Below are 121,896 nucleotides of genomic sequence, written 5' to 3' on the forward strand. Positions count from 1 at the left end.
CATAAAGCAGTTCGCTCTCAGCAGAGTGACGGGGAAGGATGAGGGGTACAGGGATGGCCAACACTGCCCCCGCTGCACTTGTCCTGCCCCAGGGGCCCTTCCCCTCTCAGCGTGTCATTTCCAGGTCCTGTCCTGAGGCCCCAGTCTTCCTGTCCTGTCCAGGTGCCTCCTAGAGCTGACCCCTGAGCCCCCACATCCCCCTGACTACAGGTGCTCAACGTCTCTGGACCCCAGCCCAGAAAGCCACTCCCCTCGAGTCTCTGAGACACCAAAACTGCACTACCAGTCTTGACCTGAAACACCCAAGATGGGCAGAGGGGACCTGAGCCCACCCCGCAGGGAGCCAGCAGAGACTCCTGTGTCTCCTAGTGTCCAAGGCTGGCAGAGAAGCCACAGGGAGAGCCTGGGACCGGTGAGGACCCACAGAGCAGGTGCCCCAGATGGCATCCGAGGACAGCCTGCCTCACACACACGTGCCCGCATGCACACACACAGCCCCCCTCTCACTTCCATGCTCTCACACTCCATGCTGTCAGCCACGCCCCCTAGACCTGGGCCAATGCCAGTGACCCCTAGGGAAGCCCAGCCTCCCCATGGAGCAGACGCCGGAAATGCACACAGCATCCAGGGTCGGGGAGTGCAGGAGGTGACCTGTCTTACACACCCAACTTCGCACCTGTTCAGATAGGAGAGCAGGAGACAGCATCCCATCGGAAAACACCTACCCTGGAAAGAGCCGCCCTGTGGGGTCAGCCCAGAGCGGGGACCGCAGACAAACCAGCAGCCCCAGGCCCGCACCCTGCATCCAGGCAGACCACACTGGCTTTGGTCTGAGCAGTTAGTTTCCCGTGGTCAATTATGGAATCCCAGACTTCTAGAATTCTTACAGAAATAGCCCCGTGCACAAGCCTTCCTGCGCTGACCCACCCCTGCCTGGAAGCGACTGGCACATGGACCACTGCAGGTGAGCCCCTGTCAGTGTCCACTGCCACACTGGGCTCCCGCAGCCCAAGCCGCAAGTTCACCTGGGCCCCCGCACGAGAGTCAGATTAGATGCACAAAACCCACCTGGCTGCCTTACCTGATTTTCTTCTCAGAGCGGCAGCGGAAGCGAAAGTCGCGACTGTGGTGTTGGGGCGCCACCTGGTGGTCACTGTGCATACTGCTGTTCCCCAGAGCCCATGTGTAGGGCGTGTGTGTTTTTGTTTTTTGTTTTTTTTTTTTTTTATTTTTATTTATTTATTTTTTTTTTTTTTGACAGGCAGAGTGGACAGTGAGAGAGAGAGAGACAGAGAGAAAGGTCTTCCTTTGCCGTTGGTTCACCCTCCAATGGCCGCCGCGGCCAGCGCGATGCGACCGGCGCACCGCGCTGATCCGATGGCAGGAGCCAGGAGCCAGGTGCTTTTCCTGGTCTCCCATGGGGTGCAGGGCCCAAGCACCTGGGCCATCCTCCACTGCACTCTCGGGCCACAGCAGAGAGCTGGCCTGGAAGAGGGGCAACCGGGACAGAATTCGGCGCCCCGACCGGGACTAGAACCCGGTGTGCCGGCGCCGCTAGGCGGAGGATTAGCCTAGTGAGCCGCGGCGCCGGCCAGGGCGTGTGTGTTTGTGTATTTTGTGCCTGTGTGTGTTTCGTGCTTTGTGTGTGTGTATGTCTTGCATGTCTGCATGTATGTCCACATATGTGTGTCTGTGTGTGTGTCCCTAACCACAATAGCTGTGAGCAGCTCGAGGGGCAATATCCTTTATTTTCTTGCAAATTTGCTTTCAAATCCCTACTCCACTCCTTACTGAGTAGCTGGCCTTGGACAAGTGGCTTAAACCCCTTGAGGGGCTAATGTTTGACCTAGGGGTTAAGCTGCTGCTTGGGACTCCCGGGTCCCATCCCCAAGGGCCTGGCTTTGCGTCTCAGCTCTGCTCCCCACTCCAGCTCTTGCCAAAATGTGTGCCCTGGAGGGCAGCAGGAGATGCGCCAAGTGCTTGGGTCTGTGTTACCCACATAGGAGACCCAGACTGAGTTCCCAGCTCCTGGCTTCAACCTGACCCAGCCCTGGCTGTTTGGCCATTTGGGGAGTGAACCAGTGGATAGAAGATTTTTTTAAAAAAGCATTTATTTATTTATTTATTCATTTGAAAGGCAGAGTCACAGAGGGGTAGAGGCATAGGCAGAGAGACAGAGAGAGAGAGGTCTTCCATTCACTGGTTCACTCCCAGATGGCCACAACAGCTGGAGCAGCACCGATCTGAAGCCAGGAGCTTCTTCCAGCTCTCCCACGTGGGTGCAGGGGCCCAAGGACTTGGGCCATCCTCCATTGCTTTCTCAGGCCATAGCAGAGAGCTGGATTGGAAGTGGAGCAGCCGGGACTTGAACCAGTGCCCATAGAGGATGCCGGCACTGTAGGTGTTGGATTTACTCACTATGCCACAGCGCCAGCCCCTTGAAGATTTCCTCTGTGTGTGTGTGTGTGTGTGTGTGTGTGTGTCTGTCTGTCTGTCCCCCTGTCTCTGTAACTCTGCCTTTCAAATACAAAAATAGATCTTTAAAAAAAAAAAAAGAAGCAGGACACGGGAGCTGGTGTACAAGATGGCCACGGCCCACCACTGGGGCCACTGGAGCATCAAAACCACTCACACTGGGGTGGGGGTTTGGCCTCGTGGTTGAGACGCCCACAGCCCACACCACAGCGCCTGGGTTCAGTGCCCACGCCCAGCTCCTGACCTCCTGCCGATGCACACCTGGGAAGCAGCAGTGAGGCTCAGGTGCATTGGCTCCCTGCTACCCACATGGGAGACCTGGCTGGAGTTCCTCCTGGAGTCTTCCTCTCTGTCTGTCTGTTTCTCTTCTTCCTTCCTTCCTTCTTGCCTCCCTCCCTCCCTCCTTTCCTCTCTCTCTCTGTCTCTGTCTCCGTTTCTCTCTGATGCTCCATCCATCTGGAAGTGGTACTTGTCCTCAGCAAGTGACCGCATCCAGTGTCACCGGCTGTGGCAGCGGCCAGGCGCCTGTGCCTGCCGAGGCGATGCACAGAGAAAGACCTCATGTGACCCACGCAGCAGCCACTGACTCCAGTGAGGGGGAAAAAAAGATGGACAAATCCAAAGTGAGGCAGGTCTTCAAGACAGCTGGCTGGGGCTTCCAACACATCACTGCTATGAAGCCAAGAGAATTCTCCTAAATGCAAAGGCACCACTGAGACGGGCGTTGGGGCATGGCGGGCTAAACCAGCATTCGCGACGCCTGCATCCCGTATCAGAGGACCTGGTCTGAGTCCCAGCTGCTCTGCTTTCAATCTGGCTTCCCGCTAATGCACCTGGGAAGGCGGCAGATGGAGGCCCAAGCATCTGGGGAGTAAACCAGCATGTGGAAGATCTCTCTCTCCCTCTCTGTCACTCTGCCTCTCAGATAAAATCTTTTTTAAAAAGCCACTACAGATAAACAGCCATGACATGTAAGTGTCATGATCTAGATTGGATCCGGAGCCCACAAAATCAGTTACAAGAGATGTTTGGGAGATGATTATGAAAAATTGAATATGTAGGCCGGCGCCTGCGGCGCTGGCATCCCATATGGGCACTGGGTTCTAGTCCCGGTTGCTCCTCTTCCAGTCCAGCTCTCTGCTGTGGCCCAGGAAGGCAGTGGAGGATGGCCCAAGTGCTTAAGCCCCTGCACCCACATGGGAGACCAGGAGGAAGTTCTTGGCTCCTGGCTTCGGATCGGTGTAGCTCTGGCCGTAGTGGCCATTTGGGGAGTGAACCAATGGAAGAAAGACCTTTCTCTCTGTCTCTCTCACTGTCTAACTCTTCTGATCCAGCTCTCTGCTATGGCCTGGGAAAGCAGTAGAAGATGGCCCAGGGGCCCCTGCACCCATGTGGGAGTTCCTGGCTGCTGGCTTCAGCCCGGCCCAGGTCTGGCTGTTGCAACCGCTTGGGGAGTGAACCAGGGTTGGCAGAACTCTATCTCTCTCTCTGCCTTCCAAATACTTATTTTTTATTCAGTGACTCTGGGTGGGGCGTTCCTGTCATTCCTGGAGCCGCAGGGTCAGCTTCTCCGTGGGTCGGGGACCTCCTCACATTCAGTTTTGAGGTGAGCCCCCCCGAAAGCAGCGGCTGCTGAGCACAGTGCGGCGGTGCTGACAGTGTCCTCTGTGAGGGGTAACTTCATTACCAGGCCCTCCTGGGCAGGGCTCTGGCGGGCAGAGCCTCCCCGGCCTTGTCAGGGTCTGGTGCGCCACCCGCACCCGGCCTGCTCCTGGCTGGGGAGCTTCCTGCAGCCTGCAAGCACCCGCGTGAAGCAGGTGGATCTGGCGGTAGCGCAGAGGGGCCCAGGGTCCGGCAGCCCCGTCTCGCAGTCCCCACACGGCTGGGGTGCCCAGGGCCCGCAGGGCTCTCAGCACCTGCGGCCCAAACACAGGGTCCTCCAAGATGGGCGGACGGCAGGGACGCGGGGCCCAGGCCTAGGCCGCGGCACTCAGCAGCTCAGCGCCCAGGCAGGCTCCCGCGGGCCGGAAATGGGGGCTCCGCGCTGGTCCTCCTGCCCCAGGGAACGTGGGGACCCCCTGGGCGACGCCAGCCGGGGAGATCCCAGTCCTCACCCCCTCCTTTCTCTCTTCCTCCTGGGCCCTGGGGGAAAGACACCCCAAGTCTTCCTGATTTCCCTCAGCTGTGTCTACATCACCAGGGCGATCTCCGGGGCCTGGAGTTTCCAGGGGAGGCCCTGAGGGAGCCGCTGAAATAACTAAGAGGGGCTGAGGACCTGCGTCACACACACACACACACACACACACACACGCACACCCCCAGACTGTGGCCTGACGGTTGCTCCCGGCAGGACCTGGAAGCCGAACCCCGCTCTGCAGGTGCATCGCAACAACCTGCCAGGAGGGGGCAGCGCAGAGCCGAGAACCGCCAGGCCCGGGCTCGCAGTCGCCGCGCCGGCACCGGCCGGGCCCCCTGCGCGCTTGGGGGAGTTCCCTGGATTTAGCCGCGTGCGGCGTGGGCGGGGCAGCCAGGGGCCCGGACACCGACGAAGATGGAGCTATCCAACCTGCAGCAGCTTTCATGATTTTACCTGACAATCAGGGGTTCTCATCCACACTGCCAGTAGATTTATTTATTTATTTTTTTTAGATAACTGTTACTCATTTGAGAGTCAGAAAAACAGCGAAAACTCTTCCATCCACTGGTTCATTTCCCAAATGCCTGCAACAGCCCAGGCTGGGCCAGGCCGAAGCCTAGCGCCAGGAACTCCATCCAGGTCTCCCATGTGGGTGGCAGGGGCCCAAGGACTGGAGCCATCACCTGCTCCTCCGAGAAGCAAATGGCCGACTGCTGGGCTGCCCGGTGCCTCCCTGGCCCGGAGACAGAAAGCGGCCGGGCCGCAAGGGCTGCAGCGCAGCCTGGGAGAGAAAGCCACAACGCAGCGGCACGGGAATCGGGCGGCGCCCGGGTGTCTGCCCACCTAGAGCACTCGGAGGTCCATCCAGAGTGGCCGAGTCCCCTGGGCCAATCCCAAAGTCCCCGACTCAGGCCTCAGCCCCCGCGTCTGAGCCACAGCCTCTGTGCTCCCGTCCCGCCCGCCAAATCGCGTCCCCGGGTGCGCAAGGCTCCGGCTCCGTCCAATGAGAACCTTGAGCCCAGGTCTGGGGGTCTGTGAGTTCAGCAGGAGGATGGGTGCCCCGGGGGCGGGGCGAGACAAGGGGAGGGCGGGGCTTCCCGGAGAACTGGAGAACTGTGAGGGGGTCTCAGTTCCGCCTGCCTCACTAGGTAAATTGTTCTGGGCAGGCCTGGCCTTGAATCCTGGCACAGCCACTCACCAGCTTCTCAGCGCACGGTTTCCTTTGTTGTAGGATTGGGGTGATAGTCACAGAAGGGGGCCCGGCACCGTGGCGCAGTGAGTTAAGCCACTGCTTGTAACGCCCGCATCGCATATCGGAGCACGGGTTCCAGTTCCACCTTCAATCCAGCTCCCTGTTAATGCGCCTGGGAAAGCAGCAGAGGGCAGCCCAAGTGCTGGGGCCTCTGCCATCCACGTGGGAGACCTGGAGGGAGTCTCTGGCTCCTGGTTTCACCCTGGACCAGCCCCGGCCAGTGCAGCCGTTTGGGGAGTGAACCAGTAGATGGAAGCTCTGTGTGTGTGTTTGGGGGAGGGGTGTCTCCCTTTCTTTCTCTGTAACTCTGCAAATAAATAAATAGTTTTTTCTTTAAAAAAAAAAAAAGGTCAGAAGCATAGACAAAAACGATTTGGAGCTTGCGACTGGCACCTAAAGTGGGTGGGGCAGTTTTGGGACAGAGCCCTTGATCTGTGGGATCTGATGCCACTTCCCGGGAGACAGTGTCAGAACTGACTGGGCTTAGAAGACACTCAGTTGGTGTCGCCTACTGAAATGATGCTGTCTGGCTGGTGCGGAGAAACACCTGTACCTTATAAGGTCACAGAAGTCTTCTGTGTTGATGGTTGTGGGGTGACAGCGACACCCCCTTCCCCCCAGAGGAAATCACTCAGCCTTGACTGAAGCAGAGGTAATAAGCAGGCACCTCGCAGGCTGGGGCAGGGCAGATGAGTGGACGAAGATACAGCTCCGTGGCTGCTTGCTTCTCATCAAGACGCTGCAAGCCCTGTTCTCTGGGCCGACACTGTGGCACAGAGGGTTAACGCCCTGGCCTGAAGCGCCAGCATCCCATATGGGCACCAGTTCTAGTCCCAGCTGCTCCTCTTCTGATCCAGCTCTCTGCTGTGGCCTGGGAAAGCAGTGGAAGATGGCCCATGTCCTTGGGCCCCCTGCACCCGCATGGGAGACCCAAAAGAAGCTCCTGGCTCCTGGCTTTGGATCGGCACAGCTCTGGCCGTTGTGGCCAACTGGGGAGTGAACCAGCAGATGGAAGACCTCTCTCTCTGTCTCTCCCTGCCTCTCTGCCTCTGCTCTCTCTCTGTAGCTCTGACTTTCAAATAAATAAATATATTTTTTAAAAATAGAATCTTAAAAAAAAAATCCCCATTCTCACCCTGACTGGCTTCAGGGCTCCAGCATGGTAGCGCTATCCCCTTGAATTCACCTCTGGAAATGGGAGGTGCATTGTAACGGTTAAGTCTGCATCTCCGACTGGACACGAGATGGGTGTAACATGCAGGGAAACTTAGCTGGCATGTGCACCCATCTGCTTGGGATGCGCACAGCCCTTCCTCAACGTCCCCTAACACTAGTGGATGTTGTGAACTTGGAGTGCAGTGGTGACTGCAGAGGGCCCACGGCGGCCCGGACGCTGACTGTGCTGTGAAGTGGCCCTCTAGCTGGCTCCCCGGGGAACAAGGACCTTTCAACACACTCTCTCTGTGCATGACCAAGGAGACACCTTCTGAGAGGGAGTGAGCTTTGCGTCTGTACAGCCCTCGTAGGAAGGGTGATCCCAGACCCCAACCTGCCTCGCCCTGCGTGTGGGCTGAGTGTGCAGGCTGCACCAACGATCAGGGCTGTCGGCTATTACCAGGCGCTCTTTGGTTTAAATAATTCTTTTTTTTTTTTTTTTTTTTGACAGGCAGAGTGGACAGTGAGAGAGAGAGAGACAGAGAGAAAGGTCTTCCTTTGCCGTTGGTTCACCCTCCAATGGCCGCCACGGCTGGCGCGCTGCGACTGGCGCGCTGCGGCCAGCGCACCGCGCTGATCCGATGGCAGGAGCCAGGTACTTATCCTGGTCTCCCTTGGGGTGCAGGGCCCAAGCACTTGGGCCATCCTCCACTGCACTCCCTGGCCACAGCAGAGAGCTGGCCTAGAAGAAGGGCAACCGGGACAGAATCCGGCGCCCCGACCGGGACTAGAACCCGGTGTGCCGGCGCCACAAGGTGGAGGATTAGCCTAGTGAGCCGCGGTGCCGGCCTAATAATTCTATTTTTTTATGATTAGTTTGAAAAACACACATACAAAGAAAAAGAGAAAGAGAAAGAGAAAGAGAGAGAGAGAGAGAGAGAGAATTCTCATTTACTGCTTCACTCCCCAAATGTCCATAATAGCCAAGGCTGGCCCAGGCCAAAATCCAAGAACCAAAGTACTTGGGCCACCACCTGTTGCCCCCAAGGGTGTGTGCAGGAAGCTGGAATCAAAAGTGCAGCCAGGACTCAAACTCAGGCATTGTGATGTGAGATGTGGCACCCCAAGTAGCTTCCTAGCCACTGCACCAAATTCCACTTTCAATAAGCATGTCTTTCTTTCTTTCTTTTTTTTTATTTAATGAATATAAATTTCCAAAGTACGACTTATGGATTACAATGGCTTCCCCCCCATACCGTCCCTCCCACCCACAACCCTCCCCTTTCCCACTCCCTCTCCCCTTCCATTCACATCAAGATTCATTTTCGATTATCTTAATATACAGAAGATCGGAATAAGCATGTCTTTCAATTTCATCTTTCCATGAACCTCTCGATGTATCCTGTATTACCACGATGCTGAAACAGACAAACACGTCGCAGCAGGAGCGGGTGGTTAAGATGCTGGTTGAGCTCTTGTGTCCCATGTCGGGTCACCTGGACTCAGTACCCAGTGCCAGCTCCTGGCTCCAGCTTCCTGCTAAGGCGGATCCTTGGAGATGGTTGTGAGGGCTCAAGTGCTTGGGTTCCTGCCACCCATGTGGGAGACCTGGGTCAAGTTCCCAGGTCCGAGCTTCATCCCCGCCCCCACACAGCTAATGTGAGCATTTGGGGAATAACCAGCAGATAGGAGATCTCATTCTTTGTCTATCTGTATATCTCTGTCTCTCTGCCTTTAAATAAATAACACACACAAAGTACAGACTCCTACGCTCAAATACAAACATCGATCAAAACAACACCAGTAAGATACTAGCGAATAAAATCCACAACAGATAAATCACGACCAATTGAGATGTACCCCAGGAATGCAAAGTTGGTTTAATGTCCAGAAAGTGATTAATCAAAGTATAAAGGGCATCTTACAAAACCCAACCCCTTTGCATAATAAACACACTCAACGAAAGGTGCATGGAAGGAAATGTCCCGGAGCTGGTGCTGTGGTGCAGCGGGTTCAGCTGCTGCTGGCAACACTGGCATCCCACGTGCAGCGTCGGTTCAAGGCTCAGTGCTCTGCTTCCCTGGGAAGGCAGCAGATGACGTCACAAGTGCTGGGGCCCCTGCCACCCCAATGGGAGAGCCAGATGGAGTCCAGGGCTCCTGGATTTTGGCCTGGTACAATCCTGGCCACTGGGAAGTGGGATGGGAATCTTGCATCCGCTGGAAGTGGATGGAAGATTTCGCTCTCTGGTCTCTCCCTCTCTGGCACTCTGCCTTTCAAATAAATAAATCTTTAAAAAAAAAAAAAAGGGATTAGGGTAGGGGTGGAGGGGTGGGGAATGGAATGTACTGATCTTCCTAAAAGGCCTCTGAAAAACCCAGCTCGGATGCCACATTGAAGGGTGAGAAGCCAGGTGCTTTTCCTCGGAGTCCAGGAACAAGACAAGGATGTCCATTCTCACCGCTGCTGTTCCGTCCTATATGGAAGGTTTCAGCTAGGACATTTAAACAGGAACCGGAAGTGATGGGGCATGGGGACAGACATTCCGTGCAGCAGTTAAGACGTTGCTCAGCAAGTCTACACCGCATACCACGGGGCCTGGGCTTGAACCCTGGCTCCGCTTCCGCTTCCTGGGAGGCAGCAGGTGATGGCTCAAGTTCTTGGGTCCCTGCAACCCACATGGGAGACTTCAACAAAGTGCTGGGCTCCTGGCTTTGGCCTGGCCGAGTTCCAGGTGATGTGAGCATCTGGGGAGTGAACCAGTGGATGAAAGGTCTTTAACTGTCTCCTTGTCTCTCTACCTGTCTCTGTTCAAGTGAAAAAAATTTTTTAAATAAAAAATGTGTGCAAATTGGATAAGAAGTAAAACTTTCTCTTTGCAGATGACAAGGTCTGTCTACAGAGAAAACTAAGGAACCCACTGGGAGTGATCAGCAAGTTTAACAAGGATGTGGGACACAAGATGAATTACTATCACTGGTAGTGACATCAAGGAGGCGGGTCCTGAGTGACAGGAGAATGGAACCGGCAGGTATACCCTGGGCAGTGTCACCGTTAGTGGGCTGGTGACCACCATTCCCTCCCCTGACAGCTGCCTTCCTAGTGTGGGTTGATAGAGCCAGACCTGGTAGAAAGTCAATTGTGGGCCGGCAATTGTGGCTACTGCCTGTGATGCCAGCATCCCATTTGGACATGGGTTTGAGTCCCCAGATTCAGCTTCTGATATTCACTTCTGATTCACTTCTGATTCAGCTCCATGCTTATGTGCCTGGGAAAGCAGTAGAGGATGGCTCAAATGCTTGGGCCCCTGCACCTGTGTGGGAGACCTGGAAGAAGCTCCTGGCTCCTGGCTTCAGCCTGGTCCAGCCCTGCTATCACAAGTGGCAGCTTAACCAGATGAGCCACAATGCCAGGCCCCCTAGTTCTTTTATTTATTTTTTAACATTCTGTTTATTTATTTGAAAGTCAGAGCTACACAGAGTGAAGAGAGGCAGAGATTGGCCTTCCATCTGCTGGTTCACTCCCTAGTTGGCCACAACAGCTGAAGCTGTACTGATCATTTTAGAACCAACCTGTCCATCTCTGCAAATAATGCATCTGTAATCTTGAAATCAATTTTGTGGCACTTATCTATTACTTTGGGAACTTTTGGCGTCTTAATATTAAATTTTCTGATGCATGAACATGGAATGTCTTTCCACATATGTAGTACTAATTTAATTTCTTTCAAAAATGATGTTTTATAGAATTCAGAGATGTTTTTCTCTTATTTTGTGAAACTCAATCCTAAGTATGTCACTTGTTTTTGGTGCTACTGTAGATGGAATTGTTTTCTTCAAATTTGGTTTGCTCATTGTTAGTGTATGAAAAAACAATTAGTCGGGGCTGGCGCTGTGGCGTAGCAGGTAAGGCTGCTGCCTGCAGTGTCAGCATCCCTTACAGGCACTGGTTCAAGACCCAGCTGCTCCTCTTCCAATCCAGCTCTCTGCTATGGCCTGGGAGAGCAGTGGGAGATGACCCAAGTGCTTGGGCCCCTGCACCCACATGGGAGACCTGAAAGAAGCTCCTGGCTTCAGTCTGGGCTTGCTTGGATTGAACCAGGGAATGGATCTCTCTCTCTCTCTCTCTCTCTCTCTCTCTGCACATCAGCAAGAAGCTGGATTGAAGTGGAGCAGCTGGGGCTCTCTCTATGGGCTGTGGCCTCACAAGTAGCAGCTCAGCCCACTGTGCAACAATGCTGGCCCCCATAAACACACAACTCACTGAGGTTTCATACATCGCTAAGGCAATTCAGTGCAGAGAGAATACTTTTTTCAACAAATGCTGTGGGTGCAAGTGCTTAGCCACATGAAAAACAAAGAAAGTGGTTGGAGCCCCTTGCCTGCTTACCGTATGAACTCTGAATAGACCACGGGTCTAAATGGAAGGGATAGTTAGAGCAGAGTGCAATGGAAATATTCTAAACTTGTAGTGATGGGTAACTACTCTGTGAATAGTCACAGCACCGACTGACGCACCTCAAGCAGGTGAACAAGCTCCCAATAAATTGTTTCAAAAAGCAAAGTCAAAGCGATGGGCATTTGGCACAGTGGCTAAGGGGCTGCTTAGCGCACCTGCATCCACCGCAGACTGTCTGGGTTCGAGTCTCAGCCCTGTTTCCTATTGCAGCCTCCCAGGAGGCAGTGGTGAGGGCTCACATACCTGGGTCCCTGCCACTCCCGTGGGAGAGCAGGACTGAGTTCTAGGCTCCAGGCTTCGGCCCAGGTCCAGCTGTTATGGGCATCCGGAGAGTGAACCCGTGGATGGAAGGTGTCTGGTTGGTTCTCTCTTTCTCTGATTTTCAAATAAAAGTTAAAAAAAAAAGAAAGGACACTGAGGCTGGACAGAATAAGGATAAGAAATGAACAGTGAACAAGTCCATGTTCATGAATTTATTGACTTACAGGAAATGGTCCAATTCCCTGAAAAACAGAAACAAGAGAAACTCATACAAACAGAAATAGGCAACGTGACTATTTTACAGCTTTATTCAACAAGTAGCCACTCAAATAAGAAAGCACTAGGTGCAGCATTTTAAAGATTTGTTTATTTTATTTGAAAGGCAGAGTTACACAGACACACACACACACACAGAGAGAGAGAGAGAGAGAGAGAGAGAATCGTCTATCTGCTATATCCAGGGCTAGGCCAGGCTGAAGTCAACATCCAAGAGCTTCATCCACATCTCCCACGTGGGTGCAGGGGCCCAAGGGCCTGGGCCGTCTTCTGCTGCATTCCCAGGTGCCTTAGCAGGGAGCTGGATTGGAAATGGAACAGCAGGGACTCCAACTGGTGCCCATATGGGATGCTGGTGGTCGGCGGTCACAGGCAGTGGCTTAAACCCTTTTGTGCCACAGCGCTGGCCCTGATGCAATTTTCAATGCTAAATTGCACCAAAATACCTAAGGAAGAAAAACTAGCTCTTTCAGGCCACAGGGGCAGGAAGAACACTTCCTAACTCTATGCAGCTAGCATTCCCCTGATACCAAAACCATACAAAGAGAGTAGAAAAAAGGTTGTGGGGGGCGGGGGGGCGGGAGGTATCATTTATAAACACAGACACAACAAAACACTGAAGGAATTAGAGACCAGAGCCAAGTGGGATTGATTCTGAGTACGCTGATTGCTTCAACAATAAAAACCCATCAGTGTCATCCGCCATGTCTACAGGCTGATGAAGAAAACCCACAGGATCAGACCACTTGATGTAGAAAAGCATTTGCTTTGAATTCCGCCTCGGATTCAATGTTTGAAAACAAAAGGGACTTCCTCAACTTGATAAAGAACAGCTACAAAACAAAAAAACCCCAGCATGAGACATGTGGTGAAAAACTCAACATTTTACCCCCAAGACTGAGAGCTAGGGAAGCCAGGCCTGGGAAGAAGGAAAGGCAGTCCTACCTACCATCTTACCGGAAGTCTGGAAAGATAAGGGGCAGGACAGGAAAAGGACATAGAAGGTACAGACTGAGAAAGAAGAAAGAAAGCTGTCCACAGATGGAATGCTTGTTTGCTAAGAACTGACCGAGAAAATGCAAAATACTGCTGCTGGTCTAGCACCCCTGCCATGCTCCAGGTTAATGATGTATCGATAGCAATTGCTGTCCTGTATGCTACCAGTGAACACTTGGAACTCGAAAGTAAAGCACAGTACCAGTTATGATCATACTAAAAATCAAATACTTCAGTACAAACCAAATGAAACATGTACAGGATGTGGATGAGGGAAACTACAAAACTCTGATAAAAGAAATAAAAGATCTCAATAAATGGCAGGATAGTTCACATTCATGGATTAGGGCATTCAGCATTATTAAGAAGTGTATTATTCCCAACTGAAAGTATGCAATCTATATAATATTGAAGTCCCAGGAAACTATTCTTTTTTTAAAGATTTATTTTATTTATTTGAAAGACAGAGTTAACAGAGAGAGGAAGAGGCAGAGAGAGAGAGTCTTCCATCCAATGGTTCACTCCCCAGATGGCCGCAATGGCCAGAGCTGCGCCGATCTGAAGCCGGGAGCCAGGATCTTCTTCTGGGTCTCCCACATGGGTGCAGGGGCCCAAGGACTTGGGCCATCTTCCACTGCTTTCCCAGGCCATAGCAGAGAGCTGGATGGGAAGAGGAGCAGCTGGGACTAGAACTGGCGCCATATGGGATGCCGGCGCTTCAGGCCAGGGCTTTAACCCACTGCGCCACAGCGTTGGCCCCGAAACTATTCTTAAAATGTATGTTTGTATTTGAAGGGCAGAAAGAAGGGGATAAGAGGGAGGGGGGAAGTTTAGAGAGGACGGAGAGGGAGAGAACCATCATCCGTTGTCTCTTAGGGTGCCCATAAGCGGGCAACTGAAAGTGGAAGGAACCGAGACTTGAAGTCAGGCACTAAGATATGGAATGCAGGTGGCTCAAGAAGTTTTTCTGTTTTTAAAAGATTCATTTATTTGAAAGGCAGAGGGACAGACAGACAGGGAGTCAGAGAGAAGACTTCCATCTGCTGTTTCACTCCAAATGGCTTCAATAGCCAGAGCTGGGCCAGACCAAAGCCAGAGAGTCAGCAGCTTCTTCCAGATCTCCCACATGGGTGCAGGGGCCCAAATACTTGGGCCATCTCCCACTGATTTCCCAGGCTTAGTAACAGGAACTGGCGGGCGCCGCGGCTCAATAGGATAATCCTCCGCCTGTAGCGCCGGCACACCGGGTTCTAGTCCTGGTCGGGGTGCTGGATTCTGTCCCGGTTGGCCCTCTTCCAGGCCAGCTCTCTGCTGTGGCCAGGGAGTGCAGTGGAAGATGGCCCAGGTTCTTAGGCCCTGCACCCGCATGGGAGACCAGGAGAAGCACCTGGCTCCTGCCATCGGATCAGCGCAGTGCGCTGGCCGCGGTGGCCATTAGAGGGTGAACCAACGGCAAAAGGAAGACCTGTCTCTCTGTCTCTCTCTCTCACTGTCCACTCTGTCAAAAAAAAAAAAAAAAAAAAAAAAAAACACAACAACAACAACAACAAAAAACAGGAAGCTGGATTAGAAGAGGAGCAGCTGGGACTCAAACTGGCGCCCATATAGGATGCTAGCTCTGCAGGCGGTGGCTTTACCCACTGTGCCACAGTCCCGGCCCCCCAGAAAGTTTCTTAACCCCTGCATCAAATGCCTGCCCCTAACAAACAATACTGAAGATAGCAACGCACATATTACCACATTTATATGAAAAAAAAAAACAGAAGATCCAGAATGGCTAACACAATAGGGAAGAAAAAAGAAAACTCCTCTTCTAGGCTTACTGTAAAACTAGTTATCAGCGGAGTAGTGTCTGAGAAAGAACAAACAAGCAGCCCAACAGAACGGAATGGAGAGCCTCACAGCACAGCCGACTGACCCTGACAATGGAGCCATCTAGTGGACAAAGGATCTTTTTTTCTCCAACAGATGGAGCTGGGACACGATTGGATGTCCACATGCCAAAAATATACAAAGGGGATTTTGACAGACCCTATTCCATTTATAAAAATTAATGCAAAGGGTAGGAGCTGTGGTATAGTAAGTTAAGCCTCTGCCTGTAGCACCGGCATCCCATATGGGCGCCAGTTCGAGTCCCAGATACTCCTCTTCTGATCCAGCTCTCTGCTATGGCCTGGGAAAGCAGTAGAAGATAGCCCAAGTCCTTGGGCTCCTGCACCCATATGGGAGACCCGGAAGAAGCTCCTGGCTCCTGGCTTCGGATCGGAGTGGTTCTGGCCATTGCGGCCAACTGTGTAGTGAACCAATGAATGGAAGATCTCTTTCTCTCTGCTTTTTTTTTTTTTTTTTTTTGACAGGCAGAGTGGACAGTGAGAGAGAGAGACAGAGAGAAAGGTCTTCCTTTTGCCGTTGGTTCACCCTACAATGGCCACTGCGGCCAGCGCGCTGCGGCCGGTGCACCGCGCTGATCTGAAGCCAGGAGCCAGGTACTTTTCCTGGTCTCCCATGCGGGTGCAGGGCCCAAGCACTTGGGCCATCTTCCACTGCACTCCCTGGCCACAGCAGAGAGCTGGCCTGGAAGAGGGGCAACCGGGACAGAATCCGGCGCCCCGACCGGGACTAGAACCCGGTGTGCCAGCGCCGCAAGGCGGAGGATTAGCCTATTGAGCCACGGCACCGGCCTCTCTCTGCCTCTCAAGTAAATAAAGAGCCCCTGCCATGCATATGAGAGACCTGGATGGAGTTCCTGGCTCCTGGCTTCAGCCTGGCCCACACCTGGATGCTGAGCTATTGGGGGACTGAACCAGTATAGGGAAGATCTCTGTCTCTCCCTCTCTATTGCTCTGCTTTTCAAATAAGTAAATAATCCATCTTAAAAAAAAAGAGAGAGAAAATTGGAAAGATAAGGCAAATCCAGTAAGAAACTATTAGTGGAACACATATGATAAAGGACTTGTATTCAAAATACACAAAAAGAAGTCTTAAAAGTCAGCAAGTGGGCCACGGTGGCAGCCACCTGAGACGCTGGCATCCCATATCAGAGCACCAATTCGAGTCTCAGCTGCTCCATTTCTGATCCCGCCCCCTACTCATGCACCTGAGACTGCAGCAGAGTACTTGGGCCCCTGCCAGCCGTGTGGGAGACCCGGATGGAGTTTGAGGGTCCTGGCTTTGCTCTGGCACAGCCTTGACCATTGCAGCCATTTGGGGAGTGAACCAGCAGGTGGAAGATCAGTTTCTGTCTGTTCTTCTCTCTCTGCCTTTCTGCGTTTCAAATAAATAAATCTTAATTTTTTTTAAAAAAAATCAGCAAGATGGGGCCAGCACTGTAGCATAGTGGGTAAGCTGCTGCCTTCATTGCTGGCATCCCATATAGGCACGGGTTTGAGTCCTGGCTGCTCCACTTCCGATCCAGCTCTCCGCTATGGTCTGGGAAAGCAGCAGAAGATGGCCCCAGTCCTTGGGCTCCTGCACCTGTGTGGGAGACCCAGAAGAAGCTTCAGGGTACTGGCTTCAGATCAGCGCAGATCTGGCCACTGAGACCATTTCGAGAGTGAACCAGCAGATGCAAGACCTCTCTCTGTGTGTCTCTACTCCTCTCTGTAACTCTGCCTTTCAAATAAATAAATAAATCTTTATTTAAAAAAAAAAAACTCAGTAAGAAAACAACCCACTGAAAATATGGGCGAAGACTTGAATAGAAACCTCATAAAGAAAGCAGTAAAGATGGCAAATGCCCATCTGGAAAGATGCTCAGCATCCTGTATCATTAGATAATTGCAAATGAGAACACCGAGGAGAGAGCGCAAGGTCGAAATCCAAAATCACTGCCAAGGCCAAATGCTGGAAGGACCGGGCGCCACAGGCTCCCTCCTTCGTTGCTGGTGGGAACAGCGTGTGCTACCTTCCGCTCTGGTTTGCAGCTGCTCACAAAAGCAAACACAGTTTTACCTTAGGATTCAGGAGTCACATCCCCAGGTTTGGGCCCAACAGATGGGAAAAGTCCCTTCCATACAGAAACTGGCACACACACAGATGTTCAGAGCTGTGAGATTTCCCGCAGCCCAACGCTGGGAACAGCAGAGATGCCCATCAGTGGGGAACTGGATCAGCTGTTAGGCATTCAGCAATACAAAGTAGCAACTCAGAGATAAGTCCCAAATTACAGAGAGAAAAATAAAAATAGCCAGACACACACAAACAGTATGTACTGTGTGAATCTATTTATATGAAGTTAAAGAACAGAGAAACTTGCCTATGTCGGCAGGTGCCAGATCAGCGTTTATCTTTTGGGGGTGGGGTGATTCCAGAGGTATTCTTTCGGCGGTCACAAAAGTGTCTTGTTATCCTCAAGTGTAGTAGTTATGGGTACATGTGTTTGTCAAAACATCAAAAGCTCTGCACTTCAGACACGTGGGGCTGATGTGGTGATGCAGTGGGTTAAGCTGCAGCTTGCGAGTGAGTGCCGGTCTGAGTCCTGGTTGCTCCGTTTCCGGTCCAGTTCCCTGCTAATGTGCCTGTGAAGGCAGCGGAACACAGCCCAAGTACTTGGGTTCCTGCCACCCATGTAGGAGAGGAGGGTGGAGTTGCTGGTTCCTGGCTTCAGTCTGGCCCAACCCTGGCTGTTGTGGGCATGTGGGGAAGGCACTAGTACACAGATGCTCTTTCTCTTACGCTCTGCCTTTCAAGTAAATGAAAATAAACAAATCCCAAAGAGAAAAGTCAGCTGCCCTCTAGACTTCTCAGCACTATTTCCTGATCAGAAATCTCTGGTAAGCACAACTTAACATAAAACCAATTAAAAAGTTGTGTCGGGGCCAGTGCTGTGGCATAGCAGATAAAGCCGTCGCATGCAGTGCCAGCACCCCATGTGGGCACCATTTCGATTCCCGGCTGCTCCACTTCAGATCCAGCTCTCTGCTGTAGCTAGGGGAAGCAGATGGCCCAAGTCCTTGGGCCCCTGCACCCATGTGCAAGACCTGGAGGAGGCTCCTGGTTCCTGATCAGCGTAGCTCCAGCTGTTGCAGCCATCTGTGGAGTGAACCAGCAGATGGAAGACCTCTCTCTGTCTCTACCTCTCTCTGTAACTCTTTTAAATAATTGTTAAAAAAAAGTTGTGTCCATGCAACATGTACAAATGTATCAAAGTTTTGTCTGCCATATTCAAAACTTGGTAATAACTAAAATGTCTGCTTACAATTTATTTATTTGACAGGCAGAGAGACAGAGAGATCCCTCCCATCTGCTGGTTCACTCCCCAAAAGCTCGGGCCAAAACCAGGAGTGGGGAACTCAATCCTGGTTTCCCACATGGGTGGCAGGGACCCCAGGATTTGAGCCATCGCCGGCTGCCTCCCAGGGTGCACATTAGCAGGAAGCAGGAATCGGAAGACAGCTAGGACTTGATCCCAGGTATGTGAATACGGCACATCAGCATCCCAGTCGCTGGCTCAAGCGCCACACCCAACACTCAGCCCTCCTGTATCTTCCTAGAGGTGAATAAACACCTTATGGGATATCCATACAACGGAATGCTACTCAGTAGTAAGGAGACATGGACACTGACATGGGCAACTCGAACAAACCTCAGCGTCAATGTCCACTACACTGTATAACAGAAATCAAGCTTCCTCTCCCCTGGCGCCCCCCCCTCCCCATTCATGTAAACTTCTAGAAAACCCGAACTAATCAAGAATGACAGCAGAGAGGCTGTGTGTTAGCGAGGGGGCAAGGATTCAGAAGCACAGGGAACTTTTGGGGCTAGCAGACACGATCACGACCGTGGTGAGTTTCTCAGATACCCACGTCAGAGCTCACTGAGTTACATACTTTAGGGGCGCGTACCGTGGTGCCCATGTCCCATATTGGAGAGCCTGGCCTACAGTTCCACCTGTGCGTCCAATTCAGTTTCCTGCTAATGCACATCACAGGAGACAACAGTGATGGCTCAAGGATTTGGGTCTCTGTCACCCTCGTGCGGGACCTGGATTGAATTCCTGGCTCTTGGATTTGGCTGGGCCTGGGCTTGCTGCTATGGGCATTTGCGGACTGAGCCAGCAGACAGAAGCACATTCTTCGTGTCTCTGTCACATTTCTTTTCAAACAAAAGAAACTTTAAAAAATGTGTTTACTTGAAAGGCCACTAGGGAGAAACCTTCCATCATCTGGTTCACTCCCCAAATGCCTGGGCTGAGATAAGCCAAAGCCAGGAACTCCATGGAGGTCTCCCACATGGGTGCAGGAGCACAAGTCCTTGAGCGATTTTTCGCTGCTTTCCCAGTCGCATGAGTAGGCAACTGGATCAGAAGTGGAGCGGCCGGAACTTGAATCAGAGCCTGCACGGGATGTGTTTGCAGGTGTTGGCTTAACCTGCTGCGTGCCACAACACCTACCACAACAAAACAGTGTATTTTAAAAATGTTCATTGTATGTCCACGACTCCTCTTTAATAAAGCTATTTTCAAAAATCACTGTGTTTAGACAAGGTTCATCCCCCCTCCCCTCCCAACACTGACTGTACGGTCTTCATAAAGCAAGGGATTAGCAAAAATGCTACTGTTTTGACCTGCACTGACTTCCAGGTTCGTATGATGGAAGACTTCAAAACATTCAAGGGGTTGGGTGTTTAGCCCAGTGGTTACAACGGCATCCTGTATCCAGAGTGCCAGGATCGGAGTCCCAGCTCCCAACTCCAGCTTTCTGCGAATGCAGACCCGGAAGGCAATGGCAATGGCAATGGCAATGGCTCAAGGCAATGGGTTCCTGCTCCCCATGGGAGACTTGGATTGAACTCCTGGCTCCAGGCTCTGGCCTGATGCAGCCCTGCATTTGGGGAATTAACTGGCAGATGAGTGCTCTCTCAAAAAGAAAACCAAGGGGCCAGCCTTGTGGTGTGGTGGATTAAGCTGCTGCCTGCAATGCTGCCATCTCACATTGCCAGTTCAAGTCCCGGCTGCTGTACTTCTGATCCAGCTCCCTAGTAATGCACTTGGGAAAGCATCAGAAGATAGTCCCAAGTGCTTGGGGTCCTGCACCCATGCGGGAGACCCAGATGGAGCTCCAGGGTCCTGGCTTCGGCCTGGCCCAGCCCTGGTTACAGCCATTTGGGGGAATGAAGCAGAATATGAAAGATTCTGTCTAACTCTGCCTTCCAAATAAATGAATAAATCTTTAAAAAGGAAAAATAGTGTATTATGTAAGAACCAGATTTCAAAAATCTTCATCAAAAAATCTTTTAATTCCATTTTCCACAAACTTTTGGAAATATCTGTGTATTATGCACACTGACTAGCCAGCTTCTTTTGCAAAGGAGTATCTGAGCATTTTTTTCCTACTTTCACAGAGCACATCTGTAACACAGGATCCCAAGTGTCTGAATTCTGTCCTATGGCCATCTGTTAGACCATGTGACCCCTGGGACAGGATGTGCACAGACAGAAAACTGAGGCACAGGATCAGGATCCAGCAGTCACGGCGTCAGGGGCCTGTGACAGGTGGCTCCATGTCCCGGGGGGAGGCTGGGGAAGCCATCCGGGCTGTGTGAGGCCTCTGCCGGCCATGGCCCCAATCCTGCTCTCCTGCCTTCAACCGCTTCCCACCCCAGATAAGAACTTGGTGTTCCCACTCGAGGAAAGCTGTCTCCAGAGAGCCACAGGGCTGGTCCCCAAGGCCTGGGCAGAGAGGGTGCTCCCTGTCCCGACCTGGCTGCAGTCAGGACGCAGGGAAGAGCTGGAGACCTGTGCCCTAAGGAAGCAGGGTGGCCACATCTTTTTTTTTTTTTTTTTTAATCCACTTATTGAATTTATCCATTTATTTGAAAGGTAGAATTACAGAGAGGCAGAGGCAGAGGCAGAGGCAGGGGGGGGGAGAGGGGGAGAGAGAGAGAGGTCTTCCATCCACTGGTTCACTCCTCAATTGGCCGCGACGGCTGGAGCTGTGCCAATCCGAAGCCAGGAGCCAGGAGCTTCCTCCAGGTCTCCCACATGGGTGCAGGGGTCCAAGGACTTGGGCCAACTTCCACTGCTTTTCCAGGCCATAGCAGAGAGCTGGATCAGGAGTGGGGCAGCCGGGACTTGTACTAGCCCCACCTGGGATGCTGGTGTTACAGGCTGAGGCTTTACCCACCACACCACAGCACCGGCACCTGGCCACATCTTGTCCCCAGAGATGGAGGCAGAGGCCACACAGAAGCAACAGAGGGCTGGTCTCATGCCCCAAGGAAACAAGCCCGGGCCCCGGAGCACGGCAGTTACCTGGGGGCCAGAAGTGCCCACCACACGGCTGTGCCCTCCCGCGGCCTCCACAGCCCCAGAGCTGGATCTGCATGGGGCCACCGCGTGGACCCCTAGTACTTGAGACAATCAAGAGCCATCAGCGCCACCGCTGCGGGAGCAGTGGACTCTGCTGAGTGACGACACCGGGACAGAGCAGAGCTCAGCACCGCGGGAGAAACCGCCGCAGGCGTCCCAGACGCTCAGGACAGCGCGGACCGCTAGAGAAAGGTGCAGACGCTCGTGTACAAAACCCTCGTTGAGTCCTTTATTAACTCTGGAGATGGGTGGTACACACAGGTGACAGCGTCTCACGAGCGACAGGACAGGGGACTGGGAGCGCACTTCAGAACGAGGACCTCAGCGCTCTGAGCCGCCCCAGAGACTCAGCTCGGACGCACGCAGGACAGACGGCACCGCGACCTCACTTGGAAACGGTTCGTTAGAAAACACAGGAAGTGAGAGCTGCAGCCCTTCAGAGCGGGGCGCGGCGCGGCGCAGCCGGGGCATCCGCAGGGCAAACAAAGAAGCAGCGGCTGGGGCGAGGCTGAGGCTTTCTCTTCAGCGTGGACAGAGAACGGATGGTCCCGGCGGTTCGCTCAGTCCCGGCTCGGGACACGTCCTGCAGGGTTCTGCCAGGCAGGTGTGGTCTGGAAGCCCTGGGCGTCACTGCGCACCCGCGGTCACACAAGACACAGAGCGGGTTTGCCAGGGCCACGTCCCAGAGAAAGACGGCAGTCCATGGTGCCGGGTGGGCTCCGAGCCACTCACGCCGCAGGCTGCCCCGGGTCCCCCGGCTTGCACGCGAGAACTGAGGAGCACTGCCTTTACTCCAACGTTCCCGCTCGGAAATAACCGGAGCCCCTCCCCCACCGTCAGCCTTCCTCAGCTCGGTTTCCAAACTCTGGGTTCTTCTGGCTCTAGACTTTTTCCTTCCGCTTCAACTTGGACACTTTCTTGGCCGTCCCGTTCTTGTTGAGCAGCTTCAGGACGCGGTCTTTGTGATCTAAAACCTTAAGCATGGAGTCTCTGGCCTCACTGATCTGATCCATCACAAGTTTACACCTCTGCATATTTCCCTGAAAAAGAAGACAACAGCGGCGTCAGCGGGCAGCGGGCGCTAGGAGCTCCCCGGGGCAGAGCCACTGCGGCGCTTCCACCGAGACCAGCGACCTAGGAGCCCGGGAACACAGGCCCAAGTGTGGGTTGGGGAGAGGCCTGGGGAAGGCGGGAGACAGTGCACGATCAGAGGGAAGGGCCCGCTCACACCTGTATCAGCTCATTTATTCGGTGCAGGTCATCATCGGTTGCTGCCTTTTTCTTTGGGATAATCCCTTCCTGGAGATTGGTAAGTCTCTCATAAACGTCATGTTCTAGATTCGTCTGCAACACACAAGAGGAAGACATTGCAGCCTCACATACTTGGCCGTGTCCACCGCAGGCAAATGACCCACTGAGCCCACCTGGAGCCACTTCTACAAAGCGGTGTGAGAGCTGGCAGGCAAGGGGCTTTTCCCCCAGGGACCAGGGTACAAGTTAACGAACAAGAAAAAGAACTTGAGCCACAGTGATTTACCCTATACCTGGCCTAGGTCAGAATCTATGCAGCGGGACTTAACTTTTAAAGACTGCCCTGATTTCGCAATTCACCTGAAAAGCGAGTCTAGAGGTTTCACAGAAAGAGGACGTTCTTCTAAGTGAAGGTCACCAAGGCACTGCATTTTTAAGAAATCCTGTTCTCCGGCTGCTGAAAGGAAACCTGTCCTGGGATTACAGAAATGGCTGCGCGTGAAGTCCAACACTGCACAGCCGAGACTGCCGGCCGTTTATCACTCAGATACCTACGCCAATGCCGGGGGATGGGGTGCCAACAAGGGCCACGTGGGCCTGCACCCAGGAGCACAATGAATGCACAGGGGCTCGTGGGAGGCAGGCTTTGGCGGGCCACACGGGTGTCCCCAGACTCAGGATATGGACCGGCGTACCCGAGCAGTGTCAAGAGTGGGCCAGGAAGTCCAGTTTGCGATTGGGCAGCAAGCACAAACTGCTTGTGCTCGTGCTACGGGTGGCTGCTTAACTAAGAGGTGCTACCTCGGGGACCAAAGTGGTGTGGAGGCGCTTACGGCTCAGTCAGCTGCGGCCCCCATTTAAGATGTCACGACATACAGTGCTGACCCCAACCCCAGCTGTGCCATGGATTTTGGATCTAGTACCAGGAGGCCAGATTTAGACTCCGAGCGTGTCACTGACCGGTGGTGCCTCCACCACTCCGCGCCCCCCCAGAGCCCCACCTACCAGCTGCAGCAGCTGTGCCGCACACAGGTGCACCTTCCAGCCCTGGGCACGGCAGGACACTCCTTTCTGGTTTGCTATTTCCTGCAGCATAGCTTTCTTCTCCTCTGGAACCATAGAAAAGTTAAGCAAATTTTGATTTGTATCAAGTTAAACCATCAAAAAAGTTGTATCAAAAACGTCTTCACATATTTTTAGAGGGCCCCTGCACTGAGGTCACTAGTGGGGACTAACTACATGAAGGAAAGTTTCCCATCCCCCTGTCCACCCAGAACCACGCCCGAATTAGAGCACAAGTTCAGACTTTAATCCCTTCCAAGAGGGGGACCAGTGTTCGGTGAGCTCAGCCTGGCCCAGGCTGAGGCAGACAGCCCACGGAGGGCTGCACAGGAGGCCTGAGAAGCTTTGTGGTGCTGTCTAGATCTTGGGGAAACCACATGAATCAAGTGTGAGCTACGTTTCAAATGTGGGCGGAAAAGCCCAGTGACTACAGGTGTAAAACAAAAAGTAGAAAGTACACCACCCAGATTGGAGAGATAAACGTGAGGGCTGAGGGACGCTGAAAGCTGAGCCTAGCTGGACCCACAGTTTCAATTACCACCTAACTAGGACTTCGAATGTACTCACATAGCATATGGCTAATTAAAAATCATTTTACAGGAGCCAGTGCTATGGGGTAGTAGGCTAGGTCTGCGCCTGTGGCACTGGCATCCCATACGGGCACTGGTTCAAGTCCTAGCTGCTCCTCTTCCCATCTAGCTCTCTGCTAATGGCCTGGGAAAGCAGTAGAAGATGGCTCAAGTGCTTGGACCCCTGCACCCACATGGAAAACCTGGAGGAAGCTCCTGGCTCCTGGCTTTGGATCAGTGCAGCTCTGGCCGTTGCAGCCACTCGGTAGGGTGGGGGTGGGGGGTAGGGGTGGGAGGTCAGGGGTAAACAAGTAGATGGAAGACCCTGCTCTCTTTCTCTCTCTCTCCCCCTCTCTGTCTGTAACTCCACCTCTCAAAAAAAAAAAATCTTTAAAAAAAATCTCTTTACAAATAAAATCATTTTTAAATTTAATATAAAAATATACAAATTTGTCCAAGCCCACAGTATATACAACACCAAGACTGAACTTTAATGTAGCCTACAGACTCTGAGCAGAGTGATGCATCAATATAGTTTCATCAGTTATAATAATCTGTAGTGTGGGTGTGCGTGGTAGGGGGAGGTGTGTGTGCAGGGGGTGTAGGGGTGTACTCTGTATTGTTCCTTCAATTTTGCTCTGAACCTAACTGTGCTCTAAAAAATAAAGCTTATTAACTTATAAAACCATCTAGTTGACAAATATTAAAATATTAACATAATTGAAGTAGTATTTCAGCCTTCTGAGGTAACTGTAAATTAACATGCAGCTGTAAGAATTAAGAGACCTCATGTACTCCATGCAATTTCTCCCAATGGTGGTAATTTTGTGCGTAATTGTGGTATTATAATGAGGACAACGTGACAGTCCACCAACCTCAAAGATCACCAGCTTTACACGTATTTGAATATTTCACTTTATGCATTTTCATTTGAATTAATTATAGATTCACAGGAAGTTGCAAAGAAAGTATAGTGATAACCGATAAGGGACTTGTACCTAGAACATTTAAAGAATTCGTACAACTCCAAGAGGAAATTCAACAGTAAAAAGACAAACTGCTGAAAAGGGGCAAATAAGCTAAATTGACACTTCTCTAAGAACAACATACAAATAGCAAACAAGCACGTAAAAATAGGTTCAGCATCACCAGGCATTAGGAAAACACAATCACAAACCATGAGACACCACTCAGAATCCATCAGGAGCAACACAATCAAAAAGATGGACAATGCTAAGTGTCAACGACACTGTGCAGAAATTGGAAGCCTTGTAAATTCCTGGTAGCAAAATACAACAGTGTAGCTGCTTTGAAAACATTATAGTAGTTCCTAAAGTGTTAACAATTATCAGAGAACACAAAGAAATTCCATTTTTAGGAGAAATAAAAACAGAGAATCCACACAAAAACGTGTGTGCAAATGTTTGTAGCAGAACTATCCATAACAGCCCCAAAGTGGAAAACACGCAAATACCCATCAAGTGCTAAGTGGAGCAGCAACATGTGGTATATCCAAAGAAAGGAAATTACTGTTTGGTAAGAAAAGGAATGAGGTACTAATACAGGCTATAACTGGATGAACTCTGAAGACATTATGCTGAGGGAAAGAAACACAAAGGCCAAACATTATATGGTCCAATTCATCTGAAACACCCAGCAATGGGACATCAACAGAGACAGAAAGCTGTCTGGGGTTGTAGGGCAGGCAGAGAGCAGGTATGGAGCCAGAATGGGGGATGACAGCTATGGAGTGGGAAGTCTCTTTCTGGGGCTCATAATATGTTCTGTTCTTTTAATAAAAATGTATTTCTTTTTATTTACTTGAAAGATACACACACACACACACACAGATAAGAGAGACCACGGATAAGTTAGTTGGCTCCCAAATGGCCACAACAGCCAGGGATGGGTCAGGTCAAAGCCAGGAACCTAGAATCCAATCTGGGTCTCCCTCATGGGTATCAGGGATCCAAGTACTTGAGCCATCACTGCTGCCCCCCAGGATGCACATAAGCAGGAGGCCGGATGGTAAGCAGCACTGGGGATTCAAACAAGGCACGCAGCCACGCCAAGCGGGCCTCATTGCTGCCACAGATGCCCACCTGGTCTGTTAACATTTTTTTAATTAAAAAATTATTTAAGGGTCGGCATTTCTGTGCAGTGGGTTAAATCTCCACCCGTGATGCTCCCATTCCATATGGGAGTGCTGGTTCATGTCCTGGCTGTTCCACTTCTGATCCAGCTCTCTGATAATGCACCTGGGAAGGCATTCGAAGTTGGCTCAAGTACTTGGGCCCCTGCCACCCATGTGGGAGAACAAGATGGAGTTCCTGGCTCCTGGCTTCACTTGGTCCAGTCCCAACATTGTGGCCATTTGGGGAGTGAACCAGTGGATGGAAGATCTCTTTCTCTCCCTCTCTCCTACTATGTCAATCTGCCTTTCCAATCAATAAAAATAAATATTTTTAAAAATCATTTATTTATTTGAAAGGGAGAGAGAAAAGGGAACAGAGCCAGAAGCTGAACCAAGGCACTCTGATATGGGATGCAGGTGTCCCAAGTGGGGTCTTAACTGCTGCACTCAACACCAGCCCTATGAATATAAATAATATATTTAAAGTTATTCATTTGAAAGGCTGGATGGCAGAGAGAAAGATCTTTCACCTGCTGGTTCACTCCCCAAATAGCCACAATGGCTAGGGCCAGGCCAGGCCGAAGCCAGGAGCCTGGAACTCCACTCAGATCTTCCGTGAGTGTTGCAGGGACCCAAGTACTTGAGCCATCCTCTACTGCTTTCCCAGGCACAAGAACAGGAGCTGGACTGGAAGTAGAGAAGCTGGGACTTGAACCAGCTCTCCTGTGGGATGCTCTTGTGGCAAGAGACAGCTTACCACCGGCCTTACCCATGAAAATATTTTAAAGTTGCTCTGGTGAGGGACGTACAACTCTGTGAATGTACCAAAAACCAGTGATTTGAAAAACACTTCAACAGGTGAATTGCAAACTGTGTGAATTCTCTCAATGGTTATCATTGTCAAAAAAGTAATGTGAGGGGCCAGCACTGTGGTACAGCAGGTTAAGCCTCCACTTGCGGCACTGGCATCCCATATGGGTGCCAGTTTCAGTCCTGGCAGCTCCTCTTCTGATCCAGCTCCCCGCAAATGGCCTGGGAAGGCAGTGGAAGATGGTCCAAGTGCTTAGGCCCCCTGTACCTTCATGGGAGACCTGGAGGAAACTCCTGGCTCTTGGCTTTCAATCAGCCCAGCTCTAGCCATTGTGGCCATTTGGGGAGGGAAACAGTGGATAGAAGACCTCTCTGTAACTCTGCCTCCCAAGTAAATAAATAAATCTTTAAAAAAAAAAAAAATAAAGTGAGGTCCCATGCAACATTCACCCCATTTCCCACATTGTTTATACCTTAAATTCATAACATCAAAACCAGCAAAGCACCATGACACTAAGTGTACCTCCCTGTCCTTTTCATGCTACATGCAGATCTGTATAACCACCCCTGCAATCAAATGCAGGACTCCCCCAGCACCACACCCCTCCCTCATACCTCTCCCTTGGACTTTCCCAGCTCCCTGACTATGAACCCCCGTCCATCTCTAACATGCTGTCCATCTCTGTAATTTGGTCACTTGGAGGACGTAACACAGACGGAATCGTATGGAGTGTGTCCTTTTGAGAACAGCTTTTTCCCACCAGGCACAATGCCCTTGAGATCCACGCTGCTCCATGGACCAGTAATTCTCTCCTTTCCACTTCTGAGTCGCTTCACTGGGACCACAGTTTAACCATTTGCCTATGATGCTTATGTGAGTTGTTTCCTGGGTTTTTGGCTGTTAGAAAACAAGCTGCTTTGTGGTTTGTGTGTGAATGTGAGTTTTCCCTTTTCTGGGATGAACAGCCAGCAGTGCTATTGCTGGGAGAGGCAGTAAACATTTCTTTTTATAAAACTGCTGAGCTGTCTCCCAGAGCAGCTCGCCTGGATGTGTGAATGACCAACGAGGGGCAGCACGGCTCACTGACAGAGTACGGACCCAGGGAGCCAGTGAAAACCAAACATGGCTATGCCACCATGTAAATGTCCACAAGTGGGCTCGCCGGCAAATGACAAATGAAGAAACGTGTGCACAACCAGTACCGCACTGTGTGAGAAAAGGGGTTGTGGCATGTAAACCCAAAGTGCTCCCGCTCTCCCCGCGCCCAGCTCAGCAACGTGGAGACTCTTCCAGCCTGCAAGGGGCCTATGCGGGGCTGTGTCTCCTCCCCCGGCCGTCCCCCTGAGAAGAGCAGGACATCAGTGGCTCTCATTCAACAGCTGGCCACCTATTTAAGTCCCGGGGGAGTGCCAGTGAGTTGAGGGGGCTCCCTTCTTGCACTTAAGGTCCACTTGGGAAACAGACATTGTACCTTAGGCGAGGCACGCTGAGAATACCTGGGACCCTGAGAACTCCCCTCCTGGCTCTAGCAGAAGAGGGTCCCAGCCTGCTCCCTCCCCTCCTTTTGCTTCACTGAGCAGAGCTGTCACTCAGAGAGAAGCGTGCCACGTCCCCACCACCAGCTCCTAAACCCTGGCTCAGAGCCTGCCCCAGGGAAGACGCGGGCTATTGAACAGGTGACTTCTAAGCTCTTCCTGATCGGCAGACTCCATCCACAAGAGTGTGGAGAAACTCAAGCCTAGAGGTGCTGCCAGCAAGGACAGCGGAGGCTGTGGTGAAGGAACTGGGAGGAGACTGGTGCATCTCAGGCAGACACAGCCTGGCTGTGCGCACAGCAATCTGCAGGAGGGAACAAAGATGGAGACGGCTGGGAGGAGCCTTCTAGGGCAGAAAACACAGGCGACACTGACTGGAAAGAAACCATTCTGCCCAGGGAACTACAGTCTGAGCGGATTGGTTCTGGAAAGGAATCTGTGTTTGACGGCACTGCTGAAAACAGCCAGCACCTAGCTAGTAGCTGGATTAGTGGGCTATGGGCAGGGCAGGAACAGGAGAGAGCCCGACCAAAGTCACTGTCCTCTCAGAGTGTGCGGGAGGCTGTGCCAGCAGTGTAAGGGGCAGAGGACCTCACAGAGGAACACTAATGTGGGGGGGACAGTCAGATGGCACTAAATTAATCCAGCCGGTTACTGCACAAATAAGGAAATAGTAACAGCAAGTTCAGGAGTGGGGAGACAAGTACTGAGAACTGCTTCTACCCGTTATCTAAACAGCAAAGTATGACCCACACTTCTGAAAAGTAGGCAACAAAAACTGCCCATGAGAGTGACCCATGATAAATATGCTCACAGCCCCTAAAAGCTGTATGTATGAAATTTGTATTCATTAAATAAAAGCCTTCAAAAAAAAAAAAAAAAAGATTTGACCGACAACCAAAAAACAAACAAACCGCTCACAGCACTAAGAGCACTAAGAGGAAGCACTGGCAGAAGAGGTGAGGGAGGGCATTATGACCATGCACGGCAGGTGCAACAGAAAATACTGACGAAGAAACAGAAATGACGAAATTCTCTAGAGGGGCTCAAAGCAGAACTGAGGTGGCACCAGGATAATGAGCAGCGCCCCAGTGAAATGCAGGGCATTTCTCTGAGAACCAACATGGGATGGGGCACCAGGAGGGGAGACAGAGAGAGAGAGAGGAGAAGGAATCCTCCAAGAAACAGTGGAAGAAAATTCCCCAAATTTTTGACAGACACCCTACACATCCAGGAAGCTCAAGGAACAACAAGTTTGACAAATGCAAAGAGAACCACAAATACACCTCCATAGTAAAAAATGCCAAAAGTCAAAGACAGGGAGAACATTTTCAAACTAGCGAGAGAAAAAAATGATTCTTCAGGGGTAGGTATTTGGCCTCGCAGGTAAGACCCACCTGGAATGCCCACATCCCATATGAGAGTGTCCAGCTCCCAGTCCCGGCTTCCTGCTCATGTGTACCCCAGGAGGCAGCAGCTGATGACTCAGGAACTTGGGCCCCTGCCACCCACCCAGGAGATCCTGACTGAGTTCCTGGCACAGCTCCAGCTGGTATGAGCATCTGTGGAGTGAACCAGCAGATGGGAGCTTTCTCTCAAATTAAAAAAAAAGAAAAAAGGGCACTGAAATTCTTTTAAAAATACTGAATTTACAAGCAAACCCCGGTATAATTAACAGCTGACTTCTTGGCAGAAACCACAGGGGCTGGAAGGCAGTCGGACGACAAATTCAGAGTACTCAAGGCCATGTAAGAGGAATCTAGTTTTTCTACTTCTGCACTGGCATTCACAATTGTCACTATTTTCTAACTCAGTTGTTTGAATGTGGTTTTTTTTGTGATCTCATTGTTCCTTAATTTGCATTTCTGTAATAGTTGCTAATGTTGGACTTTAATTTTTTTTAATGACTTTTACTGTGCCAGGAACCTTTCCAGGAATTCAGATTGATTTCTCATTGTCTCCATAAGATTCCTCTTGGCTGTGCCACTTCTCAGCCCTTGCTTATTTCTGACATCCCTGGCAACTGTGAAGCTAACGGTCAAGTATTCGGTACACTGTCCTGAGTCCAATGAATCTCTCAGGATCAACTGCCAATGGGTTTCTGAGAGGAGCACCAGAGACTAGGTGCCATGCTCCTCACATCCTAGGAAGGACACACAGCGTTAGTCAACGTGGCTCAGCACAGCTGGCGCTGACCTCGGCACCTGGCAGACATCTGTGAAGTTACCTCCTTTGCCTGTCTATACTGTACAGCATGGAAGAAAACCCCTCTGCATGCCCTGCAGTGCTATCCCATTGTATTCTTTTTTTTTTTTTTTTTTTTTTAATTTTTGACAGGCAGAGTGGACAGTGAGAGAGAGAGACAGAGAGAAAGGTCTGTCTTTACCATTGGTTCACCCTCCAATGGCCGCTGCGGCTGGCGCACCGCGCTGATCCGAAGCCGGGAGCCAGGTGCTTCTCCTGGTCTCCCATGCAGGTGCAGGGCCCAAGGGCTTGGGCCATCCTCCACTGCACCCCTGGGCCACAGCAGAGAGCTGGCCTGGAAGAGGAGCAACCGGGACAGAATCCAGCACCCCGACCAGGACTAGAACCTGGTGTGCTGGCACCGCAAGGCGGAGGATTAGCCTATTGAGCCGCAGCGCCAGCCCCCATTGTATTCTTGATAGTCAGGATTTGTGTATTCTCTGATTCTTTTTTTCCAAGAACTAGTTTCTCATTTTTGCTATTATTTTTGTTTTCAATTACATTTACTTCTGCTCTTTTTGTATTAAGCTTCTTTTTTTTTGGGTAAAGGTTTATTTATTTAAAAGGCAGATACACAGAGAGAGAAGGGGGGAGAGAGGGAGGAAGAGAGAGCAAGCGAGTGAGAGAGAATCTTCCATCTGCTGGTTCACTCCCCAAATGGCCACAATGGCCAGAGCTGAGCTGAGCCAATACCAGGAGCCAGGTTCCCACATGGGTGGCAGGGATCAAAGTACCTGGGCCATCCTCTGCTGCTTCCCCAGACATATTAGCAGGGAGCTGGATCAGAAGTGGAGCAGCCAGGACTTGAACCAGCATCCATATGGGATGCTGGCGCTGCAGGCAGTAGCTTAACAAGCTGTGCCACAGCACCAGCCCCAGCTTTTTTCTTCTGAAGTATACTTTACCTGAAAGCAACCTCTTTTTTTTTTTTTTTTAATAATCCTTGTACACATTTTCCCATTCTTTTATTGTCAGTCTACCTATGTCACTGTAGATAGCATAACTGGATTGTGTTTTTTCATTCACTCTGTCAATCTGCTTTTTGTTTTTTAAAGATTTATTGATTTATTTACTTGAAACACAGAGAGACAGAGAAAGAAGGGAGATGGGGAAACAAATCTTCATCTGCTGATTCACTCCCCAAATGGCCACTAAGGCCAGAGCCAGGACAGGCTGACTCCAGGAGTCAGGAAGTCCATCTGGGTCTCCCACGTGGGTGGCAGGGGCCATCTTCCCTTGCTTTCCTAGGAGCATTACCAGGGAGCTGGACTGGAACCAGGGCAGACAGGACATGAACCAGCACTCACATGGGGTCTGCATTTCAGGCGGCAGCTGAATGTGCTGTACACCAAGCCAGCTCCCTGCCAGTCTGTTTTAATTGGTATGTTTAAACTCTCTGCGTTTAAAGCAATTGTTGATGTTCTGGTTTCAGTTTACTATGTTACTGTCCATTTTCTGTTTGCTTCCTGTATTTCAGCTCATTTCCCTATTTTTCACCCCTGTCAATTATTTCCTATAACATTCCAGCTTCATTTATTTTAAGAATAGGATTTCAAAACTTAGGTAAAGTCATTCAACTAAAGTTTAATAATTAAGAGGTTTGGTGCAAAGGAGGTTTCAGGCTCATAAACCTTTCACTTGTCAAGTTATCTTTCCCAATCAAGTATTTTTTACTATTTATTTTTATTTGAAAGGCAGAGTGATGAAGAGTGAGGGGAGATGATCTCTCATCTACTGGTTGACATCTCAAATGCCTACTACAGCCAGAAATGGGTCAGACTGAAGCCAGAAACTCCATCTGGGTCTCCCATGTGGGTGGCAGGGACCCGAGCACTTCAGTCATCTCTGCTGCCTCCCAGAGTGTGCATCAGCAGGAAGCTGATTCAGAAGCAGAGGTGGGACTTGAACCCAGGCACTGGAATTTGGAATGTGGGAATCCCAAGTGGTGGCCACAACACCCACCCTCCCGAGAGTTTTGGAGGAGGCGGCCCAATAAGCAGTAAGAATGTTTTAGTATGGCTGCAAATCCCTGAATGTTTTATTACTGTGGAACTCTCCAGGCAGGAACAGATGTCTAGAGGTCGGAAGCCTGTCTCCACTGAAGGCTACACTCTCTGACTTCCACTAGTCTCATCTTTTCAAATCTCAGAGTACAGTCAGCCCCTCTGTATCTGTGAGTTCCACATCTGTGGATTCAACCAACTGCAGATTGCAAATATTTGGGGGAAAAATTTGCAGCTGCTCTGAACATACCCACACTTTCCCCTTGTTATCATTCCTTAAACAATACAGCATAGTAGCTATGAGGGTATTCAAAAGGCTCATGGAAAATGGAGTTAAAAGACTAGCTTGTTTTGGTGCAAAAACTTCTGAAATCCATGCATAGTTCTTTCATGATGCATGTTTTCCATGACTGTTCTGAAGTGCTTAAGACATCTTAGCAACCTAGGAACTATGTCAAACAGCAACCATACACAGCTCTCCCAGGAGCGCCCTGGGGGCTAAGAGCTCATTCTGCTAGCGCTTAGGGAGCTGTTAACACAGGGAATCGACTAAAGCCAAGGCTGTCAACTTAGCCATTAGACTCGAATTCCAATAAACACACATAACTTTCTGGGACAACCCAGATACTTCACTTAAACAACCACAGTCTCCAAAACAGTTACAACAAAAATTTGGTGTTTTGGAAACTGAAAAATTCTGATTATTTCTCTTTTTATATTGTAGTTAGTATACAGTCAAGTGCTATCCCCATTGCATGCATTAACACCAGATGTCTCTAGGGAAACTAACCTTTGACCCGGACGTCACTGTACCTCTGAAAGTGATGATAAGCAGCTTTCCAGGGATTCCGATAGTGACGGAGCAAGGTGATGGGAGGCCTCGGACGCACTGGGACATACCTCACACCTTCCTCATCTGTTCAAGAGGAGAGAAAAGAGGAGTATCAATAGTTTACTGTGTATCTTCAGTCCCATCAGCAACCCGTGGGTTAACACTGAAGCCATAAAGAAGCCCAGGACGGACTCCCGACTTCCGTGGGCAGGGCAGGCGACAAGAGCGGGCCTCAGCGACGTTACCGATGTACTCCTTGGGAGGAGACTTGCGCTTCTCGGCCTTCACCAGGAGACTCTTGGCAGTGGACTTCTCGTCATCAGTGCTGTTTGTCTCCATCATATCTCCTTCTTCCGTGGAGATCACATGCTGCTGCTTTCGCGGCTTCTTCCTTGGGGAGGCACCGGGTGGTAGGTCACTTGCAGGCATGGACAGGTTGTTGGCTAGCAATGCGAGCGATGGCGACACAGTGTTGGTAGCCAGGGGAGGAACTGCTGTGAGAGAAAATGCAGCAAACACAGCCATGAGAACCCAAACTCAACAGAGAACTCGCTTTGCAGAATTGACAGTCGTTAGAAGGCAGTTCAGGCAGCTAACATGGACCACACTCTCCTGTGCGGGTGGGGGCTGTGCCAAGCACAGCAGCGCAGATGCCGTCAGCTACTTCCTAGTGCACCGGGTCCTCGTCCTCCTTAGTTGCAAGGACCCTCACTGACACGGGCACAGTGCCACTCAGCTCAAAGAATGTGTTGCAGGTGTGGTCATTTAAGATGGAATTGGAAGGGTTCTATTGGACTTCTAGGAAGTTTCCTTAAAAGGAAGGTTTGACCTTCTACTTCTCATCTTCTTTCTGTGACTCCAGAACTCAGATGTGATGGCTGGGGCTCCAGCAACCCCTCAGCAGCACTGTCTGTATACAGTGTCTCTGTTCTTCTGCTTTCTCCTGGACTTGCTCCCAGTCGGGCCTTTACCCTTCTCATTACAGGAAAACCACCCTTCTCGAGGTCTCTGCACCTCCGCGTGGCTAAACTAAGGGGTCACTGCTCAGTCCCGCCTCCCCACGGCAGGTGATCAGCACAGCAGGTGATTCCCTCCTCCTGGGAATGTCGCTGCCCTTTCCTCACAGGACATGCCATACTCTGGCTTGCGTGCCCACCACTCTGGCCCCTCTCTTCAGGCTCCTTTGCTGAATTCCACCTCCTCTCCTGCCTCACAATGGTCGCTGTCTACGGAGTGCTTCTATTTCTATCAGGATTTCCTCCCTGGATGGCCTCATGCAGGCTCATAGGGGTTGTTGTTTTTTTTTTTTTAAACTTTCTAAGGAAGAGGAAGAGAGAGGTAAGGAGCTCTTCCATCCACTGGTTCACTCCCCAAATGCCTGCCACAACCAGGGATGGGGATGGGCCAGGCCAAAGCCAGAAGCCAGGAATTCCATCTGGGCCTCCCACTGAGTGTCAGGAGCCCAAGTACTTGAGTCCTCCTCTGCTGCCTTCCAGGCGCACTAACAAGGAGCTGGATTGAAGTGGAGGAGTCAGTATTTCATCATAGGCACTGCGGTATGGAACGCGGGCATCTTAGCTGGTGTCTTAACAACTAGGACATACACATGCCCCTTAAAACCTTTTTTAAAATTCCAGTGCTTACTTTTTTTTTATCTTAAAGCTCTTGTCACCTAAATGAGTAAGATACTAGATTCTTACATTTGTCTCCTTTACTAGAACATAAGCTCTAAGAGGACAGAGGCATACTTGCTTTGTCCCATCAGTGCTGGAACCGTTCCTGCCACTGAGCCCTGCAGCCTGAGCCAGGGCTGCTGTCAGCTTCTAACACAGAGAGCCAAGGGAATCATCCAAAGCCGGAGAATAGACAAACAGCCCAACAGAGAAACTTTCGTATCCTCTCCTGGGTTTCCCACGGCATCTTTCCGTCAATGTGTCAGACTAAACATATTCAGGAAAGGACATTCCATGGCATGATAAACCAAAGTAAATAGATACAAGTAAACAAACAGTGAGTTTTAAAAACATATACATTATTGCTGTGGCTCAGTGGGTTAAACCGTGGCCTATGATGCCAGCATCCCTTATGTCGGTTCAGGTCCCTGCTGCTCCACTCCAATCCACCTCCCTGCTAAAGGACCCCTGCCACCCATGTGGGAGACCCGGATGGAGTTCCAGGCTCCTGGCTTCAGCCTGGCCAAGTCTTGGCTGTTGGAGTCATTTGGGGAGTGAACCAGCAGATGGAAGATCTATCTCCCTTTCCCTCTCTCTTTCTCTGTAACTCTGCCTTTCAAGTAAAATAATAAATCTTAAATAAATAAATAGCCTTTTTAAAAAGCCATGAACCCGTGTGAGTGAACGAGGCCATCCAGGGAGGAAATCCTGATAGCAACAGAAGCACTCTGTGGACGGAGCCCTGGGACACTGACCATTATGAGGTAGGAGAGGAGGCGGAATTCAGCAAAGGAGCCTGAACAGAGGGGCCAGCGTGGTGGGCACACAAGCCGGAGGAGGATGTGTCCTAAAGGTACAGAAAAAGAAGGGTGCTGAGTGCAGGGAATGATGCGGAGAGCAAGTGTTTTTGATGGTACAGATGACTTGGAAGAAGCATTCTGAGTATTCCTGAAGCGGCATCCGTGGAGGCGAGAGTGGGCGGGGCCAGAGCGCACCTGACCTCTGCTGGGAGCACAGCCAGAGAGACCATGTGGCCACGGTGCAAGTGGCATGGGAAGTGGAGGCTTCATCCTGAAACAGCAGACAGATGGGTAACAGCAGCACAAAGTCACTTGCTTTCTGCATTGGATAGTACACTCACTGGGTTACTTTTATAGTCAGGAAAAACAAGACCTCACAAGCAATAAAAAATAAAACAACACAAAAATCAAGCTCAACAAAAAAGAAACGCTTCCGAGTCACTTGGCTTTCGCAGACTGGGTAATGAACAGTTTTAACATTTGACAAGTCTCGTACCATTTCGTCAAGACAGCATCTTCAACAACGCAACTTTACTGCCTACCACAGCAACAACATTCAATAGAGGATAAACAGTAAGTCAGCATTACTCACCTATGGCCCTATTCTGACCCCTGGTTTCTTAACAAATGGAAGGACGCTTTATTGGAGGCTGTTCATGGAGAAACAGTAATCTCTTTCATGGTTTTGTTTAGAAATGAATTACTAAAAGGCAGTTTTTGCGTTTTCAAAGAAGTGTCTTCCAGTTGTTAAAAACTAATGAAACACACCATTTCCAATGGGCCTCAGGGAGCCAGGCCTGCTGGCCAGTATTCACATAAGCATTTGAATGCTGGAGAATCAGGAAAAGGGGAGGCAGTAGGGGCTGTGGACAGTGCTCTGTGAATGAGCTTACCAGAAACTGGCCTCATGATGTCCATGGGTTCTACTTCTTCTTTCACTTTGATCTCAGGTACAGGAGGGCCCAACACGGAAGAGAGGCTGCCACCCACAGTGGCTGACGGGGGCGGCGCTGCCGCAATGGTAGTGATGGGTGGAGTGATGGGGACTGCTCCCGGAATGGTTGAAAGGGCGACGGCTGGCTGGGATGGGGGGCTGGCTGCTGCGATCATGGTTGGAATGGCTGGAGGAGGTTGCTGGGCAGTGGGTGGGACTGCAATAGTAGGCTGATCGTTATTCTGATTGGATACAGTCTCCATGGACACCGTGACTGGCGTGGCCATAGACACGTGGATTTCGGACTTAGGCTTGGCACTGAAACACAAAAGCAAAATGTACAGAGGAAATGAGAGAAAACGTATTGGCCTGAACCACGTCAGGGTATTTGTGTGATTTTTTCCTATAGCACACAGCCCAGTGCACACACTATTTCTTGATTCTGAAGTTCAACTTTAAGGCAGCTTTTAAAGGGAATTCAAGTTTTTAAAATATCCTAGTTGGCCGGCGCCGCGGCTCAATAGGCTAATCCTCCGCCTAGCGGCGCCGGCACACCGGGTTCTAGTCCCGGTCGGGGCGCCGGATTCTGTCCCGGTTGCCCCTCTTCCAGGCCAGCTCTCTGCTGTGGCCAGGGAGTGCAGTGGAGGATGGCCCAGGTGCTTGGGCCCTGCACCCCATGGGAGACCAGGAAAAGCACCTGGCTCCTGGCTCCTGCCATCGGATCAGCGCGGTGCGCCGGCCGCAGCGCGCCGGCCGCGGCGGCCATTGGAGGGTGAACCAACGGCAAAAGGAAGACCTTTCTCTCTGTCTCTCTCTCTCTCACTGTCCACTCTGCCTGTCAAAAAAAAAAAAAAAATATCCTAGCATGAGGGCACTTTGAAGGCTTTATGAAATATGAAATTAAAAGATAAATTTTGGTACAAAAACATTTGAAATCCATGCATGTGCAGGGTCTTCAAAAAGTATGTAGAGGGGCTGGCACTGTGGTGCAGCGGGTTAAAACTGCAGCCTGAAGTACTGGCATTCCACAGGGGCACCAGTTCAAGTCCCAGCTGCTCCACTTCCAATCCAACTCCCTGCTAATTCACCTGGGAAAGCAGTGGAGGATGGTCCAAGTCCTTGGGCCCCTGCACCCACGTGGGAGACTTGGAAGAATTTCCTGGCTCGTTGCTTTGAATAGGCACAGCTCCAGCCATTGAGGCCATTTGGGAAGTGAGCCAGCGGAAGAAAGACCTCTCTCTTTCTCTGTCTCTACCCCTCTCTGTAACTCTTTCAACTAAATAAAATAAATCTTTAAAAAAAAAAAAAAGGTACAAGGGAATGAGTATTATGAAAAAACTGCAGTTTTCAGATTGCGTTTACAGCAAAATAAATACCTTTTACTTCCATTTTTCCATAAACATTTTGAAATGCCCTTGAGTGTTCCTCTGTACCAAGTCTGCCTCCTGCCCTAAATAACCTTCTCAGGGTATATAAACAGTAAATCAATTAGCAGAGACAACAAAAACACTTTCAAGAAACTACTTTAAGATACATCATCATAAATGGATTAATAATTTTTACTACAATTGTACTTACAGGAACCTGGAAGTGCTAAGTTTCAATTTTATATATATTTCAACAACATAATATTTATTTCAAAGTTACTATGAGTGGTATATTGTTCACTTAAGTCTTATGGGTGTCCTATATATAGGACGATGAGACATAATGGGTTAATGTATTTTTCCTTAATATGTAAGTTATTTTTGGAGTTTTTCCTTTTTAACTACAGTTATATTTCATAAGTAGTTTCTTATAAACCCAATTTTATAAAAGCAGAAATTCAAGCACATGGCAAAGACCCAAAGAACACAGATTGGAAGGAAGTGAGTTCCCTGCACTTCACATGCCGAGTCCTCCACCCAGAAGCAGCACTCTTACAACTTGCCAAGGCTATTTTGCCAGGGATATTTCAGGCACTTAAAGTAGCTACAAATACACTGTGTAAAAATGTATATCCTAGGGGCTGGTGTTGTAGTGCAGCAGGTTAGGCCTCCTCCTGTGTCGCTGGCATCCCATACGAGCGCCAGTTTGAGTTCTGGCTGCTCTACTTCCGATCCAGCTCTCTGCTAATGCTCCTAGGAAAGGAGTGGAAGACACACAAGGGCCTGGTCCCCTGCCACCCACATGGGAGACCTGGATGGAGTTTCGGGCTCCTACCTTCAGCCTGGCCAAGCCCCAGCCCTGGCTGTTACCACCACATGGTGGGTGAACCAGAAAATATAAGATCTCTGTCCCACTTAGATGAAGCACCTAAAGTATTCAAATCTGTGGAAGAGGGAAGCAGAATGGTAGCTGTCAGGGGCTGGGGAGAGCAGGAAAAGGGGAGTTAATGTTAAATGGGAACAGAATTTCAGTTTGGGAAGACTGAAAGAAAGCTGACAATCTATTCTACAACAACATGAGTATATTAACACTACTGAACTGTACAATGAAAAAATGAGGCAGTTTACAAAACCTGAAACACACACGTGACAAATAAACAGTCAGAATAAAGAAAGAACTTCACAAACTCAACAGTAAGACAAGCACATAGTCTCGTGAGAAAATGGGAAAAAGGTATGAACCATAAATAGGTATTTCACTATAAAGAACACTAAGATGACCAAGAAGCAGATGAAAAGATTGGGATCAACTTTAGCAATAGGGAAATGCAAATTAAAGTCTTAATGATATATGACTATATATCTACTATAAGTTTTAGTAAAAAGTTAAAAAACATTTAATTCCAAGTGTGGGAAAGGATATACAGGAATTAAATGCACAAAACATCTCCTAGCACTAAGGAATTTAGGAAGGCTGTGGGGAAAAAAGATGTCTTCATCTTGCTAGTGGGAATTTAAAATGTTATAGCCATTCTGGACTACAGCTTGGCAGTTTCTTTAAAAAAAAAATAAATAAAAGATTTATTTTATTTATTTGAAATAGTTACAGAGAGAGGTAGAGCCAGAGAGAGAGAGAGGTCTTCATCAGCTAGTTCACTCCCTAAATGACTGCAATGGCCAGAACTGAGCTGATCCAAAGCAAGGAGCCAGGAGCCTCCTCTAGGTCTCCCATGCAGGTGGCAGAGGCCCAAGCACTTGGGCCATCTTCTACTGCTTTCCCAGGCTATCGCAGAGTTGGATTGGAAGAGGAGCAGCCAAGACTCGAACCGGTGCTGCAGGCTGGGGCTTTAACCTGCTGTGCCATAGTGGCAGCCCCTGGCAGTTTCTTATAAAACAAAAAATATGTGAACCATACAACTTAGAAACTGCACTCTAAAGATTTTTGTCCTACAGAAATTAAAATGTTAAGTCTACCAAGAAAGCTATATACACGAACCTTCACACCAAGGTATCTGTTATAGCCCCAAACTAGAGCAATTCCCATGTACTTCAATAAGCAAATGGATAAATGCTGGTGCCACTATAAAACAACACGATACCAACCAACCAAAAAAGAACAAGTTATTGACATATGCTACAAAGGCATGAGACTAAGTTAAAATAAGCCAGTATCACCAGGTCACTATATACCTAATATATAACTTATTTATAAATTATTAGTACATGTGATACCACTTCCATCAAGCTCTCAAAATGTCAAAGATCATAGTGATAGAGACCAGCTGAGTGGCAAAGGTTTAGGGTTGGGAGAAAGGTGTGGTTTTTAGAGTATCTTCGCAGTGGTGAAATTATGGTAATGGCTACTCTAATCTATACATGGGATAAAATTTCAAAGTACTACACATTTTTCTCCCTTCCAAAAAAGAAACATATCTAAAAAATGGTGACATCTCAATAAGCTGGTAGTTCAGTCAATAGTACTGAACCAATGTCAATTTTCTCTTTTTTTAAAAAGATTAATTTTCTTTATTTGAAAGGCAGAATGACCAAGAGAAGCAGAGGCACAGAGAGAAAGAGCTCTTCATCTGCTGGTCAGGATCTTCAAAGGCTGGGCCAGGAGCTGGGTCTCCTGTACAGCTCCCAGTGGTCCAGACATTTGGGTCATCTTCGGCTACTTTTCCAGGTGCACTAGCAGGGGCTGGATCAGAAGCAGGATGGCACAGGTGGGACAGCACCTTAACCCACTGCACTACAATGCTGGCCCCAACTTTTCACTTCGAAAATATACTTGAGTTATGTAAGATGCAATCACTGGGGAAAGGGTGCATGGAGACTGTATTATTTCTGCGACTTTTTTAGTCTTAAACAATTTCAAAGGAAATGTTTAAGGAATACAAGGTGGATGGGGTAAGGTTTCTTCTGGAATTAAAATAAAATAATCAGACATTAGACCGGCGCCGCAGCTCACTAGGCTAATCCTCCGCCTTGCGGCACAAGCACACCGGGTTCTAGTCCCGTCGGGGCGCCGGATTCTGTCCTGGTTGCCCCTCTTCCAGGCCAGCTCTCTGATGTGGCCAGGGAGTGCAGTGGAGGATGGCCCAAGTACTTGGGCCCTGCACCCCATGGGAGACCAGGAGAAGCACCTGGCTCCTGCCTTGATCAGCGAGGTGCGCCGGCCGCGGCAGCCATTGGAGGGTGAACCAACGGCAAAGGAAGACCTTTCTCTCTGTCTCTCTCTCACTGTCTACTCTGTCAAAAAAAAAAAAAAAAAAAAAAAAAAAAACACCAGACATTAGCAAAATAATGTGATTGAAGGTCTCTAATAAAATTCTCTCCCTTATGAGAGAAAAAAAAAAAGCGGAAAAAAAAAACACCAAAAAATGAGTCAGCTTATCTAGAACTCTGGAAATTAATCAAGTTTTTGGGAATCTGGCAAAATCAAGAAAGCTGGCTGAACCTAGGTAAGGACAGCAAACTTTGTGGGATCTTAGCTGGCTCCATTCCTGTTCCTCCAGCTCTGCAGCAGACTTGCAAAGAACAGTCCACACTCGCAGGGAAAACCAGCAGACTAACGGGCACAGACAGGTTGAAGCCTCTTGGAGCTCATTCCCAGAGCACGGTCATTACAGGACTGGCCTGGCTGGGCCTGGAACACTAACATGTAAGACTGTCTTTATTTGACCCGACTAGTTTTGAAGGGCTGTTTGTTGAAAGAAATTAGAGGTAACTCATTAATTTACAGCTGATGGAGGGAGTGGTAGCAGCTGGGACTACAGCAGGCTATCCAAAATGCTTCAAGGAAAAATCCACAGGCGCTTTGAAAGCTGACATACTTCCGGCAATCTAGGAAGTGACACGTAGGTGTGGGACTGTGTGCAAACTCATGACTGTGTATACGGCTAGGACCCTAAGTGCTCAGCTCTGGCTGACCTGCAGGCTCTGCATGGACAGGGAGAAAGTAGAGCAGAGCTGCAAACTGCCTGGCAGAGCACTGGAGTGTGACCCTAAGAAACACACAGCAGCCAAGGAGATCTATTAGTCACAGGCACTCAAGGAGAGCTCTGCTCAGCTATTAGCTGGCTACTAAGCTCTCCCAGAAGAGAATTCAGGGGCCACACAAGACATGGATGCAGAATGCACAGAGTTAGTTCGGTGCAGCTCTGGCTGTTGTGGCCATCTGGGGAGTGAACTATCAGATGGGAGACCTCTCTCTCTCTGCTGTAACACTGCCTTTCAAATAAATAAATAAATCTTCAAAAAAACCACTAAACAAATATCAACAGGTGGCAACAAGAGCACATTCTGAGTGGCGGGAATCTGATAATTCAGGTTGGTCACATACTGTTTAAAATATACAATTTTAAAAAACAAAAAAATACATGACATGTAAAGAAACAAGAAATTATGAACTATATACAGAGAAGAAAAGCAATTAACCAAACCATTACTGAGGAAGCACAGCTGTTAGAAAAAAAATTTACATCAGCTATTTTAAATATGTTCAAGACCAAGTTTCACTTGGGGCTGGCGCTGTGGCGTAGCGGGTAAAGCCACCACCTGCAGTGTCGGCATCCCATATGGCCACCGGTTCAAGTCCCAGCTGCTCCACTTCTGATCCAGCTCTCTGCTATGGCCTAAAAGCAGTAGAAGATGGCCCAAGTCCTTAGGCCCCTGCACTCACATGGGAGACAGGGAAGAAGATCCTGGCTTCGCACTGACACAGTTCTGGCCGTTACAGCCATCTGGGGAGTGAATCAGCAGAGGGAAGATATCTCTCTCTCTAAGCCTCTGCCTCTGTGTAACTCTGTTTTTCAAATAAATAAATAAATATTTAAAAAAGAAGGAAAAAAGACCAAGTTTAACCAAAGAAAAGCATGAAAATTATGTCTCAGTAAGCTGAAACTACCAGTAAACAGAAATTATAAACAGGATCAAACAGAAATCCTAGAGTTCAAAAATCAAGATGCTGAAAGGAGAAAAAAATCACTACAGGGACAAGGGCACACTTGAGCAGGAGGAGTAAGACAGAATCAGGGTCAGCTGAGAGATGATGCAGCTTGAAAAACAGAAAATCGTGAGGAAAAGTAAACAGAACCCAGAGGCGTGCAGGGGTTAAGACACCTGTAAGCATGCCAATGTTTGCATAATGGGAGCTGCAGAAAAAGGGGGCAGAAAGAATATGTGAAGAAACAATAGATGAAAAACATTCATCGAGATATTCAAAAGTTGAACAACTTCCTTGTGGATCAATTAAAAGAAATGCACACGAAGACACACCATAAATATATTGCCTAAATGCAAAGAAAGTAAACGCTAATGTGTCTTAAAATACTAAAACTGCTAAATCTAACTGGTTAGTATTATTTTCTTTATTTACAGATTTTCATTTAGAAGTTACAATGAGAAAGCTTTACGATAAAAGTTATATCATCTAGAAAGCAGGAAAATAGGACAAACAGGATGAAAAAGGGTAGAGAGAAGAGTAAAAAAAAATTTATCTAAAAAATTAAGAGTCCTCCACTGTAAATAGAGGGAGGGAATGGAAGCAAACTATGAAATAAACAATGTACAAAGACTTCCCTGTACTGACCAACGTGAGTTTTCAGACTGAAAAAGCCACTGAGTACCCAGTACATTAAGCAAAAAAAATATTACTGTGACATTCCCGAATATTGGGAATATCCCTGAATATTAACGCATCTCGAAATAATTAGAGTTCAGAAAAATAGAAACGCATCAGATACAAAGAGCAGGATTCAAGAGCCGGCGCTGTGGCGCAGCAGGTAAAGCCGCCACCTGCAATGCCGGCATCCCAAATGGGCACTGGTTCGAGTCCCGGCTGCTCCCCTTCCAATCCAGCTCTCTGCTATAGCCTGGGAAAGCAGTAGAAGATGGCCCGAGTCCTTGAGTTCCTGTACCCATGTGGGAAACCCAGAAGAATCTCCTGGCTCCTGCCTTCCAATCAGCACAGCTCCGGCTGTTGCGGCCATCTGGGGAGTGAATCAGCGGATGGAAGACCTCTCTCTGCCTCTCTTTCTCTCTCAGTGTAACTCTTTGAAGTAAATAAATAATCTTTAAAAAAAAAAAAAGAAGAGTTAATAACGAAATAACAGAAGACAATAGAGGAAGTATCTTAATATTTCTAAGAAACAATACTACTAAGGGATCGATTCAATAGGAAGATGTAACTATTATAAACGTATATACACCTAATTTCAGGGCATTTGGCAATTTAAAAGAAATGTAAAAGGATCTAAAGGGAGACATCGATTCAAATACAATAGTACTGGGGGATTTCAATACCCCACTTTCAGCAATGGACAGATCAACCAGACAGAAAATCAACAAGGAAACAGCAGTTAATCGACACTATAGATCAAATGGACCTAATAGATATCTACAGAACTTTTCATCCTGCAGTTGCAGAATACACATTCTTCTCACCAGTGCATGGATTGACCACATGCTAGGCCATAAAGCAAGTCTCAGCAAATTCAAAAAAATTGAAATCCTACCATGCATCTTCTTGGACCACAATGCAATGAAGCTGGAAATCAGCAACTCAGGAATCTCTAGAACATATGCAAACACATGGAGACTGAACAAAATGCACCTGAATGAACAGTGGGTCACAGAAGAAATCAAAAGAGAAATAAAAAAAATTCTGGAAACAAATGAAGATCACAATACAACATATCAAAACTTATGCGATACAGCAAAAGCAGTGTTAAGAGGAATGTTTGTAGCAATTGGTACCTACATCAAGAAATTGGAAAGGCACCAAATAAATGAGCTATTAATGCATCTCAAGGATCTAGAAAAACTACAACAAACCAAACCCAAAACTAGTAGGACAAAAGAAATTAAAATTAGAGAAGAAATCAACAAAATTGAAGCCAAAAAATACAAAAGACCAGCAAAAGGAAGAGCTGGTGTTTTGAAAAAATAAACAAAACTGACAAGCTATTGGGTCAACTAACAAAAAAAAAAAAAAAAAAAAAAAAAGGAGAGAGAAGACCCAAATTAATAAAATTACAGATGAAAAAGGAAATGTAACAACAGACACCACAGAAATAAAAAGAATCATCAGAAATTACTACAAAGAGCTGTATGCCAACAAACTGGGAAACCCAGAAGAAATGGATAGATTCCTGGACACATACAACCTACCTAAATTGAGCCACGAAGACATATAAATCCTAAACAGACAAATAACCAAGATGGAAATTGAATGAGTAATAAATGCCCTCCCTACAAAGAAAAGCCCAGGACCAGATGGATTCACTGCTGAATTCTACCAGACATTTAAAGAAGAACCAACTCCAATTCTTCTCAAGTTATTCAAAACAATTGAAACGGAGGGAATCCTCCCAAACTCTTTCTGTGAAGCCAGCATCAACTTAATTCTAAAACTCGGAAGAAATGGAACTCGGAAGAGAAAGAGAACTACAGACCAATCTCCCTGATGAACACAGACACAAAAATCCTCAACAAAATTCTGGCCAATCGAATCCAACAACACATCAGAAAGATCATTCACTCAAACCAAGTGGGATTTTTCCATGGTATGTAAGGATGGTTCAACAGTCACAAATCAATCAATGTGATACATCACATAAACAAACTGAAGAACAAAAACATGATTATCTTAACAGGTGCAGAGAAAGCATTTGATAAAATACAACACCCTTTCATGATGAAAACTTAGCAAACTGGGTATCCGAGGAACATTCCTCAACACAAGGCAATTTATGACAAACCCACTGCTAGCTTCCTATTGAATGGGGAAAAGTTGGAACCATTCTTAGATCTGGAACCAGAAAATGGATGCCCACTCTCACCACTGCTATTCAATACAGTCCTGAAAGTTTTAGCCAGAGCCATTAGGCAAGAAAAAGAAATAAAAGGGATTCAAATTGGGAAAGAAGCAGTTAAACCATCCCTATTTGCAGATGACATGATTCTATATATAGGGTATCCAAAAGACTCCACCAAGAGACTGTTGGAACTCATAGAAGAATTTGGTAAGATAGCAGGATATAAAATTAATACACAAAAATCAACAGCCTTTGTATGCACAAATAATGCCTCAGCTGAGAAAGAACTTTTTAAGATCAATCCCATTCACAATAGCTACAAAAAAATCGAATACCTTGGAATAAGTTTAACCAAGGATGTCAAAGATCTCTACAAAGAGAATTACAAAGTATTAAAGAAAGAAATAGAAGAAGATACAAAAAAAAATGGAAAAATCTTCCATGTTCATGGATTGGAAGAACCAATATCATCAAAATGTCCATACTACTGAAAGCAATTTACAGATTTAATGTGATACCAATCAAATTACCAAAGACATTCTTCTCAGATCTTCAAAAAATGATGCAGAAATTCATATGGAAACATTTCAAAGCCAGAGGCATCACAATACTAGATTTCAAGAAATAATTACAAGGCAGTTATAATCAAAACAGATGGATAGACTAACGGAAAGGAACAGAAATTCCAAAAATCAAACAAAGCATCTACAACCCACTTATATTTTACCAAGGAACTAAAACCAACCCCTGTAGCAAGGACAGTCTCTTCAAGAAATGGTGCCAGGAAAACTGGATTTCCACATGCAGAAGTATGAAGCAGAACCCCTACCTTACACCTTACACAAAAACCCATTCAAAATGGATTAAAGATCTAAATCTATGATCTGATACCATCAAATTATTAGAGAACATTGGGGAAACCCTGTAAGACATTGGCACAGGCAAAGAGTAGTTGGAGGAGCCAGCGCTGTGGCTCACTTGGTTAATCCTCCACCTGCAGCATTAGCATCCCATATGGACACCAGGTTCTAGTCCCAGTTGCTCCTCTTCCAGTCCAGCTCTCTGCTGTGGCCCGGGAGGACAGTGGAGGATGGCCCAAGTGCTTGGGTCCTGCACCTGTATGGGAGACCAGGAGAAGCACCTCGCTCCTGGCTCCAGATCGGCGTAGCTCTGGCCGTAGCGGCCATTTGGGGGTTTGAACCAATGGAAGGAAGACCTTTCTCTCAGTCTCTCTCACTGTCTAACTCTGTCTGTCAAAAAAAAAAAAAAAAAAAAAGAGTAGTTGAAAAAAACTCCAGAGGCACAGGCAGTGAAAGCCAAAATTAACAAATGGGATTACACCAAATTGAGAAGCTTCTGTTCTGCAAACCAAACACTAAGGAAAGTGAAGAGGCAATGGACGGATGGGAGAAATTATTTGCAAACAATACAACTGATAAGGGAATAATAACCAAAATATATAAAGAGATCAAGAAACTCCACAATAACAAAACAAACAACCCAGGTGAAGAAATGAGCAAAAGACTTAAACAGGCATTTTTCAAAAGAAGAAATCCAAATGGCCAACAGACACATGAAAAAATACTCAGGATCACTAGCCATCAGGGAAATGTAAATCAAAACCACAATGAAGTTCACCTCACCCCTGTTAGAATGGCTTTCATACAGAAATGAACAAACAACACATGCTGGCGAGGATGTGGGGTAAAAGGTACCCTAATCCACTATTAGTAGGAATGTAAACTGGAAAAGCCATTATGGAAGGCAGTTTGGAGATACCTCAGAAATTTGAATATAGACCTACAACATGACCCAGCCATCTCACTCCTGGGTATTTACCAAAGGGAAATGAAATCAGCAAATAAAAGTTATCTGCACCTCCATGTTTACTGCAGCTCAATTCACAATAGCTAAGACATGGAATCAACCTAAATACCCATAAAATGAAGGCTGAATAAAGAAATTATGGGATATGTACACCATGGAATACTATTCAGTAATTTAAAAAAATGAAATCGGTCATTTGAAACAAAATGGATGAATCTGGAAAACATCATATTTAGTGAAATAAATCAGTCCCAACAGGACAAACACCATATGTTTTCCCTGATCTGTGATAACTAACAGAGCACCTAAAAGGAAATCTGTAAAAGTGAAATTGACACTTTGAGAAGCAATGACTTGAACAACCCTTTTCTTGACTGAGAAAGTTTTATTTATTTATTTATTTATTTATTTATTTATTAATAGAGAATGGGACCAGGAATGCGAGAGGGAGGAGGAAGTCGGGTGGGCATGGGGGTGGGAGGGTGGGTATAGTGGGAAGAATCACTATGTTCCTAAAGTTGTACTTATGAAATTTTTACTCATTAAATAAAAGGTTTCTTTTTGGGGGAAAAAAAAGAAACAATGCTGTCCAATTTAAGATTCTCCCAGGCAGTCTAATATTAAGAGTGAAGGTAGGACTTGTTTCTGGGAATTGGAATAGGCATCATTTTTCCTATTCTTTCACTAAAGACAGAAATCACGAGCATTGGGGCTAGCACTGTGGGATAACAGGTAAAGCTATAGTCTACAGTGTCAGCATCCCATATGGGCACTGGTTCAAGTCCTGGCTGCTCCATTTCTGACCCAGTTCTCTGCTATGGCCTAGGAAAGCAGTGGAAGATGGCCCAAGTCCTTGGGCCCTTGCACCCGCATGGGAGAGCTGGAAGAAGCTCCTGGCTACTGGCTTCAGATCAGTCCAGTTCCAGCAATTGCAACCAACTGGGGAATGAACCATCGGATGGAAGACCTCTCTCTCTCTCTGCCTCTACCTCTCTGTAACTCTGCCTTTCAAATACACAAAAAATAAATCTTTTTTAAAAATTAAATTAAAAGAAAAGAAATCACAAGCATTCTATATAAAACAAAAGCAATTAGCTGCTAGAAGATGAAAACAAGGCACACTGGCTCGGGATCTCAGGACCCGAGGAAAGATACAGCAAGGAGGTTCCTGGGTTTTCTTTTTGCCTTGTGTGGCCTGGACTGGAAGCTGGAGAAGACGACCGGAAACAGCAATGGTAACATACAATAAAAAAAAGTATCATGGGGCTGTTCTCTCTAGCCAAAGAACCAAGGAAAATGTAGCTTGGCATAACAAAAAATATTTAGACAATAATCGTTTTATTCCAGGCAAACACCTAAGAACCACTGCAGCCCCGTGCCCACCTCCTCCGTCGAAGGCTGTAGAAAGCCCTGTCCCCTTGCCAGGCTGTAATGAGTAGCACCTCAATGCCCTCTCCTAAACCCACTACTCAGCATGGATAGAGGCCAACAGGGAACCAGGCTGTAACAAGGCAATGCTGCTCCATTTGCACAGCACCTCTGGGGAAATCTGAGAGGAGGCCTGTGAAAATATAACCTATCTGTAAACCCAGACTCTTAGTACCCTTAAAACGACCAGGTCCAAATGGAAAATCACTCACCTTAGCAAGGAAAATCATAACTTGAATAAGAGATGAATGATGCAGGAATTATTGTAAATTATCAATAAGCGATCATAAATTCACATGAAAATGAATGAAAACCAAACATCTCAGCAAAAATCAAAGTTATACAAAGAACCAAATGGAAATTATAGATCTAAAAAACTGTACTAACTCAAAGAACAACCTCATTGGATGCACTCAACAGTACAGTGGAGGTGAGCAAGGACAGAATAATTGAACTTGATCATGGGTACAGGAATACTGCTGGGGAGAAGGAATAGTGTCTTGCGTTCTACAGCACAGAAGGACAACCAGGACAATTAAATGAATTATTTCAAAATATAAGAAAGGATTGTAAATGTTCCTAACCCAAATATATGATGCATGTCTGCAGTGACAGATATGCCAGTTGCTCTTATTATACATTGTACATGGTATCACAGTGTTATACTATACCCCAGAAACAGTAATTACCATACGCCAATTAAAAATAAATTTTAGGGGGCAGTGTTGTGGTGCAGTAGGTTAACCCATTGCCTGTGATGCTGACATCCTACGAGTGCCAGTTCAAACCCTGGCTGCTCCACTTCCAAACCAGCTCCTTGTTAATGCTCCTGGAAAAGCAGGGAAAGACAGCCCAAGTACAGGGGCCACTGACACCCAGGTAGGAGATCTGAATGCAGTTCCAGGCTCTTGGCTTCAGCCTAATTATTGTGACCTTATGGAGATTGAACCTGTGGATGGGAAAATCTCTCTCTCTCTCTTCTCTCTCTCCCCCCCTCTCTGCCTTTCAAAAAAAAACCCAAATCTTTAAATTACATATATATAACAACAACAAATGAACTTGAAGACAGATCAGTGCAATTTGCCCAACATGAATAATATTGGCAAAAGAGACTGAAGAGTATGGCAAAATAAGGACGCTGACTCACAAAGTGACAAAAATTAACATCCTATATATTCTTTCACTACTGCTGAAGAAATATGTTAACAAAATGGGAGTAAACTAATAAAACGGAAGCATATGGGCTCCAGGAGAAGACCTGAAGGGAAGCCCAAGCATGATGGAGAAAGGAAACAGCACGGTGACGGCTGGGCACCAAGTCCAGGCAGCAACAGACACTGGCTGGCCAGGTGGAAGCAAGGCTTCCAAGACATGGTGGGGCGGACATCACCCAGGACACACGGAACTCTGACAGAGGTCTGACAGGTCTGCCTTATTTACAGGGGTCCTGGAGATTTGATGGAGAAACTGAGGATGAGTTAGTGATAGACAGAGAAAACTGAAGCAAACATCATCAGCCTTGAAATACGCAATCTCTTAAAATTCAATCTATCAGCCCTTAGAACTACTTAGATCCTAATATTTTGCATTTTCCAATGTCTTCAAAAATTAATTTCAAGATACACTGAGAAGTCTCTCTCCCTCCCCAACTTATCTACCGCTACACCTCTACATAACGCAACTGTATTTCAGCATTTAATTGAATCTGAGATGCAAACAATTATACAGTGAATCCTACTTTGCATACTACTTAAAATACAAGATTAAATTACAGAATAAAAAGATACCATAAATTTTAAATCTATATTGTCTTTTTTTTTTTTTTTTTTTTTTTTTAGACAGGCAGAGTGGACAGTGAGAGAGAGACAGAGAGAAAGGTCTTCCTTTTGCCGTTGGTTCACCCTCCAATGGCCACCGTGGCCGGCGTACCGCACTGATCCGAAGGCAGGAGCCAAGTGCTTCTCCTGGTCTCCCTTGGGGTGCAGGGCCCAAGCACTTGGGCCATCCTCCACTGCACTCCCGGGCCATAGCAGAGAGCTGGCCTGGAAGAGGGGCAACCGGGACAGAATCCGGCGCCCCTACCGGGACTAGAACCCGGTATGCCGGCGCCGCTAGGCAGAGGATTAGACTATTGAGCCGTGGCACTGGCCTCTATATCGTCTTATTTTAAGGTTTTAAAAAGTTATTTCTGGGGCCGGCATGGTGGCGTAGCAGGTAAAGCCACTGCCTGCAGTGCCAGCCTCCCACATGGGCACCAACAGAGAGCATTTTAAAATGGGTAAAAAGGGGTATGGGTATTTGGCCTGGCAGCTAAGATGTCCACATCTCACTTTAGAGTATCTGCTTTTACCACATGGCTCTTGCTCTAGCTTCCTGCTAACAAAGACTCTGGGAGACAACAGTAATTGCTCAAGTAGCTGGGTTGCTGCCACTCACACAGGAGACCTGGGTTGTGTTTCCCACTCCTGGCTTCAGTCTGGCCCAGTTCTAGATGTTGCGGGTATTTGGGGAGCAAACCAGTGTATAATAGTTCTCTGTCTGGGTCTCAAAAACTAGAATAAAATGGATAAAAAGGACTGCTTTTATGACCATTTCTAGCTTTATTATATTGAGACCAGAAAATATTTTCTGGATTTTGTTTGGCTTTCCCCTAGGCGTAAGAAAGAAATGACTAGTGCATATGTTCTACAGGCACTTGAAATATCGTTAATTAACATACAAAAGTTAATAATGACAATTCAATGTTGTTACTACTTAGATTTTGTTACTTATTTGTTGTCTACTTGAGCTGGCTTGGCCTTTGGCTCTTAACCTTTACTTTCTCCTTAAAATTCTTATAAATTCCATTTTATGCAGAAGATGAACAAAGTACTTGGGTTCTTGCCATCCAAGTGGGAAACCTGGAAGGAGTGCCAGGCTCTTGGCTTGGCCTGGTCCAGCAGCCATCTGGGAGTGACCCCTGGATAGAAGATCTTTTTTCCTGTCTCTCCCTCTCTATCTAACTCAGTCTTTCAAATAAATAAATAAATAAATAAATTTTTTTAAAAAGTTACTTGAAACGCAGAGAGTCAAAGAAACAGAAAAAGAAACACATAGAAAAAGACCTCTGATCCATCATTTCACTCCCCAAATACCCACAACAGCTGGGCCAGGCTGAAGATGGGAACTGGAAACTCAATCCAGGTCTCCTATGTGGGTAAAGGGACCAAACCACTCGTGCCATCATCTGCTGCCTTCCAGGGGGTTCATTATAATGCAGGAAGCTGGAATCGGGAAGTGAAGCAGGGACTCAAACCAATCCCGGTGTGGGATGCAGGTGTCTCAAGTGGTTACCTCACTGCTATGCAGAATGCCCAGTTTATTGCAGTTTTAACTTTGCTTTCAGACTTGGTGTCTTTTACTTTTATACTGACTTCTGTCAATTCATGTGCCACCTCTTTCCATTTCCCATCACTCTGGAAGTCTTTACATTTCATCTTTATGTTTTCTCTCATAGATTTGGTCTTTTCTTCAATTTAGGATGAAACAATTTATTATAAATGTCATCTGTCCCTGTCAATGTTTTTCTGGTGAGTGTTCTCTGTGAACAACACTGTATGTTTTCTTGCTCTTTTCCTACATTTACATTTTAGTTCTTCCCAGCAATGCTTTTATTAGTCATCAGTGAATGAACTGGGCTATCCCTAAAAACAGATGTTTAGTTGAGATTCTTCCTAGTTGGGTGTGGGAGCGTCGGGAGTCTGCTCCTCCAGTTATTTTTTTCATAGGCCAAATGGCTTCTTCTTTCAAGTGCCAGAGAAACAGACTAACAGCCAGAAATAAGGCCAGTGTGGATGTCTACGTGGGGCCCTACACAGACCATTTCTCTAAACCACAAGAACTCTGCGAAAGCTTCTGCTGCATCCTCATCCCAGCTTGCGCAGCTGCTGTTCTCAAAGGGACAGCCGGGCACTCACGTGCTCTTCACCTCCAGCAACTACTCATTATTCTCTAGCACTGGGAAACTAAGTCCATATGCTACTTGCTTAAAACACACACACACACACACACACACACTTTAAACAAGTGAAAATGAATGCGTTACATCTTTAAAATGTTCTATCAAGCTCGTGTTGGCAAGAATGTGGAGAAAATGGGAACACATATTTCATAAGGATGTAAATGGGGATAGAGACTGGAAACCAGAATTTAAATTGAACATTTACTTTGACCCAGCAATGTTAAATTCAGAATCATTTCCTAAAGAAATGTTACAAAATGGCTCAATGATTCAAGACATTACTATAGTATTATCATAGCTATGAAAAAAAAAAAAAAACTTGAGTGTTAATTAGCTAATGGCTAATTACAACACCAATGCATCTAGACACATCACACTGTATAGTAGTTTCCTTCTCTGGCTCTTCATTTTCCTGACCACTTAAGATGCTATACCCTAAGGCATATACATTGCACAATTCCTACTCTCTACTTATCCTCTATTTCACTCTCATGGTTTTAAAGAACATATATTATACAATCCCCAAATCTGTTATCACCAGCATGGACCTCTATCTTCTATTCTAAAATTCTATTACAATTGAATTCTATATCCAACCATCTATTTGACATCTACACTGGGGTTTTCAAGCACTTACATACTACGACAGTAACATTAAAAAAAAACGAACTTGTTTTCTCCCTGCTACATGCTTCCTCATTTTGGAAAGGTTAATTCCTTATGTTTGGGGACAGCACTGTGGCGTAGCGGTAAAGCCACAGCCTGCAGTACCTGCATCCCACATGGGCACTGGTTCGAGTCCTGGCTACTCCGCTTCCAATCCAGCTCTCTGCTGTGCCCTGGGAAAGCAGTAGAAGATGGCCCTAGTCCTTGGGCCCCTGCACCTGCATGGGAGCTCCAGAAGATGCTCCTAGCTCCTGGTTCCTGGTTCAGATTTGTGCAGCTCCAGACATCTGGGGAGTGAACCAGCGGATGGAAGACCTCTATCTCTCTGCCTCTGCCTCTCTATAACTCTGCCTTTCAAATAAATAAATAAATCTTTAAAAAAAATTCCTTATGTTTAGCTGGTCAGGCAAAATCTCGACATTATCATTGCTTTTTCTCCACTCTATCATAAAATTGCCAGGTCTACTTTCGAAACAGATCCAGAATCTAAATACTTATTAAGACTTTCACTATCTTCCATGCAGGTCCAAGCCACGAAGGCAGTCCAAGGTTCTATCATCCCTTACTTGGTTTCCTGCTTCCATACTTGCCCTCCTGCCACTTATTTTCAACAAAGAAGCCACAGTGATCCTTATAAAACTTATACCACGGGGCCAGCACTGTAGTGCAGCAGGTTAAGCCACTGTCTGCAGCACTAGCATCCCATGTGTGTGCTGGTTCGAGTCCTTGCTGTTCCACTTCTCATCCAGCTCTCTGCTGATATGCCTGGGAAGGCAGTGGAGGATGGCCCAAGTGCATGAGCCCCTGCACTCACATGGGAGACCTGAAGGAGACTCCTGGCTCTGGACTGGCCCAGGCCCAGTCATTGAAGTCATCTGGGTGTGAACTAGCAAACAGAAGATCTCTCTCCCTCTCTCTCTCTGTATTTCTAACTTATAAGTAAATCAGTCTTAAAAAAAAAAATCACTCCTATGCCTTAACCCTCCAATGGCTACCTTACTCACAATAAGATCCAAATCCTTCTGAATGGCCCACAAAGTTCTAAATAATTAATTACTCAATGGCATCTCTAAACTATCTATACAACTCCACCCCTTACTCTAGGCCACCTCCTTTGCTACCCCTGTACTGTCCTAATATACAGGGAGTCTTCACTTTCCATGATGCTGATGGGTATTAATTCCTCATAAACAGTTCACATACTGTAACCGTGGGTTCCATGTCCTTGGCTTCTGCATCTACAGATTCAACCTACCATGGATCGAAAATATTCGCAAAAAAAATATGCAGTATTGGAGTACAGCAGTTCAAATCGTTGCCTGCAATGCTGGTATCCCATACCAGAGCACTAATTTGAGTCCCGGCTACTCTGCTTCCAATCTAGCTCCTTGCTGATACACTTGGAAAAGCAGAAAATGGCCCAAGTGGTTCGGCCCCTGCCACCCCCACGAGAGATCAGGATGGAGTTCCTGGTTCCTGGCTTCAGCCTGGCCTAGCCCTGCTGTTGTGGCCATCTGGGAAGAGGACCAGTGGAAGGATGATTTATTTCTCTGTCTCTCTCACTCTCTGTCACTCTGCCTTTCAAAAAAATACAAAAAATATAAGGAAAAAAAAAGTCTATGTATTTATTTGTCCCAAATACATAGACTTGTCTTCTTGCCACTAGTACCTAAACAATACAGTATAACAACTATCTACATAGCATTTACATTGCATTAGGCAGTGTAAGAAATCCAGAGATGACTTAAAATGTATGACAGGATATATGTAGATTATATGCAAATATTATACTGTTTTACATAAGGGACTTGAGCACCCATGGATCTGTTGGGAGTTGGGGAACCATTCCTCCATGGAAACCTAGGGACAACTGTATACATTTAGCTACACTGCACCCAGTCCTCAACAACACTGTTCATATTTCAGCAGCCACTATATAAGTAACTGCATAAAGTACAAACTTTGCTGCTAGTTTTACAGTTCCCAAATAACTAACAGTGAACAGGTATGCATCAGGGACACTGATTTACCACATGACTTCTTTTCAAGTCTGTATACCAGACAGTTCACAAAAACGACAAAGCATCATACTGTGTTTATTCTCATTTCTCAATGATAAATTTATGTAAAACTTTACAAAAGTGAAAGAGTGGAAAAGAGAACTGGCCAAAAAAGATGAAAATGCAGCAAAAAAAAAAAAAAAAAACATGATTGACTCTGGAAATAAAGTCAGATATGACTTGGGACTGACATTGAGCTTAGCTGCCGAGTTGCCTACTGCCCATACAGCGAAGAACACCTGGGTTCAATACATGAACACTGGCTCTTGACCCCAGCTTCCTGCTAATGCAGTAATGTAAGGCAGTGGTGATAACTCAAGTAATTAGGTTCCTGCCACCCACATCACTGGTTTGGATGGAGTTCTGAGCTCATGGCTTTGGCTTGGCCCAGTCCTGGCTGTTGCAAGAATCTGGGGAGATGAACTAGCAGATAGAAGCGCTCTATTTACCTGTGTGTGTGTGTGTGTGTGTGTATTTGTCTCCCCAAACAAATTAGTTTTAAAAAACTAGATTTAATGGGGCCAGCCCTTTGTGTGTAGCCAGTAAACAGCCACTTGCAACGTTAACATAACATATTGGTGCCAGTTCAAGCCTTGGCTGCTCCACTTTTGATTCAACTCCCCTGGAGACCCAAATGAAGCTCCTGGCTTTGGCCTGACCCAGCCTGGGCCATTGTGGCCATTTGGGGAGTGAACCAGCGGATGGAAGACCTCTCTCTATCTCTGCCTCTCCCTCTCTGTAATTCTAACTTTCAAATAAATTTAAGAAAAAAGAAAAAAAAAAAAACTAGATATGAGTAGAAAATTTGAAAATGATCCAGTAAAGCAAAGGAATGACAAGACCTCAGCTCGTACAAACCTACAGTATGGATCACAATGATAAAGTCCAATGAATATAAAAGAGAAGGCAAAGTACTTTAATATCCTCTTTTAAATTGTACTAGGAACAGCAAGCCACTTACGGTGAAATGGAGGGCCTTCTTCTATTTTGAAGAGAGTTATAATTTAAAAAAATCAATCATTCAAGGCCAAACTGTTAAGATGCCATCCTGTAAGAAAGTAATTACACTACTGCCAGCAAATGTTGGACTCATCACTTCAGAAGTCCGTATCAATAAAACTAACTGGTGAAGCTGCCAGCACAAAGATGATGCTATGAAATTGGCAGCCAGAGTCCAAACAGTAGTGAAAGCCAGAAGTTATGATAAAAATGGATGAGGATGTCCCCAGAAGAGATACTAGCAAAAATCTTCACATTATAGGAACTCTTGGAGAAACTTCACAACATTGAAAAATGTAAAGGTCAAATGTTGACAATAGATCTAACCTTAAAAAGCAATATGACAATTTGCCAAGGCTTAAAAGGTTTCTTACTCTGTGGAGGCTGGCACTGTGGCACAGTGGGTTAAAGCCCTGGCCTGCAACGCCAGCATCCCATATGGTGCCAATTGGAGTCCTAGCTGCTCCACTTCTGATCCAACTCCCTGCTAATGTGCCTGGGAAAACAGCAGAGGATGGCCCGAGTCTTTGGGTCCCTGCACCCACATGGAGACCCGGAGGAAGCTTCTGGCTCCTGGCTTCAGATCAGCTCAGCTCTGGCAGTTGTGATCATCTGGGGAGTGAACCAGTGGATGGAAGACCTCTCTCTATCTCTACCTCTCACTGTAACTCTTACAAATAAATAGAATAAATCCTTAATAAATAAATAAATAAAAGGTTTCTTACTCTGTCTGGTAAACACACAATGGGAGGAAGATGGTGCTGGTGCTGTGGAGCCGCAGGTGTCTGGCATCCTGTATCAGAGCAGCAGCTCGAGTTCTGGCTGCTCTGCTTTCCCAGCTAGCTTCGTGCTAATGTGCCTGGGAAGGCAGCAAAAGATGGCTCCAAGTTCTCAGGCCCTGACACCCACATGAAGACCATGAAGACCATGACGGACACCCACTTGAAGACCAGGATAAGAGTTCCTGCCTACTGATTTTGGGCTCCCCCAGCTCTGGCTAATTGTGGCCATCTGGAGAGCAAACCAGCAGATGGAAGATACTCCTCTCTCTCTGTCACTCTGCCTTTCAAATAAATAAATAAAATAAAACAAAAAAGAATCAGTTGGAAGGTAAGTATTGTTTCAACCACCCTGTGTTTCTGTTTTAAATTACAGTGTACTGGGCTGGCGCCGTGGCTCACTAAGCTAATCCTCCGCCTTGCGGCGCCGGCACACCGGGTTCTAGTCCCAGTCGGGGCGCCGGATTCTGTCCCGGTTGCCCCTCTTCCAGGCCAGCTCTCTGCTGTGGCCCGGGAGTACAGTGGAGGATGGCCCAAGTGCTTGGGCCCTGCACCCCATGGGAGACCAGGAGAAGCACCTGGCTCCTGCCATCGGATCAGCGCGGTGCGCCAGCTGCAGCGCACCGGCCACGGCGGCCATTGGAGGGTGAACCAACGGCAAAGGAAAACCTTTCTCTCTGTCTCTCTCACTGTCCACTCTGCCTGTCCAAAAAAAAAAAAAAATTACAGTGTACTGAGTAAACACTAATTCAACTATCTTTTCTTCTTTATTTTATTTATCTGAGAAACTTTCCCACATTGATTTATTTCCCAAAGACCAAAACTGGGCCACGCTGAAGCTGGGAGCCAGGAACTCAGCCCAGGAGGGTGGCAGGAAAACAATTACTGTCACCTCCCAGGGTCCACAGCAGCAGGAAGTTGGAGTTAGCAGCTGGAGCTGAGCTCAAACGCAGGTACCCTAATGTGGGAGACAGTGTCCACATTGCTAGGCTAAACGTCCACCCCTCACTATTCTTTTATTTCCCAATATATTGTAATCAACACTAAGTTTTTCAAAAATCTACAGGTCACAGAATAATAGTAATCATTCTTACTGATTGTTAGGATGCCTTTGCAGTTCTAGATTTAATGGTCATGTTTACATTCCTGCACTAAAGTGCACAGTTATAACTGCAAGTATTTCTGGCATCAGTACTGGTCCTGCTCTTCCTTCTGGCTAATGCATTTTTTTTTTTAAAGATTTAAAAATTTTCAAAGGCAGAGTGACACAGAGAGACGGTGAGACACAAAGACAGAAAGAAACACACACAGATAGAGAGAAGACAGAGAGAGGTCTCCTATCCACCGGTTCAGTCTCCAAATAGCCACAATGGCTGGAACCGAGCCATGCTAAAGCCAGGACACAGGAACTCCATCCAGGTCTCCCATGTGGGCAGCAGGGGTCCAAGCATTTGGGCCATCTTCTGCTACTTCCCCAAGTGCTTTAGCAGGGAGCTGGATCAGAAGCAGAGCAGCTGAGACCAGTGCTCCGAGACAGGATGCTGGATTCGTAAGCCGCAGCCTAATCTGTGCTGCAATGCCCAATTCCCTGGCTGAAACATTCTGACATGGCTTATTCCTTCATGCTATTTAACCCTCTGCTCAGCGAAGCCTTTCTTTACCTCATCAGCTCATTTACCCACCAGTTACTCATTTATATTGCTCCTTATTCCTCATATGTTTATTTCTCCACACTCACTAGAAAATAAACTTAAATGAAACAGACACTATGCGTACTAAAATGGTATCCAGTACAGACGAGGCATTTCCTAAACTTTTTCTTCCATGACATTTTATGAAGAGATCCAAATATTCTAAAGGGTAAGCTATTACTGATATTAAATAAGTAAAAAGTACAAGATACAAAACTACCTAATTAGCCAGACCCTGTTTTAATAATCTTTTTAAATAATTTATCAATCTGTCTGCACATGTACATAGAAAAAAATGTGGGGGGCTGGCAATGTAGCAGGGCAGTAGGGAAGGCCACTGCCTGCAGGGCCAGCATCCCATATGGGCACTGGTTCAAGTCCCAGCTGTGCCATTTCAAACTGAGCTCTCTGCTAACATGCCTGAGAAAGCAGCAGAAGATGACTCAAGTCCCTGGGCCCCTGGCTCAGCCCTGGCTGTTGCAGCCATTTGGGAAATGAACTAGCAGACAGATCTCTCTCTCTCTCTCTCTGTAACTCTTTCAAATAAATAAGTAAATCTTTAAAAAAAAAAAAGTGAAAAATACTTAATAAAAATATTACAAATCAATATTATTCTGGGGAATGAGACTGACAAGGTCAGTGGGGAAGAGAACAATGATTCTGACTATGCTTTAAATATTTTTATAATTTGATCATCTTTTCCAAAACAACATTACATCTGGAATTAAACTACTGCCATAATGCCATTTTTGATAACTGCAGCAAGTGGGTGTTTACTACACAGAAGGTACTGCTCTAAATACATCATTTCATTTAAATACTTGAGAATCGTATGGGGCAGATATTATCAGTATACCCTGATAATGGGGCTCAGTGCAGTTGAGAAATGTGTTCACGTCACATAGCTAGGAAGGACATGTGGAAAGATGCACATGAGAAAACCACGTGAAGTTGGAACTGAAGCACGAGTGATAAGGACGCTGGGTGTGCTCACCCTGCAGGCCTAGGTGACCCGGACGTACTCCGCATGGAGCTCTCCACTCGAGGACTAGCCACTTCAGGAGGCTGAGGAGGAATGAGGGTTTTCCGAACTGCCATTCTGAAAGAGATAAGACAAACACTGAAATAGCAGTCTGAGGGCATGAAAGGATAAGTACAAGGCCAGCGTTTACGAGGCAGATTCATGACAACATAAAAGCACTACACCAATGAGGTATTTTTAAGTGCATAACACAGAGATATTATCGAAAAAGCCAAATAGTACTAAAAGGCTTTCAACAAAATACAGCAGGTCCCTATCTCATCCCTCCCCACTCCCTGCCAGGAAGCGAAACAGACAAAGCCAAGTTTCTTCAACAAATAAACTGCAAGAAAAAGTGACATGGAAGAAAGCTATATACAAGAATCTTAAGAGTCACGCCGACTAAAGACATCACTGGAAAATTGGAAGAAATATATATATATATATATGTGTGTGTGTATATATATATATATATATATATCTGGTAGAAGGAGTAGGTGGGTGGTTGGGCACACAGATAATACAAAATTGGTTGTAAACAAACAAACTGATAATTGAAGTACAAAGTCATATGTTCTAAGTTTTACTATGTTTAAAATTTTCATGATAAAAGGTAAAGAAAAACCAAAGACGACCACCTCTTGGCCACCTTCCTCCTATCCTCACAAAATCACAAGAAAATCAAAACAAAGAAAAAAGCTTAATGATATATACCACTAATAGAGAGTGCCAGGGGTAGGTAAGTATCCTACTGGTCAAGATGACTACATCTCACATCAAAGCACCTGGGTTCAATTCCTGGCTCCAGCTCCTAATGTCAGCTTCCTACTAATGTGTGCCCTGGGAAGCAGCAGGTGCTGGCTCAAGTAGTTGGGTCCTTGCTACCCTTGTGGGAGACCTGGATGAGTTTCTAGCTTTGGCATTCAGGGAACAAAGCAGCATATGGAAGCACTCTCTCTCTGCCTCTCAAAGAAGAAAATAAAAAAAAGAGTGCCAGTAAAAAGTGTTGATGAGTGATGCCCACATCTGGGAGAGGGCAAATGGATATAACCACTTGGAAATACCACAGGTACTTAATCTACCCGAGTTGAAATTAAGCACAATCTATAACCCAGCAAATCCCTTCCTCAGTATATATTAGAAACACATTTATATATGAATTAAAAGCAATGTACAAAAACATTCAGGATGACATCACTAGGCAGAACCTGGAAACAAGCAAAATAACCATGAATAAAGTACAGTACTGTTATATAATAGTATTTTATGTAGCAATGAAAAAAACTGCAATCACTTGCAGTGATGGTTGGATGAATGACACTAAAAACAAGTGGAAGAAGTCAGAAGAACACAAAAGTACACACACAATACTGCATAGGATTCTCCATGCAATCAAAACCTAGGCTGGCTATCTAGTTACCTTCTGAAGAAAGTGCTGGGGGTGGCACAGTATGTGTATAGGTTTAAGATTCCACCTGTGGCACTAGCATCCTATATGGGTCCCAGTTTGAGTCCCAGCTGCTCCACCAACAATCCAGCTCCCTGCTGATGGCCTGAGAAAGCAACAGAGGATGGCCCACATGCTTGGACCTCTGCAACCATGTGGGAGACCCAGAAAAAGCTTCTGGCTTTGGATTGGCACAGCTCCAGCCATTGCAGGAGTGAACCAGTGGATGGGCGACATTTCTGTCTCTCCCTAACTCTACGGACGGATGGACGGACGGACGGACAGACGGACTGACTGACTGACTGACGGAAGGGAGAGAGGGAGGGAGGGAGGGAGGGAGCGGGAGGAAAGGAAAGAAAAGGAAAAGGAAAAGAAAAGTGCTGGTCATGTTCTTAACCCACGTGGTGGTTGGGAATTGTGATTTCACACCCAGGAATTAGGCTGTACATGCAGCTGTTATCTGTGTTGATTTCCACTCTTCAATGTTTTTTTAAAGATACAGAATGGCAGAATTGGAGATAGCAAACAGACAACTCCTTTATTTACTTTGCAAAAGACAGCAAAAGCGGCACACACAGATGGTGGAGAGTACATGGTAGAGCAAAGTGGTGTTTATAATTCTTCTGTGAATTATCCAGGAGCAAGAACAACAATAGAGGGGAAAGAGGGAGAAGAGCAAGAGCAATGATCTGGAGTCAGCAAGAGAAGAGGAGGAGGTGGGTGCTTTGGGGAGGAGCCCCGAGAGCTGTCCTAGAGAGATGGGGAAGGGGAGCAGCGAGTGGACACTGAGGATGGCGGGTAAGCAGACTGATAGCTGCAGTCTGTGGAAATTCTCTTTTTATTTTCTCAAATTCATCAGTTACGAGGGAAGACTGGAGAGGAGAGGAGGCCTGTAATTTTTGATAGGAAGAAACACAAAATAGCTGTTCAGGAAAGTGGAATGAGAAAGCATACTTGGTGGCTCACCCTAAGGTCCCAGCAGAGGTTTCCGAGGCTGAGCAAGGCCAGTCAGCATGGTGGTTTTCCTTGCCACAACCTCAGCACACGTGCCAGTCACACATGAGGCAGAAAGTTGGATTTAATTTGGTCTTGACAAAGCAAAAAGAGGTGGAAGGAACCACAGGTTGTATGCCAGGAAATGATGTTAAGTGACCACAGTTCAAATAAGGGTGGGAGAGAAAGGACCCAAAAGGACTGATCGAACATAAGCAAACAGGTGGCTGGAGCAGTGGATTAAGGCTCCCAATGGGGCCGTTCACATAGGGTTACTGTGGGGAGGGAGGCGGGAAGTGATACGTGGGCTACGGGACACGGGAGCACAAGAAGAGGTCCAGCAAGGCCGCTGGACTTGGGTGCTGCTGAAGCCAACACCGTGTGTTCTCCACTCAGGGAGCAAGCAGGGAGGAGCACTCAAGCACCTGGGGGTCAGGGAGCTGGAAAATCATCTTTGGGAAAAATCAAGCTTCAATCTGGTCAAGTCTCGAGACCTGCCCTGTCCAACATGGGAGCCACTGGCACCACTCAGCACCTGAAATGTGGCAGGGGGAACTGAGGAACATTTTCAACATTACAGCATTTCAATTAATTGGAATTTTAAAATGGATACTCACTCAGTTACTGGAAAACTTTCCATGTTCCCAGAATAACTTGACTATGTAAAACTACTTTTTTAACTGTCAACTGTATGAAATTTAATTACAGATCAAAGACTTTGGTAAAAATGGCAATGAGGCACGACCAGGACAGTCTCCCCACTCCAAGTTAAGAAACAGGAGGTGGCGGGCGCCGCGGCTCAATAGGCTAATCCTCAGCCTAGCGGCGCCAGCACACCGGGTTCTAGTCCTGGTCAGGACGCTGGATTCTTTCCCAGTTGCCCCTCTTCCAGGCCAGCTCTCTGCTGTGGCCCGGGAAGGCAGTGGAGGATGGCCCAAGTGCTTGGGCCCTGCACCCCATGGGAAACCAGGAGAAGCACCTGGCTCCTGCCTTCGGATCAGCGTGGTGCGCTGGCCGCAGCGTGCCGGCCGCAGCGGCCATTGGAGGGTGAACCAACAACAAAAGAAAGACCTTTCTCTCTGTCGCTCTCTCTCTCTCTCACTGTCCACTCTGCCTGTCAAAAAAAAAAAAAAAAAAAGAAGAAGAAGAAAGAAAGAAAAGAAACAGGAGGTAGAAGATAGGCAGCCACAACTGTGGAGAGCTGCAGGGGAAGTGGAGTCCCTGAGGAAGGGGCAGGTGTGAAGCAAGATGGCCTGGATAAGGAAGCGATAAAGGCACAGGTGACCCCTGTGATGACAGATGGAGTAACACAGGGCAGAGCAAAGGGGCTTTGAGAGATGAAGGAGTGTGGGCAAAGGCGGCGCCTCTGTCTCCACTGCTGCAATTTTCATAATCAGGAAATTCATGCGCGTCGGTGTGGGTCATTTTCTGTGGATTACTTTGTGACTGACCCTTCCTTCTCCCAACACTCTGGCTGAACCCCTATTATCTGGAGGCTAGATCCCCTGAACTGCTTCTTTGTCTTATCATTTTTTCTACTTTGTCTTTTTGGTTCAGTTTTGAGACGTCTTTATCTTCCAGCTCTTCTACTGAGTGTTAATTTCTGGCATCAAACGTCACAATTCAGGACACGTGCTTCAGCCCTCTGAACGCTCCTTTGTATGGCACTGTGTTCTGGTTTCAGGGATGCAAGTTTTTCTTTCTGAAGCTACTACTGGCATCCTCAAGCATCAATTCAAATTCAGTTTTTGTTTGTGTTTGTCCACTTGTTTTCAGTTTTATTTTCCCTACCTGGCCACTGTGTCTTGCCACATCCTATCCTGGGTATGTTTACTGTAGCTCCTGTTATCTTCGAGTGAGGGGGAACCCTCGGAAACCTCGCTTCTCCTGGTTCTGCTCGCACCTGGGCGTGGGGGGTTGAAGAGCTGGCTGGAAGCACTGGGCTTTACTACCAGGAGGCTTACTGAAGGGTGATCTCACCTCTGTTCAAAGGGAAACCTTAGTGTATCTTTTTATTTATTCACTTTATTTAAAAGGTGGAGAGACTGGGAGGGAAAGACGGAGGGAATGGGAGAAAGATCTCCAATCCATTGGTTCACTCCCCAGGTGTTGGTAACAGCCAGGGCTGGGCCAGGCTGAAGCTAAGAGCCAGGAATTCAATACAGGTTTCCCACATGGGTGGCAGGAACCCACCTACCTGAGCCATCATGTGCTCCCTCCAGAGCGGGCAGTAGCAGCAAGCTGGAATCAGAAGTGAAGCTGGGACCCGAACCCGGGCACTCTGATGTAGGATGCAGACATCCCACGTGGCGCCTTAAAAGCTACGCCAAATGCCTTCACCCGTCAGTATCTTTAGAGCGTCCCACCTGGGCTGGACAGACTGCTCAGAAGGAAAGTAGTCTTTACTTTCTATTTAGATAGTCAAATCCAAATGCCCAGGTTCTGTCAGCTAAAAAGGGAAGCAGACGGGAAATCTCAGCATTCCATACATGGCTGATGACTCAATCTATTTTTACAAAAATACTTGTGCCCTAAGCTGTGCTGGTTGATCCTAGTGGGCAATCTACAGTGTTTAAAACTCCAGCCTTGGGGCCGGCACTGTGGCACAGTGCGTTAAAGCCCTAGCCTGAAGCGCCAGCATGCCATATGGGCACCGGTTCTAGTCCTGGCTGCCCCACTTCTGATCCAGCTCTCTGCTATGGCCTGGGAAAGCAGTAGAAGATGGCCCAAGTCCTTGGGCACCTGCACCCATGTAGGAGACCTGGAAGAAGCTCCTGGCTCCTTACTTCAGATTGGCACAGCTCCAGCCATTGTGGCCAATTGGGGAGTGAACCATCAGATGGAAGACCTCTCTCTCTCTCTCTCTCTCTCTTTCTGCCTCTCCTCTCTCTGTGTAACTCTTTCAAATAAATAAATAAATCTTAAAAAAAAAAAAAAAAATCCAGCCTCCTGCAGTACATCCCATGGTATGGGTAGGGAAGAGGCTCCAGGATCTGGGTTCTACCCACTTATCAAACAGATTTTAGTCTACTCTCCTTAAAAGAGCAGATGCCTTCCTTCACCCCCATTTCTACCCGTTCTTGGTCTTTCTGAAGATTCGGCAATTCAGATGAGAATGGTTCCCAGGTTTCTGCTACGTAGGAGTAGCGGTCTGCTTCCTGACAGCTGAGGGGGCATCACCTGCCTATGTGCTTGCTACCTCAAGTGCTGCTGCTGGTGCTTCCTCTTCTGCTCTTGTCGTCCTCAATTCTGCCCTCTCAAACATGCCTGGTCATCTCCCAGTCCAGAAGGTTTATACCCAGCAGCACAGCATGTGAAGTCCCCTTTGTCCCACTAAGTGAGAGGCCGAGTTGGCAACACAAAACCATGCCTGCCACTCAATGTGAGTCAACCCAGAGTGCTGAAAGATGAGATAACATACACAGTACACATTAACGTAATTATGTAGAAAAGCCTTACAAAGTAATTATTAGCTACTTTAATGGTCATTGTTTTAAACAGTGTCCATTAGACACTTAGAAACTGATACCTCTCTGACCTGATCATCTTAACATCCTATGGGCTGAGCTGAGCAAGGTTCTACTTAATAACTCTGTGGTCAGCTTTCTGCCAGCATTGGGTAGGAGCACTTGCTGTTTGTACCAGTTACATCCAGGACCAGAGGTGTCACTTGCCAGCACCCGGTTTACTTACCCATCGGTAGCAGGCTTCTTCCGGAGTATGCTTGGCCGGGGTGACGAGCCCTGGGCTGGAGCGTTGGTGCTGGCACTCTGACTGTGGGTCTGCACCACGGTTGTTGCTGCTGGAGCAGCACTGAATGGATTGCTAATAGGGTTGGCTACAATTGTGGCTCCATCTGCCAAGACCACTGCTGGAAAAAGACAAGAAGGCAGGAGAGAACAACCAGGAGAGAGACAGAGAAGAAACGTCACTAAAATGTCATTAAGACATAACAAAATGATTAGACCACTTGCATTAGGTAAGTATCCAACTTCAGGAAACGGCACAGGAGAACAGTGTGTATCTGTCTGAAAGCAGATGGCACAGTGGGAGGTTTCTAAGTACTGATGAACATGATCAATTCCACTATGTCCACTTCATAATCACAGTCACTACTGAATGAGAAAAGATACACAAAGCAGTACACAGACTATCTAACATAGTATCTCACTCTATTAGGTACCTTTACATTTTTACTTATATGATTCTTGTCATTCTTTAATTCTAAGAAATTTTTAATTTGGGAGGTCAGTGTTGTAGGTGCACTGGGATAAGCCATGGTTTGCAATGCCAGCACCCCATATTAGAACATGGCGCCACGGCTCAATAGGCTAATCCTCCGCCTTGCGGCGCCGGCACACCGGGTTCTAGTCCCGGTTGGGGCACCAGATTCTGTCCCGGTTGCCCCTCTTCCAGGCCAGCTCTCTGATGTGGCCAGGGAGTGCAGTGGAGGATGGCCCAAGTGCTTGGGCCCTGCACCCCATGGGAGACCAGGAGAAGCACCTGGCTCCTGCCTTCGGATCAGCATGGTGCGCTGGCTGCAGCGTGCCGGCCGCAGCAGCCATTGGAGGGTGAACCAATGGCAAAAGAAGACTTTTCTCTCTCTCACTGTCACAAAAAAAAAAAAGAACATCAGTCTAAATTCTGGCTGCTCTGCTTCTGATTCTGATCCCTACTAATACACCAGGGAAGCTAGCAGCAGATGGTCCAAGTACTTGGGTCCCTGCCAATTATGCAGGAAACTGGGATGGAGCTCCTGGCTTCTGGCTCTGGCCTGGCCCAGCCCTGGCTGTTGTGGACATTTGGGGAGTGAACCAGCAGTTGGAAGATCCCTCTTTCTCTTGCTCTGCCTTTCAAATGAATAAATATTTTAAAATTTTATTTTGGGGGCCAGCATCAAGGTGTAGTGGGTTAAGCTGCCACCAGCAGCACTGGCATCCCATGTGGGTGCTGATTCAAGTCCTGGCTTCTCCACTCTTGATCCAGCTCCCTGCTAATAGCCTGGGAATGAAGTGGAGGATGGCTCAAGTCCTTGGTCCCATGTACCCATGTGGGAGACCTGGAAGAAGCTCCAGCCTGGCCTAGCCCCGGCAATTGAGGTCATTTGGGGAGTGAACCAGTGGATAGAAGAGCTCTCTTTCTCTGTTGCTCTTTCAAGTAAATATTTACAAAATTTTATTTTTGGGGCCAGTGTTAAGGTTTAGCAGGTTAAGTGACCACCTACAACACTGGCAACCCATATGGGTGCTGGATCGAGTCCCGGCTGCTCCACTTCTGATCCACCTCCCTTCTAATAGCCTGGGAAAGAAGCAGAGGATGGCCCAAGTCCTTGGTCCTCTGTACCCATGAGGGAGATCTGGAAGAAGCTCCTGGTTCCTGACTTCAGCCTGGCCCAGGCCCAGCCATTGAGGTCATTTGGGGAGTGAACAAGTAGATGGAAAAGCCTTCCCTCTCTCTATGTAACTCTGCCTTTCAAATAAAATAAAATAAATCTTAAAAAAATTTTTTTACCTTTTACTGACACATGAAAATTGAATATACATAGTAAGATATACCATGTGATAGTTCAAATCATGTAATGTTCAAATCAGGGCCCTGAGTTATTATTCCTTTATGGTGAAAAATTTCAAAATCCTTTCCTCAACAGCTGTTTTTTTTTTTTCTTTTTGTAAAATATCCAGTACACTTTTACCATTTATAATAATGTTATCACCTTTATCCCCATTTTTAAAACTTTATATACTTACTTATTTATCTGAGAAGCAGATACAAAAAAACAGAAAGAAACATGGCATGCTCTCCCATGCCTGCAATGGCCTTGGCCTGGGAGCCAAAGCCAGGAGCAAGGAAACCAATCCAGGTCTCCCACATGGTATGGCAGGAACCCAAGCACCTGAGCTACCACTGCAGCCTCCCAGGGTCTGCATTACCAGGAAACTGGAGTCGGGAGTGAAGCCAGGAACGGAACCCAGACACTCTGATGAGGAATGGGGTTGTCTTAACCAGTATCTTGACTGCTAGGCCAAATGCCCACTGCCACAATGATAACTAAGATTAATATTCCATCTGATAAAGTCTTTTAACTACATCAGAAAAACAGCTAATCAATATTCCATTCACAGTGATTTATTCCATTTTCCAAAATGCCTATTCCACTAGTATTGTTTTTTTCAGATTTATTTACTTATTTGAAAGGCAGAATGACAGAGAGACCTTCCATCAAGTGGTTCATCCTTCAAATGGCTGCAACTGCCGGAGCTGAGTCAGGCCAAACCCAGAAGCCTGGAATTCCATCTGGGTCTCCAAGTTGGCAGGGGCTCAAGTACTTGGGTCATCATTTGTTGTCTTCCCAGGCACATTAGCAGGAAGCTAGACTGGAAGCAGAGGAGCTGGGATTTGAACCAGCACTCTGATATGGGATACAGGCATTGCCAAGTGATGCCTTAACCTGCTCTGCCACAATATCCACCCTTGTATCTCTTTTTAAATGCACTGACATCATTAGCTAACATGAGGATAAGATTTCACACTTTACATATAACTCTGAAGATCTAAGATGAATGAGAACACTACTTGTAAGGTGAATCTGCCCCATAAACTAAGAGATTTTTATGGAATGCTTCTCATTATTGAGCAAACATTTATATCTGTTTATATATGTTAGTCTGAATGTTTACAATGTCCCTGACGCTAAGTTCTAAGTGACTCATGTTACAAAGAGGAAATTAAGGCCTACAGAAACTTCTCAAGACCCCAAAGTCAGCAAGCGGCAGAGCCAGATTAAAACCCAGGTTTATTTCCCTACCCTATGCCACTTTTCATACAAAAAAGTTAAAATTACCTGAGGTCTTTCCTTCAGGTTGTGGCTGCTGAGCACCCATCGGAGCAGGCTGAAGACCCTGTGTGCTAAGTGGGGTGGCTGAGTGAATGCCCTGGGTGCCAATTGGTGCAGGCTGGATCCCTGGCGTCCCAATGGGTGCTGGCTGGATGCCCTGCGTGCTGATGGGTGCTGGCTGGATCCCCTGGATATGTCGAGCATGTGACGCATCCACTGTCATCAACTGCATGGGGTTTAGGTGGACTGTAGATGCTACTCCAACACCAGTCTGAGCTGTGATGGCAGAGTTTGGAGCCTGAGCTGAAACTAAAAATGATGCAAAGTGTGATTAAAGGTACTAGTGGCACAATCTGAATGACTTTCAAATGCCCAAAGTTAGCCAAGGATCCTACAGGAAAAGAATATGCAAACTCTGAGACTTCCAGACTGCTTTTCCTGGATTAGCAAAACACTACTTCTAAGTCAGAATGGTGATAGCTAAACATAATTGCACTAAAATTGAAAACACATAACAGTATCTCACAAAACAACAGAAGATTCCTAAGAGTATAGCTCTATCCATTCTACCTGTATACAAGTTTAAGAACTAACAAATATTATTTACATGATAATCCGCAGGGTGGGATAAAACTATGCAACTATTACCAACACTACCTTTTCATATGATCTTTTCAAAGATCATCAACATGGTGATTTAAGCCCTTATACAACCTTCAGATATGTTAGCCTTATCTGAATCTGGAAATCTGAACCTAGAATAATTAATTCCCATACTAGAAATAAGGCCTAATCAATTTGTATCTCATTGCTAGCAAAAAATTAAAATGCAAAGTCATTTTAAAAGTGGGACTTGTTTATACCTGGATACTGTCGGATAGTGGACACCGAACTGGTAATTGGGGTATAGGTGTGTGCTGCCAGTGGATATGCAGAAGGAGGGTAAGTTGGCAAAAAGTACTGGAACTGGACAGGAACAGAAGGTCTAGGGATGGAATAGAAACAGTGTGAAACAAAGTGGTTACTGGTTCTTTGCCTTTAAATGTCCCTCCTCACACCATTCGTAACTGCCCTGAGATTCTCTCAAACCGTGTCTTCAAAACTCTTAGATCAAAGGACAGACTGTAAAATTAAAAAAAAAAAAAAAGTGAATACAGCAAACAACCACATGTCAATAAATCTAAAAACAGATATTTTATGGGTGCTTTTTGAAAAGAACATTTACATTTAACAAAACTGACTCACACAAATTCAGTAATGAAAATCTTCCGTGTTCAATTCTACAAATTGTTTTTAATGCCAAATTTTGTCAAATATATATAAAACAGATAATCCCAACCTCCTACAAATTGATTCAGAGACCAAAAAAAGAAGAAACAAAATCTAACTTATTTTTTGAGATGTGGCCTTAGCACTAAAACAGGACACAGTATGAGAAGATAATAAACAAATCTCAATTTTCACTGTACACTGACACAAAAATAACTACACAGAATTACATTAAGGATTATATAGTGGTCAGCGCTGTGGCGCAGTAGGTTAAAGCCCCGGCCTGCAGTGTCAGCATCCCATATGGACACCAGGTAAAGTCCCAGCTGCTCCACTTCTGATCCAGCTCTCTGCTATGGCCTGGGAAAGCAGAAGATGGCCCATGTCCTTGGGCCCCTGTACCCACATGGGAGACCTGGAAGAAGCTCCTGGCTCCTGGCTTCAGATCAGCTCAGCGCTGGCTATTGCGGCCATTTGAGGAGTGAACTAGCGGATAGGAAACATATCTTTCTCTCTCTCTCTCTCTGGCTCTACCTTTCTATGTAACTGTCTTTCAAATAAATAAAATAAATATTTTAACAAAAAAATAAGATCATATAAAATTAAATACATCATGACCAAATAAGGTTTGTCAAGACAAGAATGATTCAACATTATAATTTCCATTCATGTTTTAGATGATATTTAAAAAATCAGGGGAACAATCACTTGAAATGTTGCAAAATATATGCACAAAATAATTGATGGCATTTCAATATTTATTCATGATGTAAATGCTTACAAAATAGGAATAAAAACTTCGAAAATGTTATCTACTCAAATCTACAAAGGAATTTCAGACGAATTTCCAGTCACTACCTTTAATTCAATAACATTTAATTGGAAACTCTATCCAGCAAAATAACAGGTATAAAAGATGAAAACACCTTCTTGCCATGCCCCCAACTGTCCTTAATGATATAAACATCTATATTAGAAATCCAAGAGAATCTATAAAACTTCAGAGTAACAGGAGTATTTGGCAAAGGGGGATCAGCATAATACTAATATATTAAAACCTGTAAATATTCCTACACACAATAATAAAAATGATATTTAAAAATCATCTGGGGAACTTTCCAGAACACTGAGGTGGGGAATAGTGCTGCCTGCTCAGGTTGCACAAGTACATGCTCCTTCCTTCGCTTCACACTGGCTCTACCTGGCTCACTGGCTGAAGAAAATGGTTTAAAAAATCACTTACTATGATGTTTTGGGGGTTCAAACCCATTATCACTCAGGAAGAACTGAAAAAAGTTAAAAGTTGGTTTTAAAAATACCACCTTTGATAGAATGACAAATGCCCTAAACAACACTCTGGCCTCAGAATCAGCCCTTAAGGCATTTGGATATGGCTAAAGTGCCCATGACAGCATTTCAGGCAAGGAAAGCCAAGACACTGTGGCAAAAAATGGCCTACATGAAAGATCTCTGTGAGTGAGAGCCCAGTGGAAAGAAGGGACCATCAAAGAAGGAGGTACCTTTCTCTGAAGGGAGGAGAGAACTTTCACTTTGCATATGGCCCTGTCTAAATAATGACAGAGTTTGTGGACTTAAAGGCTTCTGTAGCCTTGGCAGCTAATGTCAAGAGCCTCGAGTGATCACTAACGTCATAAATAAGAGTATCAATTGTTAAATCAACAACAGGAGTCACTGTGCACTTGCTCCACATGTAGGACCTCTGTCTTTAATGAGTTGTACTATGAGAAATAACGGTGAAACTTGTGTTCAAATAGTATTTTTTACTTTGTGTGTCTGCGTGGATGCAAACTGTTGAAATCTTTACTTAGTATAGAATTGATCTTCTGTATATAAAGTTAATTAAAAATGAATCTTTATGAAGATGGGATGGGAGAAGGAGTAGGAGGTGGGATGTGAGTGTGGGTGGGAGGGCAGGCATGCGGGGAAGAACTGCTGTATTCTAAAAGCTATACCTATGAAATTTATATTTATTAAATAAAAGCTTTCTAAAAAAATAAATACCACCTTTGGAGCAGCTGCCTTGGCACCGAAGTTGTCACCACCTGGGATGTCTGCATCCCATCGAAGACCCTGGTTCGAGTCCTGGCTACTCTGCTTCCTATTAAGCTTCCTGCTAATGAATACTCTGGGAGACAGCAGATGACGGCTCAAGTACTTAGGTCACTGCCACCCACATGGCTTCTGGCTCTGGCCCATCCCAGCCCTGGTTGTAGTGGGCATTTCGAGAGTAAACAAGTGAAAGGAAGCTATCTCTCCTTCTTTCACATAAAATAAATAAATAAAAACACCAGGCTGGTAAGAATCCAAATGGAGACAAGTTTAAATAAATTTTTGGGGGGCCAGCATTCTGATGCAGTAAGTTAACGGCTGCTTATGATGATGGCATCCTACATCAGAGCACTAGTTGCTCAGCTTCAGATCCAGCTCCCTGCTAATGCCCCTGAGAAGGAAGTGGAAGATGGCCCAAGGACTGGGGTCCCTGCCAGCCCACAGAGGACACCTGGGTGGAGTTCTGGGCTCCTAGATTCGACCTACACCAGTCCCGGACATTACAGCCATTTGAGGAGGGAAACAATGAATGAAAGAACTCTTTGTCTCTCCCTCACTCTGTCACTCTGGCTTTCAAATAAATTAAAAAAAAAAATCTTTAAAGAAAACCAGATTTCTGGGGCCGGTGCCATGGCTCACTTGGTTAATCTTCTGCCTGCGGCACTGGCATCCCATATGGGCACCGGGTTCTAGTCCTGGTTGCTCCTCTTCCAGACCAGCTCTCTGCTCTGGCCTGGGAAGGCAGTGGAAAATGGCCCAAGTGCTTGGAGACCAGGAGGAAGCACCTGGTTCCTGGCTTCAGATTGGCGCAGCTCCAGCAGTGGAGGCCATTTGGGGAGTGATCCAACAAAGGAAGACCTTTCTCTCTGTCTTTCTCTCTCACTGTTTATAATAAATATCTGTCAAATAAATTTTTAAAAAAAGAAAAAAGAAAACCAGATTTCTCAAGTTTACAAAGTCCTCGTTGATGCAAAAAGGGAATTATGTGACAAAAGAGGAGAACAATCAATTGAGGGTGGAGCAGAAGGTTTGGTTCCCCCATGGTCACCTGTATTGTTTGAAGGAGAAGAAAGGGATGCAGAGAGAACAGCGAGGTTATTTAAAAAAAAAAAAAAAGGTAGCCTCAGAAGATTAGATAATGGTGTAACAAGAACATTGGCTCTGCAAAAATAATGGGCTTTGTGACAAACGTGAAGGCCAAGGAGATTAGAAAAGAGCAATGAAGTGCTGTTCCAATTGCTGAGTTCCGGAAGTTCAAGTAAGAAGTCATCAAATGGTACCTGGACGGTTCTACACAGTCTCTGTGCATGGAATACCCGCATGCATCAGCCCTCCAGAGATGTACAAGCTACAAATGAGGGCAGTTTGACAGAAGAAAATTCCAGATGTTCATATTTTAAGGTAAGAAAGATAGCCTGAAAATAACATTCCACGGAGGAGCCCAGGAGCCAGCAGAAACTATCATTGTGCTACATCTGAAGAAGTATGCTCTTGTTACTCAGCAAGGAGACTTTTTCACATGTGTGGAAAACAGTGATCAAAGCATGATGTGGCTTCAAAAAGCCAACCTCAACTCTGGACAACAGAACCCAGTCACCATCTCTCACCCAGGTCACATTGTCAAGCATGGAGATACCAGGTACTGTCAAAGCCATGAAATTCATTAACAACTTTATAAAAAGGGTCACCTAACCACTGAATTCAAAGAAAGGCTTTCTCTTTCCTGAGAGGAAGGAAGCAGCAAACTGATGAAAAGGGTCAGATGGAAACTGGCAGATTTTGACCCAAATCAGGAAAGATGGCATCATTGCAATGGAGAAGCGTATAAGGATGATGAACATCATTTCAGAAAGGGTGTTCAGTGTCAGATCTCTGAATGGGGTCAGCAAATAACTCACTGCTGCCATTTCATATACAGCAGTGAATGAGTGAAGAACCAAAATCAGCATGCCTCATTATTTGCTACTTTTTAATATTCAACTACAGTGTTTCAAAAGTTAAATGAAGAGGGCCAGCACTGCGCCACACCAGTTAAGCTGCTATCTGCAACGCTGGCATCTATCTGTATGAGTGCTGACTCGAGTCCTGGGTGCTCCAGCTTCTGATGCAGCTCTCTGCTAACGCACCTGGTAAGCACCAGACGATGGCCCAAGAAGTTGGGCCCCTGCCACCACATGCAGACCTGGATGGAGTTTCTGGCTCCTGGCTTCTGCATGGCCCAGCCATGACTATTGCAACCATTTGCTGAGTGAACCACTGGATGGAAGCTCATTCTCTCTGTCTCGGTCTCTCCTTCTCTTTTCTGTAACTCTGCCTTTCAAATAAAATTTGAAAAAATTTATTAAAAAAAAAGTTAGGAGGCTAGCGCTGTGTCATAGCAGGTAAAGCCATCACCTGCAGTGCTGGCATCCCATATGGGCGCCGATTCGAGTCCCAGCTGCTCCACTTCCGATCCAGCTCTCTGCTATGGCCTGGGAAAACAGTGGAAGATGGCCCAAGTCCTTGGGCCCCTACACCCACAGGGGAAGACTTGGAAGAAGCTCCTCGCTCCTGCTTTGGATTGGCTCAGCTCCAACTGTTATAACCAATTGGCAGGTGACCAGCAGATCAAAGATCTCTCTCTCTGCCTCTCCTTCTTGCTCTGTGTAACTCTGACTTTCAAATAAAATAAATAATCTTTTTTTTTTTTTTTTTTTGACAGGCAGAGTGGACAGTGAGAGAGAGAGACAGAGAGAAAGGTCTTCCTTTGCCGTTGGTTCACTCTCCAATGGCCGCCGCGGCCGGCGCGCTGCAGCCGGCGCACCGCGCTGATCCGATGGCAGGAGCCAGGAGCCAGGTGCTTTTCCTGGTCTCCCATGGGGTGCAGGGCCCAAGCACCTGGGCCATCCTCCAGTGCACTCCCTGGCCACAGCAGAGAGCTGGCCTGGAAGGGGGGCAACCGGGACAGAATCCGGCACCCCGACCGGGACTAGAACCCGGTGTGCCGGCGCCGCAAGGCGGAGGATTAGCCTAGTGAGCCGCGGCGCCGGCCAAAATAAATAATCTTAAAACAAAACAAAAGTTAAGTGAAGACTAAGCACAAATATAAAAGCTAAAAAAAATGCATCCAATTCTGAAATTACTTCATATACATGGATGAAGTACTGTATATGGGACAGGGCAATTGCTGTGAGAAAGGGAGATATAAATATGGAATGGGGAAGGTAACAGACCTGAACTAGAGGCATCAGCATGCACTCAAAATGTTCTAAAAATGTTATCTACTTCCCACTGCTGCCTGCTGAAAGGGCTTAGGAGAAATGAAGTTCCTGGCAGTAAGCAGGGCCAGTGCCTAGATCTTGCTTCCTAAATGATCAAAGTCTCCTTGGAAAATCAGCAGTGCCTAGGGCCTCCATAAAATTGAAGAGGAACACAGGAAAATAAGGCAGGACTAGAATGGAGGGGACCTAATAAAACTCACGCAAGTGATCAGAAGGGAACCCCAAGAACCAAACTGCAGACAATCTGAGACCCATAACAAAGAAATGTATTATAATGATGAATAAAATCCACGACCTTGGTGTGATTTAAAAAAAATTCACAAAATAGGTAAATGGAGGAGGATAAGAGAACATTTCTCCACATTAGAATGCCAACTGATAAACAGGGAGGAAATGCTAGTCAGAGAACACCACTACGGGGCCAGTGCTACAGCACAACAGTTTAAGCCACCGCCTATGATGCAGGTATCCAACGTGAAAGCTGGTTCAAGCCCCAGCTGCTCCACTCCTGATCCAGCTCCCTGCTAATGTGCAGCCAAGGATGACCCGAGTGGGGAAACCCAAATGAAGCTGCTAGATCCTGGCTCCTGGCTCCAGCCTGGCCCAGCTCCACCCCTGGAGGTCATCTGAGGAGTGAACCAGTAGATGGAAAATCTCTCTCTCCTACTCTCTCTCTCTGTAACTCTGCCTTTCAAATAAATAAATCATAAAAAAAAAAAAGAAAAGAAAAGAAAAAGCCACTATTTTCAAATTATCATATTACTATTTGGCTCATCCATAAAAGTTTACTGGAGAACATGGAACAGTATTTTTGAACAGAATGTTTGCTTACAAAGGAGAAAAATGTGCCTTTTAGAGTAAAAAAAGTGGCACCCATGCCCTTCACTAGGTAATTCGCATGAACATAACCAATAATGGGGTGGGTAGCATGAGCTCCCTGACTTACCACAGTGAGAAGAATGCATCACTTAAGTGGGGTCTCTACAGAAATACCTAACATGAATGTACCCAGGAGGAAACATGGTTACATTCATTCTACAAAGCAACCGCACCCCCTAGGCTCTTCAACATGACTACAGTCTCGGAGGATGGAGAGGTCAGGAGTCACTTCTCATCCCTGTGATGTGCTCATGTGAGAGAACGACCTGGTTCTCAGAGCCATAAATGGAGGTGGTGAGGGGTAAGAGGTCAAGAGGCCACAGCCCTTAGTTTCAAATACAAAGTTAAACATAAAACAAAGAAAACATGGACATTAGGCATACAAAAGGAGAATGGCTTAAAAATTAGCACATTTTCATAATATTAAAAAATAAATCATGCAATGTTTTATTTTCAGGGAGAAAAATTGAAAATACATATAAATAAACATAGGACATATTTGTGGGACATTTTGTTTTACTGAAAACTCAACACAATGAATGACACAAGAGGGCAGGGTAACCAACACACTGCCTCCTACCTGTTATCACTTCGGGTTTCCATGGCCACAGGATTTGGAGAGGCTCGATGACCTGAAATGGGAATCAGGCTGCTCCTCTCTGCAGGGTAATCGGGCTGGATACGAGGAGAAGTGTGTGTGATCTGCTGAGGCACCACCTTAGCTACAAATAGTAAAATCCAATCGCATTACCACTCACATACGTTTACTGGCCTGCCAAAACATTCTGGGCTAGCAGCGATCATATGAATGCAAACAGTTATAAATAAGTCTGGGTTTTCAGTTGTAATCAAAATAAAAAAAATCAAAGTTGAGTAGAAGATATTTGACTGAATTATTCAAATCCAATAAGCCAGTGAAATATTCATACTATTATTTGTTAAAGCAAAGCTTAACATTAATAATGAAACAGAAATATCAGCAACCAGGCCCTTTCCTCTTGACCTGGCCTCTCAGAGATTTTTTTTTTTTGGTGGGGTGGGAGGAGCTAAAACAACAACAACAACAACAAAAAACTTTCAATACAAAAATGGCAAAGAACTTAAATTCTACTCCAGAACCAAAAGCTAATCAGCAACAATTACTTTCCAAGTCTCATCCAGACTTGGATGAAGAAGGATGAAGGATGCTTGCCCTAGAGTACTACTTAAGAGTTCCCAAGGTCCTCTGAGTGTCCTGTGACTTCGGATAATATGTCATAGCAAAATCAAAATCAGCATGCCGACAGGGTTTCCAAATTCAATCTGATGATTAAATTTTGCTCTTTTTTATGGCTTGCAACCAAATTTTGTCTAGAAAGTGTAACTGACCTGGGACACACTTTACTGTACCTTTGGCTGAAGATTTGCAAAGCAAAGCTATGACCTGTATCAGAAGATAAAGAGGGACAGCTTCCTTGTGTGCGAAGATCCAAGTTACACCGGTGACAGGCACGGAAGCACAGAAGACTAAGATGAGGTCCAGTATCATGACCACCAGGACTGAGCTGTGCAGTCACCATCTCACCCAGCTGGCTGCTGGGGACAACCCTGCAGGATGGCTGTGGGCTGCCAATCTGACCACCTAGAATGGCACTCTTCGGCCGATGCTGAGAGAAGCTGGCACCCAGGTTTCCCTTCAGGCAGGTAAGCAGAGTGGATGCTCATAAGAAGCAAGTTAGCCTTGTGTTTTCACTGGGCTCCCTAAAACGTGGGAGAAAATAATGCTTCCAGTAGAAATGAAGCTGCCACTTGGCAGAGTATCTAACCCATGGTAAGCAGACACTTGTCATAATTTTAAAGCTTTAGGTTTTTTTACCAAAAACCCAGCACAATTTTTTAATTAAAAGCTAAAGGAGGCCAGCGCCGCGGCTAAATAAGCTAATCCTCCGCCTGTGGCGCTGGCACACCGGGTTCTAGTCCCGGTCAGGGCACCAGATCCTGTCCCGGTTGCCCCTCTTCCAGGCCAGCTCTCTGCTGTGGCCCGGGAGTGCAGTGGAGGATGGCCCAAGTCCTTGGGCCCTGCACCTGCATGGGAGACCAGAAGCATCCGGCTCCTGCCTTCAGATCAATGCGGTGCACTGGCCGAAGAGCGCCAGCCACAGCGACCATTGGAGGGTGAACCAACGGTAAAGGAAGACCTTTCTCCCTGTCTCTCTCTCACTGTGCACTCTGCCTGACAAATAAATAAATAAAAATTAAAAAAAAAAAACCTAAAGGAGGGGCTGGCACTGTGGCTCACTTGGTTAATCCTCCACCTGCGGCACCAGCATCTCATATGGGCACCAGGTCCTAGTCCCGGTTGCTCCTCTTCACATCTAGTTCTCTGCATAGAGCCCAGGAGGGCAGCAGAAGATGGCCCTAGTGCTTGGGTTCCTGCACCCGCATGGGAGACCAGGAGGAAGCACCTGGCTCCTGGCTTCGGATCTGCTCAGCGCGCCAGCCGTAGTGGCCATTTTGGGGGTGAACCAACGGAAAGAAGACCTTTTTCTCTGTCTCTCTCTCTCTCACACTGTCTATAACTCTACCTGTCAAATAAAATAAATAAATAAATAAATAAAAAAGCCAAAAGGAATATGCAGCACAAGAAGTGTTAAGTCTGCCACAACGCTATCTTCAAAGAGAATCCCTATTTTCTGAATGCTTTTTTTTAAAGATATATTTATTTACTTGAAAGTCAGAGTTACAGAGAGAGAGAGAGAAAGGTCTTCCATCCGATGGTTCACTCCCCAACTGGCCACAACGGCCAGAGCTGCGCAGATCCAAAGCCAGGAGCCAGAAGCTTCTTCTGGGTCTCCCATGCAGGTGCAGGGGCCCAAGGACTTGGGCCATCTTCTACTGCTTTCCCAGGCCCTAACAGCTGGATCGGAAGTGGAGCAGCTGGGTCTTGAACCGGCGCCCATATGGGATGCCAGTGCTTCAGGCCAGGGCATTAACCCGCTGCACCACAGCGCCGGCCCTTGAATGATGTTCTCATCTGATTCTGCCTTCTGTAACTCTGAATACATTGTGTGGGCCAGACCGTGAGGTAGATAAAGATGGTATTCAGGGGCTGGCACTGTGGCATAGTGGGTAAAAGCTGCCACGTGCAGTGCCAGCATCCCATATGGGTGCTGGTTCAAGTCCTGACTGCTCCTCTTCTGATCCAGCTCTCTGCTGTGGCCTGGGAAAACAGTACAAGATGGCCCAAGTCCTTGGGCCCCCGCACTCGCGTGGGAAGACTCAGAGGAAGCTCCTGGCTTCACATTGGCACACTCTGGCCATTGCGGCCAATTGGGGAGTGAACCAGCTCTATCTCTCTGCCTCTCTTTCTCTCTCTGTGGAACTGACTTTCAAATAGATAAATAAATCTTTAAAAAAGAAAAAGATGGCATTCAGTTGGAAACGAGCATTCACCAGAAGATCCAAGCTGGCGATTCATCAAGCTTGCCTTCCCTGACCTAAAACGTTCCCATTAGTAACAACGGCTGAACTCAACTTGCAACCTCACCTGGCGAAAGTGAGAGTAACTTGGAAAAGTCACTTAAGTGATTCTAACATATCTTCTACACCCCAACTTGAAAATCAATGCTCTAATGCTATAATAGTTATAATGTTTTAACAGTACCTTCTCAACCGAGGTACTGTTTATAGAGACCCTATGATGATGTAGCAAAGAAATACTTGGGTTAGAATACAAAAGGAAAACAAAACTGGACGATGAATCTGACAGGACGTAGGAATGAACACAGTCTAGTCTCCGGGAACTTTCAGTGAGTTTACTCTACAACGTGATCACATAGAGGACATGAATGCTGCCCTGAGCAGAAGGTCAAGAGGAATCAGGACAGTCACCCTGGGGCACATGCCCTCTTGGCTGGTCTGCTCTTCTTCGTAGCCACACAAATACTCACAGGTTCTTGACCGTACACCTTCAGAGCATGGGCTTGGCTCTATCACTATAGCACTGAGGACCACTCATGGCACCGTTAGGCAGAGCCAGAAAACAATGTGAAAGGACAATATAGAACAATCCATGATATTTTCCAAAAAAAAATTATTAATGCTAAAACAATACACATATACACAAAACTTCCTTCCACGGAAGTGAATTTACCTCAGAGGGATATGAGTCATTCCAATGCCAAGTCACAACGAGCACTAGCACAAAAAAGCCCAGCTAGACGCCTTCTGAGGAGCCCAGCACCCAGACAGGGCTGGCACGTCCTGCACGCTACCATTATTCCAGAAAAGTCCCTCCCAGATGCCTGACGGGCCAGGAAGCTACAGCCTACCCGATGTGTGCAGAAGGAAGGCTGGGACCCAACAGCTAGGGAAGCCACACCTCTGCATCCAATTACCACATTTCTGAGAGCTCTCTCTACAAAAGGCAGTTTTACTTCTAAAAGCACACTACACTAACAACATGGCAGTCGGCCCACATGTTCAGGAGCAGAGAACAGCAAAATGATGTGCTCAGTGTCACAGACTCGAGGCACAGGGGACGCTGGAAACTAAGACCTCATGGGCTCCACAGAGCAGCCTTCTGCCTCCAAAGCCACAGCCGCTGCTTTGGAAGCTGTGGGAGTGATCTCCTCCCCGAGGATAAGCACTGGCACAGTGCGGCCCTGGGCCCAATCCAGCCTGCTGCCTGTTTCTGCATGGCTGATGAGCTAAAAATGGGTTTACATTTTAAATGCTTAGCAATGAAAATCAAAAGAAAATTTCATGGCACATGAAATTCTACCTTCTCTGCCCCTAAGTAAAGCCTTATTGGATCCATCCACACCTGTATTTCCATGTCTATGGCTGCTTTGGTGACACAGAACCATGCGGGTACAAATCCTGAGACAGTGGCTACAAGGCCTTAGAGAAAAAATCTGCTAGGGCCAGCACTGTGGCACAGCAGGCTAAACAGCCACTACAAAAGCTATATCAGAGTACTGGTTAGTCCTGGCTACTCCAGTTCCAATCCAGCTCCAAGCTAGTGCACCTGCAAAGGCAGCAGATGATGGCTTAAGTACTCTGGTCCCTGTCACCCATGTGAGAGGCCGCAGGACGACCTGATTCCTGGCTTCAGGGGTCACTGGTGGAATGAAACAGTAGATGGAAGATCTCTATCTCTTACCTGTTTCAAATAAATAAATCTTCTAGAAAAAGGTTGCCAACCTCTGTGTTGTTGTGGTTTTTTTGTTTTTTTGTTTTGTTTTGTTTTTTTGACAGGCAGAGTTAGACAGTGAGAGAGAGAGAAACAGAGAGAAAGGTCTTCCTTCTATTGGTTCACTCCCCAAATGGCCGCCAAGGCCGGCGCTGCACCAATCCAAAGCCAGGAGCGGGGTGCTTCCTCCTGGTCTCCCATGTGGGTGCAGGGCCCAAGCATCTTGGCCATCTTCCACTGCCCTCCTGGGCCACAGCAGAGAGCTGGACTGGAAGAGGAGCAGCCAGGACTAGAACCCGGCACCCATATGGGATGCCGGCGCCGCAGGTGGAGGATTAACCAAGTGAGCCGGCCCCAACCTCTGCTCTTAATGACTAAAGTTTGACTGCCAGAAACTTTTTGCATTACCCAAGGATGCTGGCTCAACAATGTGTCAAAGTGGACAGGTTCTCTTTATTTTAGACCTCTGCTTTCTTTGTTTTGAGTTACTGTATGGTGAACTTATTTCACGACAAGGTACACACAGAAGAAGTCAAGTCTGCTGACTGTGCAAGTCCAAACTAAAGTTAGAGTATTCAAAGCCTGTTATCCTCTTTTCTTCCTACTGTCAATGAATGCCAAATCTGTACAGTAAGTAATATTAAAAGTCAAGTGAACTGTTGCTTTCAAACCCAAGAACAAAATACAAGCAGCCAGCAACATGGAGGCCAGGACAGAGGGCTGAAAAATCCCTCCCGGGCGTGTGTGAAGACTGCATGACACTCACCAACCGGGATGTTTGAGGTGGTCACAGCAGTCGCATGGGATGAATGGGAGGGCATCGTCATGGTGACAATCGTACTCGTAGGAGCTTGTGTGTGTGACACAGATCCTGAAAAAGGGGGAGAGAGGAAATTATCTAACAAAGCTCTTGGGACAAGTGAAACCGATTTTTCTAGCCTATTTTCTTCTCTGACTGAAGGCAAGAAACATGAAAAATGAACTCAGTATTTCTGCTGCCTCTTTTCCCATGGTTGGGGTGGGGGGTGATGGTGGTGAAGAGCAGGTTCCCAACTTACCGGCTGTCGTTGCTGACGGAATGGTGTTGGTCGCCAGAATCGGTGCTACTGTTGCTGCCGCCACAGGTGTACCAGTGCTGAAGATGGTCTTCTGTGGGGGAAATCCCACAGCAGGGTCACGAGTCAGCTTGCTTCCCGCCCCACCGAGTCTCAACCCAATCCCTGCCTCCACAACAGCCAGGTCCTCAGCCAGCAAGTGGGGCACCGGTGGCTCTTCAGCTCTGGCTTTACCTGCGCCATGGTGTGCAGCTGCTGCTTTGGCGTTCCCAGCGCGGGGTGATTCGGCAGTGTGATTCTCGTCGTCACGTCCCGTGACTGGGCAGGCCGCTGGATGTTGATCGCTGCGGACGGTGGGTGCTGGATAGACAGGGTTGGCCGACTGAAAGGACACAGAGATACTGTAACTTTTCCAGAGCCAACGCAGGCAGCCAAGGCCACTTCCTATCTGTGCTAGACTGCAGTCATATAACTTGTATCTCTTTCGAGGTCTATTAAGTCCCGGTTAGACCCACACTTGGGCTTGGGCCTTGATCCCAGCAACAAAGAAAATGTCCTATTGAGTCTCCCTCCTGAAACTGCCGCCAGTGTCATTTTAAAAGGTATCAGTACCTACCACAAACTGGGCAAATGAATAACTTACTGTCAGTAACCCCACAGCAGTCATGAATGAACATGACTACAAAGACCACACTGCATTATGTGGCCAAATAGGAAGATAGACAGCAAGGTCCTTGTGGTAAAAATTTCCACACATTTCTTGAGGGAAATTCACAGACAATCTTGGTTAACAGCAGTTTCATCTGGTCCCCTTGCACAAACCACCTCGCCAATTCTGTGTCATTCCTCACCAGACACAGGAACACTCTAGAAAAAGACGCGGCAGCTATGACTGCCTCATGACCAAAAGGGACATTCACAGAGACAGTACGCCAAACTAACCTGTGGCAAGAACTGAAATTGCAACAATGGCAAGAAAACATCACAATGTACCAAAGCTAGTGTTTTATTTTGTTTTTGAAAGATGGATTTTATTTATTTGAAAGGCAGAGTTAAAGAAAGAGAAAGAGAGAGAGAGAGAGAGAGAGAGAGAGAGAGAGGTCTTCTATCCATTGGTTCACTCCCTAAATGACTGCAACAACAAGGACCAGGCCGAAGCCAGGAGCCAGGAGCTTCTTCCGGGTCTCCCACGTGAGTGCAGGCGCCCATCCTCTGCTGCTTTACCAGGTGCATTAGCAGGGAGTTGGATAGGAAGTGGAATAGCCAAGACTCGAACCAGTGTCCATATGGGATGCTGGCACTGCAGGCTGGGGCTTTAACCCACTGAGCCAAAGAGCTGAGGAAATGGAGATGGACAGTTTAAAAAATGATATGGGAAGACTATGCAGCCATTTGATAAAAATAAAATCAGACCCATGCCTCACACAGTACACTAGAACAAACATCAAAAGGACTAAAGGCAACTAAAACTACACATGAAGAAAAGATCGGGCACCTCTTTTCTATCTAGCCTTGCAGTAAACAGCTTTCTAACTATTAAAAGTTTTTAGAATCCAAAAGCTATAAAAAAAAATCAATAAATTTGACTATGTGAACAAACAAAAAAGTAAACCTCCTACCTGGCAAAGTACCCTATAGACAAAATCAAAAGACTTAACCTTCCTAATGTACTGAGTCCTAGAAAACAATACGAAAAATAAAAGTCCAGTAAAAAACTGGGCAAAGGATATAAACGGACAGTTCACTACAAAACACAAATGACCCCTTAATGAAAGATGCTTACTCTCACACTTTATCTTTTCAACAGAGGTCTGTGGCCATGACTGCTATATTTTTTTATAAATGATTACTTATTTGAAAGGCACAGCAACAGAGACAGGGGTAAGAAAGGAGGAAAAGAGGGGGTACAGGGAGAGAGACAGAAAAAGGAACAGATCTTCCACCTGCTACTGGTTCACTCCCTAAATCCACACAACAACCAGACGTAGGCCAGACCAAAGCACCTGGCTCCCAGCTTCGGATCAGCACAGCGCACCAGTTGTAGGGGCCATTTGGGGGGTGAACCAACAGAAGGAAGACCTTTCTCTATGTCTCTCTCTCTCACTAACTTTGTCTGTCAAAAAAAAAAATGTTAATGTTTACATATGCACATTACATATCAGGTATGTTGGAAGTGCTTGCGATCTATTAGTATAGCTACTACCCAAAAGGATCTCTGAGGTGGGTAACACTACTGCCATTTTCTAGCCATTTCCTCTTGGACCTAGCATTGCCACTTCCACAAATGCTCCTTAAGGCTATTCCATCACAAACATGCAACAGCATGTGCCAAAATATCCCTGCACTGGGTAGAGCACAGCCAACACAAACGGATGAGTAAATAGTAGGAGTTCTAGGTACTGATCTAGAGTCATCTCCACATTGTATGAAGGAAATTCAAAACATCTGTATAAAAGTGAATTAAATGATGCAAAAACATTATAAAATTGTATATATGGGGGCCAGAGCTGTGGCGTAGTGGGTAAAGCCACTGCCTGCAGTGCCAGAGTCCCATATGGGCGCCGGTTCGAGTCCTGGCTGCTCCAGCGGTCTTGGGGTAGGTGCTGATCTTCAGAAAGCAGGACCCCTCATCATGAGTGCGTTTACGACTTTGAACTCTTCTTCTGAAACCATCTTCTGTGTTTGACCACATGAAAAACCAACTAATTACAGCAATGTCTTTACAAAACAAGCTTTTCATTACAAAAGAGAAAAAAAGATACACAAATACAAAAATCTAAGAAAGCAAGAAAAACCTGCTACATTTCATCTGGAAACCCCAATATGAAGACGGGATTATCTTGACTATCTTAACAAAGAGCCCAAATGTGATAACATCCCAACCCCTAGCACCCAGATCTTGGGTTCTAAATACTACTCTCTTAACTAAAAGGAACATAGGTCCTTGGAGAAATGGTGGATTTTAAGATCAGGCAAGCAGGCAGAGCGGGTCTGAGCATCCAGTGTCAGAATGAAGAAAGTACTCAAAAGATGATTAGGAGTTATCAATAGGGTACCGAGTCAGCTCAAAAGAGTTCTCACTAGCCACATTCAGGGCAACCGGGAGAAGAGAAAGGGACGATGATGACACAGGGAATACAATATCCATGATTCAGATGTTCACAGCAACAACCTGCCTTGCCTAAAAAGGTCATGGAGATTAATAAGGTCACTTAGCAGAAAGTGCTAACTAATCTATTGTCTTAATCACTATAATATTTCTTTTTTTATTTTTATTTTTATTTTAACAGCTTCAAAGTGATTTCAGGAACAGAGACCCAATCAAGTAACTTGACATCTACCAAAAATAGGGGGTTGACTTATAACAAATGAACCTGCAATCATCCTCCAGCGTTTAGCTGGGTCCTTGACTGCTTTGGTATTTAAAAAAATTTTTTTAATTAATTTATTCTTGGGGCTGGCACTGTGGCATAGCGGGTAAAGCCACCGCCTGCAGCACTAGCACCCCATGTGGGCACCAGTTTGAGTCCCAGATGCTTCACTTCCAACCCAACTCCCTGCTAATATACCTGGGAAAGCAGAAGATGGCCCAAGTACTTGTGCCCCTGCGCCCATGTAGGTAACCTAGAAAAAGCTCCTGGCTTCATTTTAGCCAACTCTTGCCATTGCAGCCATTTGGGGACTGAACCAGTGAATGGAAGAACTCCTCTCTGTCTCTCCCTTTCTGTAACTCTTTCAAATAAGTAAATAAATTGTATAAAAAATTAATTTATTCTCATCTATTTGAAAGGCAGAACAACTGACAGAGAAAAAGAGAGAGAGAAATCTTTCATTTGCTAGTTCACTCCCTATATGCCCACAACATCCTGGGCTGGGCCAGGCTGAAACCAGAAGCCTGGAATTCCATCCAGGTCTCTCACAGGGGTGGCAGAAGCCCAAGCACCTGAGCCATCAGCACCGTCTCACAGGCTGCATTAGCCGGAAGTTGCATCAGAAGCACAGCACCTGAGATCTGAACTGGCAACTCTGATACGGGCTGCAGGGATCACAAGCAGTGGCTTCATCTACAGCAGCACAAGTGCCCCTTGCTTGACTTGTCTGGAGTACAGATAAGAGGACTGCAGGCAGAGACTGCCAGCCTGACATTTTCTCCTCCTGAGAACGGCACAAGAAAAACAAAAAGAGGAATGTGGTCTCCATCTTCAACACAATCAGGAGACACCGGAAATCTCAAACCACAGAACAGATAGCAGAACTGCCAAAGACGGGCGCTAACGAAACTAAAGGACGGGGGTTTCTGGAGCTGGGATTTCAGAGATAAGATCCAGTAAAATACGATTCTCCAAAGTCAGGAGCAGCACACTCACACACAGGGGACCAAAATGTTTTGCTTCGGAATACCGGAAACAGAGATGGCAGTGAGGCCGAACGTGAACCAGTTTGTTTGGTTAAGAAGCAAAGGACACGGGGTTGAAGCAGAAATCACACAGCTAGAGATAAGCCCCAATGTGGGGTGACGGTGGCAGAGGCGCTGCTGTTTTGAGTGGTCTGTCCTTACTGGCAGGAGAGAAGCACGGCCAAGAAAACCCAAAGGGTACTGAAGCATTCGGGAAATTGCTCTTAAGTCAGCACATGACCTGGGCGACAACACGAACAAATTACAATAGCTGATCCAGAATAAACTCGGTCCAACCAAAGACGCATACGCAGAAATGACAGGCATGGGGTTATTTAAAGATGCAAAGAAGAAACGTGAGAGATGGGGGAGCACACTGGACACGCTTCCACCGGGCTGGTGAGAGCTGCGCCAGGACTTTTAAGACTTTAATGAAAAACTGCTTCGTAGGATGAAAACACAAAGCAGATACAGGAACTCAGTGGAAGTGATAAAACAGAGGGAGAGAAAAGAAGTGGAAGAACTGAAGAGGGAAACAGCAGACCACCACTGAGCTGTTTCAGGAATGAAGGCAAAACTAAGAGTAGGCAAGGCAGACAGCACTGGAAAGCAGGGAGGGACAGGGATGAACAGAGTATGAGGAAAAGAGTTTAAAAGGGCAAGGTAAGCAAGTCATGTAAAAAGATCCAATACACACAAAAATGAGGACCCCCCCAGTAAAATGGAAAAAATGAATCAAATACAATTTAAGAAGACTTTTCATATAGTTTTATGCTATAGATTAAAAAGCACACCATCCATGATGGACAATACAAACACATAAAGAAGGCAATTGGGAAAAAAGATCAAGGTCTTTTTTTAGGAAGTTAAAAAAACATATATACAGCAGGTTGGCATCAGACTTCTCACCAGCATCATCTAGCTCCAGAAGAAGGGAAAAAATATCCTTAAAGAATTCATGGAATGAAAATAGAATCAAACTACTTCTTGTATAAAGATACATGGGAAAGGACTCTGAGCATGTAGGAACTAAAAATATTACTCCTTAAGATAAGCCCTTCTTGAAAAACCTAACAGAGTAAATCTCGATTGACTCAGTGATGACGGGGAAAAACAGTCAAAGAATTGGCAGACAGGACTGAATGTATTTCACAGAGGGAGTAAGACTCCCACTTAACTCTTTCTAGAACTTTCAATTCCTTTTCTGTATCTTGAACCAATTCTATCATTTGGTTCACCTGGCTTCGAGAGTTTGGTGAACTATCTGGAATCACTGGGCTGGCTGCTTTCTTTAAAAAAAAAAAAAAAATTTTTTTTGAAAGGCAGAGATGGGGGGGAATAGGAAGGGAAGGAAGGGAGAAAGAGAGAGAAAGAGAGAGAGAGAGATTTATCTTGATTATCTTGCATCTGCTGGTTCTCTCACACATTTCCACACTGGGTGCTCACAAGTCAGCACAATCTTAAAATGCCCAAACCAAAGCCTGAATTATTCTTTAAACCTGCTCCTCTCCTGTTCTCCATCTCAGGTTAATGGCAGTCTGCCTTCCTGGGAGCACAGGCCTACTAGCACCAGCATAGTCCCCACTCTTCTTCTCTCCAGAAATCCTCCACTCCATCTTCCAAATCTGCCCGTGTCCTTCCATCTCCAGACCCCAGCTAAACCCTTCTGTGCAATCTTCCTGTGTCCTGCTGTGACTCTCCTCAGCCTCTTCTATCAAGCAACCAGGCTGATCCAACTCAAACTCTAATCACGGCACTGCTCTGTTCAAAACTGCTAAGGCTCCTCCCCACCCCGCTCATCCCAGCAAAGCCCAAACCTCAGACAGCTCATCAGGTATCAGGGGCCCTGACTGACTGCTAAACGCACCTCTCCCTGCTCTCCCACTTTGGGCCTCCTCCTACGTGCCAAACACACTCCTATCGCAGGGTCTTTACACGCACTGTCCCTGCTGCCTACAACATTCCTCTCCCAGGTAGCCACAGAGCTCACTTCATTATGTCTGTCAAGGTTCTCTCAGAAACATTCCTACCGACAAAGCCCTCTCTGCCCACCTACCCTGCCACTCCAAAATCCCCCTCATCCTACTTAAATTTTCTCCAAAGCGCCTCCCACCTTCTAAAAAAATATTATTTACACTGTCTCCAGCCCCTAAAAATATACCTATGAGGACAGAACTTTGTTTACAACTTTAGCCCCAGCATCCAAAATACTGAAAGCAGCACTCAGCAGGTTCTGACTGAGAGAGGAAGGGGAGGAAAGGGGAGGCAGGCAGGAGGGGGCGACGGCACGCGCGTCACGCGCGTCACTGCCCCAAGCGTACCTAAGTGCTGAATCTGTAGCATGTGCGGCCGTCGTGGTGATGACTGGAGACTGAGCTCTGGTGGCTGACACGGTCGCTACCACAGCGGGCGGGATGGTATTAGAGGTGGTCACAGGTGGACGAGACTACCAAAAGAGAAGAAAACATACTTCACTGGAAACCGAGGGCCAAATAAAACATGGCAGGCCAAACACCGAACACGCCATCAGAAACTTGGGCCCCCAGGTTAGTATGTCTGTGTCCAAATCAAAGTTAATTCTCAACATGTGCGTAAGGAATTCTCTCTTCAGTTAGGATGTTATGAGACACAGAATTATCAACAGGTCCTATTGTGGCTGGACAGTATGCAGGTCGCTCCTTTCCAAATCGTCCCGGCCTACAGTCAGGTGTGGAGTCCCCACAGGTCAACTGTGAGGCCTGGTACCACACGACAGAGGGCCGACCCAGCTAAGGAAATAGATGGGGCTTTCAGGCCATCTAGTGGGCAAAAGCAAACACACAGGAACATGACAAAAGGTTCTTGCTTTCTGGATGTTTTCCCTTTTTTTTCTCCATTTTTCTTTTATTTATTTGCAAGGCAGAGAGAGAGAGAGAGAAACAGAGAGAAACATCTTCCATCTGCAGGTTCACTCTCGAGATGCCTGCAACAGCCTAGGCTAGCCCAGGGGCCAAGTGATGGCTGAACCCACTGAGCCAAACACCTGCCCAGTTTTCTGGATGCTTTCACACGAACATACTGTGCTGCCCTTACCACTGCAACTCATGTGAAATCCGCAGCTGACAACTAAGCTCCTTCCCCTGCTTGTCCACTGTCATTCTTCCAATCACCTGAGCTCTCCTGCTCATCCACCTTCCTGACCCTGACAGACGTGGATAAATCGCCGGACTCTGCCCATTCTTCACCTCTGCCTTTGTCCTCGGGCCTCTCCTCCACTGCTCCCTCTGTGAACAGCTGCTCGTCTCACCCTAGAGCCCCTGCAGCGTCTTCCCCACTAGAGAGCCCCTGTCTGGGTTCTTGACTTATACAATCCTTCATATAAACCATGAATACACCTGCGAGCCTAATTACTACCCAACTGAGTTTCACTGGCCACCAAGGTCTTTTGTTTTCATTTGAAAACTAGAAACTAGAAATGTACTGCCTAGGCAGTGTCCTGATCAGGACTTCCTTACCGTGGGAAACTCCGCAATTTCACACATTGTACCTTTCCAATTCCCAAAGGCATCTGAACTTCCTCCTGCTCATGCAGCTAAACTAATTTAATCTTTGATCTAACAATGCTAAGTTAAAAAAAAAACTCAGTGCTTGTTTGCCTACAAAATCAACTTTAGACTCCATCTCAGAGTTCCTCTTTACAGGTATCACAGTATCTTCTAGTATATTATACTTCAGTAGTACTGAGACCACATATTCCCTCGAAAAAAGGTTGGAAGGCATGAACCAACTTCCTGGAAAAGAGTGTGTGTATGTATATATACACACACAAATAGAAATATGCCCAGAACTTTTAGGAGTTCACTGACCTCTAGCCAAAGAAAATCCCTCTCATCCTAGCTAGTCCTTACCGCACACTGTCTCTGGCCATCACTCTTCCTCGTCATTATTTCCTGCTTCACCAGCCTGAATCCTCATTTCACACCCATTCCCACCAAAAGCCTCCCCTTACTACCTCTGCTCTGTCAAGACACTGCCTTTCCTTCACACTTCATGAAGGTTTGGCAACCAGATCCAGTCACTGAACTCAAAAGCTCTCCCAGTGCCTGGCAGAGGGAGTAGCTCTGCTGAGACACTTCACGCTTGATGGCTGAGTGCTCCCACCCTCGACGTACCTGGATTGGTTGGTGAATGATGTGCTGTACTGCTGGCTGAGCTGTGGCAGCATTTGGCAACTGTGAAGTGGGCCTCAGGACTGTGGTGACTTTGGAACTGGACATCACGGCGGCAGCAGCTGCACCTGCAAAAAATTACTAGTATGGATTATGGGCCCATGATTTTTTTCATTTCTTGAAAAGTTTATTTTTGTTTATTTGAAAGGCAGAATGACAGAGAGCCATTAGCTCCATTAGCTGGTTCACTCCCCAAATGTCTGGCTGGGCCAGGACAAACCCAGGAGCTGGGAGCTCAATCCAGGTCCCCACGTGGGTGACAGGGACTCAAGTACTTGAGCCATCACTTGCTACCTTCCAGGGTGACCATCCAGGAAACTAGATGGCAAACAGATGTGGGACTCAATCCCTGCCACTCCCATGAGACGCCAGTGTCCCAAGTAAAGCTGCTTATCTCACACTAGAGCTCCTGAGGCGTCTTCCCCACCAGTAAGCCCTCGCCTGGGTTCTTGTCTTTGTGCCACAATGCCCATCCCTGGGCTCATAATTTTAATAGATCCAATTATATTCCCTACGAAAATAACCAGAACAATTTCCAAAAAACAGAGAGTGTGCTGTGTGCTGGTATTCAGCTGAAGTACAGTACACATACTTCCCATTTTATCACACAGAACATGAAGACTACGTGTACTCAAGAGATTAATAATAATAGTCTGAATCACTTCTTCAAGGACATTCTCAAACTAGCTGTTGTTCTGTTTTTGCTTTATCAATTCCAAGTGCACAGTAGGGAAGCACACAATGACAAGCACAGGGTGCTGCCACCGCCTGGGTTCCACCTACTGCTAGAGTAAGCACTTTAGCCACCAGTGCCACTTCCCATCAGCCACCACTGGTTCTGCACGCTGAGTGCAGACGTCAACACCACAAAGAAGGCAAATGATGTCTTAGCAGATCCCCAACAGGACCAGTGAACCACACCAACATAAACCACACTGAAAATCTAAATTGCTTTAAGTTAAACACATAAGAAATACAACCCAGCAAGCACAGAGTAACCATGAAAAAATGTGTACTGCTCCTCTAAGTTGATTTCTCCTGTCCTGTAACTTCAGTAAACTGATTCCGGATGCATTCTGTAGTACCCTGTTTTCTAACACATGTGTATCTGCAGCTCTGTTCTGAGAGTCAGAACAAAATGGGCAGTCTTTACCTCGAGGCAAATGAGAAGCTCCGATGTGCAGCGGGGGCCCGGGAGCGTTGCTGCGGATGATAGACATCTGTACATTCGTGGTCATGATGTGATGCAGGTTACTGGGATGTCCCTGAAAGGAACGAGATGTAGCGTTACTTCCATGCGCTTGCTATGAACCACTGCCTTTGGGAAGTCAGGGGCCTCCAAACCCAGGTCATGTCAGTCCTTTTAGACAATGTGTGCCCCAAGGCAATGGGCTGAGGACGTGGCCTTTAGCTTTTTTTTATACAGCAGACTGTATCATGACCCCTGCCAACAGGCATGAGAGAAGCAACTGTGAGGACGCAGCACCTGCTCCAGGCTCACCGAGTTGCTGGGCCCCAGAACAGATGACGTATTTGGCTGCTTCCTTTTAGAAACTCTCATCTGCCATTCATTAGCCTTTCATGCTTGTTTTCTTCATCCTGGCCAAATGCTTATTTTGCCTCGCCCTATGTTCTTTGCATGCCACTGTATCCCTCCATTCTTCACGGACAGTCTTCTAAGTACATGCTGGGCAGCATCCCACAGCTACTCCCCTACCAGCTTTTCAGCTGATGCCTGACATAGCCCTTCCTCGCGCTTCCCTACATCTCTGATACCAGCGTTTCTCAGGTGGAGGTTCCCACACTTCCACAAGTACCCAACACTAGGACAAAAGGGAAAAACACAGCACATCTTTTCAGTTATCAGTGTTTTTTGAAAGCATAAAGGGAAAGAGTTTGAGACTCAGTTTTTTATTAGTAAATAATTTAAATTTGTTTTAATTTATATTGGACGCCACTATCAAGCATACATAATGGAGTAGGATTATAAAATTTCAAAAAAAAATTAAGAGATGCCAAGTTAAGTGTTCACAAGTAGAGGCTGCTTGAGGGAACACACCAGCACCCCAAGAAATGCACACTTAACTGGAGAAAATGCAGGGCACTACGCCCTCTTCTGCTGGGAAGCTTCTGCCCTATCAGAGTTGCCTGCCTCAACTCCTGAAGAGCACGGCTGTCGTATCTAGATGTCTATCCCACAGGGGGCAGGCCCTCCACCACAGCAGATGCTCTAAAAATACTGCCCGGGATGGAAACACAGCTTGGGATGCCCCCATCCCCTGTGAGTGACTGGGTCCGAGCCCTGGCTCCACATGTGATTCTAGCTCCCTGCTACATGTGCTCCAGGAGGCTGCAGGCGATCCCTGCCATTCACGTGGGAGACCCAGATGAGTTCCAGGCTCCTGGTCTTGTCCTGGCCTAGCCTCAGCTGTTGCAGGCATTTGGGAAGTGAACCAGAGCAGGGAAGATCTCTGTCTGCCACTGTCTCTCTGCCTTTCCTGCAGATAAAAACAAACAAACCAATACTACCCAAACTACCACTATGAATACAGGCTTCTACTCCCTAAGGTAGCTCTCCCATCCTCACCCTCCTCCCCTTAAAGACGCCAGCTTTTTTAGGACATTATCTAGTATTCGGCTGGAATTCAATAAATAAGGGTTAACAGTTTTGCATCTCAGTTTGAAAATCAACAAATGAAGAGGAAAAAAACCTGTTGTCCACTGATTGTTGCCACAGGAATGGCTGAAGCTTGAGGGATGCTACTCTCCATGGTAACGGTAACCTGCCCTGGAACCTTGGGGGGAAGTGACAAGGTAGAAGGTGGAGCAGGAGCAATGGGACGGCTAGGCATGGTGGGCTTCGGGGGCGGCTGCAAACAGAAAACCATAAGAAATACATCAATAGCCTCATACTAGCGATGCATTCCACTCTCGAGTTAAAAGTACACAAATCAAAGCTGGAGAGTGCCAGCAAAGACGCCATACGTCTTATACAGTTTCTCCCCCAGCATAACAGCGTCTGCATTGAAGTACTAGCATTTCTACTTTACAGAGGAGGAAACATACAAAGCAAGGCTAAGTGACTCCTTCAAAGCCACACAGACAGTAAAAAGTCGAACTGGGAATAAAGCCCAGATCTGTATGGCTCCCAGCCCATGCCCTCACTTCTACACAATGCTGCCTCCCAAGTTTGGGTGGAAGTAAACAAAACTCCCAGTAACTGAAACATAACCCAAGGTCACAAGCAAGACAGTATTCTCAGATACCCCCAAGTTAGCCAGCTAGTAAAACAAACCTTGAAGAGTGCCACTCTTAAGACAAAAACTTAGTAAGTCCCTAAGCTGAATAATATCAGTATCAAAACAGGGGAAAGAGGCTGTGATGCCGACTGCCTGGCCACACAAGCCAGACACTGCAGAACAGCAGGGCTCTGAGTTACGGAGGACAGCTGAACTGACACGTGAAAAAGAAAAAATCCAAGTGCGAGCCTAGGACACAGCCTGAGATTCTGTGAACACTGTTACAGGTATCAGCTGGTCGTTAGCTGTGGTTCAGGGCAAACTTTTAAGCCTCTCCATTACCTTCATGAGTCCCTCCGAAAATGAGAGTGGCACTGCTGGCGTCAGGTGTGCTGGTGGAGCTGTCACTGCGACAGGTGTGGCCGATGCGACAGCGTGATGTGTAGACAACATCTGCACCTGCGGATAGGGCCTTACCACAACAGGCTCCTGCTTCTCTTCCCGAGACTGGAGGGAGTTGCTGGAACCCATGTGCTCCCTGGCACTGACTTCGGCATCTCGCCCAGATTCATCATTGACTGGTAAAGACAGTAAGGGTGAGACAGGATGGCATGATCTCCCAACGGTAATCAACGTGGCAGCACAGCTAAGAGTGGCACTTGCGCTAAGTTTCAGAGTTGACAAACTGGCCATTTCCTTGAGAGGTTTTCTTAACAATGAGAACTTGGGCACCAGATTCCCCTGCTGGGGAAATCAGCCCTGAGGGTCCTAACTGCAGAACACAGGATTTATCCTGGATATTGTGGCTTTTGCACCCTTACGAACATAGGGTCTGATGATCATACAAAATAAACTCAAATCACTGCAAGTACAACACAGGATAAAAAACAATTTCATCTGAGGAGCCACCGCCTCCAACACCAGCTTCCCACATGGGCTTCAATTCAAGTCCCAGCTACTCCACTTCTGATCCAGCTCCCTGCTAAAGCACCTGGGAAAGCAGTGGAAGATGGCCCAAATGCCTGGGACCCCTGCACCCACCTGGGAGACCCGGCTCTTGGCTTTGGCCTGGTCCAACCGTGGCTGTTACAGCCCTTTAGGGAGTGAGCCAGCAGATGGAAGATCGAGATATCTTTCTCTCTCTCTCCTTCTCTCTTTGTATTTCTGCCTTTCAAATAAATAAATCTTTAAAGTTCAATTACATTTGTTTCTTTAAAAAAAAAAGAATGCCGACCCCACCTCAACCACAAGATGCTGCTGTTATGCTTATTTTTCTGAACATAAAGATAAAATTTACTTACGTAGAAAACTTATTTGGAAAACCATAAAGAAAATAAAGCTTCCTCAAAATCTATCCTCGATGGCTCTAACAGTTATTACTTGGTGAAACCTTTAGAAATCTCTCATTCTTTCTTGATTTAGGGTGAGTTTTTAAAGTTTTTTTGTCATGGAAGTAAAATCTTCATAAAGATCAATGCACAAGCAAATGCCAATTGCGCAGTTCAATGGACTTCCATAAACTGAATCCACTTGAGCAACGAGGCCCTGGCTCAAGAAACCAAACACCAGTGATCCCTCAGAAGCTCTCCAGTCAGCCCCAAAGGATACCCCTGCCACGCTTGGCCACCCCCTAACTTGGAACACTACATGTCAGTGGTGCCTACTTTAGAACTTCATATAAACAAAGATGGCCTTTGTGTCTTCCTGCCTTCACTTACAGGTTTGAGAGTCATTCACATTACTATAGATCGCACGCGTTCTCAGTACCGTGAAGTATGTGACTGTGAACAAACTGCAAATCCACTGTACTGTTAGAAGACACTTTCATGAATAAACCTCAACTCATTTCACTGTTAAGAGGGTTTTTTTTTTTGCATTATGAATAGTAATATTTTTTACCTGTCCTTTGTTGAACATATGTTCCATTTCTACTCTGTGTGTGTGTATACATATATATTGAATTACTGAATAAGATACCCAATTACCAAATAACAGAGTATGTATACACTGTATCATTTTTAAAAGGCTAAGCAGGGAGTTAGCATTGTGGCAAAGCACGTTAGGCCGCCACATCAGCATCCCACATCTGAGTGATGCTAGGAGTACCAGATGCTCCACTTTGGATCCAGCTTCCTACCAATAGGCCCAGGGAAAACAGCAAGTGCTTGGGCTCCTGCCACCCACATGGGAGATGCAGATGGAAGTCCAGGCTTCTGGCTTAGGTCTGGAGCAGCCCCAGCCATTTGAGAAGTGAATCAGTGGGGGCCGGCACCGTGGCTCAATAGGCTAATCTTCTACCTTGCGGCGCCGGCACACCTAGTTCTAGTCCCGGTCAGGGTGCCGGATTCTGTCCCGGTTGGCCCTCTTCCAGGCCAGCTCTCTGCTGTGGCCAGGGAAGGCAGTGGAGGATGGCCCAAGTGCTTGGGCCCTGCACCCCATGGGAGACCAGGAGAAGCACCTGGCTCCTGGCTTCGGATCAGCGCATTGCACTGGCTGCAGCATGCCAGCCGCGGAGGCCACTGGAGGGTGAACCAACGGCAAAAAGAAAGACCTTTCTCTCTGTCTCTCCCTCACTGTCCACTCTGCCTGTCAAAAATAAAAAAAATAAAAAAAAAATAAAAAAGGAAGTGAATCAGTGAAGGGAAGCTCTGTTTCTCCCTCTCCCTAGCACTCTTTCAAATAAATAAATAAATAAACACATCTTTAAAAAAACAAAAGGCTAGCCGGCGCCGCGGCTCACTAGGCTAATCCTCCGCCTAGCGGCGCCAGCACACCAGGTTCTAGTCCCGGTCGGGGCGCCGGATTCTGTCCCGGTTGGCCCTCTTCCAGGCCAGCTCTCTGCTGTGGCCAGGGAGTGCAGTGGAGGATGGCCCAAGTGCTTGGGCCCTGCACCCCATGGGAGACCAGGAAAAGCACCTGGCTCCTGGCTCCTGCCATCGGATCAGCGTGGTGCGCCGGCCGCAGCGCGCCGGCCGCGGCGGCCATTGGAGGGTGAACCAACGGCAAAGGAAGACCTTTCTCTCTGTCTCTCTTTCTCACTGTCCACTCTGCCTGTCAAAAAAAAAAAAAAAAAAAAGGCTAAATGGTATTCTATCACATGGGCATATTAGAGCTTTTTTAACCACTCTATCACTGAGGGACTTTTAGGTTATTTCCAAATTTTTGCTATGATCAACAACCTTGTCCAGTGACCCCTTCAGGAAAACAAAGTGTGAGCACTGGAAGAAAAGACTGATGCATACCTTCTGTTTTGCTATATATTAACTCTCCTCTCAGGTCAGTCAGAATTTTAAGAATCCTTATTTATAAAACCACTTTACAGAGGTGTAATTTACATACAAAATATGGATACTTTAAGAGTAGAGTTCAGTGATTTTCTACAAATATCATCAGCGACACCTAGAGGCAGAAGGCCTAGGTTAAGGGGTAAGCACAAGTTTAATGCTAAAAAAGTGTCAAAGGACTTTCCAGAGCAGCTGAACCATTCTAGCTTCCCCCAGCAGGTGAGTTCCAGTGCTCCTCATTCTCCCAGTGCTCACAGACTGCTACTCTATTGGGTGCGCAGTGTGGTGTGTGTGTATGTATGTATGCATATGCGTGTGTGTGTGTGTGTGTGTGTATCATCGTGGCTTTAATTAGTATTTAATTAGTATTTCTATGATGATGTGTACCAACGAGCATCTTTTTATGTGACCATAAGCCATTCATATACATTTTCTTTTATGAAGTGTCTACTCAACCATGTCTATTTTTAATCAATAAGCTTTACTGAGATACAACTTATATGTAAAATTCACTAATTCTTTGGGTAAGCCTAGATAAAATGTCACGAAAGTGGACCGCAGGATAACCACAATGTGATCTGGACATCTGGATATGGGGCTTTTCCCACTACTCCAATAAGCTCAGTCATGTCCACTGCAGTCCACTCCCTCTCCCATGGCTCTGCTCACTGCCACTACAGCTTTGTCATTTCCGTAATTTCTTATGCACAGAATCACAATCTAAGGTCCTGTGTATCTGGCTTCTTTCCCTCAGTGTAATGTGTCTGAGGTTTAGCCATGCTGTTGGGGTGCTGGCAACCTGGTCTTTTTATTGCTGAGTAGTATTTTTTTTTTTTAAAGATTTATTCATTTTGAAAGTCAGAGAGAGAGAAAGAGAAAGAGAAAAAATCTTCCATCCACTGGTTCACTTCCCAGATGTCTGCAACAGCCAGGGCTGGGCCAGGACACAGCCAGGAGCCAGGAGCTTCATCCAGGTCTCCCATGTGGGTGCAGGGACCCAAGCATTTGGGCCATCTTCTGCTGCCTTCCAGGCACATCAGCGAAGAGCTGGATCACAGTAGAGCAGCTGGGACATGAACCAACGCACATATGGGATGCCACCACAGCTCTGGTCCCACTAAGTAGTATTAAACTGCATGGATATACCACCACAGTGGTAGTTTATTATTTGCATATGTCACAATTTGTCTATCACCAGCTAATAAATACCTGAGTTTTTCCCAAGTTTTGGCTATTATGAATAAAGCTTCTATAAGCATTTGAGTACAAGTCTTTGTATAAACATGTTCTCATTTATTCTAAGTAAATACCTAAAGAACGGAACTGCTCAGTTGTGGCATGTGTTCGACAAGATAATTGCCAAACTGTTTTCCAAAGCGGCCAGTCCCTCTTGCATTCCCATCAACAGTGCATGAGTTCTATCTGCTCTACATCCACACCAATACTTGGCAGTGCCCGCTTTCTAATTTCAGTCACACTAGTGGAATTCTCACTATGGATATAACGTGCGTTGTTCCGAGGATTGATCATTTCAGCACCTTTTCGTGTGTTTCATTTGCTCTCCTCATTTTGGTGAAGTGTCTATTCAAATATTCTGCTCATTTTAAAAAAACCAAGTTCTTTATCTTTTTCCTACTGAGTTATAATGCTTAACATATTCCAGTTATGAGTCCTTTATAGAAATATTTTTCACAAATGTCTTCTTGTCTTCTGTCTGTGGCTTGCCCTTTTTTTTTTTTTTTTTTTAAAGATTTACTTATTTGAGAGGCAGAGCGACACACAGAGGAGAGACAGTGAGAAAATCTTCCATCCACTGCCTCACTCCCCAAATGGTCACAATGGCTGGAGGTGGGCCAATCCAAAGCCAGGAGCCAGGAGCTTCTTCTGGGTCTCCCACACGGGTACAGGGGCCCAAGCACGTGGGCCACCCTCCAACACTTTCCCAGGCCATCAGCCCAGAGCTGTTTCAGAAGAAGAGCAGCAGGACACGAATTGGCGCCCACATGGGGATGCCGACACTGCAGATGGAGGCTTAACCCACTACACTGTGGAGTGCCGGCCCCCAGGCCCTTTTATTTTCTTAAAGATGTCTTTTGAACAGCAGACAATTTAAACTTTGAGGATAATATATCGGTTACTACTTTTAAAGTTTTCTATTAAAAAATCAGTTACTACTTTCATGATTAGTGTTTGTTGTAATTGAGCGATTTTTGTTTAACCCAAGGTTGCAAAGTTTCTCTGATGTTTCTTTCAGAAAGTTTAAAAGTTATATTTAGGTCTTGAGTTAAGGTCAAGGTTCATCATTTCCCATATTCTAGTGGTCATTTCCCTACTGAATGACTTAAACATTTTGGTCAAAAATCGACTGACCACGTAGGTCTGAGACTACTTTTAGAGCTTCCACTTTTTTCTAGTGACAGATGTTTCTATCTTTTTTTCTCCTTGAAATATTCATTCATTCATTCATTCAGAGAGCGTTAAGGAGAGAGAAACAGAGACTGATCTTCCATCTGCTGGTTCATTCCACAGATGGCCACAAGAATCTAGAAGGGCCGGCGCCATGGCTCAATTAGTTAACCCTCCACCTGCGGTGCCGGCATCCCATATGGGCACCGGTTCTAGTCCCGGTTGCTCCTCTTCCAGTCCACCTCTCTGCTGTGGCCTGGGAAGGCAGTGGAGGATGGCCCAAGGTCCTTGGGCCCTGCACCCGCATGGAAGATCAGGAGGAGGCACCTGTCTCCTGGCTTCGGATCGGCGCAGCGCGCCGGCCGTAGCAGCCATTTCGAGGGTGAACCAACGGAAGGGAAGATCTTTCTCTCTAACTCTGCCTGTCAAAAAAAATAATAATAAAAAAATTAAAATAAATAAATAAATAAAAAAGAATCTGGAAGCTTCATCCTTGTCTCCCATGTGGGTGACAGGGGCCCAAACTCCTGGGCCATTTTCCACTACTTTCCCAGTCCATTAGCAGGGAGCCAGGTCAGGAACAGAGCATTCAGGACATGGGCCAGCAGTCATATGGGATGACCACAATACTGGCCCCTATATGTTTCTATCTCAACACTGATATTGCTTAGTCTTAACTAGTGCAGCTTTACAACCAGTCCTGAAGTAAGGGTGTAGTGTCCTCCCGCTTCTTCTTTGGTCAAAATTGCCTTGGCCATGTTAGATCCTTCAAATAGCCCCAGCAAGTTTAGAACCAGGCTGTCAATCTTTACAAAAGAGCCTGCTGGGATTCTGAGTAGGGTTTCTCTGAATCTTTAGATCACGTTGGTAGAATTATCTTAAAATTACTGAGCTTTCAAACTCATGACCTTTTCCTTTATCTAGTTTCTCCCTCTCTCTCTGTAACTCTTTCTAGTAAGTAAAATAAATCATAAAAAAAAAAAAAAACTCATTAATGCATTTGAAAAACAGCTCTTACAGGCACATTTTACTGTGAGTTGCCTATGTATTCCAGTACATGAGTACATGTGAATGAAGTGATTAAAATACTAGGGGAAAAAAAGACTTTTTCAAATTAGAATAGTAAAATACACTTTCTTCAACCTCAATACACTAGTATGTACTAAAACCCAAGATGAAATTAGCTGATTTTTAAGTTAGAAAACTGGCAATGTTGGTAAAGCAGGAAGCGATAAAGAATATTACACATCTCACCTGTAGCAGCTGGGTTTATCAATCCTGCAGAGCCACTGTTTGCAATCTGTGAAGGAGCCTGGCTCAGCCCGGTGGAAGGGGTTCCTAACCGAGGGAACTGTTGAGAACTCATTTCCACCTGTAGGACAGAGTCATGTCGTTATTACTAGATTCTAAAGCAGAATCGATATCTGCAACTTAAGCCACCTTTACTGTCTATGACATCTTCTCTTGGAATAGCTAATCTAGCATAATTTAACTAAAATAACAACTTGCAATCCAAATATGAGGTGTCTTCAAAAAGTCAACCATGCAGAGATCTCAAAAATATTCTGCATCTAAATAAACTTATCTTTAGATTCCATTTGCCATCAACTTGTTCAACTGCTCTTGTAAGTGCTGGCATTATTTAAATTATGTGTAAGTTTCTGATATATAGGAGATCAGTAAGTGTACCGTGCAGGGGGATACCTGTGGACTATGAATTTTGCAAAACAGCTACATGATAGGTATCACCACAATGCATAATGGACCTATAAAGTTTTAGGGAAAAAAATGACACGTCCCTTTGAAAGGTTCGAATCGCACAGCAAGGTGAGCAGAACTACGATTGGTGTGTAAAGGAAGGATTCGAAGGGGTGATTCCCAACCCAAAGGAGGGACTCAAAATCTCACATCAAGACGTGATGCAAAAGGAATTCTCCAGCGCTTTTCTGCAAAGGCCTCCATTTACGGATTTCTTTTATCCTCCCTCTCTCACAAGCCCCCGCTGAGCCAGGGGACGCCGAGACCTCCACCTTCTCTGAAATAGCCTCCCACTTCGCCCTCGAGAGTCAGGGTCTGCCAATCTCCCCCATTCCCCTGCAACCCCACCCCACCCCGAACCCCACGCCGAGGTCGCAGCGCCCAGGCTTCCAGACACTCCCGGTGCCTGAGACGCCGACCCCGGAGGAAGTCAGCGTCCCGGGGAGACCCCAGACAACACAAGCAGCGAGCCCCTTTACCTGTAGCCGCCGCCCGCCGCCCGCACCTCCGGCTTCCATCTCGCCGGCCTGGGGCTGCCGCGGAGGGCCCATCTCGGCGGCAGCGCTGGGCTCCGGGGCCGCGGAGAGGACTCGTGCCGGAGCGCTCCCCGCGCCCGCCGCTGTCCAGCCCAGCCAGCCCCGCTCACCCCGCCAACCCGGCCGCCGCGGGGCTCCCAGGCGTCTCTTCCCCCGAACCTGCCCCTACCTCCCCCGCCCGCCCATTGGCCCCACGCCCGGCGCGTCACTAGAGGCCGAGCACCAATCCATAGCGGCCTGAGAGCTCTGGGCCCGCCCCACCCTCCCGCCGACCGCCAGCCAATCAGGCGCGAGCCTCGCTGGGGCAGCCCAAACCCCTCGAGGCTGAGCCAATGGCAGGGGAAGACAAGCGCTCCCGGCAAGGGGGGCGGGGAGCTGGGAGGCCCCGCCTCGGCCGGGGTCTGAAAGCGGCGGGCGCAGGGCCCGGATGTGGAGAGTCACTTTAAACTGCTCCAGGAGCCAAACTCCCTGGGCCGCCCGCCCGCCCGCGCTCCCTCCACAGCTCCGCTTCCCCGCCGAGGCCCACGTCCGCCACGCCCCCATGCCTGGGTCAGCCCACCCCTCCCGGTGCCTCTCCCTTCCTCGCCGCAGGACACCCGGACCCTGCCTCCGCCCCAACCGCCGTGCGCAGCTCGCTAAAGACCCGGGGTCCGAGCCGCAGGAGCCGAGACACCTCTGCCCTTCCCCGGGGACGCGCAGCGGGACGGACGCTGCAGCCCGGCGCGGCCGCCCCGCCCCCTCGCCTCCTCCCCTCCCCTCCCCTCCCGGGCGCCCGTCCCGCCATTACCTGGGTGCTGCGCCGAGTGGTCGCCGCGCCGCCTCGAGCTCGCTCCCGTGCGCTCTCCGCCTGCAGGACCGACGTCCTCGGGCTCCGGACCCGCAGCCGCCGCCGGGGCGCTAGCACTCTGCCCCCCACCCCTCACTCCGGTGCCGCTGCTTCCGCCGCCGTAACGAGCTTGTCGCCTACTGGCTGGGGGAGGCCCCGCCTCGCCCCGGAGGAACCAATCCCTGCCCGCTGTGAGCCGGGGAGCGGACGGGCCTGCCCCTCGAAGCCGCGGGGGCCTCTGGGAAGTGTAGTCTCCGGCGCCAGGAGGGCGGGCCGGGAAGGAGGTGGAGAGCGCCGGGGCGGGGCCTCCCGGCGACTCGACCGGTGCTACACACCCCTTTGCCGTCTGGAGTCGATTCTGCCTTTTCTCTTTGCCGAGTGAGAGAGGACGGTGGATCCCACCCCTTCGCCTCAGCCTGACGGCGCTAGGTTTCATTTTCCCGAGGGGCGGGCGGCGCGGCGCGGCGCGGGAATGGCAATGGAGGCCGAGCCGACCTCGGCGGGCCGGAGGGGCCGCGGGCAAGGCCGAGGGTGTTTCGGGCTGTGCTTGGGGCCTACTGTGGCTGCCGAAGGCCACGGCGGGCCAAGCCTGAGCGTCGCGGGAGGATGGGGTCTGCGCCGGGCCTGTCTCCGAGCCAGCTCCCGCGGTTGAAATCAGCGGGCTCGGAGCGGGGCTCTGACACGCAGCTCGGAAAGGCAGCTGCCCGAGCTCTCCTGGTCTTCAGAGAAGCCAGGAGCGGCGCTTTGCTTGGTTTGGAGTTTATACACCTGTCGAAGGCTTAGCCAAAACTAGAATACGGCCCCTCTCCCCTTCCCAGACGGTCATAAAGGCCTGGAGTTTCTGAATTAGTTAAAAAACAAACGGGTCGCAAATCCCTTCTTGGCATCCTGCAGACTTCGGTAATTTAGCAAGGAATTAGCCCCTGGCTACCAGGCTGCCTCTCAAGTGCCCCTCTTCCTCTTTCAGGTCACTTTTCTTCCCCCACTTTATTCTCCCCTTCATTCTCAAACTCCTCAAAGCAACTGATGGAATATTCTTTAGTCTCCTCTCTCTCCACTTGTTGGAATCTGCTGTCCCCCGCCTTTTCAAACTGCCCCACTAAAGCTGCTAACACCGACTTAACTTCACACCCAGGGCTGTGCTTAGATCTCTTGCTTAGCTTACTGACCAGGAATTCATCATTTAAGCCTCCCTTGCTCTCTCCTGGTTCTGCTCCAGTTTGTATCACTCCCCAAATGGCCAGGGCTGGAGCCAAGAGCTCAGAGCCCCACTCTTGGGCCATCATCCACTGCCTTCCGAGCACGTTAGCAGGGAGCTGGATCAGAAGTCGAGCAGCAGGACTTTAACCAGAGATGCCCACGCTGAAGGGGGTGGCTTAACCCGTTGCTCCACAGCACCCTTATCAGTTCTGCCAATTCTATAATGCCCAACTGGAAAGAAAATAGTTTCTCTTGTTCAAGAAACTTTCCTCAATTCTGCTTCCCCTACCCTCTTTCATACTTCTGTGGTGCTTTGTCATACAAAGGTGTAGGGGCCGGCTCATTGATCACTTGGGTTAATCATCCCATTTGGGCGCCGGGTTCTAGTCCTGGTTGCTCCTTTTCCAGTCCAGCTCTCTGCTGTGGCCTGGGAAGGCAGCGGAGGATGGCCCAAGTGCTTGGGCCCCTGCACCCGCATGGGAGGCCAGGAGGAAGCACCTGGCTCCTGGCTTCAGATTGACATAGTGGTCATTTGGGGAGTGAACCAATGGAAAGAAGGCCTTTCTGTCTCTCTCAGTATCTATAACTCTACCTGTCAAATAAGAAGAGAGAGAGGTGCTTCAGAAAGTTCATGGGAAAGTAGAATTAAAAGACTTATTTGGGGGCCGGTGCTATGGCACATCTTGTTAATGCCCTGGCCTGAAGTGCCAGCATCCCATATGCGTGTCAGTTCTAGACCTGGCTGCTCCACTTCTGATCCAGCTCTCTGCTATGGCCTGGGAAAGCAGTAGAAGATGGCCCAAGTCCTTGGGCCCCTGTACCCACGTGGGAGTCCCAGAAGAAGCTCCTGGCTTTAGATTGGTACAGCTCCGACCGTTGAGGCCATCTGGGGAGTGAACCAGCGGATGGAAGACCTCTCCCTCTCTTTGCCTCTCCTCTTTCCGTGTAACTCTGACTTTCAAATAAATAAGTAAATCTTCAAAAAAAAAAAAAAAAGACTTATTTGAGCACTTAAAAGGTAACCTGTAGAGGTGAAACTGACACTACGAGAAGCAATTTCTTGAACAGCCCTTGTCTTGACTGTCAAGGAACAGTTCAATATTTCATTTTATTTATTTTTTTCTACTTAATACGATTGATTGAACTCTTTACTTAACAGAATTAAGCATAGGTCTATTAAGTCCATTGAAAATAGATCCCAGTTAAAAATGAGAGAGGGAATGAGAGAGGGATGAGCTGAACAGATTGGCACACATTCCCACAGCCTGTCCCTAAGGGTGAAGCTAAAAACTTGCCAAGGGACTCCAAATCCCATTAAGCTAAAGTGGCACTAATCACATCTTATGTGATAAAGTGATCATATTCAATGTGGAATTGATCATATAGATAGGACAAAAAGCAAAAGGGTCACATAAATAAGACCAAGTGCTTGGTAATAACAATAGATAGAATTACAAAGGAGAGAGAGTTCCAACATGGGAAGCAGTCCACACAGTAGACTCATAGAATGACAAATGCCTTGAATAGCACTCTGACCTCAGAATCAGTCCCTAAGGCATTCAGATGTGACTGAAAATCTCATGAGAGCATTTCAGGCATGGAATGCCAAGACACTGTGGCAAAAACTGTGCTGCATGAAAGATCTCTGTAAGTGAGACCCCAGTGGAATGAAGGGGCCATCAAAGAAGGAGCTACTTTTCTCTGGAGGGAGGAGAGAACTTCCACTTTGCATATGGCCCTGTCTAAATACTGATGGAGTTTGTGTACTCAAAAGACTTCCATAGCCTTGGCAGCTCATGTCAAGAGCCTTGGGTGGTCACTGATGTCAAAAATAAGAGTGTTAATTGTTAAATCAACAACAGGAGTCACTGTGTACTTAGTCCCCATGTTGGACCTCTGTGAGAATCAACAGTAAAACTTGTCTTCAAACAGTACTTTATACTTTGTGTGTCTGTGTGGGTGCAAACAGTTGAAATCTCTACTTATTGGGCCGGCGCCGTGGCTCAATAGGCTAATCCTCCGCCTTGCGCCGCCGGTACACCAGGTTCTAGTCCCGGTCGGGGCACCGGATTCTGTCCCAGTTGCCCCTCTTCCAGGCCAGCTTTCTGCTATGGCCCGGGAGTGCAGTGGAGGATGGCCCAAGTCCTTGGGCCCTGTACCCCATGGGAGACCAGGAGAAGCACCTGGCTCCTGGCTTCAGATCAGCACAATGTGCCGGCCACAGCGCACCAGCCATGGCGGCCATTGGAGGGTGAACCAACAGCAAAAGGAAGACCTTTCTCTCTGTCTCTCTCACTGTCCACTCTGCCTGTCAAAAAATAAAATAAAAAGAAATCTCTACTTATTATAGAGTTGGGCTTCTGTATATAAAGTCAGTTAAAAACAAACCTTGATGAAGAATGGCATGGGAGAGGTAGTAGGAGGGGGGATGGGAATGGGGGGAAGAACCACTATATTCCTAAAAGCTGTACCTATGAAATTTGTGTTCATTAACTAAAAACCTTCAAAAAAAAGACTGTTTTGTGCATCCAGTTGAAGGCCTACCGATTTGAGGGTGAGATGGGCAAGGATGCCACCTTGAGCATCATTTGCGTGCCTGCTGTAGGGTCCTATGGGCAGCGCCCCCTTGCGTATTCCCTTGTGTTGTGATACAGACTTGCTGTGAACCGTCTGAGAGCTCTGTGACAGCACTGACCTGTGTCAACCTGTATCCCTCTTGGAGTAGGCAACCTTGTGGGCCCTGTGGCCAGGAACTGCAAGTGACCTGTGGGGACTGCAGCAACCTCTGCAATTTGAAGGCAGCCTCCCGTCAAACACCTGCAAAAAGCAGGGACGCTCAGTCCTACACGCCGAGGAAATGAATTTGGCGTTGACCTGAGTGCCCTCGGAAGACAAGTCTTCCTTGGCCAAGCCTCCTTAGGAGAACCCGTCAGAACTCAGGTGCTTGAACTGGGGCCACCTGGATTGTCCAGAATTCTCTCCCAAGTTCCAGGCCTGTACCTTTTGTCACATGTGCAGATTCCCATGTATGGGATGGTAACATGTTCCCAGGCTGTATCCAGGGACTAGGGTGTGGGCGTCTTTCTTCTACCCACCCCCTATGTCAATTTAATCCCCAGGAACCAGGGGACCTGGATTCTCTTCCTGCTCCAATGCTAGTTAGCTGTGGGACACTAGGCCACATCAGAAGTTCATGTCCTGGGAAGCCAGGACGTGGTGTCAGAACCTGCTACATGGGTTGATGCTGCCGTAGGACCCATGGGTCCATAGCAAATGGAATAGCTTAGCTACCAAGAAACATCAGGTGATTGAGCCTGAGAATGGAAGCAAAGCTGTTTTCAAAGGGGGGAGGCAGGGGTAGCCCAGGGATGTCCCAGAGCTGTAATATAGGGCACTAGAGTGGGGTAGGGGGGCACCATGAAGGCAGGAAGGAGGCTGCGCTGTGGGAGCCCACCGTGTGAGTACAGCCACACTGTGCATGGTGAATCAGGCAGCAGCTGGGGCTCACCAAGGCTCTGCCCAGCCCCATCAAGACTGCAGGGCCAACTCCCACAGCCATTTCCTGGACTCCAGGGACCTTCAGGTGTGCCCAGAATGGCTCCTTTGATTCTTGTGGCTTCAGGCCCTCACAACAGTTAGGGGTGTGATCTCACTCCTAGACCCAGAGGCAAAGGGGGATACTCAGCGCCTCGGTGCTGGCCTCCCTCCCACCCCTGCCACAAAGGCTTTGTCTGGAAAAATCCCCTGGTGCTCCCTGCTGCCTGGCTGCCTCTACTGACCGTGACTTTGGTCATCAGTGCCGTGAATTGTAGTCCAGTCCCTTTAGGAAAAAGCCAATCGGAAAATAGACCTGAGGGCCACCGCAGCCTCTCTCGGTTCTGGAACAGGGCAAGCACAGATGAGCGGCAGGACCTGCCCAGGCCGCTTTCTCTGCCTGGGATCCACGTGTCTCCAAGTCATTTGACTTCCTCTCACAATTGACTGCTCTAGAGAAAGCAGTGCTGTTTTTCAGTATTCTAGTATATTTTGTTCTCTCCTCTCCTCCTCCTAACCATGATACTTTTGTTTAATACCTGCATTTCCGCTGATCTGATGCCATGAATTCAGACATGGGCTTATTGCCTGTTTACCTTCTTAGCTCGGTTTCCAATCCCTCTGCCGCCCCCCGCCCCAACCTCTCTGATGCTCACCTAGTTCCTCTCTACACATCGGCTCTGAAAACTTCCCAGCCTTCCCTCGCCGCTGCCACCACCACCCCCAAAAGAAAGCTGAGTCTTTGGGGCTCAGGGGAAGGCATTGGATCAGAAGATTTCAGTAGGCTGTGTCCCCGAGTGGGGAGAGTGAGGTGGAAGCAGCCTAGGTTGTGTGGTCCTGGTTCAGATGGACTTGCTGCCTGGAGGTCCTAGTCCTCGGGGAGGCTGCACAGAGCAGAGAAGTGGAGAAGATCCTGGGACACTGGCAGCGGCCCCTGCTAGGAGGTCCCTGCATGGAGGAACTGAAGGCAAAGGAAGTAGCAGGGTTTAGAGGGACCAGAGAGACATTCAAATATTTGTATTTGAAACTTTTTTCTCCTCATTTTATGATTTCTTTACCCTTGAAGTGCGAGTCCTAACAGTGTATGCCTGTATTGTCCCCAGGTTAACATGACAACACCAGACTTGACTTGTGCTCCACTGTAGCGATCACTGGACTACTGCGGCCTTGAGTATCTGAGATAGCGCTGGAAAGAGCTCACACGGGACCAAGGGAGCTGCCTCCTACAAGGCGTGTTTGGACCAAGAAGCAAGAAGAACTGGGTGTGTGTTCTAGGACGCTAGAGACAACCAGAGAGCAGCAAAAGGCAAAACAAAATCCTAAGTAGTGAAGTATAGCAGGCCCATAGGAGACAAAGTCAACACATTAAACATGATATATCCATATTCTAGCAATGGACTTTTAGAAAATGGAATCTGGGGAGCCAGCACCGTGGTGTAATGAGCTAAGCCTACACCTGTGGTGGCCAGCATCCTATATGGGCACCGGTTCGAGTCTCAGCTGTTCCACTTCCCATCCAGATCCAGCTCTCTGCTAATGGCCTGGGAAAGCAATAGAAGATGCCCCAAGTGCTTGGGCCCCTGTCACCCATGTGGGAGACCCAGATGAAGCTCTGGGCTCCTGGCTTTGGTCTGGCTAAGCCATGGCTGTTGCAGCCATTTGGGGAAGGAACCTGTGGATGGAAACTTCTCTGGCTCCCTCTCTGCTAGAAAAGTAGAGCCTTGATTCAATTTTGGTGTCTGAGAAATAGGCCTGGTGGGAGGTCTGTGCCCTCGGTAGGTAGTTCTCATGAGAGTGTTGGTTATAAAAGCCTGCGTTAGGTCCAGTTTCAGCTTCCTGACTTGCCATGTGATCCTTCCTCTGCCTGCACGCTGCCTTTCCCAGGTGCCAAGCCGATCAGGCTGTCCATCTTAGACTGGAACTTGCAAATGTGTGAGGTCAATGAGCCATTTCTTCTTATAAAGTCAGTTGCCTCGGGTATTTCATTGTAGGAATGGAAACCTGCTTAGTACAGTGCCAACCATGAGCCAGGCACTATTTTCGGTGCTGGGAATGTGGTACCAAGAAAACTGGCCTCTCTTCATGTTATTTATAGCTTTGTGCTGTCTAAAACTAACTTCCAATACGAATAGACATTTGTAGAATTACAGAGATACAGGGGCCAGCAGCATGGCACGGTGGGTAAAGCCACCACATGCAGTGCTGGCTTCTCATGGGTGCTGTAGCCAGGACTGCTCCACTTCCGATCCAGCTCCCTGCTAATGCACCTGGGAAAGCAGTGGAGGATGGCCCAGGTGCTTGGGCCCCTGTACCCATGTGGGAGACCTGGAAGAAGCTCCTGGCTTCAATCTAGCCCAGCTCCAGCCATTGTAACCATTTGGAAAGTGAACCAGCAGATGGAAGAACTCTCTCTCTCTTTCTCTCTGCCTCTCCTTCTCTCTGTAACTCTGCCTTTAAAATAAATAAATATTTTTAAAAAAAAATGAAACAAAATAAAATAGACATGCCCTGGTCAAAGGCTGAGGAGTCTGCCGGCTCATGCTGCATTCCCCGGGCATCCTTGCAGGGAACAGTGCTAAGGGCGGGGAACAAGAGCAGCGAGGATAGTCAGCATCATTCTAGTTGGCAAACAATCTCATTTAGCACCTAGTTGAAGTATTTGTGCAACAAAATTATCTTATTTAAACAATTTTGGGCATTGTCAATAAACTAAAATTTTAATCACAGAGGAAACATGATTTCAGCATAGTCAAGATATTTAAAAGCTCAAAAAAAGCATTGTTATAGCAAGTTTAAAAAACAAAAACAAAGATGCTAGCCCTAGCTACCCTGTGAAGATGTTTTGAATAAACAAAATTAGAGATGTTGTTACATCTCTTGTATCTGTCTTAAAATTGTACTCATTACTTTCCACAAGAAAATCTGTAGCATGAAAGAAAACTATTTAGAGAAATCCTGAGTGGGTCATGGAATTAAATGTGACACTGATTTCTTGCTTACACTGAGGGGTCGTGATGAGACATGCAGATGGAAAACAGTCCACAATCCAGCAGAAAGACTGTGTTGGTATTATCGTCACTGTTGTCAGTGCCCTAGTAGTGTCAACTACACTTTCAACCCAGCCTTTCTTACAATCAGAAGCAAGGCCTGATCTTGCATCCTCTGCACATACTGTATTGTCCTGTGCGGTTCAGGCGGTGTTAAACCTATGCAAAAGCAAGTGCAGTGGAGCAGGCATTGTGGTGCAGCGGGTTAAACTGCTGCTTGGGACATCAGAATCCCTTACCAAAGGGCCGGGTTGAGTCTTGACTTCACTTCTGATCCAGCTTCCAGCTAATGTTCCTGGGAAGGCAGCTGTTGATGGCTCAAAGACATGTGCTATCCACATGGGAGACACAGATGAAGTTCCAAGCTCCTGGCTTCAGCCTGTGCCAGCCCTGGCTGTTACAGCCATTTGGAGAATGAACTAACAGATGCAAGATATTTCTCTCTCCATGTCTCCCCCTCTCTGTCACTCTGCCTTTCAAATAAATAAATAAGTCTTAAAAAAAAAAAAAAAGAACAAGAACATTCATTACAAAACATATATATATAGGTGCAAGAGGTCTTCAGAAATTTCATGGGAAATATGCATTATCTTGTAAATCCATTTTTCCACAAACTTTTTTGAGATACCCTGGTATTTGTCCTAACTAAGCAGGAAGATTTACCTGTTTGTTATGCACTCAATGTTTGTGTCTTCCCTGCCCCCAATTCCTGTGTTGACGCCTAAACCTCTAATGTGACCATGTTTGGAGGCAGGGCCTTGGGGAGCTAGCTGGTCAGGGGGTGGAGCCCTTATATAGAAGACACAAGAAATGGATCTCCCTTTCCCATGTGATGACACAATGAGACCACGGCCATCCGTACACCAGGAAAAGAGCCCTCCCCACACAGTAGCCTCCAGAACAGTGAGATACAAAGTCCAGGCCATCTGCGGCATTCTGTTACAGCAGCCAGCACGAACTAAGACATTGTGAAGTTTCAATATTAGCAAGTACTTTGTGTAAACATGCTTGTTTTTATTTCATGTGAGTTGGATCCATGAAATTCATATGTTGAAGTCCTAACCCCAGGACCTCAGCATGTGACTGATGGGGGGGGGAGCCTCTAAACAGTGACTAAGTTAAAGGGAGGTCGTGAGGGCAGAACTGAATCCAGTCTGGCCAGTGTCCTCAAAAGTAGTAACTTGGACACATGGAGAGGCCATATAGACACATGGAGACACACAGAGAGACAGAGACACCCAGAGAGGGAAGGCCATTTGCCAGCTGGGAAGACCAAAGAAACCAGCCCTGGGGCTGCCATTGTGGTGCAGAAAGTTCAGCCAACAGCGTGGATGAGAGCACTGGCTCCAGTCGTGGCTGATCCAGCTCCCTGCTAATGCGCCTGGGAAAGCAGAAGAAGATGACCCAAGTGCTTAGGCTCTTGCCACCCACATCTGAGAGACCCAGATGAAGCTTCTGGCTCCTGATTTCAGCTTGGTACAGCCCCAGCTGTTGTGGCCATTTGTGGATAGAAGATTCTCACACTCTCTCCCTCTAACACCACCTTCCAAATAAATAATCTTTTTAAAAGAAGGAGGAGGAGGCCGGCGCCGTGGCTCAATAGGCTAATCCTCCACCTTGCGGCGCCGGCACACCGGGTTCTAGTCCCGGTTGGGGCGCCGGATTCTGTCCCGGTTGCCCCTCTTCCAGGCCAGCTCTCTGCTATGGCCAGGGAGTGCAGTGGAGGATGGCCCAGGTGCTTGGGCCCTGCACCCCATGGGAGACCAGGAAAAAAGCACCTGGCTCCTGGCTCCTGCCATCGGATCAGCACGGTGCGCCGGCTGCAGCGGCGGCCATTGGAGGGTGAACCAACGGCAAAGGAAGACCTTTCTCTCTCTGTCTCTCTCTCTCACTGTCCACTCTGCCTGTAAAAAAAAAAAAAAAAAAAAAAAAAAAAAAAAAAAAAAAAAGGAGGAGGAGGAGAGAATAAGTTTCTGCTGTGTAAGCTGCTAAATCCATGATATTGTGTCCTAGCAGCCTTGGAAAATTAATGTATTATAATGAAGAAGGTGTTGTTCAATGAAAGTGTGGCTTCAGGGCTGGCATTGTGGCATAATGGGTTAAGTTGCCTCCTGCAATGCCAGCTGCCCAAATGGGCACTGTGTCGAGTCTGGGTTGCTTCACTTCCGATCTGACTCCCTGATAATGTGCCTGGGAAAGCATCTGAGGATGGCCTGAGCACACATGCTTGGGCCCCTGCACCCATGTGAGGGACCTAGAAGAAGCTCCTGGCTCCTGGCTTCAGAATGGCCCAGCTCTGGCCATTGCAGCCATTTGGAAGACCTCTCTCTCTCTCTCTCTCTCTCTCTCTCTCTCTGTAACTCTGTCTTTGAGATACATAAAATAAATCTAAAAAAAGAGCTGTGGTTTCAGTTGTGCCTGTGTGTCCTGGGTCTCAGTGTAGGATGCATTTCTTATTGTGGAGGTGCGTGTCAAAATGTTTGAAAAACACTGAGCTACAAGAAGCAAAAGAGTTTGCCTGTTGCTTTAAAGGAGGCCAATGGAACCAGAAGCTTCCACATGGCAAACCTAGAGAAACCCTGGCCCCATATCTGCCAGGGGGAGGACTGAGGGGGAAAGAATGGCTTCTCTGGCCTGGCATTCTGGGTGAGAGAGACCCCAGGGTAAGGGTTCTAAGGTACAGTCTGGGGATAGAACTGGGGTGGGGGGCCTCTGTGAACTTGCATGGAAAAAGAAGGTACATTTGCTTCCACCAACAGCCATTTCCTTTTGTTATAAAGGCCAACGACAGATTTCAGTGATCTCTGCAGTAGCTGCCACTTTGTCACTAATGGGAGTCACATCCTTGGGTATTTCCAAATCACATTACACAAACTGTCCCTCCATATACTTACTACAACCACCACTATATTGAAGGCACATGCGTTATGAGGTTTACTGATAAAGGTGGTTATTGCATGAGTCAATAAGGAAGCACAGGCATTACTATGCACGGGGTTTTTATATACCTGTGTGTATATAATCTGTTCCCTTTGGAGCCCTGCATATCTTTTTTTTTTTTTTTTTTCAAGATTTGGATTGGCGCTGTGGTGTAGCAGGTTACAGCCCCAGCCTGGAGCACCGGCATCACAAATGGGCGCTCCACTTCCAATTCTGCTACCTGCTAATGGGCCTGGGAGAGCAGTGGAAGATGATCCAAGTCCTTGAGCCCCTGCTTCCCTGTGGGTGACCCAGAAGAAGCTCCTGGCTCCTAGCTTCAGATGGGTGCAGCTCTGCTGTTGCAGCCATTTGGGGAGTGAACCAGTGGATGGAAGACCTCTGTGTGTGTGTGTGTCTCTCCTTCTCTCTGTAACTCTACCTCTCTCTCTTTCTCTTTCTCTCTCTCTCTCTTTTTAAGATTTATTTATTTATTTGAAAATCAGAGTTACACAAAGAGAGAAGGAGAGGCAGAGAGAGAGAGAGGTCTTCCACCCGCTGATTCTCTCCCTAATTGGCCACAATGGCCGGAGCTGTGCCGATCCGAAGCCAGGAGCCAGGAGCTTCTTCCAGGTCTCCCACGTGGGTGCAGGGGCCCAAGGACTTGGGCCATCTTCCACTGCTTTCCCAGGCCATAGCAGAGAGCTGGGTTGGAAATGGAGCAGCCAGGACTTGAACCGGCGCAGGTGGAGGCTTTACCCGCTATGTCACAGTGCCGGCCCCAACTCAACGTCTCAAATAAATAAACCTTTTTTTTTTTTTAAGATTTATTTCATTTATTTGCCAGAGTTACAGAGAGAGGGAGAGACAGAGAGAAACATCTTCCATCCACTGGTTCACTCTCCCAATGCCTGCAATGGCTGGAGCCAGGCCGATCTGAATCCAGGAGCTTCCTCTGCGTCTCCCACACAGGTGCAGGGACCCAAGCACTCAGGCCATCCTCCACTGCTTTCCCAGGTCACAACAGAGAGCTGGATTGGAAGAGGAGCAGCCGGGACTAGAACCAGCATCCATATGGGATGCGAGCACCATGGGCGGAGGCTTAACCCTCTTCACCACAGCAACGACCGGCCCCTGACCAGTCTCTTCTAACTGAGGTCTGGGCCCTGCACTTGCTATCTCCCCACAGCTCCCTCTGCATTCCCCACCTTTGCTCTGGTAGTGCAGCCCCAGGCTCCTGGCCAGGCAGTGGTACCTGGACCAGGAAATGACTCCCAGGACGGCTGAGGACCACCCAAGAGACTGTGTGTTGGCATCCCGGGGCCACAGGGCCACCCAGCTATCTGGAGGCCCATGGAAGCATGGCCAATGTCACCATCAGTGAGAATGGGCACCCATTGAGTTCTACTTCTCCTGAAAGTGCTGGCTTTATTTTGGTGGCCTCCTTGGCCATGCCACTTCATAGGTAGGCGCTTGGCACCACAAAATACCTAACTTTCTCTCCACACTTTGCTCCATCGATGGTCACGTGGAATTTATCCACCTCCCACCTGCGCACTCAGCCGGCCAGCTCGGTCAGCCGGCCCTGCCTCGTTTTCCCCACGTGCCACTGCACTCCCGTTCTGGCCCGCAGCCAACATCGCAGTTCCTCACCCTTGGAATGACAGAATATGACACCTGGAGGTGGAGGGCAAAGACCACTGCTAATTCTCCTCCAGCCAACCCCATTCATTCTAGGGGAGGCCAGCCCAGCGAAAACACCTGCTGGTCGACTCCGCGCGGACCGCGTGACAGTGGCACGCACTGGCCTCTAGAGGGCTCCCCAGGAACGAACAGCAGGCGTAGGAGCCTCTCCGGACCGTGGGGGTGGGAAGCCTGAGTCACCAGCCAGCCTGGAGAGTGAGCGGCTGAAACAAACCCTGAAGGCATCCCTTGGGCCGCAGCGCTCACCTGATTGCTCCTGTCTGGTCTGTTTGCCCCCGGGTCTCCGCCCACTGCCCATGTTTGTCTATGGGTGATCACGATGCGGGGTGGATTCTGGACTGCCCGGGGCAGCGCCTGCTCTCCTCATTAGGACCCAAGCGTTGCCTCCCCAGAGACACTCCTGCTTTAGGCAAGAAGGTGCAGCAGGCGTATCTGGAAAGTAACCAGTCTGGGGCCAGTGTGTCTCTGCAATCTCATCTAGGCTTCTATCTAGGAAGAAACCATGTTCTGTGCAACGTTTGGCTTCGATTTTTCTCTTTAAGCTGCCTGTAAGAAGCGCTTAATAAAGACAGTCCCCAACTTATCATAGTGTTGACTTAGTGATTTTCCAAAGATAGGATGGTGAGGAAGTGATACAGTAGAAACTGTGCTTTAAATTTTTAATTTTTTTTAACAGCTCCGGGGGTTGTTTTGTTTTACTTGGCTTTTAGAGGGCTTAACGTGTGCAATACGCACGTTGATTCTCTCGGCAAGGATCTTGCTCTTACCCTGCTCACAACCATGCCCACAGCACGCTGGGACACACTGCAGACTCTTCCAGTTTGGCCGCGGGGACAGGCCTGGCATTCCTTTTTGAAGAGTACCGGTTCCAGACCCCCCACCCCCCGCCCGGTGTCGACAATATCACCCTTCATGCAGGTGCACATTTATGTGACCACTGGAGCGACTGACTCCACGTTTTCTAGTAGGTCTGGAAAACATCTTTCAGGTGCCTTTCCTCTTTCCCTTTGTGTTCCTCATCCTGGTGCGCCGCTGGAAGATGGCGGTTGCGACTGAAAGGAAAAGAGAAAGTTTTGAATTTTGATCTTTTCCCGGGCTAGTCGTCTGTGGTGCAATCCTATCTCCCAACGCTGGGCGGCGTCCGAGAGCACAGCTGCAGTCAGATCAGGAGAAGCAAACGGTGCTCTCCAGTGCGGTGTTGCTAAGCTGGGATGCCCAGGACGTTGGGTGCATGAATGCATCTTTTTAAAAATATTTTATTTATTTATTTGAGAGGTAGAGTTACATGCAGTGAGATGGAGAGAGAGAGAAATGTCTTCCATCTGCTGGTTCACTCCCCAAATGACCACAACAGCCAGAGCTGAGCTGATCAGAAGCCAGGAGCCAGGAGCTTCTTCTGGGTCTCCCACGTGGGTGCAGGGGCCCAAGGACTTGGGTCATCTTCTGTTGCTTTCCCAGGCCATAGCAGAGAGCTGGATAGAAAGAGGAGCAGCGGGGACTAGAACTAGCGCCCATACAAAATCCTGATCTGCGAAGCCAGGAGCCAGGTACTTCTCCTGGTCTCCCATGGGGTGAGGATTAGGCAGAGGATTAGCCTAGTGAGCCACAGCACTGGCAATGCAGCCATTTTTGACATCACTTGCTCTATGCCTTCACTCATTCCCCTAGTCATGTGTGTGATTGTGTGCATTTGTGTACAGCCACTCCCCACCCTCCCCCCCACATTGGAAAACAAGTTCAGGCTTTCTAAAAATACTTGAGGCTGCATCCCTGAAGAGTAATAATTTTCTCCTACAAAACTTCAATATCATTATGTTGCTGCGATGAACTCCTGGGTCCCCAAAGGACCCGGGTCCTTGTTATGCAGTTAGCCGCGCAGGTGACAGCAGGTGGATCAGCAGCAGCAGGCACCAGGTGCCAGGCAGTTGCTTCCAGTTGGTCCCAAGGGCCACACATTGGGCCACTGCTGCCTGATTCTAAGAGGCCGGACATCCAGGGTCCAGGCTTCTCAGGCACAAACAACCCACTCATCTTTCTAGTTTATGTTTCAAATCTTATTCTTTCGAACAGGACATGTAGTCTTTGCACAGGGCAAAAGTCCTCTCGCTCCTATGTCTCAGTTCCTTTCCCTGGAGGGCAAAGGACCAGCCCCAAGATTGCCTATGGATGGACAGGCACATTTGTGTGTAAACATGGTCCCTGTCCTTCCCAGAGACAGTAGCGCCTTATGCACTGTTCTGCTCCTGGTTTCACCTGCGCTTAACCAATACATAAGTAGAAGATAGGCCCAGTCTTGTATTGGAAACTGGTTCTACATCCAGATCGCTTTGTTGGGATCCAGCTTCCACTGTGAGACTTTCCAGGCAGAGGCTGGCAGTCTCTGCTACTTTAGGAGATGGGCTCTTGGCCACAGCATTGTGATGTGAGAGGCTCTGTGACAAAGGGCATCTGCCTGCAGACTCCCGCCAGGCACTGCCAGCAGAAATCCCGGTCTCCTGTGGAAGACAATCCTGTCTAGAACCAAACTGATTCCCAGCTGCCCGTGTGCCTGTGCCGCACATCACAGCACTGGCTCTCTTCCCAGCACGATGTACCCACATGTGTCCCTTCTAATATGTAACTTCACAGCAAAAGACTGCGAAGTTCCCAGTTTCCTGGATGCCTCACGGACTATTTATTTATTTATTTATTTATTTTAAAGATTTATTTATGGGGCTGGAGCTGTGGCATAGCATGTAAAGCCATCATCTGAAACACTGGCATCCTATATGGGCGCCAGTTTGTATCCCGGCTGCTCTACTTCTGATCCAGCTCTCTGTTATGGCCTGAGAAGGCAGTAGAAAATGGCTCATGTCCTTGGGCCCCTGCACCTGTGTGGGAGATCTGAAAGAAGCTTCTGGCTCCTGGCTTTAGATAAGCATAATTCCGGCCGTTATGGCCAACTGGACCAGCGGATGGAAGACCTCTCTCTCTCTGCCTCTCCTTCTCTGTGTAACTCTGACTTTCAAATAAATAACTAAATCTTTTTTAAAAAAATTGACTTTCAGACGCCGGCGCCGTGGCTCAATAGGCTAATCCTCCACCTTGCGGCGCCAGCACACCGGATTCTAGTCCCGGTCGGGGCGCCGGATTCTGTCCCGGTTGCCCCTCTTCCAGGCCAGCTCTCTGCTATGGCCAGGGAGTGCAGTGGAGGATGGCCCAGGTGCTTGGGCCCTGCACCCCATGGGAGACCAGGAAAAGCACCTGGATCCTGGCTCCTGCCATCGGATCAGCGCGGTGCGCCGGCTGCAGCGGCGGCCATTGGAGGGTGAACCAACGGCAAAGGAAGACCTTTCTCTCTCTGTCTCTCTCTCTCACTGTCCACTCTGCCTATAAAAAAAAAAATTGACTTTCAGATAAATAAATAGATCTTTTAAAAAATCTATTTATTTGAAATAATAGCCACAAATAGCCACACAAAAGCCAGGAGCCTGGAACTTCATCCGTATCTCCCATGTGGGTGACAGGGGCCCAAATATTTGGGCCATCTTCTGTGCTCTCCCTGGCACATTAACGGGGAGCTGGACTGGAAGTGGAGCAGCTGGGACTCGAACCCACACTCATATGGAATGCTGGCATTGCAGGTGGCAACTTAACCCTCTGCAGCCCTATTTGTGGACACTACTGAGTTGCTAGCACTCTTGGAAAGCATGCAGAATACTCACCATGAGCAATTTGGGGTTTTCTATCTTTGATTTTTCGGAGCTGAGGGCAAAGGACAACTTGTCCTCACTGGCACTGACGACGTACCAACAACAGCAGATAAATCTGAGACCTCTGCATTTCGACCAGGGTTAGAACCGGGATGCCGACTTAGCTCTATTTCTTTTCCTCTGTGGAAAGGCCTCTCCGAGAATGCGCCAATTCTCAGCATTAATATTTATGATGGGAAGAAAATGCGGCTGAGCCTCCTTGAGTCTGACAAGAGCCATAAGGAAGAAATTTTGCAGAGTACAAAATAGCGAGAGTGAGTGGTGTTAAGTCTGAGGGACAAATGGGGTAAAATGATACCTCTGATACAGAAGAGTAATCATGTTACGAGAAACACAAATGTTTTAGAATGGCAGAATGACATTCACGGTCATGAGAAATTTGGCATTGTTGTAGTTGTAGCTACACAAAGGAAAGCTGAACATCCAAAAGCATATTCTCTCAAAATCAGGGCCAAATTCAGGAGCAGCCCCACAACCACTGCTTGAGAAAAATCCGCAAGATAATCCTAACTATAGAAATGCAAATCTCCACTTCAGTGGTCTTGGCCTTGTTCTCAGAGCTATGTGGGTCCTTCTGTTGGTTGGGGAGGAGAAAGCGAAGAGACGCTGAGAACAGCTTTCCGTGCCATTAGAAGAGACTGGGGCAGTGGGAGAAAGCTTTGGCAGCAAGGCTAAAACAGCAACAGCGGGGGCCAACTGGGTTAAGCTGCAGCCTGCAACACTGGCATCCCATATGGATGCCGGTTTGAGTCCCGGCTACTCTGCTCCCCATCCAGCTCCTTGCTAATGTGCCTGGGAAAGAAACAGAGGATGGTCCAGGTGCTTAGGCCCCTGCACCCATGTGGGAGACCCTGAGAAAGCTCCTGGCTTTGGGTAGCCATCTGGGGAGTGAACCAGCAAACGGAAGATCTCTTTTTCCCTCTCTCTCTGTAACTCTGAATTTCAAATAACAAGATAAATCTTTAATAAAAAAAAAAAAAAAACTCTAACAATAGAGACAAATCTACCTGTCTTGAAGTTCATGCTGGAAATTTTTTTTTATTTGAAAGGCAGAGTTACAGAGAGGCAGAGGTAGAGAGAGAGAGAGAGAGGTGGGGGGGTCTTCCATCCTCTGGTTCACCCCTCAATTTGCTCCAACGGCCAGAGCTGCACCAATCCAAAGCCAGGATCCAGGAGCTTCCTCCAGGTCTCCCACATGGGTGCAGGGGCCCAAGGACTTGGGCCATCTTCTACTGCTTTCCCAGGCCATAGCAGAGAGCTGCATCCAAAGTGGAGCAGCCGGCACGCA

The 121,896-nt window shown here is 47.5% G+C and overlaps 1 protein-coding gene and 1 long non-coding RNA gene across 12 annotated transcripts; one reads left to right on the plus strand and one right to left on the minus strand.

Annotated features, from left to right (window-relative positions):
- Nucleotides 1–21,525: 21,525 nt before the first annotated feature.
- SAP130 (Sin3A associated protein 130) lies at nucleotides 21,526–104,590 on the minus strand. Of its 8 annotated transcripts, none has more exons than XM_070071035.2 (21): nucleotides 104,417–104,590; nucleotides 102,590–102,707; nucleotides 95,988–96,223; nucleotides 95,118–95,276; nucleotides 93,560–93,671; nucleotides 92,350–92,474; nucleotides 90,520–90,644; nucleotides 84,037–84,184; nucleotides 83,806–83,896; nucleotides 83,514–83,618; nucleotides 78,155–78,296; nucleotides 70,960–71,081; nucleotides 70,103–70,405; nucleotides 66,955–67,132; nucleotides 60,795–60,899; nucleotides 37,126–37,484; nucleotides 34,005–34,250; nucleotides 33,718–33,843; nucleotides 23,575–23,678; nucleotides 22,549–22,662; nucleotides 21,526–22,358 (listed from the first exon to the last, which is right to left on the minus strand). In XM_070071035.2, the coding sequence occupies exons 2-21, from the start codon at nucleotides 102,699–102,701 to the stop codon at nucleotides 22,200–22,202; spliced, it is 3,171 nt and encodes a 1,056-aa protein (XP_069927136.1). In that variant the 5' UTR covers nucleotides 102,702–102,707; nucleotides 104,417–104,590; the 3' UTR covers nucleotides 21,526–22,199. The 8 variants fall into 8 exon arrangements, with proteins under 8 accessions (XP_069927136.1, XP_008256686.1, XP_069927137.1 ...); XM_008258464.5 differs by having other exon boundaries at nucleotides 34,005–34,253; XM_070071036.2 differs by having other exon boundaries at nucleotides 66,955–67,129; nucleotides 104,417–104,573.
- Nucleotides 104,591–104,725: 135 nt separating this feature from the next.
- LOC103348736 (uncharacterized) lies at nucleotides 104,726–112,748 on the plus strand. Of its 4 annotated transcripts, XR_016231651.1 has the most exons (4): nucleotides 104,757–104,884; nucleotides 108,381–108,595; nucleotides 110,293–110,451; nucleotides 112,516–112,748. It is a non-coding gene; the product is annotated as an uncharacterized LOC103348736 (long non-coding RNA). The 4 variants fall into 4 exon arrangements; XR_016231650.1 differs by lacking the exon at nucleotides 112,516–112,748 and having other exon boundaries at nucleotides 104,726–105,355; nucleotides 110,293–111,706; XR_011387330.2 differs by lacking the exon at nucleotides 112,516–112,748 and having other exon boundaries at nucleotides 104,742–104,833; nucleotides 110,293–111,706.
- The last annotated feature ends 9,148 nt before the right edge of the window (nucleotides 112,749–121,896 follow it).

This window comes from Oryctolagus cuniculus, chromosome 3 (assembly GCF_051225735.1).
Source record: "Oryctolagus cuniculus isolate XC-2025 breed Fujian yellow rabbit chromosome 3, ASM5122573v1, whole genome shotgun sequence".
Taxonomy (NCBI): Eukaryota; Metazoa; Chordata; class Mammalia; order Lagomorpha; family Leporidae; genus Oryctolagus; species Oryctolagus cuniculus.

Bases quoted from the DNA above. Each gene is read 5' to 3' on its own strand.
- SAP130 (XM_002712341.6), bottom strand. From the start codon at position 103,644: ATGGGCCCTCCGCGGCAGCCCCAGGCCGGCGAGATGGAAGCCGGAGGT. The intron at 70,406-70,959 runs GTATAAACAAGT...CATCATTTTTAG, and splicing joins CACTATCCGACAGTATCCAG to TTTCAGCTCAGGCTCCAAAC. The intron at 67,133-70,102 runs GTAATTTTAACT...GTCTTTTTCCAG, and splicing joins ACCTGAAGGAAAGACCTCAG to CAGTGGTCTTGGCAGATGGA.